The 144179-nt window shown below is 42.8% G+C and overlaps 4 protein-coding genes and 1 pseudogene across 9 annotated transcripts; 2 read left to right on the top strand and 3 right to left on the bottom strand.

Annotated features, from left to right (window-relative positions):
* Positions 1–28160: 28160 nt before the first annotated feature.
* Positions 28161–49739, bottom strand: HIF1AN (hypoxia inducible factor 1 subunit alpha inhibitor). Its single transcript, XM_012768754.2, has 10 exons — positions 49559–49739; positions 45430–45565; positions 45107–45326; positions 44577–44827; positions 40255–40403; positions 36997–37142; positions 36086–36192; positions 35608–35671; positions 35250–35360; positions 28161–34396 (listed from the first exon to the last, which is right to left on the bottom strand). The coding sequence occupies exons 3-10, from the start codon at positions 45281–45283 to the stop codon at positions 34352–34354; spliced, it is 1050 nt and encodes a 349-aa protein (XP_012624208.1). The 5' UTR covers positions 45284–45326; positions 45430–45565; positions 49559–49739; the 3' UTR covers positions 28161–34351.
* Positions 49740–49846: 107 nt separating this feature from the next.
* On the top strand, positions 49847–55064 carry NDUFB8 (NADH:ubiquinone oxidoreductase subunit B8). Its single transcript, XM_020280649.2, has 5 exons — positions 49847–49989; positions 50234–50360; positions 52052–52151; positions 52580–52735; positions 54877–55064. Exons 1-5 carry the CDS (start codon positions 49905–49907, stop codon positions 54967–54969), a joined length of 561 nt encoding a protein of 186 aa, XP_020136238.1. The 5' UTR covers positions 49847–49904; the 3' UTR covers positions 54970–55064.
* Positions 55065–55234: 170 nt separating this feature from the next.
* On the top strand, positions 55235–91605 carry SEC31B (SEC31 homolog B, COPII component). Of its 6 annotated transcripts, none has more exons than XM_012768671.3 (27): positions 55235–56956; positions 60163–60254; positions 60962–61048; positions 61407–61530; positions 67638–67833; positions 68045–68140; positions 69064–69207; positions 69566–69708; positions 70555–70654; positions 70777–70938; positions 71854–71988; positions 74955–75185; positions 77425–77499; positions 77764–77862; positions 78224–78323; positions 78862–79040; positions 79251–79377; positions 79741–79886; positions 80605–80778; positions 81299–81460; positions 87383–87554; positions 87951–88265; positions 88508–88566; positions 88847–88993; positions 89289–89408; positions 90159–90230; positions 90461–91605. In XM_012768671.3, exons 3-27 carry the CDS (start codon positions 60970–60972, stop codon positions 90638–90640), a joined length of 3537 nt encoding a protein of 1178 aa, XP_012624125.1. In that variant the 5' UTR covers positions 55235–56956; positions 60163–60254; positions 60962–60969; the 3' UTR covers positions 90641–91605. The 6 variants fall into 6 exon arrangements, with proteins under 6 accessions (XP_012624125.1, XP_012624132.1, XP_075865966.1 ...); XM_012768678.2 differs by having other exon boundaries at positions 69067–69207; XM_076009851.1 differs by lacking the exon at positions 61407–61530.
* A 3868-nt stretch (positions 91606–95473) lies between these two features.
* Positions 95474–100949, bottom strand: WNT8B (Wnt family member 8B). Its single transcript, XM_076009651.1, has 5 exons — positions 100824–100949; positions 98129–98267; positions 97149–97274; positions 96228–96370; positions 95474–96019 (listed from the first exon to the last, which is right to left on the bottom strand). The coding sequence occupies exons 1-5, from the start codon at positions 100947–100949 to the stop codon at positions 95474–95476; spliced, it is 1080 nt and encodes a 359-aa protein (XP_075865766.1).
* Positions 100950–122347: 21398 nt separating this feature from the next.
* On the bottom strand, positions 122348–122710 carry LOC105873670 (large ribosomal subunit protein eL34-like; annotated as a pseudogene).
* Between the last annotated feature and the right edge of the window lie 21469 nt (positions 122711–144179).

Here is a 144179-nt window from a genome sequence, read left to right on the forward strand (position 1 = left end):
AGACTCAATATTGTCAAGATGGCAATAATCTCCAAGTTGATCTAGAGAGTCAATGCATTCTCAAAATCTCAGCAGGGTTTCACATGTATAAATTGACAAATGAATTCTAAAAAGCATATGGAAATGCAAAAGTCCTAAAATAAAAACAGGGCTCAGTGGCTCACATATGTAATCTTAGCACTTTGGGAGGCTAAAGTGGGACAATTGCTTGAGGTCAAGGGTTCAAGACCAGCCTGGGCAACATAGTGAGACTCTCATCTCTACAAAAAAATTTTAAAAACTATCTGGGCATGGTGGCATGCACTTGTAGTCCCATTTACTTGTGAGTGTGAGGTGGGAGGATTGTTCAAGTATAAAAGTTGGAGGCTGCAGTGAACTTTGATTGTGCTGCTGTACTCCAGCCTGAGCAACAGAGGGAGATCCTGTCTCTAAAAAAAGAAAAGTTCTTGAATGGCCAAAACAACCTTGAAAAGTAACAAAGTTAGAAAGCTTATGATGCCTGATTTCAACACTTATAAAGACACAGCAATGCAATATGGTATCGGTATAAAGATAGACAAACACATCAATGGAGTAGAATACAGAGTCTAGAAATAGACCCACACATAAATGTCAATTGATTCTTGGCGAAAGTGTCAAAGCAATTCACTGAGGAAATGATAATCTTTTCCACAAATGATGTTGGAACAATTGGATAGATATATGCAAACAAACATACCTCAACCCTTACCTCACACCATTAATAAAAATCAACCTGAAAAGTTTCCTAGACCTAACATAAGAGCTAAAACAATAAAACTTCTGTAAGAGAACATAGAAGAAAATCTTAACGACTTACGTTTGGCAAAGATTTCTTAAATATGACCCAAAAAGCATGAACTATTAAAAAATCAATATATTGGACTTAATCAAATTAAAAATGCTCTTCAAAAAACATTGTTTTAAAAAAATAAAAAGGTAAGTCACATACAGGGAGAAATTATTTGCAAAATATGTATCAAACAAAACATTTGTGTTCTAGAATATGTAATGGACACATGGGAATAGTAAGAACGACAATCCAATTTTTAAAATACGCAAAAATATGAACTATTAACCCAAGAAGATAAATGGATGACAAATAAGCACCTGAGAAGCTATTGAACATCACCAGTCATTAAGAAAATGCAAAGTAAAACCACAATGATATACCACTACATCCCCACTAGAATGGCTAAAATTAAGAAGATGGGCCATACTAAATGATGGCAAGAATGTGGAACAATTAAAATTTCATACATTGCTCGTGGGTGTGTAAAATGGCACAATTTGGAAAATATTCTGGCAATTCCTCATAAAGTTAAGCACACATTTACCATAGACCCAACTATTCCCCTCCCGAGAAAAATAAAAGTACAAAGATTTTTACACAAATTTTCTTAGCAGCTTTATTTATAATAGCCTCAAACTAGAAACAACTAAATGTCCATCAAAGGTGAACAGGGAAACAAATTGTTGTATATTCATACAGTAGATTACTATTCAGTAATTAAAAAGAGTGAGCTATTGATACATGCAACATCGATGAATCTCAAAATAACTGTACTGACTGAAATAAGCCAGAAACAATAAATAGTACTTATTATATGATTCCATTTACATAAGATTCTAGAAAATGCAAACTACAGTGACAGAAACAGGTTGCCTGGGGATGGGGTTGGATGTTGAGTAGAGGAAAGAAGAGCTTATAAAGGGGAACAAGAAGATTTTGGAGTGTGGTTGAAATGTTCATAATCTTTATTGTGGTGGTGGTTTCATGGGTGCATTTATGTCAATACTTATTAAATTGCTTATTTTATAGATGTGCAGCTTATTATATGTCAATTATGTCTTAATAATACTATAAAAATATTCTTTGGACCCATCCCAGGCCTATTGAATCAGAAACTCTAGGAGTGGCCTCCAGCAATCTGGGTTTTGATGAACACTCCAGGTGATTGTGACGTACAAAAAAGCCTGAGAACCACTGACTTAGGTGCTAAACTCCCAGCAGGTTGTTGAAATTAGGCTCTGCACCAGAGTACAGATTTGAGAGTCACCTGCTTGGAAATCAAAGGTTGAAGTTGTAGGAATAGGGCATTTAGAGAGTAAAAAACAGAAAGCAAGAGGTGGGGACTTAGAGAAAAGCATTAGAGAAAACCTACTCTCAGGAGATGAGAGGAACAAGAGGAACAGGTGACAGAAATAAAGTAAGAGCAGCCTGAGGTTAGGGGAAGGAATGTAACAGATCCCAAGGAAGGGATTTGAAGATATAAAGTGATCAATAATGATGGTATCAATGTGGTACCTTCTATTTGCATAAGTGCTTTCCATTCTCCAAATAGTTTCCGTGTCCACGACCAGTGCATTAGCCATGCCAGGGTGGGCAGACAGACATGGAAAATGTCATACCCAGTAGGTGGCACAGTCCACAGGAAAGCTTCCCAAGATTTGGATTCAGGGAGATCTGGGTGGAATCTTGCCCTTTCACTTACTCATGTGTACACTTGGTCAAGTTTCTTGAACTGAGTCTCCCTTTCCCTACTTTCCAATGGGGATAAAGTCTACCCACTAACAGGGTAGAACCTTTATGGTATGTAAAATACTGCACAGAGGCCGGGCGCTGTGGCTCACGCCTGTAATCCTAGCTCTTGGGAGGCCGAGGCGGGCGGATTGCTCAAGGTCAGGAGTTCAAAACCAGCCTGAGCAAGAGCGAGACCCCGTTTCTACTATAAATAGAAAGAAATTAATTGGCCAACTGATATATATATAAAAAAATTAGCCGGGCATAGTGGCGCATGCCTGTAGTCCCAGCTACTCGGGAGGCTGAGGCAGAAGGATCACTGGAGCCCAGGAGTTTGAGGTTGCTGTGAGCTAGGCTGACGCCACGGCACTCACTCTAGCCTGGACAACAAAGCGAGACTCTGTCTCAAAAAAAAAAAAAAAATACTGCACAGATGACAGGCAAAGTTGTTAGTTTCTTTATGCTCTCCACCTTCACCTCGTGATGCCTCACTTTACAGATAAAGAACTTGAGGCCCAGAGGGTGTAAGTGATGTACCTGAGGTCACAGGACTGGTAAATACTCCACGGTTAGAAGCACACTCTTGGAGTCCATGAACCACTGGGCAGGTCCATGGATGGGCCTCGGGGGTTCTGAGAAGCCCATGAAATCGCATGCATGCGGGTAAGACCGTGTTTTTTTTTCCTGGAGCAAGTGTTCATTAGATTGGCCTCTCCAAGGGATCCAGCATCTAAAAAGGTTAAGAATTCTGCTCAGAGGCCAGTTGTATTTATTTTTCTCTAAGTTTCTTGATTCACACTTCCCATATTCTCAGCCATCCCTCCTCCTATTACACATCTTTCTCCAGAACATAGTTTCATTACCTCTCTGCTGACTGACCAGTCTGCAAACCAGGAAACTTGCTCCATGGTCTCAATTCGGATCATTCATTCACTCCACAAGCAATGGCTGGTCACCTGCGGGTCCAGTCAGCACCATTCCTGGCATAGAAATGGACCCAAATGGGGATGAGGATCCTACCTTGAAGTTGCTTACAGACTGGTAAAGGGGGTAGGGCAGAGACACAGAAGTGACTATGATAGACACAAGGCAGTCTATGGCCAGAAACAGGAGAAGGAGTAAAAGCAAAGGTGATTTGGGAAGATGGCACTCAGACTGGTCCCAGCATTGTCTCCTGGGAATGTCTCTCTCCACGTGTCTGTTCATTCAGGGATGGGCAACCTTCAGCCCATCTTCATTCTTCAAATCATCATAGCCTGCTTTCCACCGACTACTTCGATGAGGTGCTCATTCAAAGTCAACCACCAGGAACCTCTTGCCTTCTTCGGCAGACTCTGCCACCTTTATTTTTCTTGCTCTCTGTAGTACCGAGCTGGGCTGGCTAGTGCCTCTTTGGGTCTCCTCCTTCCCTTGAGTTTCACACCAGCAGCATCTCCTTGTTCCCCTCTTCCCTGGGGTCTCTTTTCTCTCCCTTACACACCCCTTTAAGGACAGCGTTTGCCACAGCTCCATTGGCTGCCCATAACTCTTCCTTCCCACACACTTGCCCAGGACCTCCGCCAGACCCAGAGCACTCCTGGCCACCTTGGCACTATTTTTTTCCTTCAGACCTCTCTCAGAGCTCAGCTCAGAACAACAGACTGGCATCTCCAGCTGCATGTTCCTCAAGAATCTCAATTTCAACTCATTCCCAAAGAATTAACCACTTCCCCCTGACTCGAATCTGTGTATGCCCACCAGAAGTCACCCAAACCAGAAATCTGGGGGTCATATGAATGCCATCTTTTTTGTCACCTTTTTCACCCGAGCAATCACTAAGTCCTATGAGTTTTACCTCATAAAAGCTTTTAAACCGGCCCTCGTCATCTCCTCCCCGCTGTAAGCCCCCTAACTGCCCCTTCCACTGGCTTCCTCCCACCCTGATCCAGCCTGTAATTGCAAATAACAGTAGCTAATCTTCCCTGAGGGCTTACCGCGCATGCCAGCCTGACCTATACTATCTCATTTCATTCTTACAACAGCCCTATGCAGCAGGCACTGTTATTATTCCCACTTTACAGATAAGGAAATCAAGGTACAGAGGGGTTAAGTAATTTGTTAGCAACACAGTTAGCAAATAAGTGGCAGTGTCAGGATTATTCTAAAATGCAAACCTTAATTATGAAATACATTGTCCTAAAATCCTTTATGGGCTCCCCATCCCCTTAATACAAAGACTCAAATTCTTTAGTGTGGCAGAGCAGAACTTCAGGCCCTGCCTTCCTCTCCTGTGTCATCTTTGCCTCTGGGTTTTTGTACATCCTGTTTCTTCTGCCAGAAACGTCCCTTTCCCTGTATGTGGCCCCACCCCTGACAGTTTTTTGCCTGTATAACCCCTATTCATCCTTCTAAACCCAGCCCAGGCATTGTCTCATACTTGAACCTTTCTTTGACTGCTCTGTCCTCCCCAGTTTGGGTAGTTACTTGTGGCGGATGCTATAATGTGCCACCCAGAGTCCCATCAATGAAGGACTTATCCCCAGGTGCTGGGGGTGATAGCAGACAGCTCTCAGCCATCAGCTTCTCCTGGGGCTACTCACATCCCACAGGTCATCACCGTGGGAGTATAAAAGCTGAGTCCTCTGGCCACAACTTGAGAAAAAGTTGACAGGCCATTACAGTTCCAGAGTGCCCCAAAGGGTAGGCCTTGGCCCAATCCCAATTACTTCCTCTCCCTTCCACAAGTTTTGATCCCAAGAGCTCCCTGCACATTCATCTCTATCTCCAAATCTGCTTCCTAGGGAAGTCCCCAGTGCTGATGTATCCCCAAGTAGGCTCTGAGTTCCCTGAGGAATCAGTGATCCAGGGCTGGGGCACAACTGGACAAAAGACAGCAGTCTCCTTGATCCCCAGCCCAGGGGTGCAGCTCTTTCAATGTGAGGCAATAAACGAAAAAACCTCTGTCTCCATTGATCCACCTGGTCATGGCTTCCTAACCAGATAATTCATCTACAGGTGGCCCTGGACTTCCCAACCCCAGGTGAGTCATCAATTTGGTGACTCTTTTTGTTCTCCAGTACTCATCTGACCCCCACCCCCAGTAACCTCCAAACCAGACTGTGAGGCTAGATAGAACATTGATTTCAGAAAGTAGGGATGTATGGCAGTGAGGCTTCAACACCCTGTCCACACTCTGTGACCACTCTGAAAACAAGTTCCTCACACTGAACCTGCCTTCAGCTGAGATAATACGGATACCCAAAGCACAAGCACTCTCAGACCTCACATCCTTGCATTGCAATCTCCAAATCCTAACCTCCAATCCTCAAATCAAAGAAACATCATTGTGTCTTGGGAAAGGTACAGTTTTGGAATCGAATGAATTTGAGTTAAATTCCTGGATCTTCCACTTAATGGCTATGAGACCATAGGAGAGTCACTTCATACCTGAAGCCTTCCTTTCCCTGACTGTGGAAGAGATGGGGTGACAACCTCTTCTCACAAGTGTTGTTTTTAATTAAGACACCATATATAAGACCCTCGACATAGGGGCCACTCAGTACCTGATAGCTCTCTTCCTCTAAACTTGAGAATCCTTTATCCCAGACCAGAAGAATAGAACAGTCACTCTCACTTTTACAGTATGGACTTTATGCCAGTGATTGTTCGAAGCACCCTACTTATACTAACTCAATACTCTCAACAATCCTGCAAGCTACGTACTAGTATTAACTTCATTTCACAGATGAGAAAGTACTTTAAGTACTTTTCCCGACTGCTAGGAAGAGGTGGAGCAAGAATTAGAGCCTGGGCAGTCTGGCTCCAGAGTCTGTGCTCTGGGTGTGGTAGGGGCAGAGTAGGCTCTCAAGGAAGCTTGTTGATATTGAGGAAGGGGAGGAGAAGGAGGTAAGGGAGAGGAAGAGGAAGGGCAGAGGAGGGGAGGAAGATGTCACTGTGTAGGCAGGTAATGAGAAGGTTGAGAGAGCAGACACACCAGGACCAAAGGACACACCAGGGCCTGCTTGGGGCCCCAGAGAGTGTGGAAACCAGAATACAAAAGAGTATTGGGGGTGAGCTGTCCACGAGCCTGGAGGAGCCTGGAGTCTGACCAGAGCAGGGTGGAAAGCACAAGATATGGCCATAGGACTTCTTGGTGTGATGTCAACATTCTTGGTTGGCAGGTCAGTGTACACGTATATAGGGTATGTTTGGTGCCTGTGGTTCTGAGCTCTTTTAGGGGCATCAGGGAAGGCTTCTTGGACAAGTAACTTCTAAGTGTGGCCTCAAAAGACATGAAACGTGGTTAGTGGAGAAGCAGGAAACTGTTAGGGAAGGTAACCAGGCCTGAAGGGCTTGCGGTGGGTGGGAGTGGGGGAGTTGGAAGGGGTGAGTTGAGGCCATTTTGTGCAGAGCTCTGAATGCCACACTGAATCATATTTGTCAGCGGGACACTGGCTTGGACTAATGCTTCAGAAAGAATAATCAGCAGCTAGAGTTGAGGGGCAAAGATGGGTAAGGGAGGCTCTAACAGCCAGGAGGAACACTTTGGAGGTTACCCTTTACCTGTATCCTTGTGAAGTCATCTCCTGCATTCCCCTGTCCCCTGACAAACTGGTTATCCTGGAGAAGAAGTGAACCACCAGAGTTATTAGTCCCTCAGGGTTCTCTGTTCTTGGAAAGTTTCTACTGTACGTGACTCTAATCATCTTGCCGCAGTGTAAGTGGGAGCTGGACGCTGAAAGTGTGGGCAGGTAGTGCCGATGGTGTGGGGAGAGGGCAGAGTTAGAGAAGGAAAGCGAGCCCAAATGCAAACATACAGTGGCTACCTGATGAATAGTTCTTGATCATTTGACTAAGAGAAAGACAGACACCTGAAGAGAGGTACATATAAAGGGAAGAAGAAAAAATAACTCCAAAAGAGGGACTTGTTTCTTTCTTTTATTTTTTAATATTTATTTATTTACTCCAAGGTAGTCTACAGAGGGACTTATTTCCCAGTTGTGTCCTATGCACCAGGCAGGACCTTGTATGTACTGGGAGCTCCTATTTATTTGCTGCATTGAAGAAACTCAGAGGAGGTGCAAAAAGTGGACAAAAACTGAGATCGACACAAAAATGGGGAGGACCAAGTTTTGGGTGGGGGAGCTTGGTGGACCTCTCTTCCCTTGCTGCTACTTACATTTGTCACTGTTTCTATGCCCCACAACAAAAAAAGCAAGTCCTGAATCTGCGCCTTTCCCTCAAGCCTGGATAGTAAACAGGTCTCAGGGAATGACTTACTTCAAGATTCCCAGGGTCTTGGAATCTTGGCAGGAAGGCAGCTGGAGGGTGGGGGGCAGTGTCAGGAGTTAGTTGCTGGGTTTGGGGGAGAGACTGTTTAGGGTTGACAGGAGTGGGGTTGGGGTGGAAGGAGGTCTCTGCCTTCTCAGGGTTCCCATGCACCTCGCTATCCCAATCCAGCTCCTTCTTAGAAGCAGCCTCTGGCACACAAATGACATGGCTTATTATGGAGGCAGAGCTGAGCTGTGGGTATGGGGACTCTTAGAAGCAGGTGGAGATGGGGGGGCAGAAAGAGAAAGCAGGGCAGAGGGAGAAGGGGAAGAGAGGGGGAAAGGAAGAGAAAGGGGAAGAGAGAGAAGGGAGGGAGGGAGAGACAGAGAGACATAGAGAATATTTTTACCAATCACATCGTCAATAGAAGCAAGTATTTAATAGGCGAAAACATACACATCAGGGTCTCTGAGTCTGATCGTCTTTCCAACTGTCAGCTCCTCAGTTTATCTGTTTCTCTCTGATTACTGTGGTCAAGTAGCATCAGCAGCATCTAGGTTCTTCTCACATCTCTCCTCTGTCATCCTTGACATGTCAACTTTTGAACTCAGGCTGAATATCAGGGTGTTAAAAAGGCTGCAGCCACCCAATACATTACATCTTCACATAGCAAAGTCCAAAATCCAGAAGGAGAGAAAGGGCACCACTGAGGTAAAATTTCCCAAAAGGCTCATTAACAGGCTACCTCCCACATTTCAATAGTCAGAATTTTATCATTTGACCATTTAAGATTCACCAGGTGTGGTGGCTCACACCTGTAATGAGTCTCTGGGAGGCTGAGGTGGGAGGACTGCTTGAGGTCAGGAATTCGAAACCAGCCTGAGCAAGAGTGAGACCCTATCTCTACCAAATGAAAAAATATAGCCAGGCATGGTGGTGCATGCCTGTAGTCCCAGCTACTAGGGAGGTTGAGGCAAGAGGATCGCTTAAGCCTAGGAGTTTGAGGTTGCTGTGCGCTATAATGATGCCAACTGCACTCTAGCTGGGGCAACAGAGCAGGACTTTGTCCTTTGTCTCAAAAAAAAAAAAAAAAAAGATTCACCTCTTGGGCAAGGGAGAGATTCAACTTTCCCCAAAGCATCTGGACTTCAAACACCCAACAAAAGTGGGTTCCTGCTGGGCGCCAGTGGCACACACCTGTAGTCCCAATTACTATGGAAGCTGAGGCAAGAGGATTGCTTGAGCCCAGTTTGAGGCTCCAGTGAGCTATGAACATGCCACTGCACTCCAGCTTGGTTGACAGGGTGAGATCCCATCTCTAAAAAAAATTTTTTTAATTAAAAATAAATTTTGAAAAAGTGAATTCCATTAGCAAAGAAGAAGGATGGAATGTGAGGCATGGCTGTTGAGGAAGCCACTGATAAAGCCTGCTCCATTACATATACTGAGCCACACATCCATCTTTTCTGTGCAATCAGCTATCCATCTGCCTATCGATTGGTCTGCCTGTCTGTTGGTCTATCTGTCAGTCATTCGGCAGGACTGCCTGCCTGCCTGCTGATTCATGTCAGTCTGTGTGTCTATCCATATACCTATTTGTCTGTGTCTCTATTTGTCTTTTGGTCTGTCTGGAAATAAATCTGTACATCAGTTTGTATGTTTAGTCAGTATGTGCATTGGTCTTGAGTGTCTGTCCACTACTGCCCTTTGCTTCCTTATTTGTCTCATGTTTAACAAAGGGACAGCTCTTTTGTCCCCCCCCCCCCCCGCCCCAGAATAGTCTGAAATAACTCATGAAACTCATTACCTTAGATAAAACACAGACCACAGGGCCCCTCACAGCAAGAGAGATGGCGGCAGGACAAGACGGCTAGTTACCACCCCGGCACATGGCGCACCATCTCCCCTCTTCCCAGTTCCTGCCCAGAAGCTGGGCTGCTCATGGTCTCTCCCAGTGGTGGCCAGGCCCTCCCATAGCTGAGATCCCAGAGGGAGTCCGTTCATGCATTCATTTATTCTCGAATATATATTTATTGAGTCTCTACTATCCAAGCCCTTTGTTAGATGATGGGGATACAGAGGTGAACAGGACAGACATGGTTCCCGCCTCCATGGGCCTTACAGTCAATGCATAGACATGTCCACACATATCTGCATAGACTCACATACTCCCTCTCCCTCTCTCTATACATATACACTATGATGTCCCCATGTGCGTGCACACGCAGGTTCTCAAAAACACTCCTGCAGACATGCACAGCCATATGAGACACTGCCAGCCTCTGCAAACATTTGTTGATACTATTATGTGGCTCACACTTAAGTTAGTGTTGGTCAACAGCACATCTTACACACACACACACACACACACATATACACAGACACACACTTGGTTTACTGCCCTGGGGTCCTGATAGCAGGACACAGGATTCTTGATTTCTGTTCCCACATCCAGTCTCAACTCCCTGCATGACCTTGAGTAATCATTTCTTGACTACGAAGTGTTTCTTTCTACAAAAAGGGGCGACACCTAGCCCAGGGATGATCAAACACTCTCTTGTTCCCTTGGGCTGCTCTACTCACGCTCCGTCATGGCACACAAGTTGCTTCCAGTGTATCTCGCTGTGAATGTGTCTCTCACTTTCCTCCTATCTCTGAATGATGCCTCCTTCTCATCTCCAGGTCTCCCCTGACAGTGCTCCCACTTCAGTTTCCCTTCAGAGTGTGGCTGTGTACCTGGGAATGGGTCTCTGCCTTTGTGTGGTGTTTTGGGACAAGGGTAGAGTGCTTGAGTCCATGTCTGAGTCTGCGTTTAAGCCGCTGAGTATTTGCATGTGTGTCTGCTGTGGGTCTCTGTGTGTTTTTATCCAAGTGTGCACGCACACGCACGCGTTTGGCTCCCCTAATATGCTGAACGGGCCATTACACCTCTTGCATGCAGGGCTGGGGGTGGATGGGGGGCAGAGGGAGGCAGCAGGATTCTGTAAGAACATTAAATCCCAAATAAAGTAGAAAATATTTTTTAAAATTACCGACTTCCCGTTTTCTCCGAAATGGAGTGAAACGAGGCTGGTCCCGAGGCGGGGGCTCCGCAGGGCCAGCCACTGGAAAGGGGCAGCGCTTTATTTTTTATTTTTGTAATAAGAGGAACTGAATTAGAAAAAACGGGGAAGGAAGAGCAGAGTCAGATTGTTAAAGGATTCAATGAGCTGTGGCCAATGTATTCGAAAGGTGCTTAAGGCAGCAGAGCCGCTCACCAAACACACACTCGCGCGCACACACACACACACAGTCACACGCAGCCACACCAAGCCACCACACACCGCCATCACACTCACACGACCAAGACAAAGGCACGTTCAGCCACAATCGCGTTGGGACACACAGCCAGAGAGACACACGCAAGGCACAAAGACACACCAACCGGTGCCCACGCATCCCCCGCACAGCCAACACACACTCCATCTCAGGCGCCAGAACAACTCAGACGTGCTCGGAGAGACTTAAAGGGCTCTAGTGCAAACAGATACACACAATGATAAGGACACGCACATTCACAAGCACACAAAGACACTCACCACCCCGAGAGCTATACCAGTAACCAGTATGTTCATATACTTCAATACAACTACCAAATACACATCTACACACCTGTGCACTCACAACTCACCCCAGATAGAGCTCACACTAACATCTTGTTCTCTTGCCCAGACACCCACTGTGACTGACCCACGAAGACCGTCAGGCCCCTGGACATACCCACACTGTCACCCAACACAGACCACATGCCATTATCGTGCAGTTGTCTGCACAATTACAGACTTAGAGTTGGTCACTCCAACTACTTATGCCTCACTGTCATCCTGTGAGACAGATAGAAGCAACGAAGCTCAGAGAGGTTAAATGACCTGCCCAAAGCCATCCATGAGCAACAGGCCAAGTCAGGACCCAACCCTGTTCTAAAATTTAAATTCCCACACACAGAGAGCCAAACACAAACACACATGGTCTTGCTCACATGTTCTTATGCACTCCGCCTCGCACGCATTTATTTATGCAGGTTCAAATTCCCACAGCCCTGGACAGTATCCTGCACGTGTATATGCCCGTGCACACACGCACACACACGCATACACACAGCCATCCCTTTCAATCTCCCTTTTTGTTTTTCCATTTCTCCCATTGCTTCCCTACCCCCGCCTCCTTGGACAGACTGAGCTAAGGTAATGTGAGGACGGGAGGGGTGTGAGCCAGCTCTTCTCAGTTACACCTATGAGCTGCATTCCTCCCACCCCACCAAAAAGACCCCACCTCTTGTGGCTGACCCAGCCCCCTCCTCCAGGGCCTGGGAAAGGTGAGCTCCAGCTTCCCTCGCCCCACTCCTCCCACACATTCTAACCAAGGGGACATTAAAAAGTGCTGACAGGGCCAGGGAGAGGCCACCTGCCTGCCCGCCAGCCGGACCACTTTCATCTCTGCCGCCTCCTGCCACAGCCGCCCACCCTGGCCGTCCCTCCCCCAGGTCCCACTTTATTAATGTGGCCCTGTCTGGCCAGCTCTGGCCTGCCCAGTTGCCCTGTCTCCCCTCTCCCCTCTGGTGCAGAGTGGGAGGCTCCTGCTCCCCAACATGCTGGGGCCGCCAGGCTGAGGCTCTGCTCCCCACATCAGTCATCCTGGGGCTGTGGAGAGCGCCGCCAACAGGCTTGGGGAAACTCTTCTCCTCTGGATTTACAGCAAGAGACAGGCTCTCCCACACCACCCACAGACACATCTCACCAACCACGCCTCCCTCAGTCGGGCACAAATGCCACACACCGACAGTCACACGTGCACATCGCACAGCAACACACGCAACCACCCACCCCTCAGCTACACGCAATGTTGTCATATTGTGTTACACGCCACACTGACAATGACAGTCACACATAATAACACCTAGAATAGACTTACACCAACAACCATACAAGAACACAGCTACTTGCCAAGAAGGAGGACAAAAAAAAACACCAAAAAACCCAGCTACCCACCAGGTCAGTCACTTAGAGCTCATGGTCAACACATTCACACACATAATGATATAACATACCAATGTCACACACAGGAACACACAATTACCCTGATGCTAGTTGCCCATACTGATAATGGAACAGTATGTGGCTCCTAATGGCACTTAATAACTTAATACTTATTGAATAAACAATACAGTGGCAACACATTCACACACCGTGATACATGCACATATATCCCTTGCAGCCAAAATATATATGAGACAAAAAGTGGAAACAAGCCCTGCTAAGAATGCCCCAAGCAGAATCCAAAGAGGGAAATGGAATGGAGGGAACCCAGCTCTGTCAGGGCTGGGGACACGGCATTTAGCTACCCTTTGCAACTGGAGTCATCTTTGTGAAATACAAATCTAATCCTTGTATAAAGCCCCAGCACTCCTTAACAGCCTGCACAGCCCCGCTGATGTGTGCCCTTACTTGCCCATCTGGCCGTGGTTCCCAGCTGCAGCCACCCCAGCTCGCTCCCTTCTGCCACAGGGGTTTTGCAGACGCTGCTGCTGGCATATGCTGGAACATTCTGTCTCCTCTATTCTAGTTTACTGTCAGCTCCTAGCTCCAGGTCACTTTGTAACTAGGTTAAATTCCCCACTTACAAGCCTTCCTTACCACACTGTTGATATCTCCTGTATGGCACTTCTCACAGATGTAGTTCTATTGTCCCCACCACTAGACTGAAAGCCCTATGAGGACAGGTGGTAACTGCTTTAACTTCCCATTGGATCCCAGGACTTGAACTTGGTCCTTCCAAGGGCCTACTGTATACTGTACATGTAGTAGGTGTTCAGTAATATCTGCTGTGTGAATGAATGACAAACACAAATTACATTAAAAAACAACAAGAGGCTGGTGTGGTGAGTCACACTTATAATCCCAGCACTTTAGGGTGGCTGAGGTGGGAGGATCCCTTGAATCCAGGAGTTTGAGACCAGCCTGAGCAACACAGCAAGACCCCTATCTCTACAAAAATTTAAAAAATTAGCCCAGGCGCAGTGGCTCACGCCTGTAATCCTAGCACTCTGGGGGGCCAAGGCGGGCGGATTGCTCCAGGTCAGGAGTTCAAAACCAGCCTGAGCAAGAGCAAGACCCCGTCTCTACTATAAATAGAAAGAAATTAATTGGCCAACTAATATATATAGAAAAAATTAGCCGGGCATGGTGGCGCATGCCTGTAGTCCCAGCTACTCTGGAGGCTGAGGCAGAAGGATTGCTTGAGCTCAGGAGTTTGAGGTTGCTGTGAGCTAGGCTGACACGCCACAGCACTCACTCTAGCCTGGGCAACAGAGTGAGACTCTGTCTCAAAAAAAAAAAAAAAAATTATCTGGGCATGTTGGTATGCACCTGTAGTCTCAGCTACTTGGGAGGCTGAGGTGGGAGGATAGCTCGAGCCCAAGAGTTCAAAACTGCAGTAAGCCGTGATCACACCACTGCACTCCAGCCTGGGCAACAAAGTGAGACCCTGTCTCAAAACAAAACAAAATCCACTAGAGGACTAGAGGGAGAGCTCAGCCAGAAGTCAGTAAGTCCTAGAATACAAGAATTTGGAGGAATGTGAGGGAATTCTGAGTTTTTGCTCTTGTTGTATGGCCTTAGGAGAGCCCCTTCCCCTCTCTGGGTCTGTTTTCTCACCTATAAATGAAGGAATTGGCTGTCAGAATGTTCTCTGTGGAGCTCTAGGGTTTCTCAGGAGCATCTGTTGCTGCTGCAGGCAAAGTTTGTAACAAGGGTAAGTTTCAGCCATGGCGTTTCTGCTTTCGTGTGTGTGTGTGTGTGTGTGTGTGTATGTGTATGTTTATGGATTCAGAACTGAAGGTCCTAAGGTTAAAAATATCCTTTGAAACTCCTGGACTAGGTGATCTCTAGTTCCCTTCCAGAATATTATAATGCAATAGAGGCAAGAATGGTTCCAAAACAGTCAGATACCAGAGAATGTGCTGCCTTTTATCTGCAAAGTTATCTAAGTGGACCCCCCATCTGCAGACTCAAGTGAGGAAAGGAGCAATAAGAACTGAATGAGCCCAATTGGAGGAGGATTCCTAGAGGAGAGAGGAGTTTTCAACATCCCATACAGATTCCTAACTCCGTGACAGACTCAAAGAGACCAGGGAACCGGTGGGGGTGGGAGTCGGGGCGCCACATCTCAGAAGGGACTGTGATCAAAGCAACAGCCAGAAAAAGTCTAGCCAGGCCTGAATAGGAGTGACAGAGATGACGATGGGGTGGAAGAGACAGGTGGGGGATATGCAGGGTGGCCCACAGCGGCTTGAAAGCCCATACGCACTGAGGATGGCAAACAGGAAAACTCTTAAGTCAAATCACCTTAATGGGGCAGAACTGCATTCTGCAAAGGGAAGGCTGAGGGCAGAGGAGTCTGGAGGGCACGATGGGGAAGCCAGATGAACAAGGATGGCTACAGGACACAGGCTATCTGTTTTTCTTCTCATTCCTTGAGGCTGGGGCAGAGGAAGTAGCCTCAAAATGGGGGTTGTGCGTGTGTGTGTTGGGGGCGGTCAAAGAATAGAGACTAGAGAAATCCTAGTACCTAAGGTGGGGTGGTTCCCTGCAATCCCCCTAGTTCAGAGAAGAACCTCCTCTCCTGCTCCCTTCCCCTCTGTAGGCCCCCGGTGTCCCCCTCACTTTCCACACACACCCTCTTCAACCCCTGAACCGCAGCTCCAGCGCTCTCCTGCAACCCCAAACTCCTCCGCCCCCCAGCCATCTCCACCCTCCTTCCCTTGCTGCTCTCCTGAAGTCACCTGCTCTGGAAGCAGCCAGCTATCTTCCCTGCGGCACCCACCGCTGGTACCCTCCTGGAAGCTCCCTGCCCTCTCCTCCTCCCTGTGCAGAAAGGGCCCAGGCTCAGGCTGCAGGTTTTCAGCGCCTTCCTCTTCGCACGCTCCTCGGACGAACTCATTTACAAGCAGGACTTCAAATTCAACTAGCAACCCCATAGGAGTGACCCTCAAAGGGGCCCTATTTTATACGTGTATTGAGCGTCAGGGGTACTCAATAGATGTGGAATAATGACTCCCAAATTGGTACTTCAGTGCTGACTTCCAAACGGCACCTCCAGCCCCTCAGCAGACATCTCCTCCCAGACTCCCCATCATCACCTTAAATTCACTGTGATCACCTTGAGTCGCAAACCACCTCTCCCCAGAATTCCCTCCTAGGTCATGCATCTGCTAGAGCTGGCCCAGCTCACTCTCCACTTATTCATCTCCACACTGGGAGTTTTTCTTCAAATGTCCCCTGGTGTTGCCTTTTATCTGCTCATCTGCACACTCCAACCCCAAGCCCCAGACCAGCCCCCGTGCCTTTACTGCCAGGGTTTGTGCCCACCCCTTGTGGTCCCCCATTCTCCCCTCCAACTCCACCTCTTCCCTGGCTGCAGGAGTGATCTTCCTGAATACAGCACGGCCTCATCCACACCCCAGGGCTCTCCGTTTCTGCTGTTCCTTCCAGACTCCTCCGTGGTTTTACCCCGTCCTCCCCTCCAGGAAGCCTTGCCCCCAACAGGGGCTGATTCTTCTCAGCCCCTCACAGACCTCCAGGCTCCTCCAATCACTGGAAATGCTGCTTTGCTGAGGAGTTCAATCCCAGGCATCTTTTCCAGCTGAGCTTCTCCTACACATTCCCAACTGGAGTACAGCTGACCACTGTGAACACTCTTGATTCCTGCCACCGTGACAACAAAAATGTCCCTGGTTGAGAACCACCGGTTGGATGCTGTTCTCTCACCTCCCCTTATGTGACTCTTCCTAAATTATTAATATGCCCCAGGACTTCACCTGCTTCTAAATCCTTAGCTTCTGTTTGAAGGTTGTAAGGAGTAATTACAATAACAATAATAGCATTTGCTATGCCCTAGACACTGTCTTAAGTCCGCTACATACATTAATTCATTTAATTCTCCCTACAACCCTATGAGATAGTATTTTCTCTGAAAAAGAAGAGAAAATTGAGGGGAAAATTAAGTAACTTGCCCAAGGTCACTGACTAGTAAACAGTTAATAAAAAGGCATAGCAGAAAGCCAGACTTTGGAGTCACAAAAAAACCTTTCAAATACCAACTCTGTCACCAACTGGCTGTGTGACCTTGGCCAAGTTACTTTCCCTCTCTGAACCTCAATTTCTTCATTTGTAAAATAGTAAAAGAGCACCTAGTTCATGGGGATTTTGAGAGGATTAAAGGAATATAGAACACTCTTTGGCACAGAGCAGGTGCTCCCATTCTACACTTCCCGTTCTCTCCACGTAGAGCCCACCTCAGACACTTAACATACCAATGATAACACCCCACATTTGAACTCAGGCCCTTGACCCTCACACTACATGGTCACACACTGGCCTGTCAGGTCCTCCCAGCTGGGCTCTGGCATCTGTCCCTCCCCTCCCCCAGTGAGGCCCTTCACTGTCCTCATGACATCCTGGCCCCTGGGCCCCTCAGCCCGGTGCTTGCTGAGCCTGTTTGTTGTCGGGTCAGCTGCGACCTGCTTGCTCTTTCCTGCTCCCAGGAGCAGAGTGCCAGCCTAGCTCCACCGCATCCCAGCCCTACCAGGCAACACATCAGACACGGACATTGCTCCTCTGACTCCCAAATTCTTCACAACAGCAATTCTAAATTCCACCCCCCGTCCCCCACATCCCTTCAGCCCAGCCTCACCCTGGCCACCCTTTCTTGAAGGAGCCAACCTCAATCTTGAATACTACTTTTAGGAGATCAAAGCCTGGGTCCAATTTGAGCCCCACAACTTCAATCCTTTCTTCCCTCTCTCTTCTAGGCCTTGGTTTCCTGTTTCTTCTTCCCCTTCTAGAACCTGGCTTTGTCAAATGTCTGCTTTCTCTCTGGTAGCTTCAATCTCGCCCTCACCAATAGCTCCTTCTTCTCTGTCCTGTCTGCAAATTTGCTCCTCTCCCCTGGCTAACTAAGCTTTGCTGCAGCTTCCTTTTCAAAATGCCAACCTGTCTCCAGTCCTTATCCTCAAAGGATAAGCTACAGCTGTCTACACTTGCTCTGCCCCCATTTCCTCTTCATCAACTGCCTCTAACCCCTGCCATTCTGCTGACCTCTTAATCACCAACTCTAATGACCTTTACTGGGTGCTCACCCCCATCTCCTGCACTCAAACTCCTCTCAGAGTCAACCCTGGTGACCACCCCTCCTGTCTCCTTTCTCCTTCCTCCTGTCATCTTCCTCCCATTCCTCTCTGTTGGTCCCACTCCTACTTGCCTGGTAAATGAAACGCTTCTCCAGCATGTTCATGCCTGCCCCTGAACCCTCTTTTTTCTTCCTTTTCTCCTTCGGTGCTCTCATCTGCCCAATCCTCACTGTCCCTACTAAGTTGAACTGAAGCCTGAGTTTCTTTCTTCCAGGTTCTACCCTCATATCTCCTGTTGTAGCCAGACCCCTCTGCCCTTCTCTCTAACTCTACCCCAACAATGAATAGTACCTGCCCTCTGATCAAGCTGTCTTCTCAATCTCTTCACTGTCCTCCAAACTGCAGGTAAATTCAGGCCTCTGCAGCTTTGCTCCCCTGTAGGCCAACATGTTGTACCAGTATTTTTTGTTTTCTTCTTTTTCCATAAAACCATAATCGGGGGAAAAAAACTAAAAAATAAATCTTACCCACTTGAAGGTGCAACTCTAGCTGCCCTCCTCTAGGGGGCCTTCCTTTATAGATACCCACCTCCCTGTGACCTGGGAGGTGCTCCCCATCAGAACCTTAACGCCCACTATTTGATTCTTCCTGTCTCTCTTTTAGGTAATGCGTGAGTCTTGTCTCCCACACCAGGCTCTGGGATCCTCAGATGCTTACAAGGCTGGCCTTCACACGGTGTCTACTCCCGACAACCAGGCTGGGGGAGACTGCATCAGATGATGTGTAAAAGTTCTCTTCCAGCTCAAGTATTCAAGGATTTGGAATTTGAGGATTCTTTCTAGAATGGTCCTCTGAAAAAGTCTTCAGTTTCTTGAAGGTGCCTTCAGTTAGCAGACATCCATATGCTTATGAGCTGCAGACAGGAGTGCCCCCCTTTTGAGGACTTGAGCACCAAGAGAAAGCAGGAAGGTCAAAAGATATTCTGTATGTGGAGGCAGGGGTGAGGGGGATGTCCTGGAGACCCACTCCGTCTCCTGAAGTCTGTCAGGAGATCCAGGAAGGGACTTTTTAAAGTCTGCTTGCATAAGCTCACCTTCATACACACACTTCACCTATACCCTCAGGGGACAGAAACGTTCCCCCAGAAACTCTTAAGAGCATCTGCTCTCCTCTTACTCCAAAAAAGAGAATAGTCCTATGCGGAGGCTCAATGCCTCACCACAAATCACAAAGCGTGGCTGCCCCCACGGGGCTTCATGGAGCATCGCAGGCTCCATTATCCACCTTCTTAGCCCCATCAGGATGTGACAATTCTCCATCTCTACCCCTCCAAGAAAACACCAATGTATTCCCGGTCCCTCCAGGTCTTCTCCCCACCTCAACCCCCAGCGCACGCCAAGCACACCCCCTTCAATGACGCCTTACACTGGCAGTCCAGTGGGCTGACACCCCCACTATGCACCACCTGCCCGGTGCCTGCACCCACACCCCTTAACGGCCCTCAGCACAGCTCATCCCCCCTTCTCAAACATCCATTTAAAGCTTATATATCGTGTCTCCAGCTCCAGACCCACCATCTCGGCTGCAGCTACCTGAGGAGCAAGCCTGTGTACTCGCGTCAGCCCAGCCCTGATCACCATGCTGTCCCCTAGCTAACGCGAAGGAGGTAGCTTTGTATGTCTTAGGTCAGTTTCTCAAAATGCAGTCAGCGGACCACGGACATCAGAATCGCCTGGGGAACTGGTTAAAAATACAGATTCCTGGGCCCTCCCCAGAACTACTTCTGGTGGTGGGGCCTGAAGTCTGCATTTCCAACAAGCTCCTGTCACGTCAGAATCATTGCCCTAGATGCCTGACTCGCCCACCACTCCTGGAGGCGTTATCTCTTTGAACCGAGAACCCAAGACATACACATTTAAGTTGGTGACAGACACAGGCCAGTGACAGGGACGGGGCGGGGGATTCAGGCTCGTCCACAACCCCACATTAGTGGAGATCTTGATCCCGGAGACCCTCCTGTCAGAAGAGCGGCCCCCTGCCTGAGGGCTCCGCGCTGGGGCAGACAAGAGGCCACCTGCGAAGCAGCTCAGACCGGAATGCGTGGCCCCAACAGGAGCCACCTCTGGGTTCTACATGTCTCTGGGCCGCCGGCTAGTTTTTTCCACACCACAGCCGTCTTCCTGCCCCTCCGGAGACCTGGGCCGGCAGCGTCTGAGCCGAGCGGGCCCCGCGGGCTCCCCGCAGTGGGGAGTGCTGGAAACGCAGTGGCCGCCTCGCCGCCCACTCCGCTGCGCCTTTGGCTCAGGAGCCCTGCGTGGAGCGCGTGCGCCACGCTGCGGCCGCAGCGGGGACGGCATGTCCCAGGAGAGAGCGCAGCAGAGATGCTTCAGGTCCAAATTTCCAGGTTCCCTCCCACCTCATCGCCTCCTTTCCTAGCCACCCCTGCCCTAAATCCCCTCTAACTAATCCCTGATCCCCCGACATCAGGAAGTCAGAGATGTTCACAGGCCAATGCCTCTGGGCTCCCACCACACGAAGTGAGGGAACGCTAACCCCCGTAATTTCCCCCAAATGTCTGAAATGTGCTCCAGATACAACTGTCTTTGCCTGGGTTGGTTATACACGCCTACCCTTCATTTCAGAAATCTCAGCACCACAGAATTTCTAGCAAGTTTCTGGTAACCTTAAGGCCCATTGCCATGCTGGCTGCCTATTGAAAATATTCTCTCATTTGCCACTGACCTTTAAAATAAAAGGGACCTCAGAACTGGACCCAGTAGTCCAGAGGTAGCCTGACCACCTCGGAAAGCAGTGGGGTAAATACCTCTCTTGATCTGGCTGCTCTGTTTTGGTTAGTGCAATTCATGGTTGGATCAGGGTTTTAGCAGTCACATCACACAGTTGACTCATATTGAGCTTGCAGTCAACTAAACCCCCCAGGTCTTTTCTTCATGAACTGCTGTCAAGCTGGGCCCCTGCCCCCACCCGGTACTTATGTCATTGATTTTGTTTTAACCTAAGTGCAGGACTCTACATTTATCCCTGTTAAATTTAATCTTGTTGGTTCCAGCCCAGTGTTCCAGCCTGTTGAAATCGTTTTGAATCCTGACTCTTTCATGCAAAGTATTAACTGCCCCTCCTAGCTCTATCACCTGCAAACTTGATGAGCCTGCTGCCTCGGTCAGTTGTCAATAAAAATGTTAGACAGGACACAGCCCTAAGGCATACTGCTGGAGACTTCCCTCTAGTCTAGGCTGACATGGATCCATTAATCAACCCTCACTGAGTCTGGCTCTTCACCAAGCTTCATGGCCATTTGGTTCAGATGTCTCTGCCACATCTACAGATATCGAGAGGCTCTGTCAGCTGCTTTTCTGGAAATTTCTCTTGCCCCAGGCTGTGGCCCCAACATCAAGCCTAGGCATTCTTTCTTCTTGCCAAATCTCCAGCATCATTTGTTCAACCATAACTTCAGGGGATTATAGACTCCCAATGGTGTCCCCTCCTGCATGACTTGAGCTAATATTTCTGAGCTTCAGGATCTCCCTGGGTTTATCTTTGCTAATTCCTACTCCATCACCCCATGCCTCCTCTGAGACCTTATTCTCTTAAATTCTCTCTCCTGCTGCCTTCTCTGCTTACATGTGCAGTGGCCTCCTTTGCCTAAAAAGCCACCTACCAGCTGCTTCCTTAAACTGTAGTTGGCTTCTGTATCTGTACTCTTGAAAATCCAAATACTTCTATAAATTTACCTCCCATGTCTTCTGAATCTTGGGCAACCTGGCCTTCCATCCCTCAGCTGAGTAACCACAGTGCCCAGGTAGTGGACAGTGATAGTGGACATGGAGGTAGAAAATTCACCAGACCACAAAGATCAGATATAAGAACTTCTTAAAGCAGAGAGCCTGGGACCCCTCACAGACTAAAGTCAGGCAGGGGTCAAACTAAGCAGGTGTTCAGGAAGTTCACAGGAACTGAGACATTAAGTTAAAGCCTAAACAAAGTTCCTGGTCACAGAAAGGAGCAGTAAACATTGAGAAGTCTGAGCCTGGGGACTCCTTACACGTTTCCTCTGGTGGCTAGAATCAGTCCTGGGGCAGGTGAGATGGGAAGACAGCCCGGCTGGCATGGGAAGGATGTGAGCAGAACGGGGAGGTCAGGGCCTGTATTTTTCCTGAGCCCTTATTCTAGGCTACACAGCATCAGTTGTCAGGAACTCCAGTGAGCCTCAAGTTCAGGTCACCACTCAAACGTCTATGTGGGTCAGACAGGTCACATGAGTAAGACAAACCAGGCATAGGGTAGAACAATAATGAGTGGAGCCTGGCAAACTGTAAGGAACACATCCACAGGAGCAAGAGCCACTCAGCTCCAGCCAATTGTCATATGGGAAAGGTGATTTCATTGTTGCCTGATCTGATTTTCCAGAGAAGCCAGAAATCTTTTTAGATATAAGTTTTTGATCTTTAATGTTTAATTTTTTAAAACTTTCATAACATGTATTGGTCAAGAAAAATATGTCAGTGGCCCTGATTTGACCAGTGGTAGTCACTTTTTAATTGCTGCTAGTTGCCTGGTACTTGGAAGGGCTAAGGTGACTTGGGTTTGTGGTAACACCAGATTTAGAACTTTCTGAGTTTTTTGATGATTCTTGTGTTCTATAGAAACAATTTGTGTTCCAAAGTTAGTTTTAAAAATATACTTAACTTCTTGGAGTTACAAATTTACAATCCTAGTTCTTTTCTAAGCTTTTAAGTTCAGCTTACAAATATTATTTTGCTTATAAAATAAAGGAGTTTGACATAATGTTTGAACAAACTTACCTTTAATTAAACTCCTTCCTTCCTTCCTCCCTCCTTCCCTCCCTCCTTCCTTCCTTCCTTCCTTTCATTTTTTGGGTTTTAGATAACCTTGGTGTGGTGGTTTTCTCAGTTGCTTGTTGTTTGTATGCTAATTAAACTCTTTAAATATTTAAATAGAATTTATAAGGTTATTTGACTTCCTTAAGTACTTAATTTATCTGAACAAAACAAAACTTCCCAAGTACTATATCCCCAATAAATTAAGTTTATAAATACAGCAAATCTCAAGGCATTTTAAATGTTCCAAAACTACACAGAAAGTTAGCAAGATTTCAACTTAAAATCCAACTATAAATACTCAACACTTTTTAGTTGGCATTACAAAGCAAACCTGTTACTCTCACAAATTCTCTTCCACACGTAGAGGACTTAAAATACAAACTGCATAGATTCCTTAAAGAAAACAGTAATGGGCCGGGCGCTGTGGCTCACGCCTGTAATCCTAGCTCTTGGGAGGCCGAGGCGGGCGGATTGCTCAAGGTCAGGAGTTCAAAACCAGCCTGAGCAAGAGCGAGACCCCGTCTCTACTATAAAATAGAAAGAAATTAATTGGCCAACTGATATATATAAAAAATTAGCCGGGCATGGTGGCGCATGCCTGTAGTCCCAGCTACTCGGGAGGCTGAGGCAGGAGGATCGCTTGAGCCCAGGAGTTTGAGGTTGCTGTGAGCTAGGCTGACGCCACGGCACTCACTCTAGCCTGGACAACAAAGTGAGACTCTGTCTCAAAAAAAAAAAAAAAAAAAAAAACAGTAATGATGTAGGTCTGATGTTCTTAAACATGCCTATCCTTTGTTCTGAGGCTTCCTGCATTAAAAGATGCAGCCCTTCCAAGGAAACAACTGACCCCCCCCTCAACACCTCTATTTCGGAGGTTATCTTCATTATCTGCTCAGATGGCTAAAACTGCAAAACAACCAGAAACATTGGTTGGGCCACTGACTAGATTCTGAAGAGATCCAGAAAGCACTATCACAGAGCCTCCCTTACGCAGAGAGGCAGCTCATATCCCTGGGTTTAGTGCTCTTCAGCACCTAACTGCATTTTCTCACTGAAGTCTAGAACCCCACTTAGGCTGCCATATAGCTAGACTGGATGGTACATTTTCTTGGCTCTCAAAACACAAAATGGCTTTCCCTCCTGATGATTTCTGCTTTTTTTCCTTCCTTCTAGGTGGACCACCACTCTCAAGATTTTTAAAGATAATGCTCAGTTGAATGCAGGATTTCACTCCTTCTTGTGAGTTTCTTCTCACAAACTTTGACTTGTGGTCACAATTCCTAAGGTTCTCCTGACAGAACTCTGGTCTCCTCCCCCAGTTCAGAGGCCTGTCCTCCACTCCACTCCACCTCTCCTTGTTTGGCTTTTCCCTCTAGCACTCAGCACATGGCTTCTTTCTTGAAACTCTCACCTCTTAGCATCACTCATTCTATGCCCCAGCCCATGCCAACTAGATTGACAAGAGGATACCTACTGTCTCCAATACCCTAGGGTCCTGCCCCTTTCTCCATGGTTCTTTCCCATTTACACTCACACTCCCTTAGGGCAACTGATCTCACCCCAGAAAACAAAGGAAGTCTGCTATTACTTGTTCACACTAAGACAAGGACAGCTGAGTCCTCCCTTCTATACTGGGTAAACTGAATGCTTCCTAAGAAGAAAAGTAAGAAAGAGAATTAACATTTATTGAACACTAACTAGGCACTGGCCATGGAGTTAACTCATTTACTTAAATTGTCCTGTTCATTCCTAATAGCCATACAAGGGATCTGTTAAGAAATCTGGGCTCAGCGTGATGACTCACTTCTGTAATCCTAAGCACTTTGGGAGGCAGAGGCAGGAGGATCACTTAAGGTCAGGAGTTTGAGACCAGCCTGAGCAAGAGTGAGACCCTGTCTCTACAAAAAATTAGCCACGCTTGTGATGCACACCTGTAGTCCCAGGTACTAGGATTGAAGCTAAGGCAGGAGGACTGCTTGAGCCCAGGAGTTTGTGATTGCAGTGAGCTATGATGAAGCTACTGCAACAAAGTGAGACCCTGTCCCCTCCCCCACTAAAAAGAAAAAAGAAATCCAAGCTCAGAGACAGTAAGTAATCTGACTGTGTCTCTATTAGGAAAAGGTGAAACCAAGATTCAAACCTAGTCCATGTGATTTCAAAATTTAATCTCTTGCTCAACACACTGCTTTTCCTTCTTAAATCAAAACAAAATCCTTACCAGTTAAATATTGGAAGAGTGAAAGTGTTTTGGTGTAAAAATGCTGCTTTACTGATTTCTGGCTAGAAAAATGAGAGGCTGTAATCTGAAAGTTCATCCAGCCACAGTGGCTCACACCTGTAATCCCAGCACTTTGGGATGCCAAGGCAAGAGGATCACTTGAGCCAGGAGTTCAAGACCAGCCTAAGCAACATAGCAAGATTCCGTCTCTAAGGAAAAAAAAATCTGGAAACTCCTGAAAGTCTGTGCCCTACCCACTCTGTAAAAGCACTCCCAAACTCTCACTCTGGCAAAAGCCCAACAACTAACATTTATTTTGTGCTCAGTACATAGTATTTTCACCTACATTGTCCCAACAACCCTATATGGAAGACAGCATTAGTATTAACCAATTTTAAAGATGAGGGGACTGAAGGAGAGAGACTGGCATGCCCAGCCTGTGCGAAGTACATCATGTTTCAGTGAGGTTCACTGCCCCTGAGCCTTGAGTTCTCTCCACTCAGCCACACTGTGTCCTCCACAGACACCTTCCTGCCCTATTTCCTTTGTTCTTCTGGGGATGAGATGGCAACCCAGAACCTACATTTGTTTCTGTACCTGAAGACCCTGCCCTACTATAACTCTCTTTGTCCCCATCCCTGCCTTTCAGACTTTCAGTCCCTTCGTCCCTTCCACAACCTTAGCTTTTCCATTTTGCTTCCCCCACTGAGTCATCTCTTTTGTGATTCCACAGAAGCACTGTATCTTGACAATCAGAGTAGGATCAGAAAAGCCCTGCTGACAGTAGTTTCTTTCCAAGCACTAGTGAAACACTGTTCTTAGACATTCAGTCTTCACAATAAAAACGTTTTCTGAGGCTGGGTGTGGTGGCTCACGCCTGTAATCCTAGCACTCTGGGAGGCTGAGGCTGGTGGACTGCTCAAGGTCAGGAGTTCAAAACCAGCCTGAGCAAGAGTGAGACCCTATCTCTACTACAAATAGAAAGAAATTAATTTGGGTAACTAAAAATATATATAAAAAATTAGCTGGGCATGGTGGCGCATGCCTGTAGTCCCAGCTACTTGGGAGGCTGAGGCACAAGGATCGCTTTAGCCCAGGAGTTTGAGGTTGCTGTGAGCTAGGCTGATGCCACGGCACTCTAACCCAAGCAATAGAGCAAGACTCTTTCTTAAAAAAAACAAAACAAAAACACCAAAAAAATCATTTCCTGAATGTCTACACTGAACTGGCTTTACATATGTGTTTTACATATTTTTAATACTGTAGAAAAAAATTTTTTGGAAGATCATTCACCAGTAATGACAGGAGTAGGTCCTTGTGCGAGTCAGAGGCCACTGAGAGGGGTATGGAATGGTAACACTAACAGGAAGTTGATGTTTAGAAGTTGACTACTAGACATCCCCTGACGAGAAATGGGACCTTAGTCAGAAAGACAGATGGGGAAGAGAGATAAAGACTGAAAGAGACAGAAAGGCTGGAGTCACTAGATGATAACAACTGAACCCTTGCTATGGACAAGTCACTCTGCTATTGCTTTCTTTTTACATACATTATTTCACATAACCTGGATGAAGTAGGTAAAGAATAAGCTGAGTTTCAGGTGGTTTGCCATTTGCCCAAGGTCATGCAGAATGGCAAATCTTAGTATGCAAAGTCTTCATTCTCAAGCACTATGTTATACTACACTATACACTATATATTCAAGAGGCAATAAAAACCAGGCCAAGATACATACAGCTTACATTTTGGATTAAGAAACAGAATTTCCCCTAAAAGATAGCATTGACCTCAACAACCAAATGAATAGGTTTTAAGTAAACTGAATAGAACACCAAAAATTAGCTAGGGCCAAAGAGGTTTCCAAGACCCAGAGCAAGTTATCTAGATGGAAAAGAGGTGACTCCAGAATGGTCTGAAGCCCAGGGGGATGGCTTGGCACAAGCTAAAGACATGTCTCCTTCACCCATGGGGAAGGGGACAAGGGTCTGAGGCAGGATGACAGCTACACAGAGGGGAACTGCAGAGAGGTGTGGTTTATAGTGAGAGAGGGAGGTGGCTGGGGTGGGGACAAAACCTAAGAGAAGATCAATGGGATCATACTGTAGAAGGGACTGAAAACACCAGCCAGAATCTATCACAGGCTGAAGGAACTCTATTCAATATCTCTTCCAAGTAGGATCTGGCAGGGTGGCTCCAGTGGCCAGAATGCAGATGAGAACAGTGGAGAGACACAAATGAGCAAGTCAAATTTATCTGTGGTCCAGGAAAAATCTGGGCCACTAACTAAAATGATTTTCAAAGACTTCTGGGACTAACCAAAGGGTTTTCTTCTTATTTGGGGAATCTTTGGTCTGGCCCATTCCCTGGAGTGATTAACAATGAAATCTTTAAGCACTGAGCAGCACAGTGTTTGTTTTTGAACAGGAAGAAAGAGAAGCCAAAGGAGAAACTCTGTAACCTCTGGTTAACTACTTATCTTCCAGAAAGCTATCACTTCCTGCAGGAAGTCTACCATGAGCACCTGAGCTTGGTTAGGTGCTTGTCCTCTGTGCATGCACCCATAACTCTAATTGCCTGTTTGTCTCCCCCATTGAACTGGGAGCACCACATGGGTAGGAACTAATATAGTGCCTGGAACAGAAGTGCTTGACAAATGGTAGCTATTAATATCCCATTCATATTTTTCTGAATTCTCTACTGAATGCCCACACTCCCTTACATTTAAATTTTACACATTTGTAATTTAAACATATCAAAGGGCATGGCCAAAATTGAACCAAGGGGGCCTGCTTTGATGACTGCCATAGTATCTCATGGTGTGAGGACTTCTTCAGGTGTAATGAGGATATGTTCAGCTGCTCATGGCCTCTCACACTATGTGATGGTATGTAGAGCAGTAAAGTCTGGCCAACCACGCAGAAGAGGCATCAGACACTTCCCTCTTTCCCCTCCTCTAGGACAGGTTTAGGTGCCAGGATTCTTCGGTCTTCCCCAACTCAATGACGTGTTTCTCCAGGGTAGTTCTCTTTGTTCTTCCCTATGCTTTTCTTGAGAGGGAAGGAATCTGGAAATCTGTTTAGAGACCACTGAAACCAAGTTTCTGAATAAGTCACATAATAAATATAACAACCACCACCACAGCCATTTATTAAGTGCTTGCCAGGCACTGTGCTAAAGCTTTACAAACATTGTTTCAGTTAATCCAACAACCCTGAGGTAGATATTTTCAACATCCCCTCCCCCATGTCATTATAGTTGAGGAAACTGAGGCTCAGAGAGGTTAAGTAAATCAACCAAGGTCAAACCCAGCTGGTAAGTAGCAAAGCTAGAAATCTGAACCAAAGATATTTGACTCCAAAATCCATGCTTTTAAATATTACGCTACATTTTTTCCCATTTTAAGTTAAAGGATAACATGCGCTGGATTGTTTCTCATTTTAAGTTAAAGGATACATGCTCCTTCCCAAAATATTACACAAACCAGATTTGGGGGGAGGGGTTTTTTTTTTTTTAAACTTCCTTAATCAGCTATGGTATTTGAACTCCTGGAGCAAAGAAACAGTCTGGGTATAAGCTGACCACTGAGTCCCTCTCTCCTGTTCCCATAGCTGCCAGGGCCTTTCTCATGTAAGATCTCCACTCCTGACATCTGACTATTCAATATCCTGTTTCCTTTTCAGCAACCACTAGAATGCAGAGGTCAGCCAAACGTGGTGACAGGGAGCCAAAGACAACTGAGAGAAATTAGGAGACATTCACAAAATGCCCATCATTCCTGAACTGCTGGACCCTAAGGCACACAGATGCACTTAGATGGAAATACAAATTACAGTATTTCCACCCTGGTTTACCAGGCCCAGCTTTATTCTTACAGAGTCTCCAGACCAATCCCTATAACCCCTTTCTGTAACTGGTTCTCTACCACTCTCTAGATATCCTCCCCCCATCTCTGGAGGCCTCACTAACCATAAGCCCCTGGGCCTCAAGGCTGCCAGTTTTTGAGGCTTTGCCCCTCATAAATGCCCCAGAAGTGCTCAGTGGGGCTCGATTCAGGATCCCATGACTTATGAGGATTAAACAGAACTGGCTGAAGACAAGCACAGGAAGGGCCACCAGAGTGAAACAAGCTGAACCAGGATGTACAGAACTGACAAAGGAATGGCAAGAGAACACAGCAGACACAGAACAAATGGACACAGACAAAATAACAGAGCCATCAAAAGTCAGAAATGAAAGATGTCCCTCAGATGAACAGGGATGACCCCACAGAGAGGGATCCTAAAGACAAGTCTATCCAAACATGTAGCCACAGAGCTTTGGCGTGAAAGGCAATTATTTAGGAAAAAGGGCTTTGGTGACAGGGCCATGGGAGAGCCTGGGCAGGGGGAAGCTGAGTAAAAGAAATCGAAGAGGCCTCTGGAAATGGAAGTGGAAACATCCCTTCAGGCAGTTTGAGAGGATATCAAAGAAGTGTGCAGAGACCAGAGGACAAGCAGTTAGAGACCCAAAGAGGAGTAGGACATGGGCTGAAATGCTAGGGCCTCTGAAGTCCCTGAGCTACTTCCAGGCATATCCCATTATCCACCCCATCTGGGTAAACCTGGTCACTGAGGGTCATTCCTTACAGCCCTTACTAAGTATTTACTGCACCAGATTTTGAAGGGTGGAGACCCAGAGGTAGGGAACTTACTGAGAGGAGAGACACAGCCCCACTCTTGAGAAGTTCACATTCTGAAAGGAGACAGAGAACCATCAATATCCCCCATCCCCTCATCCTTGAGGGAGCCTCTGACCTACGGAACCCACTGCAGTCAAGTCATAAAATTGAGGAATACCAACTGATGTAAATATTGTCCTTCAAGTTTGAAAGGACAGAGGAGGGATAAGAGGTAACTTGGAGACATGGGAAGATTTGAGTGGGGATTCTCCACACCTTAAGACTCAGCCTAGGCCGGGCGCGATGGCTCACACCTATAATCCTAGCACTCTTGGAGGCCAAGGTGGGAGGATGGCTCAAGATCAGGAGTTCGAAACCAGCCTGAGCAAGAGCAAAAATAGAAAGAAATAAATTGGCCAATTAAAAATATATAGAAAAAATCAGCCAGGCATGGTGGTGCATGCCTGTAGTCTCAGCTACTCGGGAGGCTGAGGCAGAAGGATTGCTTGAGCCCAGGAGTTTGAGGTTGCTGTGAGCTAGGCTGATGCCATGGCACTCTAGCCTGGGCAACAGAGTGAGACTCTGTCTCAAAAAAAAAAAAAAAGACTCAAGCCTATTACTTAACCTTACCACTGCTCACACATCTGGGCCAGGGGCCTCAGTACCCACCACACAGCTACAGCTGAACTGATGTGGGGGGAAAAAATCAATGCTGTGGGAGGCCTAGAGTGACAAATCCCTCTCAGGAGTGCCCAAGGGCTTGGAAGATTCTGAAGGTATAGAGCTTTGCTCCACACTGATCTTCCTAATCTCTCAACAGTCCCTGACCTTGTCCACACAGAGTACACAACGTACATGGATGGCTTCATAAGCTCTGGTTGTTTCGTGTGTTTTCCTCTCTAACTTAGCAGAAGTTCCTGAGGTTTGATAAAGGCCAGGCTTTCTTCATACCCCACAGCACTAGAATGTCAAATACTTGTCACAGGTAGGATGTCAGAGTGTTGACTTTTACAAAAACGATTTTCCACAAACGCAAGTCAAAACTATTCCATTGTTATTCTTTGCCCTATAGCTTGCATCTGACACCTACCCTATCTCTATCTTTGTTGTCTCATGCCCAAAGATGTCTGTTCCTGTATCCATCTCAGGCAGGGACTGGGCCCCTAATTCTTTGTTAAGAAATACAAGCTCCACCCACTTGTGGCAATACTGAAAGAGTATATGGCCCAGGAGTCTCTGGGGGGAGAAGGAGGGAGTATCTCCCCACACTAGGCTGGCCCACTGATAAGGATCCTTCCCCTCTGTCTCCTAACAGATTCAGATTAATGATCACTCATTCCTAATTGTCAAATTTCTTTTCCTTCATCCTGTGTCTAATCACCAGTGACAGAAACCATTACGCAAATGAGAGCAGACGACTTCCCCCAACTGTTCACGTTGGTAAAAACCTTGTAATTTAGAGCTCTGATTTGTAGGGGAAGCTGGTCTCCCCCAGGCATCCTGGGCATCTGCTCAACTGATGCCCAGAACGGCCCCTCCTCCCTCCCCTGAATGCCAACCCCCCAACAAATATTTGACTTCACAAAACAGTAGTTTTCTCTGTACCTGCTGGTGTAAATATGGGAACTTGCAACATGGCTGACCTCTGCAAAGGCCAAACCCCTACCTTTCCTTAGTGTGTCTGCCTCCATGCTGCCAGCCAGAATGGGGTAAGCAATTACAGCAGAAATGTTTCCTCTGCTACAAGCAGAATTTGAGCCTTAACCAGCCTCTGGCTTAGGTAAGCGAAGAGAAGAGCCTCAATTGATTCTTTGGGGAAAGAAGCAGCAGCAGAACACGAATCAAGACTCTTAGTCAGGGGTCCTCAAACTTTTTAAACAGGGGGCCAGTTCTCTGTCCTTCAGACCGTTGGAGAGTGTGCACAAGTTGGCTGCTAAGCAGGACAGGCAGCTGCGGCAAAAACACCTGGCAGGCCGGATAAATATCCTAGGCGGGCAGCATGTGGCCCGCAGGACGTAGTTTGAGGGTGCCTGCTCTTAGTGATCACCTAAGAGTTTCAATTCTATAGATGCAGAAGCATGCTTGGAGGAGGTATGGGACAGTAAATGCAATTGGATCTAGAACCCAGTTCCTCCATAGCTTCTTGTAGCACTGACGTGGTTTCCCTGGCAGTTTCCCAGAGACGTCTCTAGATGGAACCCAGAAGAGCTTTCACTGTGAGCTGCATCTTCTGCGCCCTCTTGGGCTGAGCCTGCCTACAGACATTGTCCAGTGGGATAAAAACTAAGGATAGGGCCTGTGGTACAAGGGAGGGAGTTAAGGAAGGAGACTCAACATAGTTTGGTAGAAAAGGAGCAGAGAGTTTGCAGCCAAACAGCACTAGGTCAGAATCCTGATTGCCACTCATTACTTAATCTCTCTGAGCCCATTTCCTCATCTGTAAAGTGAGAATACCTACCTTGCAGGATAGTGAGGAACAAAGATAAAAGCACTAGGCACATATTAGGTGTCTAAAAATCAGGGATTGCTATTAACCAAGGATCAGGACCAATCCTGTGAAGGTTCCAAGGTCAGCCTTCTCCCTCCCTCCCCTTCGGCCACCTTAGGTCAGACTTGTGTCAGCACAGCACCCAGCAAGGACCTGCTGAGCAGCACACACTTTCATGCCGCACATCACCCACATCTCTAAAGGCTGAGCCAGGAATACAGCAGACCTGCTGAGGAGAACGATAATAATCTGCTGTATTTCCAAGTGTGATTGTGGCCAAGTTTATCCTCCGCCTGCCTTGTTTTCTTTGCTGTACTCCTCTTTCCCAAAAGAGATGGAGCGATGGAGATCCACTGCAACCACATTTCCCAGCACTGACTATATTGAAAGAGCTAACTTGAGAAGAGAATCATGTCTTCACACTCACACTGCATCAGAGGACCCCAGAAAGGGGTACTAAAAATAAACACCCCTTCCCAAAATACACACATGGGCATGCACAGGCATACACACACATCCTCTCAGTCCATCAGTGCACTATAAACTGAGCTTCGGGGAGGAGAGCCATAGCTCGAACACTGGAAGTAAACCTTAGGCAAAAAAAAAAAGGTGTAGGAAAAATAAACCAAAGACCTTCTAACTCCTTTTTCCTTCCAGAGAGAAGTGGATGGAGACTGGAGTGGAGATAAGTAGACATAGGGCCACTACACCACCCAATCCCAGGTTCCCACTGAATAAATGTAAATGATGGCCCTTCAAGTTGTGCAATACACAACTGCCCAGCTATAAGCTGCAGCCCTGAGAGGGGTTCCCATGAGTAGCTACTAACAGAAAAGGAAATTCTACTTCCATGCTCTACCGGTTGCCCTGACTATTGAGGGTGTTGTGGAATATTATTACAATAGGGTCTGGCAGAGGCGCTGGCTTTAAATGGCAAGGCTACAATTTTGCCCTTGCCCTGAGGTGGATGACAGGTAGTGAGTTAGCTGCCTAAGCTCGACCCATTTCATCTACTCAGCCAGGAAGCTCAGTAGAAGTAGAGGATGTGGCCTGGGCAGGAATTGTCATAGGGCCCAGAGGCTCTAGCCAGTCAGCCTCAGGCAGGGTGCTGTGAGACCTGACCAACATATGATGGCTAAAATCCAAGTTAAACAGCTTTAGGTCAGGCAGTACTTCCTGGGGCTCACACTGTACTGCCCCACTGGACAAGGTAAACAGTGGGGAACCTTAGTAAGCAGGGAGGCTGGCCAGTGTGGACAAACACACACACACACACACACACACACACACACACACACACAAACAAACAAACACACCCCCACAGAGGCTTACATCCCTAGAACTTTGAGAAGCCACAGCTAGAATTCCCTTGGCACCCAGCACCAGGGCAAGAGTTGGTGCTGAAAGAGAAATTGTATGTGTATTTAACTCAGAACTCATGCACAATCCTCGGTTCTTATGTCCCAAGGTCCTTTCTATGTATGGCTTGAGCTTGTAGGTCCCAGCAGGAATCCTATCTAATCCTTTCTTTCACAGGAAGGCTATTTAGGCTCTCAAAGGCAAGCCTCCCTCTCATTCTCCCCATTAGAGTCCCAGGAGCCATTCCCACCCAGCCTAGAGCTTGACTATGCAAAAATTGGATGGAGGCAGACTGACCTAATGGTCAGACTAGCTCTGGCCCTGCAGCCCAGATGGAGTGGGGGTCCAAGACCATCTCCTTTCACTCAGGCTGAGGCACTGAGGTTGCAGGAGAGAGGGCTGAGAGCCAGAAGTGACACCCTGACCCAGAAGGTGAGGACAAGGAATAGATACATACATGTGTGTGCGTGTATACACGTGCACCCATCCCAAGGTTGACAGACTCACACACAGACATGATGACAACCAAAAGCTGGGACTCCAAACACTGAATGCAGGACTTGGGGGGTGGGGAGGTGGGCAGAGGGAAGGTGCCGGGGCACAAGAGGCAAGAGTAAGAAACCCCTCCAAATGGGAGTGGAGTGCCAACCGCCCTGCCTCGCCCCAAACACCTGCCTCCAGGGCCATGGCAAGAGTCCAGTCCATTAAGTGCAGCGTGCAATACTAGTGCTTGGAGTCTCCTGTCCTCATCAATGAAGCGGTGTGGACGGGATAGCAGTCACCTGGCAGGAGGCCGTGACTCCTGGCAGGCTAGTTGTATCGGCCCTTGATCATTGTGTTCAACAAGGGCCCCACCTGTAAAGAGACATGAGGAGCCAATCAGAACTGCCTGTTCCCTGGCCCTGGAGTTGGATGGGGTGTGTCTTGAGACACTGGATATCCAGCCAAGGACAGGGACAAAGTTTTTATTCAATCTTGTGAACTCTCTAATCAACTCTTTGCCTGAAAGTCAACCAGTATGCTGGGGCATGGCCCTCTCCTTGGGCATCCATCTTGTACTACCTTCCCTCTCACAAAACCCTGTATCTTACTGTAAAGTAGCATCAAACTGACAAGGAGATGGTCAAAGGAGCTAATAATCCCCAAACACCTCAGAGTGTGTCTGCATGTTTCGCTAATGTGCCTTATGAATGTTAAATGCCTCTATATCCTCAACAAAAGGTCACCTTCAGTTGGGGCTGGTGCCATCTCCCAAACCCACAGGTATCTGTGGCTACTGAGGTTACCCACAGGAAGGAGACAAGAGCATGACAAATACAAATTTACCCAATGAGCCACTGGTGTACCTGCGTGGGAAGCAGGTCTCAGTATTACCTAGAATAGCCTTGGCACAGCTGGGAGAGTGCAAGGAGATGCTTTAGTGCTCGCTTCCTTTTTCAGAAGAATCCCCTTAGGGGTCCCCAGCTGGTGCACAACCCCCATGGGGAACATTACTACCAGCATGGAACAGATTATAATTGATCTACCAGTCAAGCCCAGCTCTCACAAGAAAACAAGGTTTTTCTGATCATAACCATAACCTCTAAGGGCAGAGAGGATACCAGATACTGAAACAAAGGAACTATGAAGAATGTCATACCAATCCTGACTTTCCCTGGTCAACCCACCCACTGAGCCATAGGAGTGCCACCGTGGGGCAGCCACATACCTCTTGTGGGTTCCCCAAGGCCTCTCCAAGCATCTTCTCAATGTTTCTCATTATGGCCACTTTCTGATGAGCTTTGAGAGGATATTCAATTCTCTTAGGGGTGGGAGCCCCCTACAAAGGAAGCAGTCGCTCAGGAAATGCCCTTAGCTGCAAGCTTCACTGTCACTCCACTATTCCTAGTACTATCCTCCCCCTTCTAAGAAACCCAATTCAATCCTATCCCTCTTCATCTCCCCAGAAACCTGGGAATCACTTCCAGGGATAGCCAACTACCCTGCCCCATCTAAAAAAAAAATGTCACACCTACCTCACCCCAGCCCCAGTTCCATCTGGAAGAAAAAAAATTAACCATATTTACCTTATACCAGAAGTTCACAGTGATGGTAATCCCCCCATTTAGTAATGACTCTATATGATGCCACCTGCAAGAGAACAAACAGGCTCCTGTTTACCACCGATACTTTTCAAAGGGAAGGATGAAAAACTACGTAGAGTCCAGTTAAGGGAAACAGTGAAGACAACATCTGTATACTCATCCTGTAAAACACACACACTGTTAGAGGCAGTGGTATTCAGTATCCATATACCAAAGAGCCAAGAACAGTTTCTCAAGCCGCAAGCCTCTGGGATCTCTCTGGACCTGAGAAACTGTCATCCCGTCCTAGAGATACGACTGTCATTTCCCCCACGTTCAGTATGCTCACATCTAGACAGGCCAATCTTCCTAGACCACCTAAGACTAATCCTGCCACAACTCACAAGGGACACAGATATGGCTTTCCAGGGAATGGGAAAGCAAGCCCCCCAAAAGCTCCCAGCCCTAGCCCCCTTCTCACCAGTACATTGGGATGTAAAGAACATCACCAGGGCCAACCACTGTTTCATAACCAACCACGTTTTGGAAATTAGGGAATCTCTCATAGTCAGGATTGTCAAAGTCCACCTAAGAGGTTCAAGAGAAAGAAAGAAAAAAAATCAGTCAATCACCAAATCTTTACCAGTAACTACTATGTGCTAGTTTGGTAGTTTAAAAAAAAAAAAATGTCAGAATTTCTATCTATATCTAGCAGAAGATATAATGCACATTACACTCTTTCTTAGAGAACAATGTAAGACAGTCCATGCTTGAAAGTTAAGTGATAAAGAATCCCAGGCCTCAGTGCTCCTGAGGTCAGAAGACCTACTCCACTGCCTGAGGATATGAGGAACTGGGACTTATCCTTCGCCCAAACCTTCAGAAACTTTCTCCCAAAACCATATTCTAATCAGCAGACTTCCATATGAAGTAGGTAGACAGCTTTTTCAAGAAAGGGCATAAAGTCAACCATATACCTCACTTAGATCCAGGAAATATATTAAGTAACATAGTCCAATTTTATTCACCCTTCTCCTCATCAAAAAGAAATAGTATACATGACAGAAGCAAGCAATGATTGAATCCAATGAAGACATATATTTTATGTCTCCATGAACTTTTAAGCCAATCAAACACAGAGTAACCAGAGTCCACCAGCATCAAGGATGATGTCTGCCCCAAGAATTAGCTCTACAAGGCTGTTTATACTTACCAACATCTGGGGACCACCAAAGGAGCCTGGAATATGTGAGCTGCACTGTGAAATTATCCTCTGGGTTTGTCTATATGGGAAGACCAGCCTGGAATTCAAACCTGGCATACCACCAGGGAAAGAAAAAGGCATTCCTAGAATCTAGAGTTCTATACCCTCCTTAGACCACACAAACTTACCTGGCTCTGTCTGTCACATGGGTGATGGACAGGGTATGGGTAGAGGCACTCAAACTGATCTGGAGGGAATAAGATGCATCGTTTGTAGCCTTTTATCTGAGCAAAGAAATTTTGTTGCTCATCATAGTGAGCAGGTGTCACATTTCCTGTTAAGAAGAAAAACATGTTCTTACCCAGAGTAGTGGCTCTATTGCACAGGCTAGAATATGAGATCAAGTGCTGGAGAAAAATCCAGCCTGTCCTCCCAGCTAAGCATTCCAAATCAAAATTTTAGACAGAATCAGGGAAATCACAATTACAACTCTTGGCAAATTAGGCATTACATTTTTATGGGTAATACGTCTAGCAAACATCACCAGTTAAAGGTCCACGATTAGCTGGCAAAGTAAACTTTCCTATATGATGGCAGCTGCCCTTATTGGAAGCAAGAACACATCAAAATGATACAAGTCTGGCAGGGCAATATACTGCATATACTTGTACACCTCTTGACTATGGCAAGAATTCAAGGGAAGCAAAGCAGTTAGAAATGACAGAAATGACTGGTATCAACAACATATGCATGATCTACTTCCAGGAGTTAACCAGTCATCTTAAGTCATATGGTATGTACTTGCTTTGGGTGTAGTTCTTTTGGAGCTCAAGATTCTCAACTTTTTTTTTTTTTTTGAGACAGAGTCTTGCTTGTTGCCCAGGCTATAGTGAGTGCCATGGCGTCAGCCTAGCTCACAGCAACCTCAAAATCCTGGGCTCAAGTAATCCTTCTGCCTCAGCCTCCCGAGTAGCTGGGACTGCAGGCATGCGCCACCATGCCCGGCTAATTTTATATATATATAATATATATATTAGTTGGCCAATTAATTCCTTTCTATTTATAGTAGAGACGGGGTCTCGCTCTTGCTCAGGCTGGTTTCGAACTCCTGACCTCGAGCAATCCGCCCGCCTGGGTCTCCCAGAGTGCTAGGATTACAGGCGTGAGCCACTGCACCTGGCCAATTCTCAACTTTTGTTCCCACTTCAACACAACTGTTGACATGCAACACTTCTCAGAGCACACTGGGGCTCACTCATTGCTGATGATTCTCATCAGAGGGAAACATACCAGATTCCAAAGAGAAGGTTATATAATTTAAATAAGGCACATTATTTAAAATGCCACCTTCAAGTAGTTCTTCCCTAGTGTATATTTGTTCCATCTACTCCTTTGGGATCATGTCTGTTGTTTCTTCTTTGCATAATTCTTGAGTTGAACACACACCCCTGCAGGGCATGAAATTTAGAAAACATTCCCCAACTCTGCCAGGGTATATCAAGGACAGCTGCCATCTTAAGTGCTGACAGTCCATGTGCATTCTCAAAGGAGAGCTGCGTTCTCATCTCTACCTGAGGGAACCACTTCCCTGCACCCTAGCACAGGAAAGGAAAGCAACAGAAAAACTGAGTCAGGTAAACCAGAACTGGCTCCTTCCTTACAGGTCAATCAAGAGCTGGTTTCAAAGGGACAGGTTAAGTGTCAATATATAACCTGTACTGCTGGAAAGGACAATCAAAGAAGAGACCAAAGAGCTCAATAGTGAATGACAAATAATTACTCTGCTAAATTGTTCAACCCAGTTTATTCATCATTTACTAAGTACCTACTATGGGCCTGGCACTGAGCTAGTGCCAGAAATAAAAGTGAGACAATGACCCTGGTCCGTAAGTAGCTCTCCTCCCGACTGAAGTTTAAAGGCTTCTCTTTTTATTCAAAAGAAAAAAACAAAAGAACACATTCACATATTTGCTTGTGTATGCATAAAATTCTCTAGCAAGAAACACAAGCAACTAATAATATGCAATATTTCCAGGGAGAAAACTGTGAGGCTGGGAGATAGTAAGGAAGAGAGATTTATCACTACACACCTATTTACACCTTTTGAATCTGAACCCCAGGAACGTTATTATCTATTTAAAAGATAAAGTTAGGGAAAGGTGGCTCACATCTATAATCCCAGCCTTTGGGAGGCCAAGATACAAGGATCAATTGAAATGGAGAGTTTGAGACCAGCCTCAGCAACATATAAAGAACCCATCTCTACAAACAATTTTAAAAATTACCTGGGCATGGTGGCACACACCTGTAGTCCCAATTACTCAGGAGCCTGAGGCAGGAGGATCATTTAAGCCCAGGAGTTTGAGGTTGCAGTGAGCTATGATCGCACCATTGCACTCTAGCCTGGGCAACAGAGCATGACCCTGTCTCTAAAAATAAATAGGCCAGATGTGGTGGCTCATGCCTGTAATCCTAGCACCGGGGGCGGGAAGATCAATTAAGGTCAAGAGTTCGAGACCAGCCTGAGCAAGACTGAGACCCCATCTTTACTAAAACTAGAAAAAAATCAGCTGGGTGTGGTGGCACACACCTGTAATCCCAGCTACTCAGGAGGCTGAGGCAGGAAGATCACTTGAGCCCAGGAGTTGAAGGTTGCAGTGAGCCAAGATGACGTCACTGCACTCTAGCCCAGGCAACAGAGTTAGACTCTGTCTCAAAACTTAAAAAATAAATAAATATAAGGTTAAATTTTTATTGGAAAAATAAATTTCCCTTCTTTTAGTGGAATAAAAATTTCCTGAATATAGATCCAATAGAGAGAAGCAGTACAGTTATGCGCTATGTAACATTTCGGTCAACAATGGACTATATATACCACAGTGGTCCTATAAGATTATAATACAGCTGCCCTATTCCGGTGTAAAATTTTTCACACAAATACTTACTACTGAGTTATAATTGCCTACAATATTCAGTACAGGAACCTGCTGTATAGGTTTGCAGTCTAAGAGCAATATGCTACACCATATAGCCTAGGTGTATAGTAGGTCACATCATCTAGGGCTTGTGTAAGTACAATCTACGATGTTCAAAAACAACAAAATCGCCTATCAACACATTTTGCAGAACATAACCCTGTTCATTAAGCAATGTATGACTGTATTTCAGAGAGGTCCCAAATATCTCAGCATATGCACTCACACAGCAGCTGAGGAAGGGAAAAGGGAATTTCTTAGAGTGCATGAAACTAGCTTAAAGACCTAATGTATATATTATCTCATTTAATCTTCATAAATGTTCATGATATTATCATGTTTCTTTTACAGACAAGTAGGCTGAGGTTTAAGAAAGTTAAGTTATTGTAATGGAGCTAATATAGTGGAGAAAGGATTAGAAATCAGGTTCTTATGACTCCAAGCCATGCTGCTTTCTGAAGGATTTCTTACCTTCCATGCCAATGAGCAGCAGGTTAGAGGTCAGCTGCCCCCAGCCACGCTTTCCTTGTTGTTTATTAATCCAGTTCCAGTTAAAACCCAAGAAGTCCATGACAATCTTCCTGCCCACGGTATCATTGAGTGTTTGCTGCAGATACAACCTATGTTCCCCCAGAAGAAAATCCCATTAGTGCACGCACACAAGTCCCTGGTATGGCTTCCCCACACCTGGAAATACAAACCAAGATCCACACCAGCATCTCCCACAGAGCACAGCTGTAGTCACACAAATGTTAGCCAACACAGATTCTCACAGAACTGAATTCTTACCTATCCTTCTTTGAGCTCTGTTCAATGTCAAACTTTTTACTTTAAAGCAGTGATTCTTAACCCTATATGGATCAGAGTATGACTTCTTTAAGAATCTAAGGAAAGTTCCCCATAAAAATGCACATATACACATAATTTTGATACAATTTCAGATTCCTGGAAGCCGATCTAAAGAACCTAGAATGATGAATCAGCCTTGCTCCAGAGACTCTCACTGCCTGAGACACCTCCTTTGGCCCTTCATGGCCACTGTGATAGACTGTACTACTATTCACCAAGAGCTGGTTCCTTCTCTGTGGAAGAACTATTCTTCCACACCCCCTTGAAGCCAGGCTTCTTATTTAACTTGTTCTGGCCAATAAAATGTCCACAAAGTGACCTGTATTACTTCCAACTTTAATTTTTTTTAAATGAACCTAACACTATGAACATAACCAACTCTAAATTTAACAACTGGCCCACCGCATCTCTTTTCCTCTGTGGCAAATGCAAAGTTCCAGATACTAATCCTGGGGCGATCTAGGTCCCAGAGTGAACAAGATAATGTAAGAACAAGATGATGTGACCCATGATGGACATGAAGCATGACTCGGAAATAAGTCTTCCTTGTTTCAAGCCCCTGATCTCTGGCTTGAAGCCTCGTTTATCTTAACTGATTCAGCCACCTATCCTGCTGCAGCCTTCTATAGCTGGAGAAAGATATCTCATCAGGTATAGGCCCCAAGCTCCTAACATACCTGAGAGAGATCAGAAGTTACTTACAGAGTGTGAAAACCTAGACACCCTTGATCAAGACCCACAAGAGAAATTTGAGTGTGCAAACCTAAAGAAAAGAGACAGAAGTAGCTCTATGCTGGTCCTTAGTGCATTACTTCAAAAGGCTCAAAGGCATCTCACTGCCTAGAACCATATGTTTAAGGCAACATTAATTAGAAATCTTTTTTTTTTTGAGACAGAGTCTCGCTCTGTTGCTTGGGTTAGAGTGCCGTAGCATCAGCCTAGCTCATAGCAACCTCAAACTCCTAGGCTCAAGTGATCCTTCTGCCTCAGCCTCCCGAGTAGCTGGGACTATAGGCATGCACCACCATGCCCAGCTAATTTTATATATATATATATATATATATATATATATATATATATATATATACACACACACACACACATATATATATGTACACATATATATATGTATGTATATATATATATAATTTTTTAGTTGTCCAGCTAATTTCTTTCTATTTTTTTTTAGTAGAGATGGGGTCTCATTCTTGCTCAGGCTGGTCTCAAACTCCTGAGCTCAAATGATCCACCCGCCTCCACCTCCCAGAGTGCTAGGATTACAGGTGCGAGCCACCGCACCCGGCCTAATTAGAAATCTTGATAGGCTGGAAACACTAGCTATCATTTTGGAGACATGGAATCCTCAAGATTCAAATACAGCTCCACAGAAATTATAACATATGTATTCACACAAAAATTTTGCAAGTAACTTTGAAGGAGCTGGTGATAAACCCCAAACATGAATCTAAACAGCATTACTATTATACCTGAATAGTAAATGCTCAAAATAGCTCAAAGGGGATCCTGATACATTTTATTTTGTTTGTTTGGTTTTTTGAGACAGAGTCTCACTCTGTTGCCCAGGCTAGAGTGCCATGGCATCAGCCTAGCTCACAGCCACCTCAAACTCCTGGGCTCAAGCAATCCTTCTGCCTCAGCCTCCCGAGTAGCTGGGACTTACAGGCATGTGCCACCATGCCCAGCTATTTTTTCTGTATATCTTTAGCTGTCCAATTAACTTCTTTCTATTTTTGGTAGAGATGGGGTCTCGCTCTTGCTCAGGCTGGTCTCAAACTCCTGAGCTCAAATGATCCCGCCTAGGCCTCCCAGAGTGCTAGGATTACAGGCATCAGCCACCGCGCCCGGCCAATCCTGATATATTTTAACCCATAATTACAACAACTTGTACAATCATACAGTGGAGGTGGCTGGGACTAAAGTCAATAGATAGGGCAAAACATGTATACAGAATACAATTTTTGAAAACTCTTTAGTCACCCATAAAGTACAGATTACACTCATACTCAGTAAAGCAAAATGCTCTCACTGTGGGAGGCAAGAAACTTCAAGTGACTAAAGAACCAGAAGATTCATGTGTCTTACCTCATGCTCATTCTAGGGCATATATTCATTCAGTGGAATTAGACACTTCATCAGTTTAAACTAATCTCTCTCTCAATGCTGACTGAGTGTGTATGAGAGTGTGCACACCAATGCTGTGTTCAATTTTTTTTTTTTTTTTTTTTTTTGAGACAGAGTCTCACTTTGTTGTCCAGGCTAGAGTGAGTGCCGTGGCGTCAGCCTAGCTCACAGCAACCTCAAACTCCTGGGCTCAAGCGATCCTCCTGCCTCAGCCTCCCGAGTAGCTGGGACTACAGGCATGTGCCACCATGCCCGGCTAATTTTTTATATATATATCAGTTGGCCAATTAATTTCTTTCTATTTTTATAGTAGAGACGGGGTCTCGCTCTTGCTCAGGCTGGTTTTGAACTCCTGACCTTGAGCAATCCGCCCGCCTCGGCCTCCCAAGAGCTAGGATTACAGGCGTGAGCCACAGCGCCCGGCCTAATTTTGAATAAATTAATGCATGAAATGACTAAACTGAACCAGTATTTATAAGACAAATCACAATTCATACTTTGAAAATTCTTCTAGTCAAATTCCCATCATTATGACAATGGATAAGTGTCAAGAAGAAATTTCAAAATTTCAAAAGAAATTTCAAATCCATTCACCTAGCCACATACTACTGACAGCCTGAAGTACTGAGTGAAAGCAGTTCCCCGGAGGCAATGTTATAGCATGGGACTGAATGCTGTCTGAGACCTACATAAGAGGCTGTCATCTTAAGTAAGAACAAAAGCAGAGAAGAATCACTGTCCTGTGTGTCTCATGTTTGCTATCGTGATAACAAAAACAAACCTAATCTATTCTTCCCTAGACCATCTCCTTTTCTTCAAAATCACAACAAACTATACAACCTTTCAGCTTGAACTGTCCCCAGCCAGCATAGTACTTTAGGACACAGACTGCAAACTGGCAATCTAACAATCTCACAACTAAATTCAATGACAGACATTTTCATTTGGCTCCCTGCAACTTTTTAAAAAAAATTTTTGAATTAGTTTGTCACATCTAAAAGTCAAAAGATTTTAAATAAAAATTCCGATTTCAAGGCCAGGCGCAGTGGCTCACGCCTACAATCCTTGCACTTTGAGAGGCTAAGGCAGGAGGATCACTTGAGTCCAACAATTTGAGACCAGCCTGAGCAACTTATTATAGCAAGACCACATCTCTACAAAAACCAGAAAAATTAGCCAGATGTGGTGGCATGCACCTGGAGTCCCAGCTACCCAGGAGGCTGAGCCAGGAGAATCACTTGAGCCCAGGAGTTTGAGGTTACAGTGACCTATGATGACACCACTGCACTCTAGCCTGGGCAACAGAACAAAACCCTGTCTCAAAAAAAAAAAAAAATCCTAATTTCAAGCTTCTCTTAAAAATCAGAATATCTCGCAATGCTAGGACTGCACTCCCAAATGGAAACAGAGTTAAGCAATGACTTCTTACTTTGAACAGGGCATATGTCTTCAGCTTCATCATAACTTCCACCCAGACAACATCACTCATTTCATTCACCTAACTGACCATTCTAGGCAACTGTGACTATCATTTTATGAGGAAAAAGATGAGAAACTAGAGATTCACAGTTCAAACCTAATTATCCCTTCATCCCTCAAGCTACAGAACTAGCTGGCTGTAGCCCCCAAAATCCCTAAGAATAACTCAAACAGGCTGGAAGAGCAAATTATTCACTCAAGAAGAATCTAGAGATGAGAGATACCAATCTCTAATCACCCAACTCCATCACAGCTTCAAACAAGTACAGGAAACGAAAATGGATGCCCTAAATCCATTAGAAAACTAAGATTTAGAAACTTACCTCTCTTCCCCTCCTCGCTGCTGTATATCCTGCAATTTCTGAACAAACTCATGAAATTTCATTTCCTCCCTATTGGACCTCGGCTTAAAGTTCTGGAAATTAGCCATCTTCTTCTCATCATAGTACAAGAACTTATGGGTGCTAGCACTGTACACAGAGAAGTCTCCATTACCAATATTCTCTTGCAGGTATTCAAGGTCCCATTTCAGGGCAGGATACACAAGATTTGTGTCAGTCAGCACCACGGGCTCCTAAGCGAAAACACCAGGTGGAGGAAAAAAAAGAAGTAATCGCAAGGAGCTCTCCGCCCATGATCCCAACTACTTTCCAAATTGAGATTAATTTCTCCCATTAGCCAGCACGAACCCCTCAAGTTCCGTTTTTCTTCGCCTCCCTCACCATCTCTCCTGACGCTCCAGCCCACAGCCCGGCCGGTCCCTCACCTCTTCCACCATTCGCCTCTGACCTCTCCTCCCAACTAGGGAGGAGACCTTCCTCCTCTCCCTATAGACACGGCCCCGCCCCCCCACCTCATTTTCGATCAGCTCCTCCGCCCGGGGGTCGCTCTGACTCAGACGCGGGATGGGTCTGGTGGGGAAACTGTAACTGCGCAACTGGGATTCATCCCAGGTGGGGCCGGGGGCTTCAGCCTCTTCCCGAGGCCCTCCAGAGCCCGAGGCCACAGCCTCGGCTGCTGTCGCCGCCATCTCCGCCGCTAAGGACGGCCCCCGCCGGAACCGGAAGCTCCGCCTATTCCGAACGAAACCACAACGGAAACCATAGAGGTGAGCTGTGAGAGAGAGCGGTCAAGAGACATTAAGAACGCGGAGTCGAGGCTTGGGGGAGCGCCTACCAATGGTGTCGTACAGCTCTACACCCTAGGCTCCATCGCTGAAGAACTGGGGCCGACCTAGTCCCACTGAAGAGGCGTGGATCACCAGGTAAACCAATCCACAAAATATTGCTGCCTCAAAATATTGTGCCCAAGCCTACACAAGGGGCAAAGTAAGAGACAAGTTTAGTTAGACATTAAACTTCACACTCATGAATGGGGAGAGAAGCAAACTCTTGACCCACCTAAGGAATTCAGAAGGAAAAGCAACTGTCATATTGGTAGATTTTGAGCAAAGGCTGCCTGAAGTCCCAGGCAAAAGATAGACAGCAAGTGGAATTCTTTTTAAATCAAGGGTGGTTTTCTTTTGTTTAGCGTCAGTTTGATTTCTCTGCCTATATCACCAACTCTCCTATTTGAATATATTCTTGCCATGAGAACGTTATTAGTGACCAACCATGAATATCCCACATTTTCACACAATCTATATTGACTGTAAAAGGCCATATCAATTACCTATGTAACTTACTTAGGGAGTTTTTATGACTGGCTGTGGGAGGTGGAATTCTAAGATGGATTCCAAGATTTACCCCCCATGATGCACACACCATGTATAAATCTCTCCCCGTAAATGAGATCAGGACTGTGAAAATGATAGGGTATCACTCCTGTAATTAGGTTACCTTGTGGGGCAAATATGTAATTAAGATCCCTAATCAATTATCTTTGAGTTAAACAAAAGGGAGATAAGAAACAGAAGTCCGAGAGCTTGAAGACACAGCACATTCTGTTTGCTTTGAAGGAGCATACTGCCATGTGGTATGGAATGGCAAGTGGACTCTAGGAGATGAGAAAGATTCCTGGTTGACAGTCAGCAAGAAAGTGGGCACCTTTGTCCTATAAATGCAAATAAATAAATTCTGCCAATAACCACTGAGCTTGGAAAAGAACACAGAGCCTCAGGTGAGATAACTGTCCCAGACAACCCCTTGATTTAAGCCTGCTGAGACCTGACCTGAGGCCCTAGCTAACAGGTACCTGGACTCATAGAATATATGTGATAATAAATTGGTGTTGTTTGGGGCTGCCAAATTTATGGTAATTTGTTATGCAGCAGTAGAAACTAACACACAGGCTTAACTATGTACTCACGCTACAAAGTAACTATGCTACACCAAACTGAGGAGATGGTTACCTCTGTAGAAGGGTGTGAGCCTGGGGGTGAAAATTAAAGCTTTAGTTTTATCTGTAATGTTTTGAATTTTTACAAAAACATTTATTTATAACCTTGGGAATTAAAAATAAATTAGATCAAGAAGATTCCAATAACTAAAATCAGAAATGACACAGGGACATTACTACTGATTTTACTAAGAAGGCATATAAGGGAATATTATGAACAATTATATGCTAAAATATTTAAAAGCCTAGATGAAATGGACAAATTCCTAGAAAGGCACAAATTATAACTGATTCAAAAAGAAGTAGAAAATCTGAATAGACCTATTATAAGAGACTGAATTAGAAATTAAAAATAAAATCCCACAAAGGAAATCCTAATACCAGATAGATTCACTGATGAATCCTATCAAACATTTAAAAAAGAATCAACACCAATTCTTCCATAAACTTCCAAACAATAGAAGAGGGGGAAACACTTCCCCATTCATTCTGTGAGGCCAACATTACCCTGATATGAAAACAAGATGAAGACATTACAAGAAACCATAGATTCACTTAGGAATATATATGCAAAAATTCTCAATAAGATACCAGTAACCTGAACCTAGCACCATATAAAAAGGATTATATATCACAACCAAGTGGGATTTATTCCAGGAATGCAAGGTTAGTTCAACATCTGAAAATCAATCAATCTAATATACCATATTAGTAAAAGAAAAAAAGTGATAATCTCAATAGATACAGAAAAAACTTTGAACAAAGTCTAACACCTTTTCATAATAAAAACAGGGTTCCAAAGGACTCCATCTAGAAGGTAAAAAGACAACTCACTGAATGGGAAAAAATACCTACAAATCATATATCTGACAAGGGAATTATATCTAGAATACATAAAGAATGCTTACAACTCAGCAATAAAAAGATAACCCCATTTAAAAATGGACAAAGATGTGACCAGACATTTCCTAAAAGAAGATATACCATTGACAAATAAGCACATGAAAAGATGCTCAACATCATTAGTAATGCATCACAGTAATGCAAATGAAATTTGCATCACAGTAATGCAAATGAAAACCATAATAAGATACTATCACACCCACTAGCATGGCTATAATCAAAAAGACAGACAGGCCGGGCGCGGTGGCTCACGCCTGTAATCCTAGCACTTTGGGAGGCCGAGGCGGGCGGATTGCTCAAGGTCAGGAGTTCGAAACCAGCCTGAGCGAGACCCCGTCTCTACCAAAAATAGAAAGAAAGTAATTGACCAACTAAAAATATATATACAAAAAAAAAATTAGCCGGGCATGGTGGCACATGCCTGTAGTCCCAGCTACTCGGGAGGCTGAGGCAGAAGGATCGCTGAGCCCCGGAGATTGAGGTTGCTGTGAGCCAGGCTGACGCCACGGCACTCACTCTAGCCTGGGCAACAAAGTGAGACTCTGTCTCAAAAAAAAAAAAAAAAAGACAGACAATAACAAGTGTTGATGGGGATGTAAAGAAATTCAGAACCACATACACTGCTAGTGGATGTAAAATGGTGCAGCTGCTTTGAAAAACAATTCCACAGTTCTTCAAAAAGTTAAACGTAGAGTTGCCCTATGTCCTGGCAATCCTACTCTTAGGTATATAACTAAGAAAATAGAAAACATACATCCCTACAAACACTTATGCAATGTTCATAGCAGCATTATTCATAAAAGCCAAAAAGTTGAAACAACCCAAATGTCCATTAACTGATAAATAAAATGTACTGTGTATCCATATAATGAAATATTATTCAATTATAAAAGGAATGAAGTACTGGTTATATACATTTATCTAATGTACAACCCAGACCTAAGATAATCAGATATATAGGTAGGCTTGGATTTCTGATATGAGAAGTTGAGGACTGGGGGTCAGAACTCTTATGATTCCATTACTAAATCTCACTTGGATGCTTGACTATGTGTTTGTAATATAGCCTGTGGGATAACACAGACAAACCTTGAAAACCTTATGCTAAGTGAAAGAAGACAGACACAAAAGGTTACATATTGTATCAGTCCATTTATATAAAATATTCAGAATAGGTAAATTCAGGTATAGGTAAATACAGACAGAAAGTAGATTAGTGGTTGCCAGGGAATGTGCTAATGGGTATGAGGTTTCTTTTGGTGGTGATGAAAGTGTTTTAGAATTAAATAGTGGTAAAAGTTGCACAACTTTGTAAATATACTAAAAATCACTTTATTGTACACTTTAAAAGGGTGAATTTTATGGTATGTGAATAATATCTTAATAAAAATAAATAAATTAATTAAACCAACTGTTTCTTGACCTAGATCAGGGCTTGCTGTTGGTTGAAAGTAGATGATGTTCAATTATTTTTACTATCAACTAGTGGTGCACATTTACAAGAGGGCAAGTTGCTGTGTAGTCCTTCCCAAAATTTGTATGCTAAATAGTATATATCCATTTTTGTTGCTGTGATACATATTTGGGAATACCTATAATAATAGATTCTGCTCCAAAACAGTGATCACCTGAAAAGTCACTGGAAATATATACATATTTATAATGTGTAAATTATTCAAATCCCAAGAGAAAGCATATTCATATGCAAATATAATGTCTCCCATTCGTCTGTTGAGTTAAAGTTTGTTACTTGTGGGCCGGTTTGAAATCTATTTACCCAAGTCCTAGCAAATCTGAGGCTTTAGAGTGTCTCTAGAGAGCTGCCTCAGGTGATAGATTTAATTTACATTTGTTGGGTTGAGGTGTCTGAGACTGAGAAGCCAATTCGCGGTCAAATTGTGTGTTGCACGGAGCATCTTAAGAGTAGGAGATCAACCAGTTTGGAGATCAGAACGAGAACAAACAAGACCAAGGGCTGAACTGAAGAATGATCACGTTTGGAGATGGAAGGAAGAGGAAACGACAAGCAGCCAGAAAAGAAGAAAATAAGACAGACTTATTTTACCAGCACTGCTCCTGGGGAGGTGAGTCGGCTGTCTACCTGAGATGCTCAGGTTCCAAGTCCCCTTAACCCTGGATGGGTCTAATTCAGCTGAGGGAGAAAAGGGACGCAACAATCTGAAATGTCAAAGAAGCAACCTGCATGGTTTTCTCCCCTTCCCGCTAACACTCCCAGACTCTGTCCAACCGCTCATCTTCCCATTGGCTTCCCAGCACCAATTTTAAAGCCCGTCTCCGTTGCACGCTGAAGACTTTTCTTCACTGCCTAATTCCCCTGTCGAGTTTGGCCCGGCTCAGCCGCCGTGACAGCCCTTTGCGCATGTGCAGAGTGAAACGGGAAGAAGGTGAAGATGGCGGCGGCAAGGGCTGGGGCCCTGGGAGTCCGATGGCTGCAAAGGGCAGGCCGGAATGTTGTGCCGTTGGGTACACGGACAGGTCCGCAAGAACGGGCGAGGCCTCAGTGTGGGAAGGGGATGCCCGAGGTTTGGTGTGTCGGGAGCGGGGATCGTGGATGCCGCGGTGGCTGTGTCCGGGTAGGGGGCAGAGGTGGATTCCCTATATCCACAAAAGCGGGTGGAGGGTCGCGTGGGTCCTGCGAAGTCCTGGGCTCTAGCCTCTGCAGCTTGAAGCCTTCGGGGCAGCGGGAGAACGGTATGACCTGCCCTCTTCTGCGCTCCAGCCTCCAACATGACCAAGGACATGCTCCCGGGGCCCTATCCTAGGACACCAGAAGAACGGGCCGCCGCCGCAAAGAAGTATAATATGCGTGTAGAAGACTACGAGCCTTATCCAGATGATGGCATGGGGTGAGATGGAGAGTGTGTGCTCTCACCTAAGTAGTGACGGGAGGTCGGCTGGGCTGGGTGGCTGGACTCTGGACCCTTTCTCCCAAACCTTCTTGTGACCCCTCAAAGTCAATGGTGTGGGTGCTTTTCTCTGTGGGAGGGGGTGAGTGAGCAGCTGCAGCTGAGAGGACTTCAATTTTCTCCTTGGCTCAGGCTGTTTACTCAAATGAAAAGCCGAGGTTTTAATGTGTCCCTCGAGGACCGCCCCCCTCCCCAACCCCCTCAAAAGCAGGGACCTTCCTTGGTTCCACCAGAGCGTTGGGTTTCAATTTAGATTGAGCATCTGCTGGGCTCAGGTGCTGCCATCCAGGCATGTGACCAGGCTGGAGCTGGTCATGAGAACCAGCTTCATGAGAACCTTATTTGTAAATGTAGTATGCTATATTTTGTGTCTCCTTTTAAAAAAATACTTTCTGCTGTCAGAGCTGTGGAAATTGTAGCAACTGTTAGGTATATTAAACATCCAAGCCCTTTCTCCAGTTGATGTTATCCCTTCCACTCTCCTCCATATCTACATAACATCCCTATGGTTAATTATCTGATGTGATTATCATCACCTTCATTTCCTGTCCTAGCATTACTCTTGCAGTCTTGTTTTTAGCAGCTCCTATTCTTCTTGTTTTCCACTCATTTTGTGTGAAACATGTCTAGTTGTCATCTTTTCCTATGTTTTTTATTGTGTTGTGAACAAGAGCAGCCTTGGTCACAGTCTTGTAAGATGAACCTGGATTTGTTGGGTGAAAACCTAGCTTAGCAAGAAGTCCCATGAGGTGTTTAAGACATGGAGATGAATGCCAACTCTGTGATTAAGGAACACAGTTGCTATGAAAAGAATGCTTTTCTAATCTGTACCTTGTTTTTAGTCCAATTAGTTGGGTGACTTTGGCTTCAGACCCTAAACTTTAAGTTCATTTTTTATCTAAGGGAATCAGAGTTCAGTCATATGTCAGTTAACAACAAGGATACTGTCTGAGAAATGCATCGTTAGGGGATTTCATTGTGTGAACATCATAAAGTGTACTTATATGAACGTAGATCATAGTAGCCTACTCCTAGGCTATAAATATTAATATGTACAGCATGTTACTGTTCTGAATACAGTGGACAATTGTAGCATGATATTATTTGTGTATATAAACTCTCTAAACATAGAAAAGCTACAGTAAAAATACAATATAAAAGAAAAAATGGTGAAGACTTTTCTTTTAACTACTGGCTTCCCCTGTCACTTTTGGCACCTGTATAGGGCAGCTCCATTATAATCTTATGGGACTGCCATTGTCCAGGTCCATTGTTGACCAAAATGTTATGCAGTGCACATTTGTAATGGATTGCAAAATTCCCTTTCAACCCTAAGGTTAGAGCATTGTGTGTCTCTCTTTCTTTTTGTTGAAAGAAGGTAAGGAAACCTTGTATATGTTACAGTGTTTTAGAGTTTGACATGAACTATTACTTAACAATTGGGACTTCTATGGTTCTGTGCTTAGTGACTAGAACTTAAGATCTTGATTTGAGAGTCAGTTCCTTTGTCCTTAGGTGAGACAGTTATCTGTCACTTTGCTTCTCATCTGTTTCTCATCTTTGAGATGAGGAGACTCAGAATTGTCTGAGACTGCTCACAGCCCCTTCCAGAAGTTCTTCCTGTCTCTCAGGTATGGTGACTACCCAAAGCTCCCTGACCGCTCACAGCACGAGAGGGATCCATGGTATGACTGGGACCACTCAGACCTGAGGTTGAACTGGGGTGAACCGGTGAGAGAATCATATCCCATTTGACCTTCCTTCCTTCTCCCCATGTCTTCCTGGGGATTCTTTCTTTAGCTCAAATGACATCTCTGTCCAAGAAACACTAAGCTTTTCTGTGAGAGGTAACAAAGTCCAGGGATCTGAGATTTGAGGTTCCATTTGTGACACATGGAATGGGACTTCTGGGAATAACCAAAGCTCTGTACTGTGAGAGTTGTGCACTTCCATGATTGAGCTGTCCCTGGTCAGCAGAACCTAGACAGAAGCCAGCATCTAGTCCTGTGTATGGGTGTGTCTCAGACCTGGCTCTCAGAATATTGCTCCAGGGCAGTAGAATGCTTCTGTCAAGACTTGTATCAGGCTCTGATCACTCTGGACTGCCTGCCTTTTTCAGGAAGAGTAGTATGTGACAGTTATTTGTCTTTCTGCCTCAGATACACTGGGACCTAGACATGTATATCAGGAACCGTGTGGACACGTCCCCCACACCTGTTTCTTGGAATGTCATGTGTAAGCAGCTCTTCGGCTTCGTGGCCTTCATGATATTCATGTTCTGGGTTGGGGAGAAGTATCCCTCCTACCAGCCTGTGGTGAGTATCTGAGAAGTCTTCTCTTAGGCATATTTGCTTAGCCCTGTTTCCTGAGGGAATGAAGTCTCTGGAGTAGGGATTCAGTCAATACCAAGCTTGGCTTCCTAGAGTCTTAGGAGATAGGAAGATAGGAGGGCCTTACCCATTGGCCTGGCACAAGTACCAGAGCACTGCTCTACCCTTACTTCTGGGACCCATCTGAGTGAGAAGGTACACTTTAGGACTTGGTGAGGAATGAGAATGTGGAAGCCAGCTAGTCTACGGAGTTGCCATTTGAGGATTTTATTTACCAATGATATTGCAGCAAGTGATTTTCAAGGTAGAGTCAGGAAATCTTGAGCTGAAATGTTATCCTTTCTTGGACACATGAAGAGCACTTCCTGTGGTATACTGGAAGCAATTAAGTGTTCATTAAAAGAACAGACAGTTATTCATTCATTTATTTATTTAGAGACAGGATCTAGCTCTGTTGTCCAGGCTGGGGTGAAGTGGTCTGATAATAGTTCAGACAGTTATATTTTGGAGAATGTAAAGCACATAGAAAATATATTCTCTAACTTAAGGAAGTTTAGTTAAGAAAATTTAGATAAGTGACATGATGAGCAAAATTTGAACACATATATGGAAGTTTGGCACAGTATGGGTTTATGTATAGTGAATGTATGTGCTAAGTGGTATGAGCTGCTCTCAAGGAAAAGGGTTACCTAGATGCTAAAATAATAGGATTTGGGTGGTAGGAAGAAGTTAGAGAAAACATTTGGGGCAAGAGAAAACAATAAAAGAGAGAAAAGGAGTTGTGAATTAGCTGGAGTGGGATAGGTATATAAAACAGTTTCTAGATAACCAGCTGCATTGGTTTCCTGGTAAGCTGCTAAACATTCATATTCCCAGGCTCCATTTCTTAGAAATCCTAATTCAGTAGCATCTTAGAATCAGTATTTTTAACAAGCTCCCAGGTAAATTCTGATGTACATATAGATTTGGAAATCACTGTATTAAAAAGTATCGTGAGGTGAGTGGATCAGTTTAGGTCAGCCGCTTTTATTGTATTGCTAAGAGATTTGGATCTGATGGTATAATAATGCACTAAGTTAACAAATATTTATGGAGCCCCTACTATATACCAGGTGCAGACTGTGCTAGGGATTAGGGATACAATGATGACTTGGTCTGCCTTTAGGTAGAAGGGAGCCAACAGAAGAGCGTGATAATGAAGGGAGGGTTTTTAGGAAGATTAATCTGGAAGTAGTCTACAGGATGGATTGGAAGGAGAGGGATTGAGAGCAGGGAGGTTGCTGCATTTGCTGTTGGCTGCCCAGTGCTACCTCTGCAGAGATAATCAATGTCCTGAAGGTAGCTGGTATGTCTGTGTGCACTGACACGAGCCTTCCTACCAAGCCCCAGGGGTTCCATGCTGGAGAGTGCACATGGGGCTGGGGTGAGCACTAACTTCACTTTAAGAGAGCAAGAAACACAGTATGGCTCTTCCATTTTTCAGTTCTGTAAGCACATCTCCCTTTCTCCTCCCCTTGAGCTGTGTTCTCTGACAGCTGTTTGTTGGTAAAACCAGCAGCCTCTAATGCACATCCCAGCCGTGTCTCCTCTGTGCTTTCCCCCACCACTGCTCCTGCACGCCTCATTTGCTAGGCCACTTTAGTAGTGGAACCATTAGAGGCTGAGTGACTTAAAGGAGATTGAGTCTGTCTCCACCCGAGAGAGTGGGATGGATGGATGCATCGTCTCATTTAGAAAGCGTTGCCTCTGACTCTTTCTCTTTCTCCCTCTCCCCCTCTCCTTCTCTACCTCCACCTCTCCACCTCCTCCCCTCCCTTCTCTCCCTCTCTCTCCTCTTTCTCTCCCCCTCTCTCCTCCTCCTCCTTTCCCCCTTTTTCCTCCCTCCTTTCTTTTCCCCTTTCCCTCTCTCACTCATGGTGTAGGCACCACTTCTCTTACAATTTAGGCTTTCTCTCTGCCTTAGGCTGAGCAGGGAAGAGTGCTGTTCCCGCAGTTCTAGCCCAGCTGGGTCTGACCAGAGGCTACTTTGTACCCATTTACCGTGCATGATTGTTAACTCAGAGTGGAGTGTACCCAGGTATTGGCTGCATGTATGTCGTTCTTGCTGACCTGTGTTTTTTCCTTAGGGGCCAAAGCAGTACCCTTACAATGATTTGTACCTGGAACGAGGCGGCGATCCTACCAAAGAACCTGAGCCGGTGGTTCACTATGAGATCTGAGGAGGCTTCATGGGCTTTTATGCCTTCTAACTAGGACTCCCTCATTCCTAGAAATTTAACCTTAATGAAATCCCCTAATAAAACTTAGTGCTGTGGTATCTTTGCCTTCTTTCTCCAGGAAAAGTCACTGCTGTGAAGAACCTCATCCTTTTCCTTTTTTTCCCCCCTGCCTTCTATCTGCCCTCTTTCTTGTTTTCCTCTTCTGAAATTGGAAGGATGGGAGGGTAGGGTGGGGTGGGGGTGGGGATTAAGTGTAGATGTTAATTTTACTGCCTGTGAAGGTAGTTGGGGGTTCCAGTTACACAGCAGGTGATACGGGTAGTTCCTTTTTCCATTTACTGGGTCTAGGAAGAAGGAAGATATTTTCCTAACTTCCCAAGTTGGAACAAGATTTATTACTATTTTCCATAAAAAAAACCTTTTTAGTAATAGTGGTTAGTTTAAAAAAATTGTACTGTGGCACAGATAATGCTCTAAGTAGTCTTCTGACTTCAAAACTCCCAAGTCCACATGAAAAGGAACCCTAGAGTTGTGATGCAATGAATTGGGCCCCATCATGATAACTGGCTCCCCATTATTAGAGGTATATCAGGAATACAGCAGAATTCATGCATTAAGTGGAAGTTTTGAATCAACTTAGATCCAAGATCTTCAGCTGTCTACAAACCATTTATATTTGGAAGTGCCACAATTCTTTCAACATTATGAGATCCATATGATCTTGGCTGGGTGCAGTGGCTCACACCTGTAATTTGAGCATGTTAGGAAGTTGAGAAAGGAGTTTGAGAACAGCCTGGAAAACAAACTGCTGGCTCCACAAAAATTATGAAAGTTAGCTAGACATGGTGGCATGGGCCTGTAGTCCCAGCTACCTGGAGGCTGAGGCAGGAGGATTGCCTCAGGAGTTTGAAGTTGTAGTGAGCTATGATGACACCACCACACTGTAGCCTGGGCAACGGACTGATACCCTGTCTCATATGTGTGTGATATAAACTCTTCAAGCCCCTTTCTCAAGTTCTCTAGCTTTATTAAAATATCACCACTATTTTTCTGGTCTCTCAGGCTCCAACACCATAATAATCCTTAACCTATATTAGTCCAGGCTTTCATCACTGGCTACCTGGATTGTTCTATTAGTCTCCTAATTTGAGTCCTTGTTTCCAGCTCTACTCCAAGGAGGTCCATATTGCTAGACTCAAAATACAATCTTTATCTTATTGCATCCTTCCCCGTAATTTTTATAACTCTCAATTATCTGCAGAATTGAATTGACACTCCACAATCTGCATCCAGACCCCCCCCTCCCCCCCTGTTTCATTCACAGAATGGAAAAACACCACTGCGCCCATTAGCCCGGTTTGGCCCTTTTCTCTTTACTGGAATATCACCTGTCTCATGTTCCTGAAATCTTCCAGGAAGCTCCTGGCCCACAGTAGTCTCGCCCTCCACACACCTGTAACTCCTAATTAATTCAACCAACGGTTTCTGAAGCACCAGTTATTGTTGGGCTACAGTGCATCACTCACCGTCATTTATTTACCGCCTCGAGTGCTTTTTACCTTTTCAACTAAATGGATTCCACTGGGAGCTCCTGGGGCTAGGACGGGTCTTCTCCCGCCTCAATAAATAGATAATGAATTGAATTAGTATTTTCCTTTTTCAGAGGCTGCCCCAATCCTTGCTCAAGTTGAATAGATTAGAACCTACTGGTCGGGATCTGACCCACTGCGCCAAGACTGCGCAATCACAGGGCAGGTGAGGGATGCCGAAGTAAAAGCAATTATCCTATTTGGAAACGTTCTCTGTGGGTCAGTCCGGGCCCCAACTCGGCGCTCACCGGAACGCGTGGGTGGCTGTGCCCTGCTGGGCCAGGACTACTTTTGGCCCTCCGCAGCTGCCGTCCACAGCGCCCGGCTGCGCACAGAAGACCTTCGGCAGGCCGGCTCCTGCCGCCACGCCTGACCCCTGACCTGGGGCCTCAGCACAGGTTCGTATTCCCTGGCGGGTCTGAGGCCCCTGAGACCAGAGACTGTGCTGGGGACCCGGAGCACTGCTCCTTCCTCGGGAGGGTGCCGAAGGGAGCTCGCTCGCTCCGGAGACCCCGGCCCGCCTGGCCCCCGCCCCGCGCAGGTCCAGTCAGTTCTCCCGGCTCCGGCCAGGGCGCCTGTGAGGCGCCTTCAGTACGCCCGCCTTTGGACTGGACTCAGCTCTACTCTCCCCTCCTGCCCGACGAGGGTCTCTCTTCAGCGCCGCCCTCACGGCTTACCATCCGACCTGGGCCTTAACCTGGCCCCGAAGCCCGCACTGAGTCGCTGCATTTTGGCTTAGTGGGAGGCCTGACATGACCGACCTTGGCGCGCCGCGCTTTGACGATGGCGGGAGAGAACCTGTGCTGACCGTCCTCCCTAGGGACTGGACTGCTAAGGAGAACTGGCGCCCTCTTTCACGGCAAGAGTCTGTTCTGCTCTTGGTTGAATGGTCGTAGCTCTCCTCACTCCTCTCACGCCTCCTCCCCCAAGGCCCATCTGACCCCAGCGAGGTCCCTTTTTCTGAACAGATGTCGCCGAACAAAGTGAATTAAGAACGCATTTTCCCAATTCCTAGACTGTCAGTGATTTAAACATTTTATGGAGTTTAGACCAGCATAATGGTTAAAAGTATGGGCTTTTAGCCGGGCGCTGTGGCTCACGCCTGTAATCCTAGCTCTTGGGAGGCCGAGGCGGGCGGATTGCTCAAGGTCAGGAGTTCAAAACCAGCCTGAGCAAGAGCGAGACCCCGTCTCTACTATAAATAGAAAGAAATTAATTGGCCAACTGATATATATATAAAAAATTAGCCGGGCATGGTGACGCATGCCTGTAGTCCCAGCTACTCGGGAGGCTGAGGCAGAAGGATCACTCAAGCCCAGGAGTTTGAGGTTGCTGTGAGCTAGGCTGACGCCACGGCACTCACTCTAGCCTGGACAACAAAGTGAGACTCTGTCGCAAAAAAAAAAAAAAAGTATGGGCTTTTGAGGGTGATGGAAGTTCACATCCCGGCCTAGCCAGTTGTCTTTTCTGTAAAATGGGGATGATAATAGTACTTACCTTAGAAACTTTGAGAGGGTTAAATGAGATATGCACATCAAATTCATAGTTGCTAATCGCCGCTTCTACCTTTGCTATTAGGGGATCTTTCCCCAGAAACAGGAACATCTCTGTGACCAGCAGGTGGCACTGGTGACTGTATAGTGTGTAGCTGGCCAGAGGATACCTGATAAAGCCACAAATGTTTAGAGGTCCCCTGGAAATCTTGGCTTAATTGGCAACCCAAAACTTTCCTCAAGCTGGAAAATACATTAGAAATTACTGTTACTGGCTGTTGAACTCCTCGGGTTTTTTTTTTTTTTTTTTTTTTTTTTTGAGACAGAGTCCTGGGCTCAAGCCAGCCTCCTGCCTCAGCCTCCTGAGTAGCTGGAACTACAGGCACATGTCCCCAGGCCCAGCTAATTTTTCTATTTTTAGTAGAGACGGGGTCTCACTCTTGTTCAGGCTGGTCTCGAACTCCTGAGCTCAAGTGATCCTCCTGCCTCAGCCTCCCAGAATGCTAGGATTACACCATTGAGCCACTGAACTCCTTGATTCTTAATCTTCTTGCAATTGGAGAATGAAAGCAAGAGACGGTTTTGAAACAGCAAGCAGCAAAGTTTACTAAAGCGAAAGTTTACTCTTAAAGGGGTTAAGAGTGGGCACACATCTGAGCAGACTGTGGCACTGGGGTTTCTTTTTTATTTATTTATTTATTTAATTTCTTTCCTTTCTTTCTTTTTTGTCTTTTTTTCCCCCAGTAATTATTTCTTCGCTACTCTTTGGATTTCTAATCAGCAAGCGATAGCATGCTCCGAAAGGGGTAGGAGTGGGCACATGTCCCAGTGTACAGTGGCACCTGGAGTCTTTTTGGGTTTCTAATCAGCAAGAGATAGTATACTCCAAAAGGGGAAATGGACACACGTCCCAGCAGACAGTGACACTGGGGTCTCTTTGTCATCTCTTTTTCTCTTGTCTGGCCTTTCCTCTTTCATAATGTCTCTTCTTTTTTTCTTGACCAATGGGGATGTTGTCTCCTTCCAGCTGTCAGGCAGGAGGAGTTTTTCACCTTATATAGTTAGACCAGATGTGTTGTGGTGTCCAAAGCCCATGGGGAGGGGGGGCTGTAATGTATAATGTGCCCTGTGTTGTTTTTGTTATGTTTCTTATGATATTTGTAGCTACCCTTATCTTGTTATGGTTACAGTATATTCTCTTACTCAGTATCCCATTTGTTTACATTGCTTGCTTTTGTATTTTCTCTGCTCACATCCCACATTTCTTATACTTACTAACATTCTGTGACACTTCTGGCTACCCTTATCTTTCAGTGTGTGTTTTACTCAGTGTCCCATTTGTTTACATGGCCTGTTCTATACTTCATCTGCTCATATGTCACTAACAATACTACCTCCTAATTTTGTAGGTGAGACTGATCTGACTGTGGCTTGCTCAGGCAGGTCAGTGTGAGTCTCGAGTTTCTTCCCTCAGGTTCAGTGTAATTAAAAAAAAAAAACTTTCTGCATTTCTGCTAGCCCGTTGGGATGGGACCTTGAATATGCATTAGAATTAGATTGGAAACCACAGAGTTGAAATGGATATCTGCATCCTTTCAACAAATATTTATCCAGCATTTACTATGTGCTAGATATTGGTCTGGGCACTAGTTATAACATGGTGAACAAAGCAGACACAGTGCTAGCTCTTATGAAGCTTACATATTAGTGGAAGATACCAACAGTGTAAATGTAAATAAATAATTATAAATTGCTAGGAAGAAAAAAATTGAGGCTGTTTTTGATTGGGTGGTATACCTCTTTGAGGAGGTAAGAAACAGCCCAGAAAGATATAATAAGGAGACAGTCATGCTGAAAGTAAAGGGAAGAGATTTCAAAGTATAGGGAACAGAATTTGCAAAGCTCTAAGGTAGGAAAAAGTCAGGAAATGAATAAAGGCTAGTGTGGCTGGAGCACAATGGATAAGAGGAAAAGTGGCAAAAGATGAAGTTGAAGTGGTAGGTTGGAGCCTTTGAACAGAGCTCAGAGAAGCTTGAATTTTATTGTGTGTGTGATAGAAATCATTGAAAGATTTTAAGCATGGAATACCCAAATCCTATTTTTTGTTTTAGAAGTTCACCCATGCCGCTGTGTAGAGAATGAATTGGGTAATGACATGAGTACCAAGAGGACAACCAGTTGGGACACTATTATAATAACTCAGGTGAGAGATGCAGTTATCTTCAAAAAGACTGGTGGCAGTGAAGATGGAGAAAAATAGAGAGATTAAGATATGTTTTAGAGATAAAATCAGGAAGACTAAATGATGGATTAGAGGGGAAGGAGGGATCAGAGGGATATTCATATTTCTGGGTTGAGCAGTGAGTGGATAGTGGTACCATTTACCAAGATGAAGAAAATCAGAGGAAGAATAAGATTTGCAGGGAAGAGATATTTGAATAGTGAATTCCATTTTAGACAGACTGTTTAGGTATCTTTGCTATATATCCAAGTTGAAACACTGATTAGCAATTGCACATAAGAACTTGAAGCTCAAAGGAGATATTTGTGTTGGTGATACACATTTGAAAGTCATCAGCATATGGGTGATATTTAAAGCCAAGAAATGGACAAAAATCACCAAGAGATTATCTGGCTTGATGGTTATCACCATTGAGCCTATGGCAACCAGTGTGGTTGAATATCTTTTGGGAAGCATTAGATTTCAGTAATTTGGTAAATGACCTCTCCTTAGATCTGCAGATGGTCATGTATTTTTCACACTTATGTTGCCCTGAAATGCCCCATCTCGTGGTGGAGAAAGAGAAACAAGATCTTGTGTCCACAGATGCTCCCTGGATCAGGCTATTATACTTGCTGGTTTCTATTTTAAGTGGGCTGAGAGCTATGCCAATTTTCTGCCACCTACAGGGCAGACCATGAAGCTGAAGGAACTTGAGCGGCCAGCTGTCCAAGCATGGAGCCCAGCCAGCCAGTACCCTGTGTATCTGGCCGCAGGTATGGTGATACTGTGGATTAGGATTCGTTAGAAGTATATAGGCTGAAGGGAAATTTAGTATCATGAATTCTTTACTGAGCATCAGAAAAAGCTTTCAGATCATGGAAAGGTAGGGATGGCTCACAGCATAAGCAAGGGGATATTAGATGTTTTGGGGTACTTAAGGGTAGCCTTGGACTCCGGCTCAAGTCTAGGCACCTCATGCTTTCTTGGTTTCTTTGGAGTTACCCTTGAGAAAGGGTATACCCAGTCCTCTCCTGTTCCTCCTCCTTTCTACTCCCTAACCCTTTTATACCATAAATTTGTGCATATATTGTTGTTCATATGCTGCCTCTTCTTGACTTTTCTTGTGCCTAGGAACATCTGCCCAGCAGCTAGATGCCTCCTTTAGCACAAATGGGACTTTGGAAATCTTTGAGGTTGATTTCAGGGACCCTTCTCTGGACTTGAAATGCAAGGGAGTCCTTTCTGCCTCAAGCAGGTACTATGTCTGAACTATTGATGGGTATGCAGGGCAGATCCTGATGAGGAATCCTGGGAGTAGTGTGTACTTCTCAGGGCTCATGAGGAGACAAGTGAGGGGAGAAGGAGCTTTGCCAAGTTGGAGAGAAGTTAACTCTGGGCTTATTTTGCAAAAGGATTTTGAAAACAACCATGCCCAGCTTTCTGGTCGTCAGCAGCAGCAGCAGTTCAGGCAGAATGCATGTGGTAGAGATACCTCACACCAGCCTGGACCCACGTGTACCTGATCTCTTTTTGAACCCAGAGATGTTGGCTCATTCCTCCCTTGGCTTTTGTGAAAATAACAACCTTACACAATATCACTCTCTTCTGTCAACAAAGAAGAGAACGAATGATCCTCTCCTCATTGCTATTAGGCACTGATTGGTTCTCATGGATTTCATGGCTCTGGCAGTCTTACAGGGCTATGTATTGTCATTTATTGAGCACATATATTCATGCCAGACATTGTGCTATGGGCTCTGTATGTTTCATTTATTCCTCAAATTAAGCCTAAGCATTAAGTATCATTATTTCCATTTTACATAGGAAGGAATTGAAACTCTGAGAAGCTAGGATTTAAGTCTAGGCCTGTCTGAGTCTAACTAAAATCTACCTTCTTCTTTCCATTATTCTACTGTTCTTTTAAAGGTTTTGTAAAAGTGGGGCTTACAGTCTGAAGCAATAGTCTCCAAATTTTTATACTATCAGAAAAAAATGTGAATATTCTTTATATGCAAGTTATATAGTCAATATAAATAATATACATATATCACTATACTATTAATAAGGGACTATTTCTATCATTTTCAGATTAAAGTATAAATACTTTTCTTATAGCCCAGTGAATTATCTTACCCACCCTACTTTAGAGATTACTGGTTTAGAAGGCAACTTTCCATCTAATGATTGATGAACTTCTTGTGCATTTCTTCATCCCTTCAAGAGATTAGTTAAAATATTTAGGCAGAAGTACACTCTTCTTTCTTTTCACAGATTAACCTAATAATGAAAGGTTAGTTATTGTTTCCCCTTTCTTGAGCCCCTATATCACTTTACAACAGCATCCTTTATTTGCAGTTTTTTACATTTTTTTGTATTTCTAATAACTGTATCCTTTAAAGAGGAGGCACTTGGGGATTTACCAATAATGATGAGATATTCTTAACCCCTGAGAAAGCCTTTCAGAAAGGGACCTTGAAAGGGGTGAGCTAATTCAAGAATGTTTATATTCCTGAAGATAGGAAAGGGGGCAGTGAGCAAGGGCTCTTATCCTCAATGAGCCAACCTACAGCTTCAGCACAGTAGTGGCTCCTTAGAGCTAAGGGTTTATTCTTAAGAAAGAGGCAGTATAATTGTTTAAGAAACCTTGAGGTGGGGAGGAATGAACCACACTGATGGGTACTATGATCACTATTTGGATGGACAAGCACACCTTTAGCCAGGACTCAAGCATTACAAAAACGATCCATGTAACCTAAAACATTTATACCCCCTTAATATTTTGAAATAATAAAAAAAGAGGTCTCAAAACTGAATTGTAAGATCCATATGGGCAGACATTTTATGTTTCATTCACTGCTCTATCTCCATCACCTGGAACAGTGCCTAACATTATGTTTAATAAATAATTGTTGAATGAATGAGTGATATTAGAAACTTGTGGATTACCAAACTGAACATTCATATCAACACTTCAGTTATAGTTAGTCTTCAGTTAGTCTTAGTGCCTGAAGAGCTTTTCAAGGGTTAGTTTGAATTTGGGAGTTATTTTACCTCATACTCCTGCTCCACTCTGTAGGGATTTGGGGCCAGTAATCAAAATAAATATTTAATAGTACAATTAACTCTATTGATAGTATTTTATCTCTTTTCCCACCTCAATAATTATGTTTGAAGGCTGAATCTCATTCCCAAAGACCTTAATCCCAAAGGGATTACCTTTGACACAGTAGTGTTGGGGCCTTTCTGAAGAAATCATCTCAGACATCCCAGTGTCTAAGACACTTCTTTCTGTTCCAGTCTGGGTTATGTCACCTACTCAAAAGTCAGTATCATAAACTATTAACCAAGATGATCAGGATAGTTAGAAGGCTACTCATTCTTTGTTTTATGCTTTCCTCTTTCTTTTCTATGTCATCTTCTGCATGGTGTAGTGGAAAGCACAGTTGTGTTGGGCTATAGCCTTGACTATACTACTAATAGAGCTGTGTGACTTTGGGCAAGTTAAATCAGTTATCTTAGGTTTCCTCATTTATATATAAAGAGGTTATATAAGATGACTTTGAAGAACCTGCTGAGACCCAAATTCAGGTCCTATGTTCCGTCTCTTCTTTTATTTCCTTCCCTTTTTCTTTTTTTTAAACTTCTTCCTGTGTCTCTTCATTATCAACTAAACATATAACTTCTAAAATCTTCCCCTTTCCTCTGCCTGCCCTTTTCACCAAACCCATGTCTCAGCCAAATTTGAATCTTGAAGATACCTTCATCCTCAATACACGATGCATCTGGGAAATATGTAGAAATATTGGACTGAAAGAGGAACATTGTGAAACACTGGTATGATTATAGGACTGAAAGAGAAATGTTCTGAAACACTGGTTTGGTTATAGATAAGGGACAGCCTCAAGCTATAAATAGACAGAAGAGAGTGCATGGATAAATGCCTCTGTATGCAGTCAAAATCAATATGAATTAGCATGTGCACTGAAGCAAACAATGTTTGGTTTGTTAGATGAATTTCACTCAAGAAGAAAAGTTTCTGGAAGAATAATACATTATGCCATTGACTGAGGACATAGTTTATGTGGCTGAATGAGGTGAAAAGCCAGTGTGTGATCTCCTGTACTTCACCCTCTGTCTACACTGAGGTTCTAGATCTCTGAGTGGCCTCCGTAATCTCTGCAAGGCCCATCTTCTAGTAACCTGGAGAAAGTCAGGGATCTATCTTCTATCATTCTACCTTTATCTAGATTTTAGCTCTTTGAAGAGCACTGTGTTCTGTCTTTGGAGACCTGTGTAAGGGAGAACACTAATCAGAAAAAAATCATTTTGTGATTTTTTTCCTATTCTCAAGATTTGCCTTTTTTTCTAGAGGCATCAAGATCATAGAGTAGAGAGAACATGGGCTTTGTTGTTGGATAGACCTAGGTTCAAATCCCAACTCTGCCACTTACTGCCCTCTTGGGCACTTTGTTCAACTTCTCTGACCCTCTTTTCTCCACTATAAATTCAGGATTCATAGTAGATGCATAGTAGTTTGGTATATAGTGGGCATTCAGAAAAATAGCTTGCCTCTCATACAGCCATTGCTCCATTCATTCTCCAGGTTAGGGTACTGCTTTGACCACTGTGTTTGCCTTTTAAGGAGACTTGGATTTCCCAAGCTATTTTGGCCTGGATGTGGTCAAAGTATTTTTCAACTTTAGTTCACTAATATAAGGTTGGGATTTTTCAAAAGGAACTGTATTAAGCAAATGAAAGCAAAATCCAAAACAAAGATGTGAATAAGTCATGGAAGAATTTATACAGCATATGTGTCTAATCATAAGGCGCTGAAGTTTGGTCTCAGATGAACTTAGCTGCTACAGCATCCTGATGTCACAGGCCTCGGTTTATTCTTTTCAGCCTTGTCTCTTTCATTTTGCCATGAGCTGGTTGTTAAGGCTGGTTCTATCTTTATGAAATTTAGCTTCTTCCTCTATTGGTCTAAGGTGATGTGCAATCTGATACATCTAGTAGAGTGGTTTTAAGCCCTTGCTGCTTGTTAGAATCACTGGGGGGCTCTTCCTAAAAAATGTAAATTCTGAGGGCCTGTCTCTGGAAATTCTGCTTCACTAGGTCTGTGGGAATCGAAGACCTATATATTTAGGTACCACTCATCATTCTGTGATGCCATATAGTCTCCATCATTGCCAGCCATTATCCTGGGAACCCCTTCAGCAGAGAATTCCAGCTATATTCTCATGTTTTAAATGTTCCCAGCTTCCTACAGAACTCTTCATCATACACCTTCTCCTTAAACTTCTCTGCTCCTATTTTCAGGGTAAAGGCCACCTTTTTTGTTTTCTAACTTTTTATTTTTTATTCAAACTTACAGGAAAGTTGCAAAATAGTACAATGAACAATCATATGATCTTCAGTTAGAGTTATTAGTTAACATTTTGTCATATTTCTTCCCCTTTCTCCTCATTCCTCTACCCCCATCCCCTTCCACCTTACACACACACACACACACAACTATCTCTTGTTCTCTGTCCATTTGCAGAGTAGAGATGATTGGCACTCCTTGAGCCCAACTTCAGACTGAACAATCAAGTCTCCTTTCTTGCTTAGCTTGACCCAGGTGTTCCCACTCTCCCAGATATTCTCCATATCACAACTTATTCAGATGCGAGCTTCACCCTCACTAGTGAGGTGGTTAACAACAGAAATGTGCTTTCTACATGCAAATAGAAAATCACTCTTTCATACCCTGTGTGCTGCATTTCAGCCACTTTAAAGTAACTGCCCTCTTCTTCAACCCTTTGGTGACTCCCCTTAAGGTCTCAGGAATCTTTTGCTCTGATTTGTATGCTCTGAGCTTACTGGTGTCACTGCATCCTCTCCATTCCCATGAAAGTTTTCTGGCCATACCCTCCTTTGGTTCCTGTGTGACCTATTATGGGCTCCTGTAGCTATTCTGTTGACATGCCCTCTGCCCCCACTGAGTTCCAGTCCCTAGATGACATAGCAGCCTCCTGAGCCAGAATGGAAAGCATTCTTCTGCCATGTTAAGATCAGTGCAACCTTAGAAAACAGACTTTCTAACAGTAACCTCATAGCTAGTAGTGTATCAGTTCTGCTGTTTTGCTTCAGATGCTGACCTGGTCTGAACTAGTGCTCTGCTCTTTGCTTCTAACAGGCTGGCTATGCTCCAGTGAGTGGCCAGTTTCCCACCCTATCACCCCACTCAATTTCTTTGCTCACTGTTCACAGGGTATGGGAATGTTCCATTGCTAACTGATCTTGTAACATCATTTGGTATGAAATTTGGTTTCTCTAAAGGGCTGTGAAAATGTCCTTGGGTAATAGCCATGAAATGGGAGACAGAACACCTGTAAAGTTTCAAGGATTTCACATGCCTTCCCTGGGGGTTTTGCAGAGGACCCAGACTTATCTGCAGGGGATCCAGAGTCCATCTTTTTCTTTTGTGCAAGACAATGGCAATATCTTGTTAGAAGCATCCTCAGAAAGCCAGAAAAGTTTCCCAAATGGAGCATTTATCCTTTTGTGTCTCCAGGGCTGGCCTATTGCAGCCATGTGGCAGCTCCAATGGGCCATTCACATGGGAGAGGCATGGGGTAGGGAGGACCTTGAGTCTTTCCTCACTTCCAGTTTGAGAGTGAAGAGAGGACAGCAATTGTTGGTCCAGGGAGACTGCTTTTAATCAGTTACAAAAGACTTTGGGTCTTCCTCTCACTAAGAGGCAATATTTTATGAGCTCTACAATAATATGAGCCTGACTTTGAACCTTTGACCCTGCCGCTTCCTAGCTATAAAATGGAGATAAAATTACTAGCTCTGTACAGAAGTTTTATAACTACATGTGTCTCAGTTTCCTCAAATTAAAATGGAAATAGTTATACCTCATAGAGTTGTTAAGTATTAAATCAGCTAATACATGTTAAACACTTAAAACAGTGTCTGGTACATAGCAAGTATTTGATAAATGTAAGTTGTTATTACCTATTTGAGTTGTGAGAATTAAGTGAAGTCTCTATTTGAAATATTTATCATAGGGCCTATATAACCCCAATGTTAACTTAAAGAAAAAAATCTATCTATCTGTAGCTATATCTATATCTATACCTCCACATAACTCAGAGGCTGTAACTTCCTTGCTTCTACTGTAACATAGATGAAACAATTTTTCAGAGAAAGGGCATGACTGGCAGAAGAGACTTCCCTTCAGTGTCTGGGAAATGGAGACAGGTCTTAGCTAGGGATGGGGCTGCCTGCATAATGGCAGAGGTTGATAAAGATGCCTGTCTTTTGCTACTAACATGGACTTAAGTTGGTGCTGATGCCAATTCCTCCTCTTTGTAGGTTTCACAAGCTGATCTGGGGGAGCTTTGGCAATGGGCTTCTGGAAGGCTCCGGGGTTATTGCAGGCGGCGGGGACAATGGCATGCTTACTCTATACAGTGTGACCCACATCCTGTCTTCGGGGAAGGAACCTGTGATTGCCCAGAGACAGAAGCACATGGGGGCTGTCAGAGCCCTCGACTTTAATCCTTTCCAGGTATACATTTCAGTAGGTCAAACATGGCCAAGCCATGGAGCAACAGATCTGAGTGGAAGCATTCACTTGTGTCCCCAATCTGTAACTCTGAACCCTTTCCAGGCTGTTACAGGGGAGGCTTTTGACAGCCCCAAATGTGGGTTCTTTCCCCATTTCCTATTCTCATCTCTTCCTGGGATGGTGTGTCTCCAAACACTTTTTATTCATACAGGGCAACCTTCTGGCCTCAGGGGCCAGTAACTCTGAAATATTCATTTGGGATTTGAATAACCTGACTGTGCCAATGACTCCAGGATCCAAATCACAGGTGAGGAGTCCCCCCAGCCCCCACCCAGCTGCTGCTTAGAGTGTGCAGCTGGTTATAACAGGTGAAGCCTTGGGTTCTGGAGCCAGCCAGAGCACAAGAGATTTCAGGCTTTACCACTGGAGGGCAATAAAGCTCCATAGACTAATATGCTGCCAGCCAGATGAGAGCTGGGATGGAGAGTGGGGTAGAGTGTGTATGTGAGGTGCTTGGTTTGTGGCTATTACCTATTCTAGGAATTTATGGAAGGGAGATGAAGGTTGGGGAGAGCAAAAGACACTGAAAGAAGGAATGCGAGTGCTATTTATCACAGTATAGCTTTGGCGGGGTTGGGTAGGGGCCTGGGTTCTGAAGAGAGGGAGCAAGAGTAGGGCCCCAAACATACCATTGTCCTTTTCTGGGAAGGGTTCGCTTTGTTCTGTCTGTACATGGCTCTCCTATGCAGTTGGGGTCTGGCATGTCTTCTGTCTCTAAATGTGCCTATCTGTCAGTCAGTAACTGAGCCTGTCTTTTGCTTCCTGGCTTTTCTCTCTTATGCTTACAGTACCATGAGGTAAGCTAAGTATGAATTTGATAGCATCTTGTGGTTTTTCTTTCTGCCTCACTTTCTCTTGGGTGGCTATGATTCCCTTCTATCTCTCCTCCTCTTCTCTCTCTCTTGTCCTAGACAAGAAGGCTGTTTTTAAATCTTTATCCTTTTAGGAGAACTTTGGGACAGGGGTAAAACCCAAGTGTGCCTGCCTTTCCCTCTGCTTCTATACTTGTACCCTAAAGGATCCTCCCTGAAAAATTCAACTCCCAGCAACCTGAAACTGTCTTAGTGTGGGGCCCCATGCTGCTGGTGGCTGGGAGCAGAAGAAGAGCAGATGTCACTAGCTCCAAGGGGTGACAAGTTGTCATTCTCTCCCCTGCCCATCCTGCCTCAGCAGCCCCCAGAGGACATCAAAGCACTCTCTTGGAACCAGCAAGTCCAACACATTCTGTCTTCTGCTCACCCCAGTGGCAAGGCAGTTGTGTGGGATCTCAGGAAGAATGAGCCTATCATCAAAGTCAGTGATCACAGCAGCAGGGTGAGTAGTGGAGACCAGAACACAGGCTAGGACTCTGGCTTCTCTGTCTAGCAGTTGGAGCTGCTCTGCCCCAAGCAAGGGTTCTGTTTTCAGCTGTTGGACATGTGGATTCAGCCCCTTAGCAGATTTCCTACTGAGAGAGAAAACTTAGAGAAGCTAAACAGAGCTGATCTGGAGATTTCTACCATTCCTTACTTATTCATGGGTGTCACTTACTCCCCGATGGGTGTGGCGTTCCCTGTCACATGGAAGAGACACAAAACCTGTCCTTAGAGTGATTCCATTCCTGCTGGGCATAAAGGGTTCATAACCGGAAGAGTCAGATTACATCACCCATTGGGATCTGCTTTGTTCACAGATGCACTGCTCAGGTCTGGCCTGGCACCCAGACATAGCCACCCAGTTAGTACTATGCTCTGAAGATGATCGTCTCCCGGTGATTCAGTTGTGGGACTTGCGCTTTGCCTCCTCACCCCTGAAGGTGCTAGAAAGCCACAGCAGGTAGCATCTCCAACCCCATCCACATCATGGAGGGATGGTGGGCATAACTGACCTGGTAGGAGGCAGTGAATACCTCACTTTAGCCACCAAACATCCTCCCTGGCTTTAAAGCCATTCCAGTGAACATACAGTAACCCATTACTAGTTTCAGCCCTAACCAAGAAGAGTTCCTTTGGACCCTAAGGTTATGGAAAGAGCCTGAGATTCCATCTAACTTCCAGACATAGGAGTGGGATGAGGTCATGATAAACACTGAAGTGTTTAGTCCACTGGGGAGAGTCCCTAGGCTCTGATCTGAGATAATGTTCATTTCTTTAGGTGATGAGCTTGCCTCTTCTGAGACTTCTTAATAAAAACAGCTTGACTCCTCTCTGTCCTATGAACAGGTCTGCCCCCAAAGCTGTAGCTCTTGGGCCCACAGCAGAGGAAGTGACTCCATAATCTATTCTTCCTAACCAAAGGCCTGTGTTGCCTTTATATCTCCTTGGGAACTTTTGAGGGTTAAGGTTTTCACTATCCTCCTTGGCTAAAGCACCATAGGGATGAGTGTTTGTATGATTCATGCTGATTCATAGTTCCTACTCTAATCAGTGAAAAGCAGGCTGTCCTGCAGTGACCTTTGGGAGGCAGAGTGGTGCAACACATAGTGCATAGGCTCTGGGGTTTGACTTGGGTTCTGGCTGTGCAACTGTCTGAAAGTTAATTTTTCAAAGCCTCATTTTCCTCTTTTGTAAAATGAAATCAGACCACTCATTTTATAGGGCTGAGATTTATCTAAGACATGTAAGCACCCTACTCATAGTAGGCATTGAACAAATGTTAGTTCTTCTTTCTTTCCCTTTTTAGGGGGATCTTGTCAGTGTCTTGGAGCCAGGCTGATGCTGAACTGCTGCTCAGTAGTGCCAAGGACAACCAGGTCTTGTGCTGGAACCTGGGGAGCAGTGAGGTAGGCTGGCTTTTCTGTGGGCATGCTGGGATGGGAGATGAGATGGCGGAAGAATCTCAGCTGCAGCCATGTGTTCTGGGTTTTGTGGACTGTATGGTAATAATTGTGTTCCCTCATATTAGGTGGTATATAAACTACCCACACAGAGCAGCTGGTGCTTTGATGTGCAGTGGTGCCCTCGGGACCCTCCAGTGTTCTCCGCTGCCTCCTTTGATGGCTGGATCAGTTTGTACTCTGTGATGGGTAGGAGCTGGGAAGTCCAGCATATGAGACAGGCTGACAAGGTTTGAAGGGCTTGGTGGAGAATGCTACAGGGAAGGGACTATCTCTATTTGTGGGAAGAGAAAAGGACATACGTCCTGAGAAGAAATGGGGACTATCAGAGACTTGGGAGACCAAGGCCCTGGGTTTGGGAGGGCTGAACCTTTGCTTCAATGCTCATCTTCCTGGGAGAGTGTTAGTGTCTGCCATAGTACGAAGGAGTACAAAGTAAAAAGGTGGTCTTCACCTTGACTTTTATTATTGGATGTTCCCTGTAGTATGTCAGGAACAGAGGACTTCTATGATGGGACCATTATTTCCAGAGTATGAACTGTCTTTTCTCTCTCTCTCCTGTAGATCCATTTTGTATCACATTCCATTGTAGACTTTTTTTTTCTTTTTCTTTGAGACAGAGTCTCTGTTGCCCTGGCTAGAGGGCTGTGGCATCAGCCTAGCTCATAGCAACCTTAAACTCCTGGGCTCAAGCAATCCTTCTGACTCACCCTCCCAAGTAGCTGGGACTACAGGCATGCACTACCATGCCTGGCTAATTTTTTCTATATATTTTTAGTTGTCCAGCTAATTTCTTTCTATTTTGTTAGTAGAGACAGGGTCTTACTCTTGCTCAGGCTGGTCTTGAACTCCTGAGCTCAAACGATCCACCCACCTCCTAGAGTGCTAGGATTACAGGCGTGAGCCACTGCGCCCAGCCCCATTGTAGACTTTGAATGTAGTAGGCTTTCCCAGAGCCTACTGCATGGGAGTCCCACCCTCACAACCAGTCCTAGTCCCATCCCCATCCCCTGGAATATGGGAATCTGGCCTTTCTAGGTCAAATCAAGTATCTCAAGGATTTTTCCTAAAATGGAGTTTGTAGGTGGAGTTCTTATCTAAGCTGCCCCTTGAGGCTGGTGATGCAGATGTCTTTTTTCCCCTAGATCTCCTCTTCCTTCAGCAAAGGCCAGCCTCTCCCACCATTGCAGGTACCAGAGCAGGTGGCCCAAGCATCATTGATACCTCCCCTGAAAAAACCCCCCAAATGGATTAGAAGGCCTACAGGTGTTTCATTTGCCGTAAGTACAATGAGAGTGTGGCTATAGTTGTGTGTGTGGGTATGCAGTTGTGAAGCCTGCCACGTACCCAGCACAGAGTTAAGTTCTCTAGGAGATTTATTCCCACTGCCTCTGTCTCAGATCAGGTCCCTCTTTACCTCTCAAGTAGAGAATTACTATAGCTTCCCTCTCTACCCCTTCACCCATTCCACACCCTGTTTGTGGTACCTGTTCTGAAAAGGAATTGATTGCCTTAGACCTCTTGCTTATGGAGAACAGCGTGAGACTCATCTGAGTTTTCTCTGACTCTTACATGTTTGGGCTGGTAGTTAGGAATACAAAGAAGGAAAATAAAAATAGATTTCATCCTGTCATTCCTCTGCTCAAAACCTTTGAGTCTCCAAAGGTTTTATAGACCCAAGGCTAAATGTGCACAGGGCATCACTTCCCTTTCTAGTCCCCTCTCATTCTCATGTGTTCCCTGTGTTCCAGTTACAGGTGACTCCTTTCGGTTTTGTGAATAACTTCTTAACTCCCCTGCCTCTACTGTGCCCTACCTCAGCTTCTCTCCTGGGCCTACTGAATCCTACTGCAGACTTTTACGGCCTCCCACTTAAATACCACCTCCTCCATGATGTTTGTCTTTAACCTTAGTCAAAATTAACCTCCCTCTGTAATCTCACAGATTTATCCTCCTGTAATGATACATTCTAACTGCAATAAAGTTATCTATAAACATGTCTGGAGACCCTACTAAGTAATGGACTCTTTAAGGTTAGGGACTATGTCTTATTCATTTTTATGTCCACAAAACAGTGCTTCTCAAATTTCAATGTGCATATAAATAACCTGAGGATCTTAGTAAAATTCAGATTCTGGTTCATTTAGCCTGGGATAGGGCCCAAGATTCTGATTTTCCAACAAGCTCCTGGGTGCTACCTTCACTGCTGATCTGAAGACCAGCACTTTGAATAGCAGGCCCTGAAGCATACAATGCTTTAAATATTAGATTTGAATTGAAAACATGTATAAAAGTATATGTTCTTCTTTTCGAAAGAAACAGTTTTATTAAGGAGGTAAGATTAACACACTCAAAAGAGGCAGTGAGCTTAAGAAAAAAAAGAGGTAGGGATGTAAAGAATTGTGAGGTCAAGAGGCCTGAGTTCTTATCATAGATCTGTCATTTATTAGTTGGGTAACCTGGAGCAAATCACTTAACCTTGCAGGACTCCAGTGTTCTATCTGTAAAACAGGGATAGTAATGCCTGTCTGGCTTAAGTTCGTGAATTTACATGAACCTCAAATGAGAATATATGTAAGCACATTGTAAAACTATCAAGTACTATACAAATCAAAAGTTAAAATGGTTTTGTAAAGATTTTGCGCTGAGGAGTTAAGATAAAGAAGAATTCTAACTGGGAAAGTTCATTAAGGAGGTAGAGATCAGGAAAAGAAATGGTCAAGAGTTAGGTTGTGAGGTGGGGACAAGGGCGATATACATAACCCAAACATTTGTACCCCCACATAATATAATATGCTGAAAATTAAGAAAAAGTTATTATACAATGTAATATGTTAATGTGGCAAAATTGCATTTATGCTACATGAATATATGCAAATAAAAATAAATGAAAAAAGCGAATATACACACACACTTACACATGCTAGGTATTCCATTAATATTCTATTATAAAATAATTTGTATTTAAAGAAACTTTTATTGTATGGAATGCACGAAAGTTCATTGTTCTTTTCAAACCTTTATTAATGGGTGTTAACTGTAATAGACATGTTACATTAATTTTTGTTAGCTGAAAACAAAAAGTAAAAATATCAGTTGTTGAAAGTCTTTTTTATATTGTAACTGCTAAATCTAATTTATTTAGGTTTAACTGAGTGTTATTAATTGTCATACGTCAGTTTAAACATAAAATAAGCTTACTATTAATACTAGCTGAAACATATCAACTCTATAAAGTTCATGAGTCCTTTTTATTATTCAAAGAAAAAATTTTAATAAAATTTTTCTGTTTTAATAAAAAAAAAAGAGGAAGTAAAGCAGTAGTTGTCAACCTTGGCTACACATTGGAATAACTTGAAGAATTAAAAAAAATGATGCCTCATCCTACCCCCAGAGTTTCTGATTTTATTGTTTGGGGTGTGGCCTGGTGACTCCAGATACCTCTCTAGGTGGTATTAATATGCAGCCAAGGTTGCAAACTGCTGGAGTAAAAGGAGCCATTCTAAGCTCCTATTCTGTGCCAGGTGCTTGTATAAAGTATCTAAGTTGATGAGTAGGATGCTCCAGGTGGAAGTGGTGTTGTGGGCAAAGGTACAGAGCAGGAATGCACCAGACATTGTGGGGATGTGGAGCGATCACATAAATGAGCAGGAAAAATGCTGGGAAAGATGGGTTTGGCCCTGATTTTATGGGGTTTTGTCCATTGCAAGCAGAAGAGCTTAAGCTCTCTCCTGAGGCTTTGTGACACCATTATAAGCTCCTTAGTAGCAGCAGGGTGGTACAAGCAATAGAGTGATAGTCTAAGACTTGAATGGGAGGAGGGAAAAAACAGAATGCTAGCAAACAATTCTAGTAATCTAGGTGTGCTAGCATGGAGGAGACCTGCATGAGAGACAGAAAACAGAAGAGGTAAGATTTTTTTGCCTGGCTATAGTGGTACAAAGACTTTGAAAATGCTTAGGTGTTTAGTCCAGGTGACTGGAAGAATGGTGGTAACAGGACAGGTGAACAGAAGATGAGTACAATATGGTGAAGTTTTTAAGATGATGGTGCTAAGAGTGCAGAAGTGGTTTTGGTATGAGGGCACATTTGATACTCGATTCTTGATTCTATTCTACCCCCAAGAGCTCTCTTATTGATTTCCTATCCTAGGGATGACCAGTAGATAGCCTCCTGGTGATCCTGACTTGGTGTTCGTTTTTGGCTTAAAGGTATAACCTTTACCTTTCTTGCTTTTCCTCACCAGTTTGGAGGGAAGCTGGTCACCTTTGGCCTCCCCAGCTCCCCTGCCCATCATGTGCCACAGCCTTGCCCCCGCCTAGTCTTCATCAGTCAAGTCACCACAGAATCTGAATTGCTGATGCGGTCAACTAAGCTGCAGAAGGCCCTGGGATCTGGAAATCTCCTGAATTATTGTCAGAACAAGAGCCAGCAAGCTTCACTGCAAAGTGAAAAGATGCTGTGGCAGTTCCTAAAGGTAGAAGGCCTGAAGGCTGGTTGCTTAGAATTGTTTTCCCAAAGCCTGGAACTACAACCCCTGTCAACTCCAGGAGAGGCACAACCATGTCGTCACCCAGATTACAAAGGCCCGAACTCTCCTTGCTTTCCCTCCCCCAACACTACACCCACCCTCTGGACACAGAATCTTCACCCTCTACTAGAGGCTTATAGGCCATTCGTGAAGTGGCTGGGGAAGATGGAGAGTACAAGAGATGTGTTTCTTTGTTGCTATTATTGCTGATGTCCTAGATACTTTACCAGAGCCAAGGTAAAGGTTTTCACGGGATCATGCCAAAGGGCAGGTGAGGTGATGGGAAGAAAAAAGAAAGGAAGGAAAAAGAAACAGAAGAGAAGGAAAGATTCATTTGAAGAGTACCTTGTCATAAGAAGGCTTTGAGTTTGTTTCAAGTAACCCAAGGCAAGTCCTTGTGGGTGGGCCACTGTACTCTGGAGGCATGGATTCAGTCCCAGTTCTAATTTAATTTCAAATTGCATTTGACATCAGGAAGAGTGCTATTCCTGTCAAAGGAAATGAACAAGTGAGAGATCTGAAGGAAGAGAGGGAAGGAGCTGACTGGTCAGGCAGTGGGAGGATTATGCAAACCTCTGGGATTATAGAGAGGAATGCAAAAAGAAGGATAGGTCCTGTCCTGGGGGCCTGAGAGGTACTCACAGTCTGAGCTTTCGACACAGCAGAACTTTACGACAGTAGACATCAGAAACTGGGAAAGAGGAGAAGGATTTGAGAAAGATTATTGACTATAGAGTGAAACTAAATAAAGGGGGAAAGAAAAGAGTAAGAAATATGTTCCTATTATAAGCAGGCTGCAAGCTCTAGGAGTGGTGAGGTGGGAAAGAAAACAGAGGGAGTGGGCAGGAGTTCAGCCTTTACACTGCTGGGCAAAGGAGACAGCAGTACCTATGAGACAGAGAGGAGTCTGGTTTAAAAGCCATCCAAGAGCTGTCCATCGTGATGGTTCCTGAAGTCGAGTGTGAATGAACATTTCCAAGAGCATGAAGGAGCAGGGAGCCCAGAGAGACTGTGAGAAAGATCATGGTGGCCAGGTGCGGTGGCTCATGCATGTAATCCTAGCACTCTGGGAGGCTGAGGTGGGCAGATCATTTGAGCTCAGAAGTTTGAGACCAGCCTGAGCAAGAGCAAGACCCCATCTCTACCAAAAATAGAAAAAATTATCCAGGCATGGTGGTGCATGCCTGTAGTCCCAGCTACCCAGGAGGTTGAGGCAGACAGATCGCTTGAGGCCAGGAGCTTGAGGTTGCTGTGAGCTAGGCTGATACCACGGCTCTCTAGCCCAGGCAACAGAATGAGACTCTGTCTCAAAAAAAAAAAAAAAAAAGAAAGATCATGGTGAGAATTCATGGTTCAGTGTGGAATAAATGAAGGCCTAGGCCAGCTAACCCAGATTAGAGGGCTTCAGGAAGGCTTGCTCCTCAGCATTTGGGACACTGAGTGGGAAGCTAACTTTATTTACTATATCCATGCATCTTCTACCAGGCGTCTTCTTAACTAAACATTCAGACTTGCACGGCTACTATAGACTACACTTGGCATCAGTCTCTTCAGAGGGATATGAGCCAGGGACCACAGCAGGGCATCATCAGACGGTCTTCTCTGGGAGTCCTTTCAGCAGTCCATGCAGCAATCTAGAGTTCTCTGCTTCAGCAACTCACAAGACAGTCTGTGTGCAAGGAGATGAGATACACATCAGCAGGTGTATAAGTTGCCATGACTTAGGAGATTCTTACTCACAAAAGAATAGCTTCCAGAATCCCTGCAAGGTGTCTGTCCAGTTCCAAGAGTCATTACAATCAGGGAAACATACAGCATGGTGTCCACATAAATTATTTATAGTTTACATAGTTGCAGTCCAGATGCAATTTACCAATCACAAACAATGTTGCCTAGAAACATCTGACATTTTACTCTTACCAGGTTACCAGGGTAACAGAGTTAGGAAGTCAACTGAAGGTTAAATTCTCATGCAGAAGGGGTGAGGGGTTATGTTAACACTGCTCACATCCAGGAATAAATCAAATCTGGGGAGGAAAAGGGAGAGGTGTACTGCTGAGGGCACTTCTGGTAGTACAAAGAACTATATTTGAGGGTGCACTGGCATAGACGTCCAGCTTGGTGCGTGACAAGGATAATTCACATTAATTTAATGGAGACTTTTCTGTGTTCTGTGGCTTCTTAGGTGACCTTAGAGCAAGACTCCAGAATGAAATTCCTAAAGCTTTTAGGATATAGTAAAGATGAGCTTCAGAAGAAGGTAAGCTGCTTTTTATATCAGAAACATGTACTTGTTGCAGAGAACAAGAGAACCCTGCCAGAGGAAACCCATCTCAGAATACCTCTTCCTGGGCTTAATTATTGCATATGTGAGCATTTTACCTCCTGGAGTTAGGCTTTTTCTCAGGAAAATAGATCAAGAATCTTAGGAGTCCAGTTGGTATAGTATGAAAGTGGGAAGAGCATGTAATGCTTGTTTGACTTTATGCTGGAAAGAGTGGTACTCATAAATCCCTCCTTGCAGGTGGCCACATGGTTGAAGAGTGACTTGGGGCTAAGTGAGAGCCCTCAGCCCAAGGGAAATGATCTCAACAGTAACAAACAACAGGCCTTCTGCAGCCAGGTGTGGTAGGCCCCCACTCAGGCTTACCTAGGGTAGCACAGGAGACCCACCTTTAGAGCCTCTTCCTCTTCCTGGCCCTTTGCTTGCTCTCAGTAAATGCTCAGCTTCTGTTGAAGTCTTCAAATTCCTCATTCTCTTGGAACCAGAGTGAGACACAGGGTCCACGAGCTTTTGGCTTGGGAGTGGAGCTGTGTCTTAACCATGAACTAGGGCCCTTCCTAAACCTTACCTGGTTATTCTTTCAGTTTTACCCTTTAAGGGCCAAATAATAGTGCTGTCAGAGAGAGAGCCACTAAGCCAGCTCTCTACATGTCTTCTGGGTTTATTTCCTAAGTAGTCACCTCTGTCCGTCCTTATACAGGCCTCCAGACACACCACAGAGGAAGCCTCTGCTTCCTCAGCCTTCTTTGATGAGCTGGTCCCTCAAAACATGACTCCATGGGAGATCCCCATCACAGAAGGTACCCTGATCCTAAGGGAGAGAAACTCTGCTTGGGAGTAAGTGGGCCCAGAGTTCTTAGACTTGAGACATTCTTTCCTTGTCCCCTGCCTCCTTCTCCCTTCCCACTATCTCAAATGCTGGATGAGTCTCTTACCAGTTAGACCTTTTTCTGGTTCTAGATTTTCACGGATGGGTCCTTCCTATGGAAGGCCTTCTACCAAGAGCTTTTTTTCTATCTTTGTCTTCTTGCTCAAAGAAGACATGTGACCCTGCCCATGCTGATCAAGCACATGTCACACCTATAATACTGCCACATGGGTTACCTCTCTTGTCTTGGGTCCTGTCTTTAGTTACTACTGTACCTGGGTACCCCTGGGATTTTATTGCCAAGGGATTATACTTGAAGGTTTTCTTTGTTTATTTGTTTGTTTTGGGTTTTTTTGAGCAAGGCAGGCTGGGTGATATAGAGATCTAGGTGATGTGCTGTGAACCCTTCCAGGGACAGAAAGCTAGGGTCTGAGGGCAGTCTAATGTGGAGGGGATGCCTCTGTCTGCAGACACTGATGGACTCCTGAGCCAGGCTCTCCTGCTTGGGGAACTGGGCCCTGCTGTGGAGCTGTGTCTACAGAAAGAGCACTTTGCTGATGCTATCATCCTGGCCCAGGCTGCGGGTACAGATCTGCTGAAGCAAACACAGGAACGCTACTTGGCCAAGAAAAAAACAAAGATCTCCTCGGTAACTGCCTGTTATACAGGAGAATAAGGGTGGGGATACTTGGACCTTGTCAGGTGGGACCAGTGTTTAGCGTATCTGCCTGTCTCTTTCTTTCTTTAACCCTACTTCACACTAGCCCTACTAGTGTTGTAACAGGAAGCCTATGCATGACTCCTGCTGCCTATACCAGATGGCTGGCTGATGGCCACCTTCCCTCTCTGCCCATTACAGCTTCTAGCCTGGGTTGTGCAAAAGAATTGGAAGGACATGGTGTGTACCTGTAGCCTGAAGAACTGGAGAGAGGCACTGGCCTTGCTACTGACATACTCGGGCCCAGAGAAATTCCCTGAGCTCTGTGGTAGGTGTGGCTCCAGCATGGAGTCAGTGGACACATGCAGGGAGGAAGCAGAGGAGTAGCCTGAGCTCTGGGAGGCCAGGCCTTGTGGTCAGGGCCAGGGTTTGGCTCCGCCAGTGCGCAAAGACTATAATGCATGCCCCTACTTTTAGTGGGGATCATTTATTGTTCTGTTTTACTTTGTCTTGTCACATCATGAGGCAAGAGCTTTGCCCTTCAATGTAGAACAGGGTTAGTCTCAGTGTTGTCTTAAAGTCTCTTTAGTTACTTGTCCCATAGCTCAGTGTCCTCCACCTATTCCAAATAGGAGAAGGAGGTAGCTTACTGGACAGCTGTGGCATTAATGAAGTTTCTATCTCTCTGCAGACATACTGGGAACTCGCATGGAGCAGGAGGGCAGCAGGGCACTAACCTCTGAAGCCAGACTCTGTTATGTGTGCTCAGGGAGTGTGGAGCGACTGGTAGAGTGCTGGGCAAAATGCCACCAGGCTTCGTCCCCCATGGCTCTGCAGGTACCCCTTCTCTGCAGGGTACTTACTGGCTACTCCATACCAGGCACTTAAGAGAGGCTAGTAGTGGAGATGTACAGAGATATCAGAGGAAAGTCTTCTGGTTACAGGCTGGAGCCAAGGTGTTAGGGAAAAGTGAAGGGCCCCAATGTCTAGGATCTTCACCCGAGGGTGAGATATCAACTCCTTCCTTCAGGCTAGACTGAGAAGCAGCTGCTTGGTATTAACCTTCATAATATTTTCCCATTACAGGTTTGGTTACACAAGTTTATTCAATATCTGAATAATTGTGAGCTTGGACTTTTTATTAGCTGCTGTGAAAATTTGTGTGGATCTTAACTACCAAGTGCTCTGCAGGTAACCAGAGAAGGTGCAGGTCACAGACTCATGGAGAGACAAAAGTCACACTTGAAACAATTAGCATAACAGAGTCTATGATTGATGATATACTAGCAGAAAGGACACAGAAAGCAAAAGAGAAGGCAAAGATGTACAAAAATCTAAGACCCAGATGGGCCCAGTTGAATCCAGTCCTAATACCTTGGGAGGTGAGGCCAGAGCCCTCTCTGCCACAGCTCTTACATATCATTGTCTGCTACCTTTACCTAGGTGCAGCCAGGTACCCTTTACCCATGGTGGAAAATCCTTGGTGACCTGCCTGGACTTAGAGAGTAGGATGTGCTTTGAAGAGGGCTTACCACCCTCATCCTTGTTCCTACAGGACCTGATGGAGAAGGTGATGGTCCTTAACAGGAGCTTGGAGCTCCTGCAGGGTCCTAATGGGGTGAGCCCAGGCCCTGCCACAACCTACAGGGTCACTCAGTATGTCAACCTCCTGGCATCCCAGGGCAGCCTAGCTGGTGCCATGAGCTTTCTACCCAGTGACTGTGCTCAGGTGAGTGGGGCCATGTGGAGAGAGCAAACCACTTTATTCAATCAACTAACACTGACTGAGCACTTTCATGTTCCGGGAACTATGCTAATGCTGAAGCTCCTAGGATGGATAAGATATAATCCCTCAAGCAAGTCATAACCTACTAGGGGAAGATCAGATGTCACTAATTTATAGTGCCATAACAGAAGCTTATACTAAACACTGTGGGACTCCAGGGAAGGGACTAATTTTGCCTGGAGAAGTCAAGAAAGTCTTCTCAATGGTTAAAACAGCTGAGCTGGACCTTCAAAGAAAAGTAGCCTACCAGCAGATGGAGGGCATTCTAGGCAGAAAGAACAGCAAGGAGGGAGGTATACAAGTGTTTGGCAGGGATTAGGGAATTTTGTGAGTCATTTAAGGTGACTAGAGTGTACTGAGGGTCAGCTGAAGTTTGACTGCTATATGGGGCCAGGCTTGTATGAAAGGATGTTTGATTGCTTTTATTTACTTAACACAGCCTTTCCTTTTACAACTCTTATAGCCACCAGTTCAGCAGTTGAGAGATCGGCTTTTTCATGCCCAAGGTTCTGCTGTCTTGGGCCAGCAGCCTCCCCCTTTCCCCTTCCCTCGAATTTTTGTGGGAGCTACCCCTCACTCTAAAGAGATATCATCTCACAGATTGGGATCCCAACCTTCTCACCAGGTAAGACTTTATTTGTTCATTTGCTCATTCATTCAAAATACTTATGTGCCAGGCATGGTTCTAGGCACTTGGAATATATTAGTGACTAAAACTGAGGAGAATTCCTGACTTCATAGCACATAGATTCTGTTGTTTTTCTAGTAATTATTTAACAACTACCAGACTCTTAGGACATAAAGGTGCACAAATCATGATCCTTGCCCTCAAGTTGCTCACAGTCCAGTGGAAAGATAGATATGTAAAAATAACTACAGTAAAATGCATAAATGCCATGATGGATATGACAGGGTGCTATGAAATCATTTAGAAGAAAGCAGTTTGCTGTGTATATGTGTGTAGGGGCTGGGGGAGAGAGAGGCAGGAAGAAAGGGGGCAGTTCAGGGAATGTCTCACAATGAGTATGATATTTGATCTGAATCTTGAAAATTAGAAGTTATTTAGGCAAAGAAATTGGGTAGGTGAAGACTGTTTCAGGCACCAGAAACAGTTATGTACAAAGACATTGAAGCAAAAGTAAACAGAGGCCTTTTGAGGAACTAATATTTTAATGGGCCTGCAACACAGGTGTTTGTGGCCATGAAGTGAGGTTAGACGAAGCTTGAGCAACAGATAGGAGTTAGATCACTAAGGACCTGGCATTCTGTGCTAAAAAACTTAGATTTGACCCTGAAGATAGGGAGGACCTATTGAATATTTTTATGCAGGGGAATGACATGATTAGTTGTATGTTTAGGAAAGCCAAGCTGGGAGGCAGTTAGGAGGCTATGGCAAGAGACGGTGAGGGCATGAAATAACCTAAAGCTGGACAGTGAGGTTGGATTTGAGAGATTTAGTAGATAGAATTGACAGAAATTGCTGGGCAAGGTGTCTCACACCTGTAATCTGAGCATTTTGTGAGGCCAAGGTGGGAGGATCACTTGAGGGCAGTCAGGAGTTTGAGACCAGCCTGGTTAACTTAGTGAGACCCCCATCTCTACAAAAAAATTTTTTTAAAAAATTAGCCAGCATGGTGGCACGCACTTGTAGTCCTAGCTGCTCAGGAGGCTGAAGCAGGAGGATCACTTAATCTCAGGTGTTTGAGGCTGCAATGAACTTTGATCACACCACTGTACCACTATACCCCAGCCTGGGCAACCAACAGAGCAAGACCCTGTCTCAGGAAAAAAAAAAAGAATTGAGAATATTCTCAAGGTTGTGGCCAAAATGTCCAGGTGGGTTAGGTACTGTTAACATGTGAGACCAGGGGCTAACTAGATGAGCTGGGGAGCAAAATCCAGGGAGATTTGAAGATAAGAGGTATCAGGCAGAAACTCTGATGATTCATCTTATCCTACCTTCAATTCCCACCCTAATTCCTTTTCTTTCTTCCCTCCCTGTCACTTCTCTCCCATTCCTTCCTTCCCTTCCCCTCCCTTCTATCTCTCTTTCTCCATCTCTTTTCTATTTTGAAATAGAAGTCTCCTGCATCCCAATCCCACCTTACCCCATGCCAGCATCTCATACAACCACAGTATAACATAAAAACCAAGAAATTGACATTAATATAATCCATAGATTAAGATTTCACCAGTTTTACATGTACTCATTTGTGTGCATGTATATAACTATGCAGTTTTGTCACGTCGTGGTGTGTGACCACCACGACTATCAAGATTCTCAGTTGTACCATCATCACAAGACTCTCTTGTATTATCCCTTTATAGCCACATCCATCCCTTATCCTTAACTCTTGGCACACTAATGTATTTCCAGCTCTAGAATTGCTATTTCTCAGTTGGTACATAAATAGAATCATATAGTACATATCCTTTTTGAAATTGACTTTTCTCACTTAGCATTGTTTCTTTAAGGTTCATCCGAGGTATCGTGCATACCAATAGTTCATTCACTCTTATTGCTGAGTGGTATTCCATGGTATGGATATACCACAGTTTTCTTAGACATTCACCATTTGAAGAACATTTAGGTAGCTTCCAGTTTGGGGCTATTATGAATAAAGCTGCTATTAGCATTTGAGTGTAGTTTCTAAGTGAAAATAAGTCTTCATTTTTCTAGGGTAAATACCTAGGAAAGTAAGGATACAATTGCTGAGTTGTACGGTAAGTCCATTTTTAGTTTTAAAAAGAACAGCCAATCTATTTTCCAAAGTGGTTGTACCATTTTACATTCCCACCAGCAATATAACAATGATCTACTTTCTCCACATCTTCACCAGGATTTGCTGTCATCACTGTTTTCAACTTAACCATTCTGATAGGTGTGTGGGAATAGCTCATTGTGATTTTAATTTGAATTTCTCTAATGGCTAATTGTGTTGAACATATTTTCATTTTTGTATTTGCCAATCCTGTATCTTCTTCAGTGAAATGTTTGTGTATGTCTTTTGCTTAATTTCTAATTGTAATTAGAAATTACAGTTAATTCCTAATTGTATTGTTTAGGTTTTTTGTTTTTGTTTTTTGGGTGTTTTTTTAGAGACAGAGTCTTGCTTTGTCATCCAGGCTAGAGTACAGTGGCACAATCTAGCTCACTGTAACCTCAAACTCCTGGGCTCAAGTGATCTTCCTGTCTCAGACTCTGAGTAGCTAGGATGACAGGTGCGCACCACCACACCTGGCTAATTTTTTTTATTGTAAAGATGGGGGTGTTGCTATGTTGCCTGGATTGGTCTCGAACTCCTGGCCTCAAGCAATCATCCTGCCTCAGCCTTCCGAAGCACGGGGATTATAGGCATGAGCCACTGCATCCAGCATGGATTGTTTGATTTTTTTAATGTTGAGTTTTGAGAGTTCTTTATATGTTCCAGATCCAATGAACATATAAATAACATTGTTGAATATGTGATTTGCAGACATTTTATTTCAGTCTATAATTTGTCTTTTCATCTTTTTAACAGTGTCTTTCACAGAGCAAAAGTTTGTAATTTTATGAGGTTCAACTTATAAATTTTCCCACCTATGGATCATGCTTTTGCTTGTTTTTTGGAGGTTTTTTTGAAAGAGTCTTGCTCTGTCACCCAAGCTGGAGTACAGTGGCATGATCATAGCCTACTATAACCTCCAACTCCTGAGCTCAAGTGATTCTACTGCCTCAGCCTCCTAAGTAGGTAGAACTACAGGTATGTGCCACCATGCCTGGCTGATTTTTAAAAAAAATTTTTGTAGAGAATAGGGTTCTCCTTATGTTGCCCAGGCTGGTCTTGAACTCCTGGCCTCAAGCAATCTTCTAGCCATGGCCTCCCAAAGTACTGGGATTATAGGCGTGAGCCACCATGCCTGGCTGGGTCATACCTTTGGTGTCAAGTCTAAGAACTCTTTGCCTAGTCCTAGTTCCTCAAAATTTTCTCCTGTGTTCTTCCTAGAAGTTATATAGTTTTATGCTTTACGTTTTTCACATTCTATTTTTTAGTTAATTTTCATATGAAGTGTGAAGTTTTGCATAAGGTATGCCATTGGATATCCACTTGCACCAGCATAATTTATTGAAAAGTCTGTCCATTCAATGATTTGATTTTGCTCCTTTGTCAAAAATTAATTGGGTGTATTTGTATGGATCTGTTTCTCAGTTCTTTTCCATTGGTCTGTATGTCTATCCCTTTGCCAATACTACTCTGTCTGGATTACTACCACTATATACTAAGTCTTGACATGGAAAGAGTAATTTCTCCCACTTCATTTTTCTTTTTCAAAATTGTTTTGACCTTTCCCTTTCCTCATAAATTTTAGAATACGTTTGTCTATGTCTTCAAAGAAACTTGCTGAGATTTTGATAGGAATTGCATTAAAACTATAATTTAGGGAGAAATGACATCTTTACTTTGTTGAATCTTCCAATCCATGAACATGATATGTCTCTCCAGTGGTTTCTCTATCAACTTTTTATAATACCAATTCTGTACATATTTTGTTCAATTCGTACTTAAGTATTTTTCTACTGAGCAATTTGAAATCAAATGATATTACATTTTTTGTTTTGGATTTTGTTCATTGTCAGTATATATTAATAGAAATACAATTGATTTTTATGTGTTGATCTTGTATTCTGTGACTTTCCTGAACTGACTTATTAGTTCTAGGAGCATTTTGTGGAATCCATGAGGTTTTCTAAGTAGATAGTCATGTTATCTGCAAATAGAGTTTTCTTTCTTTTTTCATAATTTGTATGCCTTCAATTTCTTTCTCTTGCCCTATTGTAGTGACTAGGACTTCTAGTACAACATTAAATAAGAATGGTGGGCATGAATGTTTCCAGTCTTAGAGGGAAAACATTCAATCCTTCACCATTAAGTATGCTGTTAACTATAGGTTTTTTGTAGATGCTGTGTATGAGGCTGAGGAGTTTCTCTCTATTCATGTGTCTTAGTTCATTTTGTGCTGCTATAACAGAATACCACAGACTGAGTAATTTGTAAAGAACAGAAATTTTACTTCTCACAGTTCTGGTGTCTTGGAAGTCCAACTTGAAGTCACCAGCAGGTTTGGTCTCTGGTTACAAGATGGCACTTTGTTGCTGCATCCTTTGGAGAGGAGGAATGCTGTGTCTTCACAGGCAGAAGGTGGAAGGGGAGGAGAAATTGAACCCACTCCCATAAGCCCTTTTTATTTTTTATTATTTTTTATTTATTTATTTATTTTTTTTTTATTTTTGGCCCATAGCTTGTGACAGGGCTAATTTTATATATATATATTAGTTGGCCAATTAATTTCTTTCTATTTATAGTAGAGACGGGGTCTTGCTCTTGCTCAGGCTGGTTTCGAACTCCTGACCTCGAGCAATCCGCCCGCCTCGGCCTCCCAGAGTGCTAGGATTACAGGCTTGAGCCACCGCGCCCGGCCCATAAGCCCTTTTTATAGTAACATTAATCTATTCATGGACACAGCCCTCATGGCCTAAACACTTCCAAAAGGCCCCACCTCCCACCACTGTTGCACTGGGGATTGAGTTTCTAACACATGAATTTTGGGAAACACATTCAGACCATTGCACCTGTGTACTGGATCATAAACGGGTATCAAATTTTGTCAATTTTTTTTCTGCATCATTTTCTATGATCATATGATTTTCCTTTCTTAGCTTGTTGATCTGGTATATTACACTGATTTGTTTTTAAATATATTGGACCAGCCTTATATGACTTGGAATAAATTCCACTTGGTTATAGAATATTATTTTTATATACCTTGTTAGATTTGATTTGCTAAAATTTTATTGAAGATTTTTGTGTCTAATTTCATGAGAAATATTGACCCTTAGTTTTATTTTATGCTGTCTTTGTCTGGTTTTGGTATTAGGGTAATACTAGCCTCATAAAATGAGTTAGAGGTGTTCCTTCTATTTTCTGGAAGAGATTGTATAAACTTTAGTGTTAATTCTTTGAATGTTTGATAAAATTCTCCAGTGAAACCATCTAGACTTGGAGATTTCTTTTTTGGGAGCTTTTCAATTACAAATTCAATTTCTTTTTTTTTCTTTTAATTTTTATTTTTTTTAATTAAAAAAAATTTCTTAGACTAGTCAAGTACAGTAGTGAGGGGGGGAAGTAGTAGAACAAAGAGTTCATAATTTCTTTAATAGTTATAGGACTACCCAGTTTTGTTTCATTTTGGCTGAGTTTTGATAGTTTGTGATTCTTGAGGAATTGGTCCATTTCTACTAAGAGTCAAATTTATGAATATAAAATTATTCAAGTATTTTTATTATCTTTTTAATGGCTTCAGTGTCTGTTGTAATATTCCTTATTTCATCTCTGATATTGATGATTTATTTATATCTTCTTTCATTTTATCTTTATCAATATTTATAGAGATTTATCAATTTTATTGATTTTTTTCAAAAAAATAGTTTTTCATTAATTTTCTCTATTGTTTTTCTGTTTTCAATTACTTAGTTTTCCAAGTGCTGACCATTTTTTTTCCTTCACAGGTTCCAACTCCAAGGCCAGGGGTTTTCACACCTCAGTCATCCCTAGTGATGCCCTTGACACCTTCCCACCCTAACCCTTATCAGGACTCCAGAATGCAGGATATAAGTGACTACAGGGTACCTGGGCCCCAGGCAGCCCAGCCTTTGCCTTTGGGCCCTGGGGTGAGGCCTGGTGAGTGAGTGAAGATTTGCCTGAGCAGAGCACAGATGTCTCAGGAAAGCAATTGGCATGACCACCATGGATTTGGGAGGCAGTATTTCTTTCTAGTGAGAGGAGCTTGGAAGTTGAAGTCTGAATTCCTAATTCTATCATTTACTGGCTTTGTTCCTTTTGGCATTATTCTAAAAAGTAGTTATGTTGGTTATTTCGATGCTACAGGATTGTTTTGCAGGTTAAATAAGGAATATAGTTAAAGGTACTTTGTAAATTATAGATTTCTATAAACATGTATTAATCATTTATTATTATTAGATTTTTTAAATTGCTGTCCTATTCCTGCCTAATGTGCTATGTGACTCTCCTGAACTGAAGTTTGGTGGTAAATACCCTATTTCTGTTCTACTTCAGCTTTATCTCAGACTCAACTATTAGGAGGGCAAAGAGCTCAAGCTCCTAACCCTGTGGGATTCCTTGGAACATGGCCTCTACCTGGCCCCTCTCCACCCATGGCATCCCTAGACATCATGCAGCCTGGCCCTACCTCCCTGCCTGAAACTTCTAGACTGCTCCCTCTGCTTCCTGTGAGACCACTAGGTCCCAATACCATGAGCTCCCAGCCCCCAGGCCCTCCTGCCAGCTTCCCTACCGCATACCCTCCTGGAGGGCCAGCTGCTCCGTGCTCTAGCACCATCCCAGCCACTGGCATCTTGACTTCCCATCCAGGTCAGTTTCCTTTCCAGGGCTTCCCTCTTCTGGGTTATCACCTCCTTTTTCTCCCCTCCCTACTATTACCTTGGGAGTCTTTTTCTTCAGTGAACTGGACCCCCTTGGGGTAGAGAGTGTCTGGGAGTGTGACTGCAGAGGGAGGTATGGTGGACTCCAACTAAAACAATTTTTCCAGCCTTCAGACCAAAACTTTTCAAAGTTCCTGACCATGTCCCTGAAAATCTATTTTTACTCTACAGCACCTCAAGATTCCTGGAAAGATGCTCCAGCTCCCAGGAGAAACCTCCAGAGGAAAAAGGTCAATGCATCTTTCCCCACCCACTCCCTCATACATTCACCAGTGACCCACATTCTAGTTCCTTACAGAATTCAGTCAGTCCTTCCCATTCTCAGGTTGTCCTCGCTCTTCTCTCCTCAGCACTCTCCTCTTTCCCTCTTACTCACACCAGTCTTCCCATTTCCCCATTTCCCACTCACATTTCTGTCTCCTTGTTCACTATAATTTCTACCACTCCCCCAAATCAGAGCCGATGGAGTCTCTTAGCTTAAACTCAGTGCCTTTCTTTCTCTCTTTTTAGCTGCCAGAAACGTTTATGCTCCCAGCACCAATTATTGCTCCAGTTATGAGCCTCAGCCCTGAACCACGAAGGATCCTTCTCTCACAGCCCCCTGTCTCCAGTATGAGTCATGCTCCCCCAGGAGCCCCAGGAGAACTCGGCCTGCAGGTGACAAGGACAATATGTTACCCTCCCCTGGGAAACCTTCCAGCCCTCCCTGGGTGTAGAAAAGTGGGGAGCATGGTAGATAGGCCTCATTCCTCAAGGTAGAGGCAGTCTCTGAGCTAAGAGAAATTGGATTGGATACTAGATATTCTTACTGCAGAGAAGAGGGGAGGTTGCTCTTCTCCTCAACTCTGCTGTGCCCTAAGGGGAACAGTGTGATTCTGAATCACTGAGGACTAGTCCTTAGAGAAGCCATGAGAAGGAGAGCTTGCCTGTCTTTCTCCTGCCTCTTTATCAGCAACTTCAGCAATTGCCACCAGAGAAGATGGAAAGGAAAGAGCTGCCCCCAGAGCATCAGTCATTGAAGACCAGCTTTGAGGCACTTCTCCAGTACTGTTCCTTGTCTGCAACTGACTTAGTGAGTCTGAAGTTTCCCCACAATGCCCTCCTCACACCCCTCGCTGGTTCCAGGACTCCTTAGCTATAGACCAGTTCTTTGTGTGACTCTTTTCTCACTGTCCTTTAACATCCTGTCTATATCTTATATTTATGTCCATGAGGAATAGGGGAGGGACTTGGATTCTGATGTCTGGCTCCTCAGTAGCAGGACCCAACAGCATCAAAACCTAAAGGCAGCAGGAAGTCCTAAAAGGAGAGTGAAGCCAGGAGTAAGGAAACCTGCCATTCATTTGCTGGCTGTGTCATCTTGAGCAAGTCACTTACCTTCTTTGGGCCTCCATTTCCTCCTCTGTGAAATGGAGCAAGTAGCATTAAGCCAATCTAGCTCTAATATATTGTGATTCTTTATAACCCTATGTAGTGTTAGACTTAGGGGCTGGGGTCAGAATCCATTTCTTGAGGCTGGGCATGGTAGCGCACACCTGTAATCCTAGTACTTTGGGAGGCTGAGGCAGGAGAATTGATTGAGGCCAGGAGTTTGAGACCAGCTGGGCAACAGTGAGACCCCATCTCTACAAAAAATAAAAACTTAGCCAGGCATAATGGTGTATGCCTGTAATCCTAGCTACTCAGGAGGCTGAGGTAGGAGGATCACTTGAGCCCAGGAGTTTAAGGTTGCAGTGAGCTATGATGATGCCACTGCACTCTAGCATGGGCAACAGACTTGAGATTCTGTTTAAAAAAAAAAAATCCATTTCTGTCCTTGCAGAAGACAAAAAGGAAGCTGGATGAGGCAGCCCAGCGTCTAGAATGTCTGTATGAGAAGATCTGCGAGGGGACAGTAAGTACAGCTAGCTGTGTTCCCTCTGCCTCTCACTCTTCTGCCATCACCCATGGCCAAAGGAAGCCCAGTGTCTTTTCTTCCCAAAGGTCTCCTCAACCTGGGTCCCCACAAAATACATACATCTTTTCTGGACTAGGCTCCAGAACTTGAACCCTCTCTTATCCCCCTATGCTGCCAGGGTAGAGGCTGATATGGGCTTACAAACCCAAGGGTCAATCTCTCCACAGCTCTCGCCTCACGTCCTGGCTGGGCTCCATGAGGTTGCCCGATGTGTGGACGCAAGAAGCTTTGAGCAGGGCCTCGCAGTACACGCACAGGTGGCAAGCTGCAGCAGCTTCAGTGAAGTGTCCAGCTTCATGCCCATCCTGAAGGCCATCCTCACCATCGCACACAAACTGCAGATCTAAACCAACCAGCCCCTCTTGCCAGGAGGCCATTTCTGCTATTACTTAACTCTTCCCTGCAGAAAAGGGAAATTTTACAACAGATTCTATTGTTTTTCCCAATCCTCTTCCCTTGCTGGCAGGTATGTGATGCTGTAGGCTTACCTCCAAACCAGTTGAGTGCCTGCTTTTTCCCCTTTATGCCTGGCCTTCTAGGATCTACCCAAGACTCTCTCAGCCCCAGACGCAGAACACAGAGTCAGTTCTTTACTTTCCCTAACACTGTACTCTGACAGGACCTGGGGCAGAATATCTTCTCTCCCTGAAATATTCTGTTTAAGTGGCCTGTGACAGAGTGAACAGGATCATTATTTTCAAGTCTACTTCTGCTGTAACCCACCTTATGGGTCTTTTGTTTTTACTTTCTGTGGTTTATGAGCCTGACCTTACCTTCTCCCTGCCTCTGATTTCATATTTTCAGGTTCATATTTCTTTGTGGCCCAGGGACTAGGGTAGAGTTGACTGCTGTTCACTCTTTGAACAAGTCATAGATGGGAGGGATAGGTGCTGAGCAGAACTAAGAGAGACAACTTTGGCCCTTTTTAAACAAAACTTAACATGTGCCAGCATTATTAAGGGTGAGCTAGGTTAGGTGGAAGGTAAAAGGGGTGAACTGCCTTTCTGGAAGCTGTCTTAGGCTAACAGAGAGGAGCAGAGGGACCAGAGACTATGGTGAAAGGCCCTTGACTCCACTTATGTTTGAGCCCTGGCCCAAGGCCCTAGACTATTCATTCTGTGATTATAAGCCCAGTTCTGGAATAGGAACCATATTAACGAAGGCTTCTTTTCCAGCCCTGCTCCTCAAGAGCTTGGATGCTTCTCCCCCTCAGCCACCACATGTCTCAGGGCTACCTTCTCTGGTTGTATTTTCATTTGATTCACAGATATACTTAATGGTGCAATAAAGCCACTTTGATTTGGTTTCCTCAGTCATCTCTCAATCATTGTCTCCTCTGGGGCCTATTTTGCCATTACCTATCTTTCTAATCCTCTGTTCTTGCTTCCTGCACCCTAGTAAGGCAGGGGAGAAGCTTGAGGAGAGATAAGAAGTCAAGAGAGTTAAAGAAAGGAAGGTGTCCACTTCCACTGAATTAGGCTGCAAGGCTCTCCCTGCAGCATTTGTGGCCACTCTGCTGAGTGTGTGTGTGTGTATCTTCATCCGTGCCTGACATTCAGCTCCAGGGTTTTCCCCACACCACTTCAGGGCTGAGCTCAGCTGCACAAAGGGACTGGGTGTGAAGCCAGAGGGCACTAGCCCTAATCCTGTTGTAGATCCCATCATGTCTGCAGGCTAGATGTGTGTGTTTGGGAGGGAGGGATTGTTAGGCAGTATTTGTTTGTAAAGCCACTTGCTCTTCAGATAATACTTGCACTAACTTCTATTGATGAAGCAGTGTGAGCCCCAGCAAAGTCCTTTCCCAAAGTGTCTTTGAAGCCAAGAGCCCATTGAGGGGAAGAAAGGCCGGGAGAGGGGATTAGTTTGTTCAGCAGCTGTGAATTTCAGTGGGAGGTTGATGAACTCCGAAGTCTTTGTTTAAATTAAAGGGGGGGAGAAAAAAGCCGCTGCTGGAGCGAGAGCCCCACTTGGGGCCCTGAACTAACACAAGGAGAAGTCTGAGCTGCAGGGAGCTGTGTACTGACTGCGAAGACTTTTCCCAAACACTTTCGGAAAAGGTGTTGTGAGAAGAGAAGGGGGCGGAGTGGCGGATTAGCATGTGAAATGAAGTTTTCATTGACTCCAGTGGGGGTAGAAGGCTATTTTAATGGCATTTTGTTCCCCTATTTTCTCTTCTTGAGCTCTTTAGAGATATTGTTTTGCTAAGACAGGCTTTCTTCCCCCTTCTTTCCAGTCTGAGGGTTGCCTCTATGGGAGCCAACATAAATATTTCTCCTCGAGGAATGCAGGTTAATTAAAAGGAAATGAATGAGTGGAAGCATCCAATCCAGACCCACAATAGGCAAGTGCCCTGGCCTGCCCTCCCCTCCCACTACCACCAGCACCACCAGCGCCGAGGATGACCCTGTCTCTGTCTTTGCCTTAACCTGCTGCTAAGGCCAGTTGAGGCTGGGATTCTTTTCAAGAAAAGAAAGCCCTGCCTGTGTGTATGCTCACAGGCCAGGGACAGGAAGGAATCAGTGTTTTGCCCACTCCAACCAGTGTCCTTGTCACTTCTCAGGACCTCCCTCTGCTTCTATCCTCTGGCTGAGACAGATGGGCTCCAGAAGAGCACACAAGAGGAGGGAGGGGACCTGTGCTCCAGCACTCAGTCCACAGTAACTCAGGAGTTGGTGGAACAAGCCAGTCATCTTTCTCAGCATCCATTTAAATCTGTAAAACAAAAGATTTGACTAGCTTATCTCAAAGTTGTCTTCCCAAGCAACGGTTCTGGAGTTGTCCACTTTGTAAAGGTGAACACAGCCCTGGCAATTGAGTATAAGATGAGACCCTAAACTCCATGAATGTGGGGATGTTGGTGTGTTGTTCACCACTTTGTCACTCTGGTATTTGCTGAGTGAACAAATGTATGAATGGATAATGCAAGAGGCTGAAAAAGCAATACAGATCTAAGGTAGCTCAGTAACGTTTTCTTTATAGAACTCAAATGAATCTAGTATCAATCATATCCATTTGGGGATATAAAACAATAACCTATGAAAGAACTTTCTGGCAACATGACATGTTTAGAATACTGACCTGGAGTTTATCAAATATGAAGCACAATGGTTCTTCTACATTTATGCTGAGAGACCTCCTGGAGAATGTAGCTTTACAGCATTGTACTTTTATATTTTCTAGCTGCCTTGCCAGACTTTCTTCCTGTGCACTATCAAGTAATTCTGCCAAGTGGGACAGCTAGGTTAGTATATGCTGCTGCTTGATTAAGGAAGAAGGTGAGTTGGGAGATTCAGGAGGCCCAGATAAAAGCTGAAGGAAGAAGCAAAGGGCCTTTTGCTAGTAGAGCTGGAAATGAAGCACTCAGAGACCCCGAAGGGAAGTGTACCCCTGGTCGAGAAGGAGAACTTCTCAGTAAGTGTTAGTAGGACCAGAAGATATATAGGGGTGAGGCCAGGGGCTTGGGATCTGACCTGGCCACCACCTGAGTTTGGAATATGGGAGACCTCTTATAGGTCAGCCCCTAGAGTCTTGGCTTTTGTTATCTACTTGGAGCCACAACTCTGGTGCTTTTCTTCTACTCTGGGAGAGGAAGGTTGAGGTTGTCTAGCATCTGACCAGTTATGCTTCAGGAGAGCTGCCCGGTGCCCAGACCTGGGACTGGCCTACAGCAAGGGATCTGGCTGGGAAGTTCCTTGGGCTACAAAGAGTTGTTAGGAAATGACTGTTCCCTCCCCAAGAGCTTGCCCTATTTTATAAACAAGTCTCTGCTGTACTGCTTCTCTCTGAGAATAAAACCAGAGGATTCAAGCACCACAAGCAGCAAGTTCTTGGCTACTAAACAAATGTATTAGTGGAAGATTTATGTAGATGATTTACTAATCCTTGGCAGATTAGCCTCAGTCAATCTTAGGCCATCAGAGAAGCAAAGATCTAGGAAGGACAATATCCTGCCAAGGTGGGAGGGAGGAGAGAGCATAGAGGTTATATCCTCTACCCCACCCAACTCCCAGTATCCTCAAGAATAAGTTCAGTTCCTGGGAAAAAAGGGAACATATCACAATAACTGCAATAAATTAAAGTTCAAGGTGCTGAACTTCCTATTAGCAACAGTTTCATTGCAAGAAGTTTATCCATTGAAGGAAGATATCCAATGCCCTGAATCCTGCCTGTTTGAGAGCAAAGTTAGTGAAAAGGAAGGCTCCCAGTTTCTCCTCCTATTACCTGTCTCTAGACCAGGGTCTGAATGGGAAATTGGCTTTATTTACCTTAGTCTTGACTCAGAGAAACAAAGGAGCCTTTGGGGAAGGAGAAGTGGTAAAGTTGGTTGCTAGGAGGAAATAGGTTAGGAGCAGGGAGAAGGTAAAACTTTAAAGGGTAGGAAATGACTGGCAATCTGCCTTTACATAGTTACTAGGCCTTCAGGATATGTGTCTGGAGTCCATTGGGTGATTGTCTATGAAGGTCATTGCCCCACTGGTAAAATCCATTAGTGATGTGGTGTCACAAGGATGAGTAGCACCCTTGGTATTCAGCAAATCAGCACTTTAGGGTTCCTTCTTCCTATCTTCAACCTTTGCTTCTAGGAACAAACCCCCAAAACATGCTTTTTCCCAGGCTGGTTTTCTTAGTTTCTCTTCTGGGAAAGAAAGGAAAAGGAGAAGAAAGAGAAAGCATTAGAGATTCCTGGGGAGTCTATGTCAACAGTTAGCAGGGAATAAGAAACACAAGAGGAGCTCTGCAAAAGAGAGAGGCAGCTATGGTGAGACCTGGTAGCAGACAATGGGCAAAGGAGAAGAACGTGGCTTTATCTAGGCCCTCGTGTCTGAGAAGTGTCCTTCCGGTTCCTAAGGCTTGATAGGCTAAGGTCAGGCTTTAGGGCATCTAGGAGGTGGGAGGAGGAACGCCTATTTTCATCCCAGTCCAAGGAAGGTCAATAGCACAAAATCTTAGAACAGAGTTCTCAGACCTAAGTGTGGCTGTGAGGAAGATTCAGACAGAGCGCAGAGAAATTGGGGAAAACAGGTTGGAAGTGGCAAGCTCTGGAGACATTGCAGACTCTCTCACTCTCAGGGTCCCTGGGCTTGGGAATGCTGTGGTCCCCATTCCCTAGGTTCCTCTATTACTGGGGTCTCTAAAAGAAGCCAAGAACAAATGGGGAAAGGAGGCAAGAGAGGAGTCTCTTAGGGTTTTCTCCCGGGTTTGTGCGCAGCGCCTCCCCGCGGCCGCTCCGCGCGGCTACAAAAGTACTTGGTGACCCGCCGGCGGCACTGCTCGCAGCGGACAGCGCAGCACCAGTGAAACTTGCAGTTGCAGCTGGACACTGTCTCCGCGCGGCGCTCCTCTACCGCCAGGCCGCAGTCCCCGCAGAGGCGGCGGCAGCTACGGCGCTCCCAGCGGCCGAGGGCCCGTCCGCGCCTCAAGCACTCTCGGCCTTCTGTGCCCAGCAGCCCCAGGGTTTTGTTCTCCAGGCAGTAGTCCGGGGAGTCCTCCAGGTGCACCAGCTCCCGGGTGGAGATGGAGCGGAAGGTATCGGCGATGGCGCCGCGGCCCGCCGCACTATTGCCAGCACCCTGCAGCAGGTCCACCTTGAGTGCTGCATGGTATTTTTCCTTCAGGTGCGCGCCCACCTCGCGGAACTCGGGCAGCTGCAGCCAGCAGGTCTGCGTGGTGCAGCTGCCAGACACGCCGTGGCACTTGCATGTGCGTTTCATGGTGCCCTTCACCGCCTGGGGAAAGAGCTAGGAGTGAGACCGGGATTAAGCGTGTGGCGCGCCTCTGCCTCTGAGGGTTTGTGAGGCATCTAGCTAGTCTTCTTGGCCAGCCCGCTTGGTTACCTCATTTTCCCCATCTGTTAAATGAATTTAAGAGTTGTCCGCACCTGGGGCTGGTGCTGGATGGAGCTGACTGCCCAATCCTAGGGGCTGCGGGACTCACCTTGCGGCCAGCCTCGTTATTGTGCAGGTTCATGGCTGCCCGTGCATCCTGTCCTGTTTCCAGAGCATCGACGAACTGCTTGGAAATTGCCTCTCCGAAGCCCACGTTGTCACTGCAGCCTCCCCACAGCCAGCCTTGGCCCCCTGGAAAAGGGTGGGAAGAGGAAAGGTCATTGAGCAGACGGGTGCGGAGCCTCCTGGCCTGCTGTTCCTAATTGGGTTGGAGGGGTTCGGTATAGGAGAGGATTAAGTTGGGCGAGTGCCCTGTATCCGGATTAGTTTCAATCTAGATTTGTTTTTACCACTTTTGTGCTTCTACTTCCAGCCTCAGCCAATCCCTTGCTCAAGGCTCCATGACGTAAGTAGTTGCCGAATGGATTCTCTGCAAGGTGTGAGCGTGCTTCTCCGCATACAGGGCTCTACCCACTGGGCAGAGGGTGCATGTGCCCTGCCAGTGATTGAGGTCCGGACGGGACAAAATGGCATGGAGCATTAAGAGGGAGATACCGGCACAACTGAAATAACATGGAACAACCAAGGTGGAAATTGATTGGGAAGGCAGAGAGGATTGGAGATGGCAGTGGAGGTAAAGAGTGGAAAATAGACCCACCTGGGCAACATGAAAGGAGAGAAGGAACAGAGGATTGAGTCCGCAGAGTGTTGTTCCATGATTATTATTATTATTAATCATTATTGTGTTTAAATTAAGGAAACCACTCAATGGGAAAAGAGGTTCCCAAGTTACATTTAGTCTGGTTTATCACTCTAGGGTTTGGGTTCAGACTGGTTCACCCATCTTCAGCATGATTTTACTCATATTTAGAAGAATACAACTTTTCTTCACAAAGTTACCCACCAAACGTTTCATTCTCATAAGTGAACTTAACTGGCCTGTGCTAACCATCCCCACATTGCTACTCACCCAGTTGCCCGTTGCGGGAATCATCACAGCCACAGTTATCAAAATCCCCAAGGCTGCAGTTTCTAGTTAGGGTGTACATGACTCCAGCAGAACTGATGGCATGTACAAATGCTGTCTCCCGATTAGCTGTCAGGAACCAAAAATCCAGAAGTTAGAGGTAGGGATTGCAGCCCGAAGAAATGCCAGTCATACCACTTTCCTTTAATACCATGATTATACCTTCTTTTCCCAGCTGCATCCTATTACCCCATCTTTAAAATGTGTCTTACCCTTTTCCAGGGTCTGCTCCATCCCTGGCCTTAGCCTTACTCCTCTCCCTTCCTGCCTTTGAAGGCCACTCATTTTATGTCTAGGTGGCTAGGTTATTGTTGACACACATGATTGTAAAGGATTTAGATGGAAAAGAGCCTGAGGAAGAAATGGGGAAGAAGATGAATCTGAAGGCTAGGTTATAAAGAACCCATCCCTACTTCCTCCTGGAACATTGGAGTCTAAGAGGTATGTGTAGTTAATCTTGAAAAGAACCTCTGACTGGCAGTTCTTTCATTTTTTTGGCATGGCCACTCTATCTTCTCCATGGGAATCTGGTTTCCAGGTCAATTTCCACTTGCCCAGTACCTCTGCTGAGCCTGCTGAAAGAAGGCACTAAGAGGTGTAGTAATTATGACCCCCTTCCTACCTCCTGATGTTATTTATATTGTGAAGGAACTTTTAGCCAAATGGAAGGCTAAGGATGGCATGGGATTGAGGGTGAGGCAAGGCCCATTTGTCGAGCATTGACAGTGTTGGGGAAGAAAGAAAAAAACCTCTATAGGTATGAAAGAGGAGGTGGAAAAGGAAAGAAAATCTTCCAGGGAGGGAGATGACCTGAGAGAAGAGAGCAGGTGAAGAATAAGGGTGTAGAGGAGTCAGAGAGCCATTGCTGGGGCTCTAATCTGTGACCAGGGGGTCCAGGGAACTGTGGCCAAGGCTTTCCTTACCACTGCGAAGCCCACCATGGCTGGACAGCTGCAGGGCTCTCTCAGGGCAGTTCCAGCGGTCCCAGGCAAACTGATATTTGCATTCTTCAATACCACTCTGAGCGCCAGCTGCCACGCTGCTGGAGTAGATCAGGTAAGCCTGCAGGGACACAGTGGTCAAAATTCAGATTGAACTTAGGAGGCATTTACTCTAACCTGGTCAAGCAACTCTCTTCCTGCCCATTCTCCCATCCCTCTAAAATAATGGTGGAGTGAGCATTTTAAATATGCTGTCTCATTTAACATCACAAATAACCTTGTAAAATAGGTACCATTTTATAGACAAGGAAAGTGAGGCTCAGAGAGGTCCTTTGTAGAAGGTCCCACAGCTAGCAAATGGCAAAGCTAGTAATGAAACATAGTTTTATCAGATTCTAGTCCCAACTATCCTTTATTCATTCTACTGCCTCTACAAAAGGAGCCCAAATCACATAATTCATGAAATTTCATCTATTTTCATTCTGTTACTATCTTAGAAAATAATATTTTGGAGCTGGAAATGCCCTTCCACGTACAGATCATATAATACAATTCCAGCAGTTTAAAGATGGGGCATTGCATCCCACTATGGCACTGAGAAGGATATGTAACTTTACAGCCTAACACCTGTGAAAGGCTGTTGATTCCCCCCCACCCCCAAGACAGACTCTTGCTCTATCACCCTGGGTAGAGAGTAGTGGCACATCATAGCTCACTGCAACATCAAACTCCTGGGCTCAGGGGATCTTCCTGCCTTAGCCTCCCAAGTAGCTGGGAATACAGGTGCATACCACCATGACCGACTAATTTTTTTCTATTTTTAGTAGAGATGGGGGTCTCACTCTTGCTCAGGCTGGTGTTGAACTCCTGAGCTCAAGCAATCCTCCCACCTTGGCCTCCCAGAGTGCTAGGATTACAGGTGTGAGCCACTATACCTGGCCCAAAGGCTGTTGACTTTTATGGCTCTGGAAATTCTGGCCATAAATTTAGAATCAGTGCTCCTGAGTTCTTGACACTGACATTAGTTTGCTGTGTGGTTTTAGGTGTGTCCCTAACACTCTCTGGGCCTCAGTTTTCCTATCTATAATGTTTATAGCATAATAAAAGATGTGCACATGACGAAAAGAAATAGACATGTATAGTCTTTGGTCAACATGCTTAGTGAAACCCGTATTAATCAAAGGAATTTTTTCTTACCTTTGGACCAGTCATCAGGAAATTGTTCACTGACCTACAAGGGGAAAAAAAACACAAACCACAGAGTATAATGGAGAGACACTAACTTGTTTCTGTTTCCAAGAGTTGTAAGGGTTATTTCAGCAAATATAATTGATGGGAAGAAAGGGAAACTAATTTCACCAAGGAAATATTGTGCATAAAAACCTACTAAAATAACTTATTTAGTAAAAAATAATATGAATAAAAGTAGTATGATGGACTAAGGAGAAAAAAAAAGAAAAAAAAAGTAGTATGATTTCCTTGGATTTTTAAAGTTAGTTAAAATTTCCCATACCGTAAAAATTAAGAGTAATGTTTGATTGTTATTTTGCCATGGGGTGGGGAGAGAGCTAGCATTAACTCATGATTGTGTACCAGATGCTCTTCTCTCAGTATTTTACATATTGATCTTGTTAAATCCTTACTCTCAGGTATTATTATCTCTTTTGCAAATAGGGAATATGAGACTCAAGAAAAGTTAAATATATGTTCAATCTCACCCAGCTAATAAATGAGGGAAGCAGATTTATTTATTTAGAGACAGAGTCTTGCTTTGTTGCCCAGGCTAGAGTGAGTGCCGTGCCCTCAGCCTAGCTCACAGCAACCTGAAAATCCTGGGCTCAAGCGATTCTACTGCTTCAGCCTCCCAAGCAGCTGGGACTACAGGCATGCGCCACCATTCCTGGCTAATTTTTTATATATATTTTTAGTTGGCCAATTAAGTTCTTTCTATTTTTAGTAGAGACGGGGGTCTCACTCTTGCTCAGGCTGGTTTCGAATTCCTGACTTCGAGCAATCCGCCCACCTTGGCCTCCCAGAGTGCTAGGATTACAGGTGTGAGCCACCGTGCCCAGCCTGGGAAGCAGGTTTAAATCCAGGTTCATCTTATTCCATGAGATTTTAGAAGGATAGTTCTCCAGTCAGGAAGAGGCAAACAGTGGAATATCTTTCTAGGGATTAAGTCACCATTAAATTCCAAAAATATATAATTTGATTCTGGAAAATGGTTTGGCTGTTTCTTTTAAAACTAAAAATAGATTTGCCACATGACTTAGCAATTGCACTCTTGGGCATTTATCCCAGAGAATTTTGTGCTTGGTTCCAAGTCACTGAAAAGATCTAAAAATAAATTCTTTTTAATTAAAAAAAAAAAATTTGTATTCAGATGCTCATACTTGGATACTTTATTCATAATGGCCCCAAATTGGAAACTACCCAAATGTTCTTCAGTGGGTGAATGTTTAAAAAAACTGTGGTACATCCACACCATGAAATATTACACAGCAATAGAAAGAAAAGAACTTCATGCAATTATGGAGGCTGAAAAAAAGGGGTGGGGGAAGGAACTATTGATAAATGCAACAACTTGAATGAACTTCAGGAAATTATATTGAATCATTAAAATCAATCTCAAAAGGAAGGATGCATGCTGTATATTTATATAACAGTAGTGAAATACTGTAGAGCTGGAGAGCAGATTAGTGGTTGCCAGGGATTTGGGATAGGGGATGGGTGGGCTATAAAAAGTAACATGAGAGAGTCGTGGAGAGATGGTAGAGTTAAGTGTCTTGATGACTGTGGTCATGGTTACACAAGTGGCAAAGTTACATCAAGCTACACACACATGCATGCACACTCAAGTACAAGTACCTATAAGTGTATGTAAAAATGGCGAAGTCTGAATAAGCTTTATGATAATGTACTGTGGTTGTAAGATGTTAACACTGAGGGAGGTTAGGGCCAGGGTACATGGGACTTCCCTGTACATTTCTTTGCATCTTTTGCAGATCTATAATTATATAAATATGGAAAGTGAAGTACATATGTACATACAGGATCTGCAGTGTTAGAGATTTGGAGAACAGCTTCAGTATAGGCATTTGAAAATTAATCAAAATGTGTTATCTATTATCATTATTTATCAATTATAATGTAAGGAAGTAACATAAGAATCATTATGTATCATTCCATGAAAGTTGGTGTGCCCCTGCAATTCTGAAGACTGATAAGATGCTATACATCACCAGAGAGGAGATTGGAAATGAAACAGACCAAGAAAGTTTAGTCTTTTGTCAGAGGCCAAAAAGGCTTGCCTGATTCTTTTCATACAAAACACACACAACACCTAAAATGTGAGCAGGTTTTGAAAAACACTATTAGCAAACTGGGAGGCTGCCATATGAGAAGATGAAAAGGATTCCGAAAGAGATGTAATGGAATTTTGGAAAATCATAACAGATTACAAAATCTAGCACAACTAAGGCCTACTTTTTAAAGCTTGGCAGGCAAACTTAAGTCAACTGAAGAAAAGCACTGTTCTATTGGGGGTGGTAGTACAAGCAAAGCACAAAAATAAATTCAAAATTATGTAAATGAATTCACAATTGCCAAAGCCATTATGGGTTTGGAGATATATTTCTGATCCTTATTTTTTTTTTTTTTTAAGATCAAGAATGTAACCAGATATTTCTGATCCTTAAAGACTAATGTCAGAGAGGTCAGCTAGGTCCTTGGCCTCAGGGAAAGGAGCCTAATCTTGACGCTAGGAATAACTTTCAAAGACTTTGGAATTAGCGGATCTGACAGAGGCTATTTCCATTTTCCATAAAACAGACATTTTCAGGAAAGAAAACTAAACAACAAAACAAAAATCAAGTGACATAGGAGAAAGGTTTGCCTGCATGAAGATTCTTCCTGTGAGAGGATTCTAAGTTGGAACCACAGGGAGGGATGGGCAGAGACACTAGAGAATTCTTCTTTCCTGGAAGATCCTACAGTATTCATTTATTTTAGGACATCTGGTACATTTAGGATGATCCCACAATATGTAAAGATTTGTATGTGCTGGTCTAGCCCAATTGATGAATCAGATTTAACTAAGCACCTGTCATGGGACAAAACTGTAGGCCTTATTTGGACAACATTTCCATAAATTGACTTGAGTTATTAACCTTTGAGTTGCAGACCTATTTTGAACCTTCTGGCTTGCTTACTCATATTGAAAATATCCTATATTACGAAAAGACTGTGTGTCCTGTAGTGAGCACCAAAGAAGGAGGACCTGTGCTTGATTAATGAGACAATGGCATGATGTCCTTTTGGGAGGTAAAATATAGATTGCAGAAAGCATAGTAAGTGTGTGTTGTGAGAAGATGCAAAGAATTTAAGTGTTTATATGGGTGCCATCTAGGGACAGTCATATGACTGAAGGAAAAAATGCTACACATGGAAGGTATAAATGTTTAACAGGTGGAGGCTTCTCTACAGACAGAACATGGTAAAACCAGTATCCTCCTAGATGGAGGTACAAGTTTCCCACATCCCATGAGGATGTACAGTTGCTGATAATACTACCTAAATTCAGTGCCATTCAAAGGGTTTATGCTTTCCTGGACCCTCCCAACTATTCTCAGACCTTTTCTTTTCTTTTCTTTTCTTTTCTTTTCTTTTCTTTTCTTTTTTTTTTCTTGAGACAAGAGTCTTGCTCTGTTGCCCGAGCTAGAGTGCTGTGGTGTCAGCTTAGTTCATAGCAACCTCAAACCCCTGGGCTCAAGCAATCCTTCTGCCTCAGCTTCCTGAGTAGCTGGGACTAAAAGCATGCACCACCATGCCCAGCTAATTTTTTCTATATATTTTCAGTTGTCCAGCTAATTTCTTTCTATTTTTAGTAGAGACAGGGTCTCACTCTTGCTAAGGCTGGTCTTGAACTCCTGACCATGAGGGATCCTCCCACCTTGGCCTCTCAGAGTGCTAGGATTACAGACGTGAGCCACCACGCCTGGCCCGCCTGCCTGCTCGCCCGCCAGCCCACCCTCCCTCCCTCCCTCCTTTCCTTCCTTCCTTCCTTCCTTCCTTCCTTCCTTCCTTCCTTCCTTCCTTCCTTCCTTCCTTCCTTCCTTCCTTCCTTCTCTCTCTCTTCCTTCCTTCACTATGTTTTATTAATGGAACTACTATTTTCTGAAGTTTCTCCCAATCTGCTCTCACCATCCAATCAGTTACCACAAATTGTGTATATTGTACCCTTATATTTTTTACATACCAGTTCCCTCTTTTCTACTTTCACTATCACAGTCTTAGTTGTGGCCTCCAACCTAGCCCACTGTAGAAGCTCTGCTAACTGACTTCTCTTATTTGTCTTAACCCCGTTCCAAACAAGTGTAGATCACTCTTCTGAAAGCCTAATTTTGATGTCATCCTTCTGAGGACTATCTTCCATAGTTCTCCAACTTTTGATACTGAAGGTCCTCTATAACCTGACCCTACATAACCTTTCCAGCCTTGTTTCTCATTAAATATCCCCTCTGAGGCTGAACCAGTTGCTATTCCTGGACATCCATGCATTCATGCTTCAATGCCTTTCCTCATGCTGTTCCGTTAAATCTTACCTATTCTTAGTATTTCTAATCAATAGTGTTAGGACAACTGGATATCCACATACAAATGAATGAGGTTGGATCCTTACATCATACTATCTGCAAAAAATAATTTAAAATGGACCATAGACCTAAATGTAACACTCACAGAATGAAGCATAGGTTAGGTGTGAATTTTGGGGACATGGGGTTAGACAATGGTTTTATTGATATACTAAAAGCACAAGCAACAAAATGAAGTATAGACAAATTGGACTTCTTCAAAATTAAAAATTTTTGTGCTTCAGGAAACACCATCAAGAAAGTGAAAAGACAATTTGCATAATGAGAGAAAATATTTGCAAAACATATATCTCATAAAGGGTTAATATCCAGAATATATAGAAAACTCCTAAAACTCAAAAACAGAAAAATAAACAATTTGATTTAAAAATGGGCAGAGAACTAGAATAGATATCTCTCCAAAGAAGATATACAAATGGCCAATAAGCACATGAAAAGATGCTCAGCATCATTAGTCATCAAGGAAGTACAAATAAAAAACACAACAAAAATTCACAGTCACTAAAATAGTTAAAATAAAAAAAGAAAACAAATGTTGGTGAGGATGCAGAGAAATCAGAACCCTCATACATTGCTGGTGGGACTGTAAAATGGTACAGACACTTTGGAAAATAGTTTGGCAATTTCTCAAAAGGAGTTACTGTATGACCCAGCAATTCCATTCCTACATATGTACTCAGAATTGAAAACACATGTCCAAAAAATACTTGTGCATTAGTGTTATAGCAGCATTATTCATAATAGCCAAAAGAAAAAACAACCTAAATGTCTATCAACTGATGAATGATTAAATAAAATGTGGTATGTCTGTAGTAGAATATTTTTCAACTGTAAAAAGAAAAGAAGTACTGATACATGCTAGAACATGGATGAACCTTAAAAATAACATTCTAAATGAAAGAAGCCAAACATAAAAAGGCCATAAGTTATATAATTCTATCTATATGATATATTCAGAATAGGCAATTCCATAGAAATTGAGTAGATTAGCAGTTGCTGGGGGTTGGGATGGAGAATGGTGGGGAATGACTGCTAATGATAAGGGGTTTCTTTTGGGGGTAATGAAAATTTTCTAAAATTGATTGTGGTGAGGGTTGCACAAGTCTGTGAATTTACTAAAAACCATTGATTTGTACACCTTAAAAGGATGAATTTTATAGGATGTGGATTATATCTCAATAAAGCTATTATTTTTAAAATCTTACTTATTCTTGAATAAGTACTAGTTCAAAAGCCACAACCAGCACTTCTTGAAGTCTCACAGCAACTTTCTTCTGCTTCTTTTTTTTTTTTTTTTTTTGAGACAGAGTCTCACTTTGTTGCCCAGGCTAGAGTGAGTGCCGTGGCGTCAGCCTAGCTCACAGCAACCTCAATCTCTGGGGCTCAGCGATCCTACTGCCTCAGCCTCCCAAGTAGCTGGGACTACAGGTATGCGCCACCATGCCCGGCTAATTTTTTGTATATATATATTTTTTTTAGTTGGTCAATTAATTTATTTCTATTTTTGGTAGAGACGGGGTCTCGCTCAGGCTGGTTTCGAACTCCTGACCTTGAGCAATCCGCCCGCCTCGGCCTCCCAAAGTGCTAGGATTACAGGCGTGAGCCACCACGCCCAGCCTTCTTCTGCTTCTTATTAAGGTTTCCCTTTCCTCTCTTTTACAAGCTGCCTTAATTATCTCTGTATACCCTCCAGCTCCTTATCTAGTTAGTACCATGAACATAGTAAATACTCTATAAAAATGGATCGAATTAAATGGTTTTGAAAAATATATGGAAGGATCATCAAATGCAACAGAAATTTTGAAGAGAAAAGGGACTGCAAAAAGGTTTTGAGGAACATGAAAAGGAAGTCTGTGGCAAGCCAGTGCTTCTACCACTTTTTTAATGTAGTGAGCAGACAACTGTGCTACATTAGCAGATGATCACACAATAAGAATAATAGACAGTGAGCACCGAGCATATGTACAAACCATTAGCAAAGTCAATCTGACACACTTAATGCTATGTATAATTGTTATCGTGCTTCGTAGTAATTAGGCTTAAGTGGTAAGCAATTTACATAAATAACTATAGTTAGTTTTGCTTTTACCCTGCAATGTAAAAATTTTATAATTGCTTCTTCTCCTTTTGTTAGTCTTCCTGTGTATGTGTGTGTGTGTACTGATATCATATAAAGCTTAATTATATAACATAATAATAGCTAACACTTATTGGGTATGTCAGGAACTCTTCTAAGTGCTTTACCTATATCATCTTTTTAAATTTTCATAGCAACTCCACAGTTGCTATGGGCAGATATCATCCTTTTTTTTTTTTCATCCTTTTTTATTGAGTGTTTATTCTGTGTACACCAAGTACTATTTTAAGTGTTTTACATATTTTAAGCTCACATAATTATCACAACAATTATATGAGGTAGCAACTATTATATCTTCCATTTTACAGACACAGAAACTGAAACATAGAGTGGTCAGCCAGCACCTTATGGCTAGTTAAGTGGTAAAGCCAGGACTGGGACCTGGGCAGGCTGATTCTAGAGCACATACTCCTCAACTGCTATGCTTTTCCCTACCCATATTTCCCTTGCTCTTATTCCACCTGCTAGTCCAGGACTCCTGATTCCTGAAAAATTCTTGATAAGTATTTCTGGGAGGTCTAGGTGATCTAAGTGATGTTTTGCACACACTCATAAATAAGCCCACTTAATGATCACATTGTCTCTGCTACTTTTTTTTTTTTTTTTAGAAATGAGGTCTCGTTTTGTCACCCAGGCTGGAGTGTGGAGTACAGTGGCTGGATTATAGCTCACTGAAGCCTTGAACTCCTGGGCTCAAGCAATCCTCCCACCTCAGCCTCTGGAGTCACTGAGATTACAGGTATGTGCCACTGTACCTGGACCTGCTACTTTTTCATCCCTTCATTGCTCCAGCCCTCCCTTCTGCTTCCATGTCCACAAGACAACCCTAACTGCCAGGCACAAGCTCTGCTTTATCTGGAAACCACCAGATCCCCTGAGAATGCTTTCTGGAGACTGTTGCTACTCACACTGGGTTCTATGTATAGCAGAGTAGGAAAGAGTAGGGACAAACAAGTACTAGAGGACCCAGGGTGCAGGGGTGGTTGAGGGGATAGTCATGCTTGCTTAACGACAGGGATATGTTCTGAGAAATTTGTCCTTAAGTGATTTTATCATCGTGCAAACATCATAGAGTGTACTCGCACAAGCCGAGATGCTGTAGCCTATTGCTCCCAGGCTACAAACCTGAACAGTATGTCACTGTACTGAATACTGTAGGCAGTTGTAACACAATGGTATTTGTGTATCCAAACATGAAAAAGGTACAGTAAAAATATAGTATATAAGATTTTTTTAAATGGCACACATGTATAGAGTGCTTACCATGAATGGAGCTTACATTCTCTGGGTGAGTCAGTGAGTGAGTGGTGAGTGAATGTGAAGGCCTAGGACATTACTGTACATTGTTGTAGACTTTATGAATACTGTACACTTAGGCTACATTAAATTTATTTAAATTTTTTTTTCTTTCTTCTGGCCAGGTGCGGTGGCTCACACCTATAATCCTAGCACTTGGGAGGCCGAGGCGGGTGGATTGCTCAAGGTCAGGAGTTTGAAACCAGCCTGAGCAAGGGCAAGACCCCGTCTCTACTAAAAATAGAAAGAAATTAATTGACCAACTAAAAATATATAGAAAAAATTAGCCAGGCATGGTGGCACATGCCTGTAGTCCTAGCTACTTGGGAGACTGAGGCAGTAGGATCACTTGAGCCTAGGAGTTTGAGGTTGCTGTGAGCTAGGCTGATGCCATGGCACTCTAGCCTGGACAACAGAGTGAGGCTCTGTCTCAAAAAAAACCAAAACAAAACAAATTTTCTTTCTTCAATAAGTTAACCTTAGTTTACTATAATTTTTTACTTTATACATTTAAATTTTTTTAACTTTTTGACTCGTTTGTAATAACACTTAAATAGCTTAAAATACAAGCACATTATACAGCTCTATAAATATATTCTTCTTTATACTCTATAAGCTTTCTTCTATTTTAACATTTTTTCCTTTTTTTTACCTTTTAAATTTTTTTGTTACAAACTAGAACACAAACACACTTTTTAAAAAAACTTTTTTGTTACAAACTAGGACACAAACACACTTTTTTGTTAAACTTTTTTGTCACAAACTAGGACACAAACACTTTTTTGTTAAACTTTTTTGTTACAAACTAGGAAACAAACACACTTTTTTGTTAAACTTTTTTGTTACAAACTAGGACACAAACACACTAGGCCTACATAGGGTCAGGATCATCATTATCACTGTCTTCTACCTCCACATCTTGTCTCACTGGAAGGTCTTCAGGAGCAATAACATGCATGGAGCTGTCATCTTCTATGACAACAATGCCTTCTTCTGGAATACTTCCTGGAGGACCTGTCTAAGGCTGTTTTACAGTTTGCTTTTTTTTAATAAGTAAAAGGAGTATATGCTAAAATTATAATTAAAAGTATAGTGTAGTATTATAAATACCTAAACCAGTAACATAGTCATTTATTATAATTGTCAAGTATTACACACTTTACATAATTGTATGTGTCATACTTTACATGGCTGGTAGTGCAGGATCATCACAAACATGTGAGTAATGTGTTGAGTTATGAAGTTAGGATGCTATCATGTCAGTAGGTGATAGGAATTTTTCAACTCCATTATACTTTTATGGGACCACTGTGCATAGCAGTTCATTGTTGACCAAAGCATCATTATGCAGTGCATTACTGTTTATAGGAGCTCTATTTTCTGCTCAATTTTTCAATAAATCTAAAACTCCCCCCCAGTTTCAGTGTCACTGTTGAAATTTATCCAAAAGGAACTTCACTGGGGGTTTTCTTAAGGGGTAAAGGCCTTTTACAGAAGCTAAACCCTCCCCAACATGTGGTAGAATGTGCTCTTCTATATCTACTTCTCAATAAAGCATGTTCTCTGCTCAAAAATAAATAAATAAATAAATAAATAAATAAATAAATAAATAAATCTAAAACTGCTCTTAAAATGTCTATTAATTTTTTAAGTAGGGACAGATGTCTTTGTCTTACTTTTATACCAATACCATGCTGTTTTTATATCTTTTAACCCCCTTTAGAGTTTTATATTTCCACTTGGGTATCAAAAGGATCATTTGTGCTCAAGGGACTTACAGAGTTTTAGTAAAATAATTTTCTCAGTTTTTACTTATAGTATCCCTTCTAGTAACCCCTCCATTGGTTTGTAACCAAGGAGCTTGCTAAAAAAATTCAAGTGACAAGCTTCACTGCTGGATCTTCTCAGTTCTCTTCCTTAAGGGCAAATGTACTCTTGGGAAGATTCCATAATCACTCATTTATGTAAACTTCTGGTACCTGCAGCCCTACTAATTCTCCTAATATACTCAGATATGCTAAATCTAAGTGGCAGGTCCAACTTGGAGCCCTTTCAAAGGTTGGTCCTTTCAAAGAGTGCCATTCTTACAAAGAAATAGGAGATTTAAAAAAAGAATACATTAAATAGAGTCTGTCTGGTGTTGTGTTGATACTATTCCTGGGCTCAGCCTTTGGGGACCTCATGCTAAAAGTGCCTTGCTCACCCAAGAGCAGTGTGCATTGACCTTAGCACACTGCCCACTGTTGATTCACCCACACTGGACTTCTTCCACCCCTATAATGACTCCCTGGAGAATAAGCACCAATGCACTTTCTGATTTTAGGAAAGACTCTTTAATACCTTGGGAGCTGGCAGTTTCCATTGATTCAAAAGCAAACACATAGGGACTAGGATCTGGCCATATAAGCAGAATCATTCCTTAATAAGACTCTGACTGAAACTCTAGCCCTTCTGTGGTCCACAAGAGCCTGAAGAGTGTGGCTTTGGTGACAGCGTCTCCCCCAGACTTGTCCCTGGCCTTACTATGATTTCCAGTGGTGAAGGGCATACGCAACAAGCATCCTCTACCAACTCCCATTAACTGTCAGGTGGCCGTAGTGCTGGCCTAGACAGGACTTGATTCTTTCCCTACCCTGTTCCTGTCTTATGGAGTCTGTCTTGTTTTCATGTTCTTTTACAGGTGTTCCACCAGTCTAGGACAGTGGAGAACAAAATATAAAGTACAGGAGAATCCTCTGAGGGAGTTTATAAACATAAAGACTCTTGGGCCCCAGCTCCAGAGACTCTTATTCAGTAGTGGTGATGGGGGAGGAGGAATAATGGGTGGAAGGGACCTGCATGTCCAAGTCCTTGAGCTGGTTGCATTGAAGATCACCCCACTTGAGAAACCCTGGGCCAGAGGGAGAACAGGTAAATGCCTACAAACATCTAATACCCAAGTCATAATTTGAGGGCCTAGGAGAACTCAAGTTATTTCTTTAATCTTCTGGGGGAAAAATGGCTGTTCCCACTGTAGCAGTAACAAATTGGTGGATGTTCTCTTTGTTGTATCTAGATGGAACACATCTGGTTTTAGTAGCTCTCAAATCTCTCATTGGTCATTGCCTTGAAAGGATGGGTCTCTGACTGCACTGAGTATTAAAGTCATGGATCTCTTTCCTTCTTTGCAGATTTACTTTGTGTATGTGTGTGTGTTTTGTTTTTTTTGTTTGTTTTTTTTTTTGAGACAGAGTCTCACTTTGTTGCCCAGGCTACAGTGAGTGCCATGGTGTCAGCCTAGCTCACAGCAACCTCAAACTCCTGGGCTCAAGTGATCCTGCTGCCTCAGCCTCCCGAGTAGCTGGGACTACAGGCATGCGCCACTATGCCCGGCTAATTTTTTGTATATATATTTTTAGTTGGTCAATTAATTTCTTTCTATTTTTAGTAGAGATGGGGTCTTGCTTAGGGTGGTTTCAAACTCCTGACCTCGAGAAATCCGCCTGCCTCGGCCTCCCAGAGTGCTAGGATTACAGGTGTGAGCCACCACGCCCGGCCTGCAGATTTACTTTGTATTATAGAGTGTTCTCCTAGCAATTACCACTGACTTGTTTATGCCCATCTTCCCCATATCAGGAATAAAATATTTTGAGGGATAAAATATGCCCACAAGTATTCTGAGTCTTTGTCTAGGGGCTATCTGTCCTGTAGCCCCGCCACTCATGGAGGCCTTTAATGCCAGAGCTATTATTTTACATTCTTAGACCACCTCTGCACTCTTGTCACCAATCCCAAAGTGAGTCTTTAACTCACTCTTTGGTCTATACTTTTTTCTATATGCTTCTAAGGCCCCCTCATGCTTCTTACAAGTTAATTTACCAACAGCAGAATTTGAGATCTCTCTCATTTATTGTGAGCTCTTACAGTAATGTCTCACTGTAAGTAGCTTTTTTTTTTTTTTGGTGATTGATGGATGTATACTATAAGTAGCTTCTGCTGACACTCGCTCCTATCTAGGCTGGTTAGCCAGACTGTGTCCTTGTCTTCACCACCTTCCACCACAGCTCCTCTACTATGAACACTTACAAGGAAGTTCTTTCCCCTTCCTTTCAATGCCCGTCAAAGTCCTCGCTATTCTCTTCATTACTAAATATCTTTTCAAATGTTGTTAAATAGCAAATGGATACAGATGCATTAGCAGTTTTGAGGCTGTGGGTAACCTCTAAAGCAGAGCCCTGTGGACTTTATATCATTGCCTATTGCTTCTCTGCTCTGGAGGCCTTCTAACCTTGCAGCACCTCAGTGTCTATAATCTAGCCACAATCCAGCCACAGTTAAAAATTCTTTTATTTAGGGCTCTATAGCTCCTTAAATGTCCACATCTTTCTGCATTATGTGGCTTCTCTCATGGGCTATATTGCCTCCTGAATTACCTATTCCATAATCAGCCAGATCCTCAGTAAAATTTTTTCCCAGGGAGCTGGGACAGGAGGGGAGGGACTTTGGATCAACCCAAATACAAATGTCACAGCTTCTCTTTTAGCTCTTGGAAAGTCTCCAAGTTTCTTTTCTTTCATTTGTTTGTTTGTTTGTGTGCTTTGGTTGTGGTTTTTGTTATTTCTTTTTTTTTAAAACCTAACATTCATTATCCTTAGATACACATACACACTAATAGACAAAGCCTTTCTTCACCTGATACCATTTGAAGAAGTTTATATTATTTTACCACCTTAGCAAGTTCACAGAAAATTGAAAGTTCCCATTCTCTATCAATTTTATCTAATTGTGGACAAGGGGTTTAAGCCACTATCCAATTAGTTTCAACCATTTATTCCTATTTTGGGGCATCTCCCCAAACTAGCATAGCCCATGAGATGGTTGAAACATAACACAATGTGATGTGTACCACATCACATTGGATGAGTAGCAGTTTAGTGGCCATGGTGAGAACACATGCCTGATTACATATAGCCCATGCCACAGATGGGCACTGGATCAAGAGGGCCAAGCACTATGCTACATTTACATTAACTTTTCCTTTTGCTCAACTAGGACCTTGTTACTAAGCCAGTTTTATGTGTTGGACTCACTCTCCCTTACTATGAGCATTCCTTCCCAAGAAGCTATGCAGTCTTGTGTCTTACAGACTAGCCTGACTAGTTTGCCAGGTGTACCTTGATGTGTTTGAATTCCAGTAGTTAATGTAGCTTAGACTTAAGGTAGGGTTACTCTTTTCCCCACCCCACACATAATTTTATTTTATTTTATTTTTTTTGAGACAGGGTCTTGCTTTGTTGCCCAGGCTAGAGTGAGTGCCGTGGCATCAGCCTAGCTCACAGCAACCTCAAACTTCTGGGCTCAAGCAATCCTGCTGCCTCAGCCTCTCGAGTGGCTGGGACTACAGGCATGCGCCACCATGCCTGGCTAATTTTTTCTCTATATATTAGTTGGCCAATTAATTTCTTTCTATTTATAGTAGAAATGGGGTCTTGCTCTTGCTCAGGCTGGTTTTGAACTCCTGACCTTGAGTAATCCACCTGCCTTGGCCTCCCAGAGTGCTAGGATTATAGGCGTGAGCCACCGCGCCCAGCCCCCACACATAATTTTAAAAAGCAAAGGTTCTGAATTTGAATCTCCAGAATATGATGTTTTCTTCTCAACACCCAGGACTTTCATCTTAATGCCCTCTGATCACTTCTTTTTTTAATTTTTTTTATTTTAGCATATTATGGGGGTACAAGTGTTAAGGTTACAAATATTGCCCATGCCCCCCTCCCCCCTTGAGTAAGAGCTTCAAGCGTGTCCATCCCCCAAATGTTGCATATCTTACTCGTTTTCTTTCCGTCTCTCTTAACTTTCCTCACAAATCTTTAAGTAACATTTTTGGCTTCTGTCTAACCTTTAATCCCATCTCTTAAGGTCCATAAAACGTCTCTGAGTCATGAGGCTCTGCCTGTCCTACTTCAGGAGAGACCATCTGATTACCATAATTGTGGTGATGGCCCAAGGGGAAAGAAGTGGTAGTGAATGAACATAGATTGCAGATCTTCTCCATCTAGAGATTTGGCACATAGAAGTACATAGAAAAGGGGTTAAAAGATTAAGGGGTTACTGGTCTGATTTCCTAAAAAGAAAAAAAAGATTAAGGGGAGAGTCCAGAGTATGGACGCTGCCTGGAGCTATATCTAGAAGGTGCTCCAGTGACACAACTTTCTCTTAGAATGAGTTTCTGACAGCAGCTTTTCACTCCATAGAACTCTCAAGATGCCTTGGGCTGGGAAGAACCCAAAGACAGCTCTTTCTGAGTAAGTTTCCTTGTGGCTCTTTCTATCCTCCACTATGTCTGACCCACAGAACACACATGCACAAGCACACGCAGAGATATGTACATACACACACATATAATTAAACAGAAGGTAGATCCTACTAAGAACTGTGAAATAATACCCCATTATTCCAAAAATTTTTTTCCACTATCCCTCTCTGACAATACCTGAGGGTATTTAAACTAGGAACAACTCACTGTACAATTACAGTTAAGTTTATGCAAAATTTTTTCCAAGGGTGAACAGCGTGACTAATTTTTATCCATTCTAAAGTATAAACAATTGAAACCAGGCTTTCCTATTTAGCTAGGGGAAGGGATTAGGAAGTAGACGGTACATCACCTGTAATCCTAGCACTCTAGGAGGCCGAGGCAGGCAGATTGCTTAAGGTCAGGAGTTCGAAACCAGCCTGAGCAAGAGTGAGACCCCATCTATATTAAATATAGAAAGAAATTAATAGGCCAACTAAAAATATATATATAGAGAGAAAAAATTAGCCGGGCATGGTGGTACATGCCTGTAGTCCCAGCTACTCAGGAGGCTGAGGCAGGAGGATCGCTTGAGCCCAGGAGTTTGAGGTTGCCGTGAGCTAGACTGACACCACAGCACTCTAGCCTGGGCAACACAGTGAGACTCTGTCTCAAAAAAAAAAAAAAAGGAAGTAGAAGGTACAAGATATCTGAAGTCTTGAAGGAAAGAGAAGTATTAAGAATTTCAGAGACAAATTTCCTCCTACTTAACAATGCGTCAAGAGAAAACAAAGCTGATATCAATGGAGAGATTTATTTCAGTAGGGACATGGAACAGAAGCCAGATTATAGAGTGTAAAGAGTTATGATGGATATATACAACCACAACGAGTAAGATATGCAACGTGTGGGTGATGGACACCCTTGAAGGTCTTACTAGAGGGGGGAAAGGGGGAATGGGCAATATATGTAACCTTAACACTTGTACCCCCATAATACACTAAAAAAAGAAAAGAGTTATGAACTGAAAGCAGCTGGTGTCAACTCATTGGAGGAGTATGGCCCTGAAAGGAAAAAGACAAAGAAGAAATGACTGCAGTGGAGATTGGAGCTCAGGGAAGATTTTTCTCAAGATGAATATCAAAGGAAAAATTCAGGAATGAGTACTTTGTGTCATATTCCCCCATATCTATTTCACTGATTTAAACTCCATCTCTTTCTTCAAAGGGAGTCCAGCCCTGTAAATAATTCTAAAAATATTTTTATAAATGTGAATTTTCTATATAATAATACAGTGTCCTAAAATATGAAAAAAAAAGTCTTATAAACCAATTGGCTAAAAAATTTAAATAGGTGTGTCAGTTTCATTAGAAGTCCTTATATTAAAATGTATATTAAAATCCTACATTATTTCAAATCCAGCCCTTGGCAGATAATTATTGGCAAAGGCCATATAGTAGCCCACAGGACAACTGTGTACCACGGATCTCTGCAAAACAATCTCAAGCAGATTCCTTCCCAAACAAATTACAAATTTTGTAGGGATAATCTTTTTTCCTGTAACTGAAATGTCATTTGTATTCCAGGATATTTTATAGAGTGATAGGCTGCCTTTTCTTGTTCTCATTCCCTTCCTTCTTTATGTATTGTAGCAAGCTCTGCTGAGAAACACTGAGCTACAAAACACTTCAGCACTTAGCATCTAAATGAGGATTCTAATGGGAAATAAGCTGTACTCACTCTCTTTTCCTTGGTCTCTAAGTGAAAGCTGCTAAGGAACAGCTCAAGCCACTTTTCCCAGAAAGCCTGGGCTCACAGGACCTTCTACCACAATCATTATGGAAGCAGAGAATTTTGTTTTGTTTTTTCATCTTGTTACCTTGCTCCCTGTAGTACAGACTTTAGAAAATATTTCATGTTCTCAATTGCATTGACGGATACAATACTACTTTATCTCAGTATAGTAGAAGGTAGGTGTACGTGGTAACTCTAAGAATTATCCTGTGAAATAACTAGGTGAACAGTTCAAGGTAAGAAAATTGAAAGGCTTTGGCACTTTAGTAATATTTTCACTACTTAATGGAACTAAATCCAAATGGGTTGTAAAATTGTTCTCTCCCCAGTCTGATCCAACTATTCATTTCTGTTGCCTTTGCTAACCAGCTGTAGCTCCAATAGAAATAAACTCAAAGATGTCTTTGAATGACTTATCTCCTTCTGCTAATTTGTATTCTTGGTTTTCCCCCAAAGGCAATCATATCTTTACAATGTTCCCCAAAATTCATTCTATTATTGACCTAAATTTCTCAGACACAGAAGATTCCTTTTCCTAGCCCTCTTCTGCCTATTTTGAACCATGGTAGTATTTGGAAGATTTAGACTAAGATAAATATATGCAGTTGAAAATGCTACAGAAAGTATAAAAACATGATTGGTTAAGGATTGATAACAGTTGAAGCTGAGTTATAGGGGGTTCATTATATATGCTGTTCTCTCTACCTTCGTAAAGAAAAATTTCCAAATTATAAAATTTTAAAAAGAGAATGCTCCTGAAGCCATAATCTATAGAATCTGGGCTCCACCAAATGCCTAGGATTGAGGCAAAGAAATGTCAGAGCAGATAAGGTGAATAATTTATTGGTTCATTATTTATTATCCTGGGTATTGGTATGGAATGGAACCTTCAAAGTCTAATATGGTAAACCTGAAGAGCCTGAGAACAGGAAAAGGACTGAGATCTATGGCAGCAAACAGTGATTACAGTTTTGAAAGAAGAGGAAATTCCTACTTATGTAGGATGGTTTAAGTTTGGTCTGGAGAATATAAGAATTTCATCTATAGAGTTGCATAGAAAGACCAAACTATTGTCCCTCTTAAACGGTCTTATTGGGACTACTGGAACATAGCCTCATACTATGCTGGTACCAGAGGATGATGAAGTTGAGAAAACAACCTATTAAAAAGTGAATTTGGACAGGTCAGATAATGGTGAACCTAAATCATCCCCTTGTGGTCTGATTTTCTCTTGGTTTGGAGAAAACTCTAACCTAAGAAGCATACAGAGAAATAAAATGATCAATAACAAGGGCTTACAATAAAGATTGACAAAAACAAACCATAAAAGTTTGGCATGTAATGAGACTGGAGAGTCTGTCCGAAGAGGATGGTAGTTTCTTTTGAGAGGCCCTTGGAGTGTAGGTATATTTCAAACGGGAGGCAATGGGGAATGTTATTTATGTGAACCAAGCTCAGAGTTTCCCTTAACTGTTAACCCTGCCTGATCCTTTACCTAGTTAAAAAAAAAAAAAAATCTGCTTTCTGAAAAATGAGGATTTATCTTACGAAAAATTGTATTGACTGCACTCTCTAAGCCATATGAATTCTCCTCTACCTTTCTGATGGAAATAGAATCACTGGATTCCAGGAAAAAGGAACTTTATTAATCGTCCTAAGAGAGAATAGCATTGCCCAGTATAGAGGAGCATTAAACCAATTATCCCAGCTGAGAAAAAGGAAAAAAGTAATCTCTTTTCATAGATGAGAGAAGGTTTGGATTAAAACTACTTTTCTTCTGGTCCTTTTTTATGCCCCATTTGTCTCTATGTAATAACACAAAAAGGAGGTCCTTTTTGTGTCATATTATCAAAGAAGAAGAAGAAGGAGGAGGAGGAGGAGGAGGAAGAGGAAGGAAGGAAGAAGAAAGAAGGAAGAAAGAAGAAGAAAGATGCACCTCAGAGCATTCTCCTCATCGCTTGCACAAACTGGGTTGATGAGAAGAGCTGTAATGAAGTGTCTCTTCCTAGGATCTCATAGCCTTTGTTGTTAATAATAATTATAATAATAATAATTATTGTCTTTCACAACAGGTGAAATAGTAACTCTGAAAGGAAAAACATAGGGCTCAAGTTGTTGAGGAAATCCCGTTATAAAACTGAGAATTAAACTTCTCTGGTCATGTTTCAAGCCCTCAGGTCTTCCTACAGTGCAGCTGCTCATTTATCTAGTCCCTCAGAGTTACTCCATGCACTTTTTTATGGACCAGGGAAGCTATTAGATATGTGACTTTTTTTTGCTTTTTTGTTTTCTTTCTTTTTTCTTTTCTTTTCTTTTTTTTTTTTTTTTTTTTTTTTGAGACACAGTCTTATATTGACCAGTAGACTGCAGTGGTGCAGTCATAGCTCACTGCAACCTCCAACTCCTGGGTTCAAGTGCTCCTCTCCCCTCAGCTTCCCAAGTGTCTGGTACTACAGGCACACACCACCATGCCTGGCTAATTTTTTTACTTTTTGTAGAGATGAGATCTGACTGTTTCCCAGGCTGGTCTAGAACTCCTGACCTCAAGTGATCCTCCCATTTTGGCTTCCCAAAGTGCTAGGATACCACACCTGGCCAGGATATGTGAGTCTTTTTTTATTGGCATATTATTTTCTAGATTCCAAAGCAGTTTCTCACATCTTACTTTTCATTTTTTTCTCTAACTTCAGAGATTCTCAGTCTCTTCAAGGATAAGACTCCCTTCCTAATGTGACACAGTTTAGTGGACACTCACTTGATTGTACTTGTTCTTTTTATATCTGCTAGTGGAAAAACTCAGCATAACAAAAACTTACCATGACAAAAAACTATCAGGAATTCAATAATTTTTAAATGAGTTTGTATTTTATTGTTCATAATATACATTTGAAAATAGTAGCACATACATGTAGAGAGCAATAATTTTGGCTATACACAATGGTGAGAAGATGGATTCCTACAATAACTGATCTCTTGGGTAATCAGGGGTCCCACGTGTTATTATCAGATGAAATTTCAAGAGCCATAGAAAGGTTACTCTAATAACATAAACGAAGAGAACCAAAGGATGATGTTTTTCAAAAGCTGTCTTAAATTTCAAAGATTTTACATAAATGCTTACCCTATTGCAGAAGAGAAACTGACCCTGCTTAAATCCCTACTACATACCTTTAGAAAGACATGGAGGTAGTAATCTCTGTTAAAGAATGAGAGCAGAGCCATGGTTGATCTCTGTGTCCCATTGCATCTTTCTCATTTGGTGACTGAGGCAGAGAGAGAGAGAGTAAGAGATGGACAGAACTGGGCAAGACCCAGTATTATTATGAGACATCATTTGGAGTAAAATGGGGTCAACTGTTAAGAAGGCATTTTCTAGGCCTGTTCATTCTAGATGAGTAAGTGCATTGGAAGAAAACTCAAACTGGCTCATCTCTGACAATTATAATTATTACCCTCAGCTTGGCTGTATCATGCATTCCTATTCTCTCTCTTTTTTGAGGGGGAGCCATAAGAATTAAGAAAAACAAATTCAAAGAAAAGATTTTTCTCAAGTCACAGAAGAATAATTCTCTTCAGAATTGTCCCAATAATAAGAAACTGTGAAAAAATCTTTTTTTAAAACAATTGTCTTATACTGATTTACCTAGTAAAACTGCATATGATAGATGAATGTCATCATTATTTTCTCCCTTTCAAGCTTAGGAATTTCTGTTGATGGACTCGTTCAGACAGTAATTTCAGACAGCCCTACAATTGAACAGCCAAGCAGAAATTGTGGTTCTTTATTTGTTAAATGCTTTTGAGTTCCTTACATAAAAGATTGATAATGAAGTATGAAGAGAAACATTTCAAAGGCTGCACTTGGTCAAATTTCTCTGTATGGCACAAAGGGGAAGATGACCTTATACAAAACCCTGATAGTTTCATTACAAGAATAATCAAATTTTAATGTTAAAGTTAAAAATCACTTTTCAAATGCTACCAAAACCAGATTCTTGGCAGAGTATAAATGTTTAATTCAAATTGGGGCTTATAGGAAAAAGCAATTAAAATCTAATTCATTACACAGGAGATTTGTACATTTTCTTCTGAAAGTCAGGCAAGGCGAGAAGGGGTTCTTAAACCCTGTTTTTAAATTAGAACTTTCTTTCACATCTCTTTTTTTCTTTTTCTTTTTGAATCCAGACACTTGAATTTGGACAGACAAGCAACCCAGCCACCTTTCAGTGTGGCTGTGTCAGTATCGGAATGAAATGAACATGACCCCCTCCAGCAGGGAAGGGAACACACAGTAAAGGTATTTTTTATAGAACAATTCTTCACACCGCCCTGGTGACTAGGGAAAGGAATCTCGTGTTTCTCTTTTGCTGATACTGAATCAGCTGAAGAATACCATGAACATCAGTAGAAATGCTCTGAAATAGTCTCCTCTCCCTTTTGTCTTTTTGTTCTCATGAAAGGGAGAGAAGAGAGATTTTTTTTAACATTGAAATATTTAATTAAAATGCCAATTAAAAATGGACCAATTATTTGGTGGTACATTTTATAATCAGAAATGTTGCCAATTATCACATCAACTTGCAAATAGTTGTATTAAGTTGGCATATCAACACTCCAATAAAGATGGCTATACTACTCATTTATGATAAGAATACACTCTCCATAATTAGCACAAGCAGCTTATTTCAGCAAAGAAAGTCCTATTCTTGCTTCCTCAACAGTTTATGTAGCAATTGGATTTATATTTTGGATAAATAGATAGTCAAAATGAGAACAGATCAAGGGAGAGACTGAGCTTATATCTGAATTGGAGAGAAACTCCAAACACCCTAGCAACCTGCATTCTGTATGTTATTGTGTGCTTGCTTATTAACTGTTGGAGGTATAGATACTTTATGTGGTTTCCAAGAACTAAATGAGAATGGCGATAATATTCTCTATCATTTGTGCAATGCTTTATCATTTACAAGTTTATTTTCATATATATTATCTGATTTTCTGAGCAATTTGGAAATTTTTGTAAATTGAACAAATTAAATTTGTAGAGAAGTTTAGATTTTGAAAATATCTAGTTTTAACCATGTTTATTAACCCAATACTAACTCAGTAGTTCAAATAAATTTTTAATGTCTAGGAAGTGATACTATGAGCAGTTAGAGTATTCTGAAAAAATTAAAGTCAGAGAGTACAAAATAAGATCACATTGCATTTTGTCTCTAGCCTTCATCTCAAGATCAGATTCAACACATAGTAGAACCTGCTTTGGGACACCTCCTCTCCTCCTCAATACTGACATCAGGATTTGGTAAAAAGGGCTACTGTACATTTCCCCCCAAAATCACTTGGGATATTTGTGGTATAGCAATTTATAAAAATAGGAACCCCCTATCTTTTAATCCTTTATTGATAGGGATCCTAATGATTTACTGAAATTAGCCGCAAATTTAGGAAGAGCCCTATTCCATAGGACAGTTTTTCCCAGGAGAGATCTCAAGGTTTCCTACATTTATGGAAATGAAAATGAGTTTTCTCTAATATATTACATACACTTACCTATTCCTAGTTCCAGGTAGGAGTCCAGATTACTTACCAGGTATGGCTGAGTGGGAGGACACAGGTAAAAAGAAAGATGCACACAGAAGGCTTCATAAGAAACATAATCCTCTGGAGTGACAGAGAAAATTCTAAAAAATAGGGTGATAGAGAAGCAAGATTGGAAGTAGTCTCCTCAGAGGTAGTGGGATGGAATTCTCAAAGCCCAACTTCCTTGGTGTGTAAGCGATCCCAAACAGAGTTAAGGGGAGGTGAAATGGAGCTGCCAAACGTCCAAAGAAGAGATTATCTACTTAATTAAAGTTTTTTTTTCCTCTCTAAGTCCTTCAGCCAATCAGAACTCAAGTGCCAGAAAAAGATTGAGTCGATCAAAAGAACACTCCAGGATCCTCCCAGACAAATGCAGAAGAAGGGGACCAGGAGAAAGAGGACAAAGAAAGAAGGGGGGTGGGGGAAGAGACATAGCAAATCCCTTCTACATAATCACTGCGTGGAGTCTCTCTTTCCTCCCTCTTGCCTGTCCCCTCCCACCACACCACAACCTTCCCCCACCCACGCACACTGACACACACACACACACACACACACAGCCGAGTCCCCAAAAGGGATTTAGAAGGGTCTGTGCTTTCCCAGTTGTCCTTTGTAGCGCTTTGAGACTGAATTTGCATTCAGAATAGCTTTCTTCAGAAAAAAAAAATAGACCATGTACGGTGAACCTCAGGCCCTCTGATTTGAGCATGTGTGGACACAACTCAACCATCTTGTGTATTCTCTCTCTAAGTTAGGAAGAAGATCATGAAACTTCAGAAACTTTTGCATCACACGATTACTTACCAAACACTATTACGTTCCCAGCCCTATACCTAAGCATTGTGGAAATGTTTAAAAACAAAAACATGATTTCTGCCCTAAAGACATTTACAACTTAGTAAAGTGATAATAAATAAAAGAATGTAGTTTTAATAAAGTATTAAATTGCTAAAAACTGACTACAATCATGCAGGCTTATTTACGGGAGGTTTTCTGAAGAAGGAAGAATGTGAGTTTCAAAGAGGTGATGAGATTCAAAGTGATCTCAAAATCCTTAACCTCTTCAACTCAGATGGTAGGGCCACGAACACACTCAAGCCCTTGCTCACACTTCTCTGAGTTGTGTCTCACCTGTTCCCCTACGGAGGAAGTGTTGCCTCTGTCATAGTGCAAATGCTCCTCAAGGACTACAAACTTACTTCCATCTAGCCATGTCTTCTGTTTCAGAATCCATATCACCTTTCTTAAGGGCTCCCCAAAGACCATGTTCTCTTCCTTTATCCTTGTTCCTCTTGCTTCCAAACCCTCTCTGGCCAGATCTACCCTGGCAAACTGAACTGGAAAATAAGGAATTATTAAATTAATTAATTATCTAGATTATTTGGGCCAGATGATTTAGGTATCTTGACCTCAATATATATTTTTTTTGCCTTTTAATTTTTATTATTCAAAACTTCATTTTCTTATTTAGCTTTCTGGCTCTGCGCTTGTGCCTTCAACACCTTCACAACGATTTTCTGCTCCTCAATAAGGAAAGCACGCTTTATCCCGTCACAAACACATTTAGCACACATGGAACCACCGTAGGCCCTGTTGACATGGTTTTTGTTTTTTTTTTTTTTAGACAACCTCATAAGAACTTTAGGTCTCACAGCACGAACCCCTGGAAGTCTACCTGGGCACACATCACATGCAGATTTTGGTGCTTTCCCAACCTTCTCGGTAAAAAGGTAAACAATTCTATTACCAGGGGTTCAGGACAGCCTAGTTTTGTTAGAAGCTGTATTGTAGGAAAGCCTATGACAATATGTCAAACGCTGTACCATTTTGAGTGTGGCTTTGGAGAAGCAGCCAGGATCGAGGAGTTTCCGAAGCTAAAAGAAGGGAACCTGCTCACCGCCAACCTCCCTCTTGCTCCTCTCACCTCTATGCTAGCTCAAAAGACTGTTCTAAGAGCTCTCAGCTCCTGCAACATCTCGCATGGTGACCGATTGTAAAGAGACTAAAGATGAGGGGAAAAAATTAGCTCCCATACCTGCAGCAACCTCAATATTTTGACTGTGTAATTTTGTTGTCCACATGGAATCTTCCAGATCAGGTATTATTTGGGATTCCAAACCTTATTGTGAGATGGCTGAGTCAGTTTTGACCCCCTCCTACACACACACACACAAACAACTGTAGATCCTTCTCTCTGTCTCTCTCTCTCTCTGTCTTCACTCAGAAAGGGAGCAGTAGAGTCAACTTTAGACCAAGAGGTTAAGTCCTAGGAAGGTAAGGAATTCCAATTTTGACTTCTTTCGTATCCACAGAAGGCAGGGTTCTTGCCATTTACTTGACTAGGGAATTCCTCAGGGATGGAATAAGTCATTAGGAGATAGAGCAGATTTGGGCCGTTTGTATGTGAAAAGGGAGAGTTAATTTAAAACAAGTTCCTTGTGACACTGTCCTACTCCCTCAGAATTTCTTCCACAAAAGGAAAAATTTAATACTTTTATTGATTTTTACAAAACTAATATATTCTTATTATAAAAACAAATGACAGGCCAGGCGCGGTGGCTCATGCCTGTAATCCTAGCACTCTGGGAGACCGAGGTGCGCGGATCGTTTGAGCTCAGGAGCTTGAGACCAGCCTGAGCAAGAGCGAGACCCCATCTCTACTATAAATAGAAAGAAATTAATTGGCCAACTAATATATAGAGAAAAAATTAGCTGGGCATGGTGGCACATGCCTGTAGTCCCAGCTACTTGGGAGGCTGAGGCAGAAGGATAGCTTGAGCCCAGGAGTTTGAGGTTGCTGTGAGCTAGGCTGACACCAGAGCACTCACTCTAGCGTGGGCAACAGAGTAAGACTGTCTCAAAAAAAACCAAAAAAACCCCACAAATGACAGAAATACAGCAAGTGCAAATCCCTTTTGGTGACCCTCCTTCTCCCCTCTAAGGTAACAAATGTTAAGTTTTGGATGATCTTTCTGGTTTTTAAAATATGTATATGTGGTTATAAATGTACATAAACATTTTTCACAAAAATGAGACTATGTAAATTATATTTTGCAAATTGCTTTTCTTAATAATATATTTTATGTTCTCTGAGAGTTTTCCTTAAAAAAAGAAAAAAATAAGCCGGGCGCGGTGGCTCATGCCTGTAATCCTAGCACTTTGGGAGGCTGAGGCGGGCGGATTGCTCAAGGTCAGGAGTTCGAAACCAGCCTGAGCAAGAGCAAGACCCCGTCTCTACTCTAAATAGAAAGAAATTAATTGGCCAACTAATATATATATATAAAAATTAGCCGGGCATGGTGGCGCATGCCTGTAGTCCCAGCTACTCGGGAGGCTGAGGCAGCAGGATTGCTTGAGCCCAGGAGTTTGAGGTTGCTGTGAGCTAGGCTGATGCCACGGCACTCACTCTAGCCTGGGCAACAAGCGAGACTCTGTCTCAAAAAAAAAAAAAAAGAAAAAGAAAAAAAAGAAAAAAATAATATATTTTATAGTTTTCTATGTTAGGTCCAAAAGATATCTTTCTTTCTCTCTCTGTCTCTCTCTCTCTTCTTTCTCTCCCTTTATTTTAAAGAGTCAAGGCTGGGCGTGGTAGCTCACGCCTGTAATCCTAGCACTCTGGGAGGCCGAGGTGGGAGGATTGCTCGAGGTCAGGAGTTCAAAACCAGCCTGAGCAAGAGCAAGACCCCGTCTCTACTATAAATAGAAAGAAATTAATTGGCCAACTAATATATATTGAAAAAATTAGCCGGGCATAGTGGTGCATGCCTGTAGTCCCAGCTACTTGGGAGGCTGAGGCAATAGGATCGCTTAAACCCAGGAGTTTGAGGTTGCTGTGAGGTAGGCTGACGCCATGGCACTCACTCTAGCTTGGGCAACAAAGCAAGACTCTGTCTCAAAAAAAAAAAAAAAATTAAAAAAATTAAAGAGTCAGATATTGTAAACTGTTAGGTGTACAAGTAATCTTATTTTGCTGAATATTTAGGTTTTAGTCTAATGCAGGAGTTGAAAACTTTTAAATTTATTTTCATTTGGATTTAAGTATTGCTATTTTAATCATCTTGATAAGGAAGAATAGGGTCTCTATATCAATGGCTTAGGTGCAATGGATTATAAAGAAAATTATGAATTCCACCATACTTTGTTTTCAACTCTATAACCCTCTTAGTCTCCTCTCATAATTTTCAAATCCTAGGTCTGGAATTTCCTCTTGGTGGCCTCAAATCAGGAGTCCCATGTAAAAATGTGCTACATCTGCATTATTCCTCTAAAACTGAGCTATATTACATTATTCAATAAATTTTACTATTATAAATATTTAAAAATAAGATGTTCTTAGATCTTTTGGGTTTTATGCCAGCTACTGATTCATTGAAGCATTTTGCAACCAAATTTCTTAATTTTTTATCCTAATTTATTTTCTGAAGGTGTTTGCTTGATAATATTATTAATATTTTAGACCTAAAATATGGAAATTAAGGCAGATGGCAGAAAAGCAATATACTGAATACTACTAGTGATATTACTCTTTTAAATTATTGTTATTAATACCCTGATACTGCTGTAGTTTATTCTTTATTTAAAACTTAAATATTAGCACATTTGTTTTGTTGTACTTTTTCCTGAAAAAACATGGAAATGTTAATTTGTCTATGTATTTAATTGGCAAAAACTTAATGACCTATGATATGTCAGGCCCTGTGTAAGATGTTGAATCGTAGTGATAAAGGAAGCTGCCACTACTGGAAGAACAGACAAGTAAACACTCAAAAGTACCAAGGGAGAGAGACACATGGAGCTCTTTAGGAGTGTGGAGGTGGTCTACCTAAAGGACAGGAGAGAGAGACAGAGGCTTTCTAGGAGATGCAAAGACTTGAAAAAAATTGAAGAAGAGTTCATCAATAGTGATGGAAAGGAAGGGGTTCCATCTAGAGGAAATAACAAAAGACATTACAAATCTGTGAAACAAGAGAGTACTTTTGGAAAACTACTATTAATACTAGTTCATTGTGGCTGGAGTTGTATAACAGAGAGATAGAGGAAAGGCCAGAGAAATTAGATAGGATGTAGGTGGGGAAGGGCCTGTGCTAAAAAGTTTGGATTTTATCATTATGAAGGCAACTGGAAGCCATCAAAGGGTTTAAGCAGACGTATAACATAAACTTTGTATATTAGAAGACTATTTTTTGGCAGTGATGAAATATGGCTTAGAGAGGGTGATATGGAAGACAGAGACAATTTTAGGGCCAGTTGCAGAAATCCATGTGAGAAAAGACAAAGGCTGAATTATGGTAGCAAAGAAAAGAGGATGAAATCAGATATATTCAGTAATTAGATATATTACTAATTACAACAGGCAAATTAAAACAATGAGAAAACCCTTATCAAATTGGCAAAGGTTTAAAAAAAATGAGATCCAATATTCACAAACGTATTGTGTTTTGTGAAATGGCCATTTTATATACTGCTAGCAGAAGTGTGAATTATTCCAATGTTTTTGAAGTGAATTTGATAACATGAACTTAAAACTTTAAGGATATTAATACACTTTGACCCAATAATCATCTTTAGGAATTTATCCTAAAGAAGTAATCAGATATGTTTATCAAGATGTATATACAAGGTTATTGAATTATTACAATGAGGACGGGTGTGGTAGCTCACACCTGTAATCCTAGCCCTTTGAGACATCAGTGCGGGAGGATCACTTGAGGCCAGGGGTTCAAGACCAGCCTGGGCAAGAGCAAGACCCCCACTCTATTAAAAAAAAAGAATTAGCTGGGTGTGGTGACATGCACCTGTAGTCCTTGCTACTGGGAGGCTGATGAGGGAGAATTGCTTGAGGCCAGGAGTTCCAGACCAGCTGGGCAAGAGCGAGACCCTTTTACAAAAAATAGAAAACTTAACTGGGCATGGTTGGCACACGCCTGTAATCCCAGCCACTTGGGAGGCTCGGCTGAGGATTGCTCGAGCCCAGGAAAAGAGGTTGCAGTGAGCTATGATAATGCCACTGGACTCTGGCCTGGACAACAGAGCAAGACACTGTCTCTCCACCCCACCCCCCCAAAATTATTACACCTAATAGCTTTAGTAGAGCACTTTTAGAATGTCTACCCAGCTCATAATGACCACTTTTATGAGTTATCTTACCTCCAGTGGGGGCCCTCCAGCAGCAGGGATTTTGTACCACATGCCAGCCTTCCGCCACCATAAATGATTATAAATAACTGGGTGCTCTCCCCAGCTGAGCCAAGCAGGTTTCCTTCCCTGGGAATTTGGATGAAAGAGAGAATGACAAGAGAGGAAAATGTATCTCTGTAAACCTGAGCTTCTCATTGTCTCCTGAATATTCCATATTTTTTTCAAAAGGAGAAGAATGCTGAGAGCAGAAAGGAGAAGCATGAGATAGCAAAATTCTTTCTAAAATAGATAACAAAGGAGAGAAGAATTTAGAGAATCTAGAAGCCCTATAGCAGTAGATGGATGGGGTCAAAGCTCATATGTTGTTGAATATTTGCACAACAACAAATGACTGCATCAACTTCAGTAAGTGTACCTGGCTGAGACACTTTAATATTAAATAACAGAACTTGTGGAGATGACACCCCCTTTCACAGTCACTGACCTCTGCTCAGAATTCCCTCTCTTAGTGAGGACAGTCTGGGCAGGAAGTAAGCAATGACTGAAGGGTCCTGATTAACCCATTCCATTTTACTTTACCGTTTCATTTCTACTGGCTTTTCAAGGATGCTCAGATTGGAAGCAATACGCCATGCCTGAGAAAGAAAAAATGTATATAGAAAACTAATTTTTGTGATATATTGATTTCTTATAGCTGCTACTATATAACAAAGTACCACAAACTGGGAGGCTTAAAATAAACAAAAGGTAGTCAGTCTCTCATAGCTCAGAAGGCAGAAGTTCAAAAGTAAGGTGTCAGCAGGACTGGTTCCTCCTTGGGGGCTCAGAGGAAGAATCTGTTCCAAGACTTTCTCTTAGCTTCTGGTATTGCTGGCAATCCTTGGCATTCCTTGGCTTGTAGACCATCATTCCAATCTCTGCTCTGTCATCACATGGTGTTCTCCCTGTATGTCTGTGTCTCTGTTTCTCTTTTCTTCTTATAAGGATGCCAGTCATATTGGATTAAGAGTCTACCCCAGCATGACCTCATCTTACCTTGACTAATTACATCCACAACAACTCTAAGGTCATGTGCTGAAGTATTAGAGATTAAGGTCTCAATATATCTTTTGGGGGGAACACAGTTCAACCCATAACATATAATATATATATATATATATATATATATATATAACTTTTTAATGGGTACAAAAAAACAGTTAGATAGAATGAACAATATTTGATAGCACAAGAAAGTGACTATAATTAACAATAAGTTAGGGTATACTTTAACACATTAACTGCCATGTGAGCTGTATTTAACTCACGCTAGTGTTGAACCTGGGGCCTTGTAAAGCATATGTATAATAACTCACACGTCTCTTTACCTTGAGCTGTGTGAACTATTTTTCAAGTTGCGTATAACTCACACACAGAAAACAACAAAAAGTAACAAATTTTTCATTAAATTAGAAAGGATTGTTTTGTTTTCGAAGTTTTTATTCTGTTTTCATAATAAAACACTATGATGCCAAGGAAAGTGTTTTTTTTCCTAGTGTGGCAGTCAATATGTTAAAATAAGAGTGGAATTGGAATGCTCCTAATACAATGAAATGATAAATGCCTGAGGTGATAGTTACCCCAATTGCCCTCATTTGATTAATTCACATTGTATGCCTGTATCAAAACACCACATATACCCTATAAAGATATACACCTATTATGTACCCATAATGATTAAAAGTAAAAAATAAAAAAATTATATATAACTTTAAATATTTAGCTCCAACAAAGCTTTTACATGTATTTAGATGTTGTGTAATTTCAGATTTTATCACTTTGGATCCTTTCACCTGGGTGGTCAAATCCCACATTATCAGTTGATGGAAAGTTCTGTGATGCTAGAGCCTGTGTTTTGGGTATTGAGCCCTTTCTCATTGAGCCATTTGATTTATTTTGAGGAGAACTCTTCAATTATTTGCTGGAGAGGTAGGTGCTTGACTGATGAAGGGAGAGTGAAATTGATGGATCAACTGTTCTGTGTATAGACTTTTAATCAATAAGTACCACATCTCACTTATCCCCCCTATCATACCTCCCAATTAAAAGCTCCTCCTGGATTCTGTGAACTAACCAATGTCCTTGGCCGCATCACCTCCCCACAGGTGCTTCAGGCAGTCACTGCTTCTTGGCTTCATTAATTACCCTTTCTTTATCGCTACTCTAACTTCAAAAAGTTGGTTGAAATCTTCATTTGCTGAGGAGTCCCTTCATTATATTGACCATTAATAGTTTTATTTACTTGTATGTTATTTGTCATCATTTTAATAGGGTGGGGTCCCAGTAGAAAGAGGGAATGTGTTCAATTAGCCATCCAAAACTTGTGGATATATACACTTCAGATTTAATAGATATCATCAAATTGCCTTTCCTTTTTGGTATTTATATCTCTTGATTCTTTTTATTCTTTCATTGCATTGATGAAACTTGAATACAATGTTGGTAGTAGTAGTGGGCTTCCTATTATTGTCCTGTTTTAGTAGAAATGCTTCTAATATTTCATCATTAAATAATATCTTTGTTGTGGATCTTTTATGAGGCTGACACATTTTCTTAATATTTCTGAGATGTTTTTGAAAAATCTGTAATGTTTTTAATCTTATTAAATTATTTTGGCACCTGGCGAGGTGCCTTGCACCTGTAATCCTGTAATTCTGTAATCCTAGCATTCTGGGAGGCCAAGGTAGGAGGATTGCTTGAGGCCAGGAGTTCAAGACCAACCTGAGCAAGAGCGATACCCCATCTCTATAAAAAATAGAAAAATTAGCCAGGCATAGTGGCATACACCTATAGTCCTAGCTACTGGGGAGGCTGAGGCAAGAGGATCACCTGAGCCTAGGATTTTGAATTTGCAGTGACCTATGATGATGTCACTCACTGCATTCTAACCAGGGGTACAGAGTGAGACTGTCTCAAAATAAATAAACAATAAATATAAATAAATAAACAAACAAACAAATAAATAAAATGTTAATGTAGTGAATTACATTAATATAGTTCCTAATTTAAAACCATTTATGGATTCCTGGGATGAAATTTTCTTGGTCCATGATGTGTTATTATTTTACTACATTCCTGGATTAATTTGCTGACATGTTATCTTGGATATCCATCTATGAGCATAAATAAAATTGGCCTACCCTTTTCAAAAATGTTATCCTTGTTTGGTGTTGGTAACAGGATTATGCTAGATTTTTGGAATGAACTGGAAGACTTTCATCTATTTCTTTCATCTTTTGTCTAAGCCCTGATACAGATTATACAATGTTGAAATTATCAATTACCTCAAGATTTGTTAGGGCTCGCACATAAAACTATCTGAGTCAGGTGTCATTGTCTTGATGGGTAGGCCTTTGGTTACTTTTTCCATTTCTTCTGGAAGCATCAGTCTTTTCAGGTTTTTTCCTTTTTTTTTTTTTTCAAAGACTGGGTCTTACTCTGTGTTGGAGTGCAGTGGTACAATCATAGCTTACTGTAAACTTGAACTCCTGAGCTCAAGTGATCCTCTTGCCTCAGCCTCAAGTGTAACTAGGACTACAGGTGTGCACCATCATGCCAACTAATTTTTTATTTTTTGTAGAGACAGGATCTCATTTTTGCCCAAGCTGGTCTCAAACCCCTGGCCTCAAGGGATGCTCCTGTCTCGGGCTCCCAAAGTGCTAGGATTACAGGCATGAGCCATTGCACCTGGCTTACATATTCTTATCATTAAGAAGCATTGTAAAATATTTTTAAATATTTATATCATTCATTCAGTGTATCCATTACCCAACTTTACCAAATCAAACATTTTCTTTTACTTGCTAAATTTTCTTAAAAGAAATAAAACATTCCAAATATACTTGAAGTTCCTGGCATTCTCCCTCCCAATTCTATTCATGTCATTTTCTCCCTTGGCATATATAACTATACTGAATTTGGTTCTTAAAATTCTCATACATATTTTATACTTTATATATATATATATATATATATATAATATATAGCATTGTTTTGCATATTTTCAAAATTTATACAAATGTAATTATATGCCATGTATAGTTCTGCATCTTCCTTCTTTTATTCTTTAAATATTTATTCACATAGACACATGTAGCCTAGTTTCTTCATTTAAACTACTGCATAACATTTCTTCTATGAATGTAATAAAATGTATTTATCCATTTTCTTTTGGTGGATACTTGGGTTTTCTTTTATGCAGATATTCTTATCTCCTGGAACTCAGGTATCACACATAACTAGAAATGGAATTGTTGGTCAAAAAAACAAGCTCTTTAACTTTACCAGATTCAGCCAAATTTTTCTCCAGATTGTTCATACCAATTTATAGTCCCTCAAGCAGTATGAGAGTTCTTGTTACTTCATATTTTTACTGACACTTGGTATTACAACACTTTTAATTTTTTCAATCTAGTGAGTACAACGTAATGGTCCCTACAAGGAAGAAGCAGGGGGAGGTTTGACTGCAAAGACAGAAGGCAGATGGCGACATGATGATGGAAGCAGAGACAAATTTGAAGATGCCACGCTGCTGGCTTTGAAGATGGAGGAAGGGGTTATAAACTAGGGAAAGCAGGGAATGTAGCTCCAGAATCTAGAAAAGGTTCAGTGGCTCACGCCTGTAATCCTAGCACTCTAGGAGGCGGAGGCGGGAGGATCACTCAAGATCAGGAGTTCGAGACCAGCCTGAGCAGGAGCAAGACCCTGTCTCTACTAAAAATAGAAAGAAATTAATTGGCCAACTAAAAATATATAGAAAAAATTAGCCGGTCATGGTGGTGCATGCCTGTAGTCCCAGCTACTCGGGAGGCTGAGGCAGAAGGATTGCTTGAGCCCAGGAGCTTGAGGTTGCTGTGAGCTAGGCTGACGCCACGGCACTCTAGCCGGGGCAAAGGCAAGGAAACATTCTTTCCTAGAGCCTCCGGAGGGAACATGGCCCTGCCCACACTTTAGTTTTGGCCCATTGAAATGGAGTTTAGACTTCTGGTCTCCAGAACTGTTAGAGAAAAAATATGTGTTATTTTAAGCCAACATGTTTGTAGTAATTTTTTACAGCAGCCATAAGAAACCAACACAACATGTCTTGTAATTGATGATTCTTACAATCTCTGACAGCCAGGCAACAAGTCGTGATGTACTTGTATTATTTGCACTGATGTAGTTGTATTACTTGCACTGATGTAGTTGTATTACTTGCATATATAGGAACTTAGTTGTCACTCCTGATCTCATTACTGGACAACTACATTCCCTTGACATTTCAAACAACAAACTATTTCAGGGTTATACAGTGAAGGACTGTGAGTCCTGGTTATTGTCTGAAAATATTCCATTGACATTTTCTTGTAAGAAGAAGGAAACGTTAGCATCTAAAACCTTAATAGAGAATTATAAAACTTCATTGAAGAACATTATAATATTCTCCATCAAGATCTTAGATGTATTGTGTTAGGTTTATTCCTATGTGCTTCATATTTTTTGTTATTGTAAGTGAAGTCATTTTTTAAACGTACTTTCTGATTGTTGCTGAAACAACTGATTTTTTATATTAGCTTTGTATCCAGAAATATTATTTACCTTAATTCTAATATTTCATCATATCTTCTTTTGTATTTCTTTATTGAGATATGCGATCTGAAAATATTGACTATTTATTCCTTTTGGTTCTTGTTCTTGTTTTACTGTGCCAGCTAAGACCTCTAATTCAATGTTGAATAGAAGTGATGATAGTGGGAACTTTTGTTTATGAAATTAAAGGGAATAATTTTAATGTTTCAGCATAAAATAAGATTTCTTTTTAACCATTTTTTTTGTGTGTGTGTGACAGGGTTTCACTTTGTTGCCCAGGCTAGAGTGAGTGCCATGGCGTCAGCCTAGCTCACAGCAACCTCAAGCTCCTGGGCTCAAATAATCCTGCTGCCTCAGCCTCCCGAGTAGCTGGGACTACAGGCATGCGCCACCATGCATGGCTAATTTTTTCTATATATATTAGTTGGCCAATTAATTTCTTTCTATTTATAGTAGAGATGGGGGTCTCACTCTTGCTCAGGCTGGTTTCAAATTCCTGACCTCCAGCAATCTGCCTGCCTCAGCCTCCCAGAGTGCTAGGATTACAGGCGTGAGCCACCGCGCCCAGCTGAAATAAGATATTTGATATGACATTGTGATAACCAGTCCACAAAATGGGTCCAAATGATCTTTGCCTAATGATCTTCACACTCTATACATGATAGGGCTGACCTGTATAATAGTCTATTACGGAAATGATGGCGTGTGATTTCTGAGGCTAGGTTATGAAAGATATTGATCTTTCCACCTTGCTTTCTCTTGGTTTGCTTGCTCTGGGAGAAGCCAGCTGCTTTGTTGGGAGGGCATTCAAGCAGCCTTATGGAAGGGTCACTGTGATAAAGAGGCCTTCTTCCAGCAGCCAGCATCAATTTGCCAGCTCTGTGAGTAAGCCACCTTGGAAGAAGATCCTCCAGCCCCAGTCAAGCCTTCAGATTACTGCAATACTGGCCAACATTCCTGACTGCAACCTATAACAGCAGTTGGAAGCCATAGGAGAGTTTTAAGCAAGGGAGTTTCATGATATGGTTTATGTCTTAGAAAAATATATATCCTGGTTGCTGTGTGAAGAGTGGATTAGAGGGGTGATAGAATAGAAGCAGGGAGGACCATTTAGGAAGACTTTGTGGTAGTCCAGGTGACAGATGATGGTGGTTTGGCCAAGGATGGCAGCAGTGAACATATACAGAAGAGGACAAATCAACAAATCAGAAGATTTTTCTAGTACTTTGGTTCCATTATTCTTCAAAGGAAATATATATATATATATATATATATATATATATATATATAATTTTTTTTATTTCAAAATATTAGGGGGGTACATATGGGTTTTTTTGGTTTTTTTTGAGACAGACTCTCACTTTGTTGCCCAGGCTAGAGTGAGTGCCATGGCGTCAGCCTAGCTCACAGCAACCTCAAACTCCTGGGCTCAAGGGATCCTCCTGCCTCAGCCTCCCAAGTAGCTGGGACTACAGGCATGAGCCACCATGACTGGCTAATTTTTTCTATATATATTAGTTGGCCAATTAATTTCTTTCTATTTATAGTAGAGACAGGGTCTCGCTCTTGCTCAGGCTGGTTTTGAACTCCTGACCTCGAGCAATCCGCCTGCCTCGGCCTCCCAGAGTGCTAGGATTACAGGCGTGAGCCACCGCACCCGGCCCATATGGGTTTTTTTTACATAGTGAGATCCCATCTCTACAAAAAATTAAAAAATTAGCTGGGCATGGTGGCATGTGCGGTAGACCTAGCTACTTGGGAGGCTGAGATGGAAGGATCACTTGAGCCCAGGAGTTCAAGGCTGCAATGAGCTATGATGATGCCACTGCAGAGGGGAGACCCTGTCTGTTAAAAAAACAAAAAGGAATGGATCAACAGGGATAGAGCCTGGTGACAGTAAAATGACTTATGAGACTCTTGCAAATGCTCAAGCAAGAAGTAACGATTTATTTTATTTTTTTCTTCCAGGACATGAAGCAGAAGGAAGTAATGATTTAGACTATGCTGGAGATAAAAGGATTGGAAAGGAAGGGACTGATTAGATGAAAGACATTTTGGAGGCTGATTCAATCATAGAACTTACAGGTGCAACTGATTGGAGTAAGTGAATAGGGTAGAAGTAGTCAAGAATTGGTTCTTGAGATTCTGAATCTGGATAACTGAGATACTGTTAAGAAAAAGGGAGATACAAAAAGGAGATGATTTGTGGCGAGAAAAAAAGGATAGATCTGTTTCCAAAAAGCGTGGATATATTTAACACTACTGAACTGTACACTTAAAACTGTTTAAGATGGCAAATTTTATGTTATGTGGGTTTTTTTACCACAATAAAAAAGAACTAGGATAAAGGAAAGAATAATAAAGGCAAGCTATTCTGTGTCTGCAATAGCAATCTGCCCAAGGACAGGCTTATTTTACTCTGGATTCCTGAAGAAATATGTTTTATATTTTTAAAAATTATTTTTACTTTTTGAGACAAGGTCTCCTGTGTTGCCCAGGCTGGAGTGCAGTGGTGATTACAGCTCAGTGCAGCTCCTGGGCTCAAGTGATCCTCCTGCCTTAGCCTCCTGAGTACCTGGGACTACAGGCACATACCACCACACCTAGCTAATTTTTTTGATTGTTTGTAGAGTTAGGGGGTCTCTCAACATATTGACTGGGCTGGTCCTGGACTCCTAGCCTCAAGAGATCCTCCCAGCACAAAGTGCTGAGATTACAGATGTGAACCACCACGCCTGAACCATATATTTAAAAAAATAAGCACCAAGTTACACAATTTGTCCCACCTAATTATTACTAGTACCTCTGCTGCTGTGCAAGGGGAAGAGGGATGAAAGTACACCTCATCCATGGCTATAAATGGCTTCTTGCCTGACCATTGTGTGCATTGTTTAGCAACCTAGATTCTCCTGAGCACCAGCCTGGATGGCGCCCTGGTAGGGTGTTTTATTGGTATGTTTCCCACCAGGCATAGGTATTCCTTCCTTATCAGTCATTTCCTAATCTCTCATTCTAAGAGAAAATTGCAATTCATATAGAGAGCTAGGAATTGGGTGACACGTTTTATTCCCATCTACGTTGTCATGCAAAAACATATATGTATTGAGAGTCTATTGTGCACAGGCTACAAAGTTAATGACCGTTGTTTCATATGCATTAGTTTTTTAAAGATAATGATGTTGGGCCAGGCGTGGTGGCTCACGCCTGTAATCCTTGCACTCTGGGAGGCCGAGGCGGGTGGATTGCTCAAGGTCAGGAGTTCGAAACCAGTCTGAGCAAGAGTGAGACCCCATCTCTACTATAAATAAAAAGAAATTAATTGGCCAACTAAAAATATATACCAAAAAAATTAGCTGGGCATGGTGGCGTATGCCTGTAGTCCCAGCTACTCAGGAGGCTGAGGCAGTAGGATTGCTTGAGCCCAGGAGTTTGAGGTTGCTGTGAGCTAGACTGATGCCACGGCACTCACTCTAGCCTGGGCAACAAAGCGAGAATCTGTCTAAAAAAAAAAAAAAGATAATGATGTTGGCTCCTTTCTACTATGTAATAATCTTAAACGATTAGATTACATGAATGCCTATTAAGCAATATATCACTCATCATGCAACTAGGAGTTTTACATTTAATTTTTAAAATTTTAACAGCTTTTAGCAGCTTAATTTCATTTGGTTCTTTATAAAATTTTAACAGCTTTATTGTAGGTATAGTTGGTTATATAGTAAACTGTATATCTTTGAAGTGTAAAATTTGGTAAGTTTTGACATAGGTATACACCTGTGAATCCATCACCACAATTAAGATAATGAACATATCCATCAACCCCAAAGTTTCCTCATTCCTCTTTACAATTCTTCCCTTCCCTCTACTCCTTCCCAGTCATCTCCCACACTATCTTCCAAGCAACTACTGACCGGTCTTCTGTCACTATAGATTTCTTTGCATTTTTTACAATTTTATATAAATGGGATCATACTATATATATATATTTTTTTTTTTTTTTTTTTTTTTGAGATAGAGTCTCACTCTGTTGCCCTGGCTAGAGTGTGGTGGCGTCAGCCTAGCTCACAGCAACCTCAAACTCCTGAGCTCAAGCAATCCTTCTGCCTCAGCCTCCAGAGTAGCTGGGACTACAGGCATGCACCACCATGCCCAGCTAATTTTTTCTATTTTTGGTAGAGCCGGGGTCTCACTCTTGCTCTGGCTGGTCTCCAACTCCTGAGCTCAAACAATCTGCCCACTTTGGCCTTCGAGTGCTAGGATTATAGGTGTGAGCCACCGCGCCCGGCCAAAAGTTTGTTCTTAAATATACAACAGGCTCCAATGCAACACTTCATTTTAGCTATAAGTGGCAAAAGATTTATGGCAGAGAATCCAGAAGTTTGAATAGGAATGCAATCAAAGGTCACCATTGCCTCAGGCACAAGGAACAGCTTATTTTCAGCCAGATATCTTAATTCCATCTGTGGCCAGAGCAGCCTTTGCTTTTAACTCCTTCAGTGTCTTCTGTTCTTTTTGTTTCTGTCTGAAAGTCTTACCTTCCTCGGCCATCTCCTTGGCCTGCTTCCTGGACTGTTTCAGGGGCTTCTAGCCACCTTCACAGCTGGATATGGCCCTTGCCACTGAAGTTCATTTATTTGCTTATGATGTCCAGTTGCTCCAGCCTCATTTGTTGAAGAGACTTCCCTTTTTCCCTTGAATGCAACTGGTTTTTTAAAACTAAATTCAAGACTTTCTTTTTAACCCTATAAAAGTTTATATTTTCTTCTCAGGCCCCCTTAATCTTCTAGCTTGTCAAGAATGGAAACTGACTTCCTTTCCTGGATTTTCTTTTGATACCAAAAGAAAAATGAGATTCATTTTAAAACTCCATCAAAAAATGGTTATATGTAGTAAATGATTCAGCTCAGAGCATCCAGCTAAAGCAGGAGACATGCAAGAGATGAGAAAAGATATTTTCTTTTCCTGAATTATAGTTCACTCCAGAAAAGTTAGGATGGAAGCAGAGCAAGTGTAAGAGTGCAGAGCTGAGGTACCAGAAGATTTCATTAAATTCCATGAACAGTTATTGAGCACCCACTACGTGCTCCGTGACTGTTAGGCTCTGGAGAGACAATGGGCAATAGGACACTGTTCTTATCCTTAAGGTGATTCAGATAAGTAAATAGGCAACTGTCCATGCAGTGAGAGCACACAGGAAGGGAGGAGTGCAGCTAAAGTATGAAGATGGAGATTGTGGCAGTGAGAAAGATGCAGAGTTGTGAAGATGGAGCTGGGAGTACTGACATGGTGAGCATTTTCTTGTACTGCAAACCATTACTTTCCTTTGGGGTCTCTTTATTGATTGCTCCTGATTGTTAATGTGAGATTGTGTTTATCACTGCTATGACTTTTCCAGACTCATATATACTTTGACACACTGTTATATCCCTGAGAGTTTGTTTGTTTATTTGTCTTTGAGATAGGGTCTCACTCTGTTGCCCAGGCTAGTAGCATTATAGCTCACTGTAACCTCAAATTCCTGGGCGCAAGTGATCCTCTTGCCTCAGACTCCTGAGTAGCTAGGACTATGGATGCATGCCACCATGTCCAGCTAATTTTTCTATTTTTTTGTAGAGATGGGATCTTGCTATGTTACCCCAGCCTGTCTCAGACTCCTGGCCTCAAACTATCCTCCCACTTTGGTATCTCAAAGTGTTTTGACAGCTGTGGTCATGACTTCCAATGAACAATTATGTATCTCATACAGACAAGAGCCCCGTGAAGCTCAGGAAGAGATTAAAAGCTAGAGGACAGTCCATCCTGCTATTAGAAGTAGATAGCAGAGATGCACAAAATAAGGCTATATTTAGGCCCCTTGAAGTGCTATCTGTTTCTGTAAACTTTACAAAAACATGATATTTTTGTATTCTTTTTCTTAAAGAGGGCTCCTCAGGTTGTATCAGCTTCAGGACCCATAAAATCTGGAAAAACTCAAGATACAGGGGATCCTGATACATATTGTTCTCTTCTTTTTACATGTTCTTTTTTGTAACTTACTAGAGGATGCCTTCCTAGGGAGGGGAGATTTGGGTTCTAATCAGTGAAACAACCTGAAGACCATTGAATGAATTTTTAACTTTTTTAGTTTAAGTTAAAATTCTTAAATTTTTATGTTCCCAGTATAGTTGGGATCTCTCCCAACAATGAGAGTGAAGATTTCTCATTAACCATATGATGGATGTTCTTTTATCTTCAGTACTTGTCACTTTCTCTTTAATTTTTTTATTCCTTTTTTATTTTAAATGTTCTCTCTTTTTCACCTTCTATTTCTCCTAAGGCATTAGCTATTGTGTTTCTTCATTCTGCTGCTCCTGATATTAATAATTCAGTCTTTTTTTGTTTTCTTAAAGGCTGGTCAAGTGAAGCAGTGGGAGTGGAAATAATTCAGTCTTTATTTCATAAATTTGTTCTTTTCTTTCTAATTATTTTTTATGTTCTATTACCTTATTTCTGAGTTTTTCTATTTCTACTATTCTTTTATGTCTTACATAATTTTTAAATTTTTCCAATTTGTTTTGAAGCAAATTGTGGCAGTTTTACTCTGTTTCTAATATGCTTTCATTGTCTTTAGAAATGTTATTATGCTTCTTATTTTCCTTTTCCTCATAATAACTATGATTACATTTAACCATGATATTTTTCTGTTGCTTATTTTTGTTGTTGTTGTTGTTATAGCAATCACTTTCTGACCAATGTTGCTTATTTCTCTGTGATGTTGGCTTTCTTGAAATTTTAGGGATATGAGTGTGGTGCTTAAACATAGAATGATCTGCTTCCTGTGATTTCCTGACATCGTTCCCTTCCCCCACTTTATCTGGATCTTCCTTTTTATTAGCTCTATTATCCCAATCCTGCTTAATTTTGATTCTACTCCCAAAAGTTTCTCTTCAGCATGTGTCTTGTCCTGAAATGGAGCCTTGGTTGGTCTGTTTCATGAGGTTCTAGGGGTTAGATCATTCTAAATAGATTCATGGGCCCCATGCATTCACCTACTAATAGGATTAGGCCAAACTCCTCCAATTTTATGTGTCGTTCTCCAGTTGACCCACCTCACTTTCCTGTTGGCTATTTTGGGGTTTTCCAGTTAGGTATCTGTTAGTTGTCCTATTGCTGCCTTTGCTTTCTCCAATACAGATGCCGAAATGGGGCAGAACTTGAGGCTATTGATTTTCTATCACTTGCTTGTATAGGGGGCTCATGGGGACAGCTCATCACCTGGTTTTGCAAAATGTGCAATGGATTTGTGTTTTGCTATCTAGTTGCTCTCCCAGTGTTGATGTGGGAATTTGGAGAGATTACATACCTGTGCCTTCATCATTGTCATATATCTAATATTTGTATTTGATTTTGGGGGAAAAAAGTACAAAAATGATAAATTCTAATTGCTTTTTTAAAAATTCAGAGGTATGTAAAATAAAAATGGTACACTCTCCTTGCCCCAGTCTCATTCCCCAGACAAATTTACTATTAAGAGTTAGGTATATATCCTTCCAAATATTTTTCTGTCCTTTCACTATGTATGTATTTTTCTATCACTTTACTGCCTACATTTTCGCTGCAATTTTGTTTTTCCATTTAGCAATATATTGGAGATATCTTTAAGAACTAATAAGTCTGATAATTCTTGTTATTGATCACGACTACCAAGTGGATAATTCTCTCAGGATCAAACTGCTTCTAGTTGCTTAGAAAATTTAATAGCATCTACAAGGCAGGCATTCAGATCAAAAAAAGAAAAAAAAAAAAAAAAAAAAAGAAAATTTAATAGCATAATTTAATAGCTAAATAGCAATTTTAATAGCAAATTTAATAGCAAAATTTAAATAGCATAAAAGTCTGTCACAAAATAATTGATCATATTTGTCTGTAGTTTGAGAGATCTCCGCACTCAGGACCACTGAGCAAAGATCTCCTCAATGAACTCTAGGCTGCTTCACTTTCAGAAAAGTCTGTTTGGGGGAATTGTCAAGGCCAAAGTAACCCTCTGAAGTGGAATTTCTCAGTGCTATTTTTCCTTTTCCCCAACTGGGTATGAGGTTTAGTCTTGGACCAGAGAAGAAGGAAAACACAGACATCCACTCATGAGGCTATAACGTGGTCTGGGAACCAGGGCATCCACAGCTCTGACACTACTTGAGTAACATTGAACAAGTCACATTGCCTCTCTGGGCTCAAAGATGAATTGTATCTGTCTAGAAAAATAGTTTCAAAATGCATTTTAATTTAATCCCCAAAAAATAAAGAAGTGTAGGGGAGGAGGAGACAGGTAAATTCACCCCTAATACAGTGTGTACTTTCTGGGGGATGGGCACACTTGTAGCTCTGACTCAGGTGGTGCAAAGGCAATACATGAAACCGAAGTATCTGTACCCCCATAATATTCTGAAATTAAAAGAAAAGATGACTGTATAGCAAAATAAATAAATAAATAAAGTAAAGAAGATATACAGGGCATGAACTTTCTGTTCGATTTGGTAAGCTCCCCACCTTTTTTCTCTTGTACTCTGCTCCTTCACATGTGTGCATTATCTGCTTGGCCTCTGAAAGCTTTTGAGTTTGACTCCCTGGAATTAGGTGATTTTTAAGGCCATTTTTCTCAAAGTGTGCTCTGAGGGTTTTTTTTTCTTTTTCTCTTTTTATCCAATTAATTTTTCTTTTACCTCACATGAGATGACAGCCGATCTGAGGGGTTTGTTAAACTGCAGATTCCTGGGCTACACATAGTTTTATTTATCTTGTAGCATTGCCCAGGAAACTGCATTTTAATATGTGCTCCTGATAAGTCTGTTGCTCACCAAGGTTTGAAAACTGCTAAGGTAAGTTTCAACAATATCGTTCTGATATTACAGATAGAAGGGGGTAGGGAAAGGGAATGAAGGATTGACAAATATATTCATTTTATTTACCTGCTACGATTCTGAAGTGGGAAGGACATTTCCTTTACACTCCCTTCTTTCCAGGTTATTGGAGGCAAGGCCAAACAGCTCTCCTCAAAGCAGGGCACTAGGACACAGAAAGAACATGTACATAGGGAGTCATCAGATTAGGAAGGCGCAGGAGAGAAATACTAGAGATTAAGGTAGCAGCAAAAGTGATAAGGCTAATACCACTGCTATTAATAACTAACTTTTATTGAACACCACGTGCCAGGCAAGGTGCTAAAGACTTTATATCATCTTACTTGAGTCCTATATCAGCCTTCAGAGGCAGATATGATTATTTCTTATTATAAATAAAGGTTGAGAAAGGTTAGGTAACTTTTTAATGTCCCATAGTGAATAAGTTATTAAGTCAGGATTCAAACCCAGTTATGAATGATGCCAAAGATAGCGAGGTCACCCAGTTCCCTAACTGGGACACCCAGTACACAGAAGGGAGGCAGCAGAGTCTGATACTAGGAAATTATAAATCTGTTGGGCCATAAAGTCTTTGCCTGAAATGGGCTGGAGAAAACATGGAACAGAGGTTCATTGAGTAGGAAGGTTTCTAAAGGATATAGATGGGCTTACTCAATAAATTGTGCTCTCATTCCTCAAAGAATTTATGGAAACATAACAGATTCTTAGTAAGTTTGTTGTTACTGAATTGAAAAATAGAAGCTGTGTTTACAGAGTCCTGTGAGGACTGATTCCCCTTAAAATATGTTCTCCCTCTAAATATTATATAAATAATACACCAATGATCTTTTGGAGAGCTTTTTAAAAAGACAGATGACCAGGCCCCTCCCAAAATTTATGAATCAGAGTGTCTTAGGAAAAACTCTGGGAATCTGTATCTTTTAAAATGTTTTCCCTGATGATTCTGTTGGCCAGCCAGATTTGGGAACTATTGGATTAAACTATCCCAAAATGAGTTACTTGGACAAGGGGATAACTTTCCTAATCGCAATGGATCAGATTTGGGGCACTAGGGTAGCCCTATCTGGCAGAAGGAACCTGTTAGATTTCTTCCTTAGCCTCTCCCTTCTCCTACTTCCCTGGCGCACTCCCCTACACGTTCTATTTCTTGCTGCCACCAAGTCTTTCCTACCCTAAGCTAGCTGTAAAATGACATTTAGAACAGCAGCGCCACATTGTGGACAGAAACAATACAGTGCTACAAAAAGCACAGGACACTGTCCTAAGAGATCACTGGGGCTGCAGTTACCAGTTTTTCCTGCAGGGTGCACCACTTCCTTAGGTTTCACGTTTCTTCGCCCTACCTGTGTGGATGAATGAGCTCAATAAACATCACCTGGAGAGTGCACGAGGTGACGCATCTGTGCCAGATCAGAAATCAAAAACCTCCACGTTGTGAAACTAGAATTAACTGGGGAAGAGATTTAGTGCATAGGCGTTGGCAAGCCTTCTGCTGAGATTAAAAGCCAATCTCTACGACAGTCTTACTCAGGGTAAAACTATGGCGGTCCCCAAGTTACTGTGTGATTTGATAAGCACATGACTATCTGGGATAGTACACACTGTCAGATCTGTCTTAGAAAGAGTTCTTTTTTATATAGCACACATGAATCAGTCATTAAATAATAGACCTCTTGACTGATGGTATTTCTACCCAATGACACACAGGTTTATGTTGGTGGAGCAGGGTTGGGTCATTGTAGTGTTGTTCCGATTATGTATCTTTTGACTGATTTCCACCTGGTGAATCCCCCCACACACACACACACACACGTACACACAGAGACTTTTCTGATACTTGTACCTGGACACACCTCCTTCAATGGCATGCTTAGTGATCCAACTAAGTTAATACACCTAGGAAAAAAATTTATTAAAGTTTACATAAATCCACCAATCTACCTGGTTGCTTTCCCTTCTTATTTTCTTTCTTTCTTTCTTTTTTTTTTCTTTTTATTTCTTGTAAATTAATGGCAGAAAACCCTTCTTATTTTCTAATAGCTGCATTTTGGCCCCAAATTTGGGGGGTAGCATGGGAAAGGTAGACACCTCTGCAGATTTGCATAAGATCCTGCAAATGATTGCATGGTTTTGTTTCTCTCAACTTTGACTGTTCCAGCTGCTTGCTTTTCTGACTGCTAAAGTTACACTGGTAGCCAGGATCACATGGTTTAATGTAATGGTTTCCTTGTTGTCTTGTTTTCTGAGATATGTTTGCTCTCTCTCTAACTAGACTGTGAGCCCTTTGATAAAAGGAAAATGGAAAACATCTAATCTAAGGCAACATGAAGACAGAATGCTGGGGTTTTAGCTGTTTCACAAAATGAAAATGCTATTGTGGACAATAGTAACTTCTCAGGAGATACTCGTAGTCCAAGAAATAAGATTCCCTCTCTAATTTAAGGAAAAATAAATGGTATGAAGGGTATCATGTGAAAGAAAGTTGTAATTTTAGAATGAGTTCAGATTCATGAATGGGTCTACAGATTTAATAAAATAGGCCATGCTTAAAACTCTCCCTGTTACAAGTGAATATTGAATACCAAAACCACTTTTAAATCTTGCTTTCTTGCTCTGTGGAGTTGAACCAGTTCATGTGTCCACTAACGTTTCC

This window comes from Microcebus murinus, chromosome 14 (assembly GCF_040939455.1).
Source record: "Microcebus murinus isolate Inina chromosome 14, M.murinus_Inina_mat1.0, whole genome shotgun sequence".
Taxonomy (NCBI): domain Eukaryota; kingdom Metazoa; phylum Chordata; class Mammalia; order Primates; family Cheirogaleidae; genus Microcebus; species Microcebus murinus.

Excerpts from the sequence above, each read along its gene's own strand:
- HIF1AN (XM_012768754.2), bottom strand. The coding sequence starts at position 45,283 with ATGGCGGCGACAGCAGCCGAGGCTGTGGCCTCGGGCTCTGGAGGGCCT. Across the intron at positions 44,828-45,106 it reads AGGAGCTGATCGAAAATGAG|GAGCCCGTGGTGCTGACTGA; the intron begins GTGGGGGGGCGG and ends GTTTTCGCTTAG. Across the intron at positions 37,143-40,254 it reads GCTGCTCATTGGCATGGAAG|GAAATGTGACACCTGCTCAC; the intron begins GTAAGAAATCCT and ends TCTTCTTAACAG.
- NDUFB8 (XM_020280649.2), top strand. The coding sequence starts at position 49,905 with ATGGCGGCGGCAAGGGCTGGGGCCCTGGGAGTCCGATGGCTGCAAAGG. Across the intron at positions 49,990-50,233 it reads GCCGTTGGGTACACGGACAG|CCTCCAACATGACCAAGGAC; the intron begins GTCCGCAAGAAC and ends TCTGCGCTCCAG. Across the intron at positions 52,152-52,579 it reads GGTTGAACTGGGGTGAACCG|ATACACTGGGACCTAGACAT; the intron begins GTGAGAGAATCA and ends TTTCTGCCTCAG.
- SEC31B (XM_012768671.3), top strand. The coding sequence starts at position 60,970 with ATGAAGCTGAAGGAACTTGAGCGGCCAGCTGTCCAAGCATGGAGCCCA. Across the intron at positions 77,863-78,223 it reads AACAGGCCTTCTGCAGCCAG|GCCTCCAGACACACCACAGA; the intron begins GTGTGGTAGGCC and ends GTCCTTATACAG. Across the intron at positions 79,378-79,740 it reads GAAATTCCCTGAGCTCTGTG|ACATACTGGGAACTCGCATG; the intron begins GTAGGTGTGGCT and ends ATCTCTCTGCAG.
- WNT8B (XM_076009651.1), bottom strand. The coding sequence starts at position 100,949 with ATGACCACAGTCATCAAGACACTTAACTCTACCATCTCTCCACGACTC. Across the intron at positions 97,275-98,128 it reads CCATGGTGGGCTTCGCAGTG|CTAATCGGGAGACAGCATTT; the intron begins GTAAGGAAAGCC and ends GGTTCCTGACAG. Across the intron at positions 96,371-97,148 it reads TTCCCGCAACGGGCAACTGG|GGGGCCAAGGCTGGCTGTGG; the intron begins GTGAGTAGCAAT and ends ACCCTTTTCCAG.